Source organism: Scardinius erythrophthalmus (genome assembly GCF_964197995.2).
Source record: "Scardinius erythrophthalmus genome assembly, chromosome: 13".
Lineage (NCBI taxonomy): Eukaryota > Metazoa > Chordata > Actinopteri > Cypriniformes > Leuciscidae > Scardinius > Scardinius erythrophthalmus.
In genome coordinates, this window is record NC_138233.1 from 7,679,188 (window position 1) to 7,823,366 (window position 144,179).

General features: G+C 37.8%; 4 protein-coding genes across 14 annotated transcripts; 3 read left to right on the top strand and 1 right to left on the bottom strand.

Annotated features, from left to right (window-relative positions):
• Window positions 1–13,684: 13,684 nt before the first annotated feature.
• ppp3cb (protein phosphatase 3, catalytic subunit, beta isozyme) lies at window positions 13,685–42,359 on the top strand (the record flags this gene model as incomplete). Its single annotated transcript, XM_081383491.1, has 13 exons — window positions 13,685–13,745; window positions 20,735–20,935; window positions 24,461–24,585; window positions 24,686–24,797; window positions 26,746–26,891; window positions 29,057–29,196; window positions 31,658–31,735; window positions 32,475–32,569; window positions 34,104–34,229; window positions 34,647–34,721; window positions 34,992–35,076; window positions 36,111–36,208; window positions 40,533–42,359. 13 exons carry the CDS (start codon window positions 13,685–13,687, stop codon window positions 40,709–40,711), a joined length of 1,521 nt encoding a protein of 506 aa, XP_081239617.1. The 3' UTR covers window positions 40,712–42,359.
• An 8,854-nt stretch (window positions 42,360–51,213) lies between these two features.
• On the top strand, window positions 51,214–72,933 carry sting1 (stimulator of interferon response cGAMP interactor 1). The gene is made up of 7 exons (XM_081382944.1): window positions 51,214–51,283; window positions 53,755–53,981; window positions 54,064–54,241; window positions 69,084–69,192; window positions 69,861–70,084; window positions 72,017–72,203; window positions 72,603–72,933. The coding sequence occupies exons 2-7, from the start codon at window positions 53,755–53,757 to the stop codon at window positions 72,860–72,862; spliced, it is 1,185 nt and encodes a 394-aa protein (XP_081239070.1). The 5' UTR covers window positions 51,214–51,283; the 3' UTR covers window positions 72,863–72,933.
• A 3,469-nt stretch (window positions 72,934–76,402) lies between these two features.
• Window positions 76,403–78,800, top strand: LOC308700982 (DNA damage-inducible transcript 4-like protein). The gene is made up of 2 exons (XM_081382957.1): window positions 76,403–76,654; window positions 77,608–78,800. Exons 1-2 carry the CDS (start codon window positions 76,501–76,503, stop codon window positions 78,057–78,059), a joined length of 606 nt encoding a protein of 201 aa, XP_081239083.1. The 5' UTR covers window positions 76,403–76,500; the 3' UTR covers window positions 78,060–78,800.
• On the bottom strand, window positions 78,676–114,120 carry brd8b (bromodomain containing 8b). Of its 11 annotated transcripts, none has more exons than XM_081382948.1 (20): window positions 109,953–109,992; window positions 108,775–108,871; window positions 105,680–105,749; window positions 105,549–105,598; window positions 104,248–104,370; window positions 104,090–104,170; window positions 103,338–103,402; window positions 102,942–103,084; window positions 94,505–94,696; window positions 93,539–93,638; window positions 93,162–93,287; window positions 92,256–92,440; window positions 90,501–90,986; window positions 88,843–89,045; window positions 88,656–88,748; window positions 88,475–88,543; window positions 85,897–86,179; window positions 84,041–84,133; window positions 81,309–81,353; window positions 78,676–79,639 (listed from the first exon to the last, which is right to left on the bottom strand). In XM_081382948.1, exons 2-20 carry the CDS (start codon window positions 108,861–108,863, stop codon window positions 79,580–79,582), a joined length of 2,556 nt encoding a protein of 851 aa, XP_081239074.1. In that variant the 5' UTR covers window positions 108,864–108,871; window positions 109,953–109,992; the 3' UTR covers window positions 78,676–79,579. The 11 variants fall into 11 exon arrangements, with proteins under 11 accessions (XP_081239074.1, XP_081239071.1, XP_081239075.1 ...); XM_081382945.1 differs by lacking the exon at window positions 109,953–109,992 and adding an exon at window positions 109,281–109,374; XM_081382949.1 differs by lacking the exon at window positions 109,953–109,992 and adding an exon at window positions 109,155–109,173.
• Window positions 114,121–144,179: the final 30,059 nt, after the last annotated feature.

Consider the following 144,179-nt stretch of genomic DNA (forward strand, 5'->3'; position numbering starts at 1 on the left):
AGTACTATATATTTCATGTGATGATGAGCAAATACGTTAATGCAAACCCATCATAATGCCAATACCAATCAGTGTTTACAGCCATTTTATATTTCTAGTTTTTGCAAGAAAAAAATAAAAATAAAATAAAACCCACTAAAAAGGCCATATAGAGAGGATGTGGGCATTACAGCATCACTGGATGCTGGGATATGTGGATGTGGATGTATAGTGTGGGCGGTTAGTAGAGAGAGGGGTTAATTAGACGTCAGCGATGGCTGTGCATACTGAGAAGCTGCCCGAAGGCATCTGTTTCCTGTGTGTATGTGATCAACACTGGAATTTGTTTGGATTATGGAAGACAATAAGAGCGGACAGGGGACTCAGGGAGGCATGCTTTGGACCACCGTACTGTGTAGAGCGAGGGAGGTTTGGGCAGCGAGAGAGAGTGAGAGAGATGTGGTGTGTATTGTAAAGGGCTTTTCCTTAACCCTGGAGTGTGGCCGCCTGTAATTATTTAGCAACATATGCCATTCTGCATTAAATAATCATAGTGTGGCATATGTGTCACACTTATGTAATATCAACCGTTAGGTATGTTGGGTTATAAGCTTTCGGGAAGGTCTGTGTGAGAGCGTGTCCAGATATAGCTGGTGTACGAGGAAGGCAAAGCAGCTGGTGTGAAGGTGAGAAAGGTATTAGGATGCAGCTGAAGTGTGAAAATGCTTGATTGTTCAGGAAAGCTTTAGGGAAAAAGTATCCTGTGGTGTATCCATGATACAGTGTATAAGATGGTAATACCATGGTACTTTCATATACTGTATATGTGCATATATTGCACGGTATTATACTCCAATGTAGGCCAAACAGTACTATTGTATAACCATGGTACATGTCCAAAAATCAAGAAACATGCTACTATGTTTAAAAAACATGTAACATGTAACATGACGTTACAATGGTACAATTTTGTTATACTTCAAATGTACCAAAAAGTACCATGGTACTTCCATGATAATTTGGAGATGCACAATTGTATTACCACGGTATTCTTTGAAGTACCATGTAGATACCATAGTACATAAATTTCAGTGCTATGGCATATTTCAAAGTATTGTAATATTATTATTGTTACCAGAAACCATCACTGCGACTGCGCCATAGTACTTGCTTGTAAGGTTTGGAAGATTTATTGAGAACTGTTTAGTATTTACCTTTGTATTACCATGGTACATATAAAAAAATGATTGTACTATGGTGCATGCCCAAAAACACGGTAATACCATTGCATTTCACTTAAAAAGCATGATAATGCCATAGTATTTTTTAGTGAAGATGTTGCGTTTGGGATAATTATTTACATGTTCAACTTCATGGTATTACCATGATATTTTGTATGTGTCCTAGTCTAGAAACCATGGTAATACTATAGTAATAGTGTCCAATATTTGGAGGATGAGATGATTGATATAATTATTTAGATGTTGCATCAATATAATCATAGTAATACCATGGTGGTACCATGTCCAAAAAAAACAAAATATTAATATAGTACAGTGTCCAGAAGAAAGAAAAACATGGCAATACACTTGCATTGCACTTAAAAAACATGATAATATCATGGTATTTTTAGTGAAGAAGATGGTGTGCTTGGGATAGGCCTAATAGGTTACATGTTACTCCAAGAAACCATGTCAAACTAAGTAAATACATTTTAGTCTACAAACTGTGGTAATACTGTGGTACCAATGTCCAATATTTTGTAGTATGGAATGCTTGGCATAAGTATTTAGATGTTGATCCAAGATATCATGGTATTACCATAGTCCATACATGGTAACACCATAGTACATTTTGCTAAATTTTCTAGGGAGTAACAGAGTAAAAGTGGTGCATGGAAGATGGCATGCTAGAGACACACAGAGTAAGCGAGTAGAGTGCTTGAGATGAATTTGCTCATTTCCACAAGTTATTATGTGCTGCATTCTCTGCGAGACAAAATGCACCTCACTGCCATCTGTCTCCTGAAGGAATGTAGTAATGCGATAATAATGACTATTCTAATTGCATCATAGTGTATTTTTTTATGATTGGTACTAATAGGTGTCCTTGGCCCCTGGGAGGTTTTAAAACCTTTTAAAAATATATTATTTGCACGCAGTCAGAAATACACGTTCAAGGCATTATCGAAACGACTTCAAAGATCAACATTTTCTCCAGATTGTGAGTCTGTGTTAATTCATGCATGCCTCCTGCTGAGCACCGACACGCAACACGAGGGAGATGTTAAAGCCCGACACAGAAACTAAGAGAGAGTGTTGACATGAGCCTGGTGATAAATGAAACGGGAGCAGGTGAAAGAAAAGAGAGGGGGAATGTGTGAAAAGTGTGGAGGATGAGAAGTGGGAGAGACGGGGAATTAGGCACTTGACAGCAGATAGATGGATGGATGTGCATGCGCTTGTGTCCCAGCAATCTCTTTCTCTCACACGCACAGGCGAACGTTTGGAATAGAATTCTAGAGCACTGCAGACTGCACAGCATACAGTGAAAATTGTCAACTATTTAAAGTCAGCATGAAATCAAAACTGGCAAGTCTTTTTTTTTTTATGGAATTTTATAGTATTTATTATAAATGATTTATCCATGCACATCATTATTTTTTTTTATTTTTTTTTTTCAATTCATGTGCCCTCGTCATTTTTAATCAAACTAATTTTCCCTCCCTCTCTTCTCTTCTCTGACGATGTGTTGAGGCGCGAGGGCGGGGCAACCTGTCACTCACATGACATCATAGCAATAACAAACCATATCCGTCCAAACAATTCCACACCTTACATTTTGTCTTGCTGGAGAAGCAGTTTCATTTGGATATACATCACAATAGGGAAGAAAAGACAATCACAACTTCCGTTTCATACCGACTTTCCAAGTCAGTTCACTTGGCGGCCATATTTGCATCACCTCCGGGCAGCTGTTTCAGGCTAGCAAGACCAACTCCTATTTATTTGAATTCCTATTTATTGAATTCCTTTCTATGGAAAGCCAGAGCTTCCAACGCCGATTTGCTCTTTCATTTAGAAGGCAGGACTAGAGCCGTCATTTTGTGCATAGCAGTTCCTTGTCACATGACCTCATTACATGCATGTTTAATCCTCATAGGATGTTCCTGTAGTCTGGAAGATAACGATGTGATTGCGTTAATGTGTTCATTTTAGTGATTTTGGTTGGGGTAAAAATAGATGCATTGGCCAATTTCAAAATTCTTTTGATTTCACTATTGACAAATGCACATAGGTTTGTAATGGATGCTTTATCAGTGTATTCTCATTCTGCCACAGAGAATAATGGGAAATGTTTTGACGCACAAGCCTGTTGCTTCAAGCGCCTAAATGAGCATGTTTTATCGCTCTTCTTTATTTAGAACGCACAAAATGTGCACAAATAAAAAGTGTACATAAACATTCACAATTACTTATCATAACCAATACTTAGTAGTTTAATAATTAGTTTCCACCATGATTTATGAAATGTACACGCCCCAGTTTAGAAAGTCAGAGCTTAAAGAATTACGAATTTAAAGTGGTGTTTACGAATACAATCATTCTTACATGACTTGAAGGCAGCATATTACAGTGAGTTATTTTGCATTTTTAATCAAATTTTCTGTAAACTCATCTTAATTCTTGGCAGTCTATTCCAGTAATGAAGCCAGAAAAGGATGTAAAAACATTGCAGCTGATATTACTTGGTTCATTTGTCACAATGGAGATGTAAGGCCAAGTCGAGCACAGTGTATTGTGGGATATAGTGCCCAGTGCATTGCGGTACTGTTGTTTACTGCACATTTTGGCAAATGTAGTCGTTGAAAATGCGCATGCTTTATGCAGCATACATCCTGCATACTGCAGAAATAGTAAGAGTAGTATTGTAGTATGCTATTTCCGAAAGTAGCCAGTGTCACGCACTTGGGTTCTGCTTTCATGCATGTGAGAATGCTTTTTATACATGACTAAAGTGCTGCCCATCTAACCAGATACTGAGCTAATCAACTTCATCGCCCACCTGAATGATGCAATGGAGAGAGAGCAGGAAAGAGAGAGAGAGAGGCAATCTCGCATCAAATGCGGTGATACAGGACTGCAGGAGAATGATGAAAACTGTTTCCTCCCACACAGATGCACAAACACACACAGACACACACATATGTTATGGGTCACTAGAGATGTTAACTTGAGCAAGCACACACACGGATACATACAGATGTATGTGTAATAAAGAACGCTCACATGCTTGACAACCTTCACACACCGCTATCTGTGTCTCTCTCTCACACACACATGCACACTGTCTATGCCCTGGATAGGACCTCTGGCTCACTATTCCCTTACAAAAAAGAAGTTTATTCAAGTGTGCTATAGTATACTTCTTTTAAACTAAAAATACTTTGTTTACTTTTATGTACTGCTCAGAAATATACTTTATGTACTCCTCAGTGTCAGAGTTATGTTCATTTCATTGATTCCCCTGTGTTTTCCTGAGCTGTCTGATTAGTCATTTAGTTCACCTCTCATTAGTTATCTTGTTATTTACCTGTGTTAATACCTGTGTCATCCTGCATTCCTGGTCCGTTCTCGTTTGTGTTATGTTGTGTGTAGTTTTGATATCTCCCTTTTCTCTTGAGCTTTGTCATTAAAAGACTGTTATCTTTTTGCTCCTTCGTCTTCGTGCTGTTTACACAAGCAAACCGTGACATTTAGAAATATACTTAAAATTACACTTAAGTATACTTGAGTTATACTAACAGAAAAGTCTAAGTATTGCCTATTTGGCCTATACTTGTACTCAATCTTTTGATCGAGATATACTTAAAAGTATAATTAAGTATTCTAAGTATACTTTTCATATAGTTGTACATACTGTCTTATAAACTTACACGGTTTGAAAATGTTGATTTGTAAAGAAAACAGATGTTTCTAATTCTGAGTATCTGAATTTTTGTGTAGGCTAGTCCACTGGTAATGTACATTAGCCTGGCTAACGTCAGACCTCTTTCTCATTGAGACGTGGTCTGGGAACCACATGTTCATTTTCTCGTATTTGAGGCGTGGTTTTCGAATGCCCAGAGCCGTTTATTGGGTGCTACGAATGTCTATCAAATGCGTCTGTACATAGCTCATAGCCAATCGTTTCAATTGACGTATGTAGAGCGACAGAAATTCGACGAGGAAGAAGACGAAATAAACTTGCGTTATAAACTACTGAGAACACTATCTAAGGCTGCATCGAAAGGTAACTTCGCGTCTGCTGCCATGTTGGATCCATAGATATAAACAAACTGCTTCGGTGTGTCGCATAGATGACGTCATCGTCTTGCTGCTCCCTCCCCGTTCTGTGATTGGTTCCCTTTTTGAGGGGAAAATCTGGTCCATGGTGTCCAGGCTGCATAGCAGCGTGAATAAAATTGCGCTGCGTGCAAGGCAGCATGGAGAAACCCAGGCTAAGTGTACGTCAAATCTACTCGAATCTTTCCCCGCCATTGACTAAATTTTCAGACTATCCGTGTTTTCACTGCAATACGGTAGAGGGCGCTATGACACATCTTCTGAAACAGTACAGAATCTCCAGATCAAAACACAGGTGAAGAAGAAGTAGAAACAAGTGATAAAAGATTGTTTACGCAAAAGTAAAATAATGTCGACAGTCGAGGAAACGACTGAAGCTTTGGGGATGTTGATGGACTCGATCTATTCAATTTGAGTTTTGATTATCATTCCGGGCGTAGTCTTTTACAAAAATCTGAAATGTTGCTCTTTTAATGAAACATACCCACATTCAAGTGTTGATAAAAAAGGATGCATGAAGCTATAATCAAATGTTTTTAAAATGGAAAGAGTTACAGTTAACGGTATATTTCAAGTATAAAACATTAATACCTAAATAGGAACATAATAGTATACTTAAAGTGCAAAAAAATAATAATAACAAACTAGTATTTGACTAGTAAACTATCATAAGTTTACCTTTAAGTTCACTAGTAGTAAAGTTGCAGTACAAACGAAAAACTTAGTTGTAAACTAGTCAAAGTTTACTACTGTTACACTTAAAGTATACTCAAAAGTATACTTTTATACACTAAAAAGTGGGCCAATTTCGTCCCAAGTAGTACTGAATCAGTACAGTTTTTATTGAAATCATACAGTTACAAGTATACTTATAGTACTAGTACATTGATGTTAGTATACTTTCTACATAAAGTACACTTAAAAATATACTTGAACTTTACTTAAGTATGCTTAATAAAGTTAACTTTTTGTAAAGGCCTGTCATTTATTATTACTTTTCATACGTCATAACTTCCTAACAGCAAAATTCTGGCATTGTTTAAGTATTTATAAACCTGTATGCTAGGGATGCACAAAAATCGAAACAAAAAAAGGCCTCCCTGTGTTGTTTGATGGTTTAGCATTTAAGATTAAAAGAAAAATTTAATACAATTTAAATAAAAGTATTTTAATTTTACAATTGTAATATGAAATAAAAAAAATGTATAAATACCTTTATAATTTGCATTGAAATATTATAATATTAATAATTTTTATTTAGTTTATTATTATAGTCATATTGATATATAATCACAACATTTTGGGGCCAAATTGTGCAGCACAACAAACAAGAATAGCCAACCTGGTTCTTTACTATTATTAATTATTATTATTAATAAATCAGTTTATTAAGTTTGATATATCAATCATTTTTTATCAGAAAAATCGCATTCTTTCCTTCCTCATTCTGTTATTTTTGGCCATTAAGCAGCTTGGATTTTTTTTCAGCTTTTTTTTTCAGCTAACAAAACATAACAACATACAGGTTTGTCATAACATTAATGTGAGTAAATAATGATTGTCTGGCTGTTGTCAACAAAAGAGAAACTTTAAGGTCTCCCTGCCATTTTCCACCAAAATATAACATTTATATTCATATATCTAAACACTGAATCTTTGGCCAAATTGTGCAAAACCCTAACGTATGCTGTTATTTTTTCCATTTATATGTCTCATTTTGGGTTCGAGAGACAACATACAGGTTTATCACAACACGAGGGTGAGTAAATAACGACAGATTGTTCATTTTTGGGAGAACTGTTACTTTAAACTGACGCTAGACCTGGAAGAGGATTCAGCAGGGTTACTGACAGGAAACTGTAGGATATTCGAAATTATTAGTGCACAACACAGGAAGTGGACTGGGTTAAAAATAACATGCCGCCACATACAGATACCCATCCGTAGATCTGGTTCAAAACAGACTAAAGGTGAAACTGGGAGGAAAAATGAAAAAGGAAGAGAGAAAGAATATGAGTGACTAAATTTAGCCTCTTTAACATAAATACTTTGGCTGTAAGTTTGGAGCGCAGAGGACACACTGGATAGTGCAGAGACCTAATGAGGCCATGCGAAAGCAGGAACGCTTCTGTGATCCAGAAATCCAGAAGAATGGATCTTGTATACTGTTCATCCTGCATTTAATGCTTTATGACCTCATCACATCTAGCCTGTCAATCAACCCAGCTCACTCTGCTGATTGGTTCATTGGCCTGTTTGTCATCTCGAAGTCCCGCTTCCCACTTTTGTGCACGTGCAGATTGCGCCTTCGTGTGTGAAGCATGCATTAATTGTGCAACATCAAATGGCGCTTGTAAAAATCCCTCCGTCGAAGGCATGTGATGCCATGTTACCTTCTCCCAATCTGGGTCAATCGCTAACCGGCGAGTCTCCCTCCCTTTCTCTTATCCATCTCTTTAGTCAGTTGTCTCTGTTCCTATTCCTTTTCTTTCTCTTTGTCTCATCTTTTTGCAGAATTATGGGATTGTCGTAGGACGTGGCGTCTGTATTTTTAAGATTCGCCATGTAGTAACACAAAACACTTCTGTCTGACACGCAGCAAAATGTGTCTTCCATCGTTTTTAGGTCTCGGGGGCTGAAACAGAGCACGGTTGTGTGATCACAGGATGATGTATTTCAGATTGTCAGCAGTTTAATTACAGGATGTTGCAGTTAGTGCAGTGGAAGTGCTTCTAGAACGGCACCGTGGGTGTCTGATGGTCTTTGGTTGCTCTATGCCGCTTCAGATCTCACTAGTTTGTTGTTCGACACCACAAATCTCTGCCCTACTTCAGCCACCCCACCCCGATCACCCCCAAAGCCAGAAGTGAGCCTCCCACCGACAATATCTGCAGCAGCAATGTTGTATTGTACAGTGGGATCTCTAAGTATCCAGGATGACCTCATTAGGATGGGAAACTCTGCTTCTGCAGAACTTCAAGATGTGAAGGCTGAATATTTCCTCATATTTTAAAAAGATAGTTCACCTAAAAACAATAGGCGTCATCATTTATTTACCCTGTCCTTGAAAACATCATGTTTGCATTTCTTTAGATTTCACAAGTTTGAAAGTCATACAGGTTTGGAATGACATGAAGGTAAATTATGACATAATTTCATTTATTTTTGCTCTCTCTTCAAGTTGTCATTAGCAAAGTGAACGTAACCAGGTTTTTCCCTCAGATCAGTCAAACTTATTTGGCGAGCAAGAATGCGCACAATAACTACGCTAATGCTATACTGGAAAAAAGGGTTCAGAGTTTTGGATTTTGATACAGTTTTCATTCATTCAATATATTGTATTATAGTGCATAATAAATTACACCGCACCATTACTTAATATGGAAAGCTAATTTCTTTTGTGTTTCCTTTTCTCACCGACTCTTTCTCTCTTCCATAATGGAGGTGATCTTTGAAATTGAAAGTTATATTTTTTTTGCAGTGGACAAGTGTTTATCCTCACTATATAATTTGCAAGTGACAACTATAACCTGACGTTTACAATGACAGATTTGTTGATTAAAATGCTTTGCTTGGACTGTTGTATCATGTCACGCCATTTACTTGCAGTGGACCCATGGTGTCACACACTATGTAAGCATTTTGTAATGGAAAAAGGAGAGGTTTTCATTATTTTGCAAATAAATACACTAGTTTAGGGCTGTACAATTGTTTTAAATGTTTTTTAAAGAAGTCTCTAATCGCCTCAAGGCTGAATTAAAAAGTATAATGTCAAATATTATGAAACATTTTAAAAGTACTCTTTTCTATTTTAATATATTTGAATTCAAATATTTAATATGAATTCCCCGAAGCCATTACTCAAGTCTTCAGTGTCACATGATCCTTCGGAAATCTTCTGATATGTTGATTTGCTCCTCAATAAGCATTTGTTATTATTATCATTGTAATGTATTATTATCAATCAACTGGTCAGAGGTCACTCTTCCAACGGAACTAGTACGGCTATTACCAGAAGCCAGTGATTATAGTTTAAAAAGTTATAAATATGGATATTTTTCCTACAGAAACGCATCGCTTCAGAAGGTGGGGGAACATACCTATTGACACGTGAAATCAAGCAAGTGAAACTTTCATGCCCTTCGATCTAATACCCTTCAAAAAAGAACAATGTTCAGCTAATGTGAGTCTTTATAAAAAAAGGCTAGTCTTTGAAGTCAGTTTTGTTTTGAGATTGAGCGCTCATGGTATGTGGAAGTGAAACCCTGAGCTAGTGTGCCGATGGTTTCTCCTACACAGCAGGGCTTCACACTCAGAGGCAAACCTTTGTGAGTGTCTTCCCGTTTGTGGGGGTCAGGACGGGGCGAGGGCAAGAGTGAATGGTCAGGAAGGAAAGAGTGTGAGATAGAGAGAGAGAGAGAGAGAGAGAGAGAGAGAGAGAGAGAGAGAGAGAGAGAGAGAGAGAGAGAGAGAGAGAAAGAGTGAGAGACGCTAGCACAGCTGTGACCTGAATGAGTCCCTCCCCTCGTACCTCTGGGGTCCGGGAACAAGCGCGAGCCTGTCAGCGGCCTACTTTCCCAAAGTATGATTCTAGGCCATTATCTGTGTTACCACTGGTGGGGCTCCAGCGGGCTCTACGGATCCGCAGAACAATCCTCTTCATTGCCTGTGAACGTGTGAGGGTGGCCCAGCGTTTGAAAGTGTTACTCTGAGAGGAGCGTATCTTACAGTAAGGAGTCAAGGTGAGGTTGACTACTGGAAGCAGGATAGAGAAAGAAAAAGGGAGAGATATTATCAACCAAACACCTGCACATTATTGTTCTACTATCTTCATCACATTAATATTTCATTATTAGTTTCATAAGGTTCTTTATTAGCATCAGTGGCTCCATGCATGGAATCATTCTTTATAGTGGAAAAAGGTTCTTTAGATTTTTTAAATGCATTTCACACTAAGAAAAAAAAAAGGTTCTTTTAAGGACTGTTCACTGAAAGGGTCTCTGGGAAACCAAAAACAATTCTTCCATTGCTTTGCTGTGAAAACCTCCTTTTGGAAATTTTAGTGTTTTGAACAGAAAAGGAGTGAAATCATTTTAAAAGAATATCCTGGTTCATCATAGAAGAGGAGCTCGCACACATAATCATAGAAAATTATTTTACAAAAAAACTTTATTTAGAGGCTAAATAGAAAGACAAAACATTTTCAATTTACACCGTCACCAGATTTACATCGGTTCATCATTATTAAGGCCTATTCACACTAAGAAAATTACCATAATGATAATGATAACTACACTCTTAAGAAAAATGGTTGTAAACTGTACCAAATTAGGGTTCTTCGGCTTGTAACAACAGCAGGAACGCTTTTTGGTGCTAAGTAGAACCATTTTATAAGGTTCCATAAAGAACCATGAACCATTTAAAGTGCTATAAGGTGGTAAATAACCTTTTCAACAATATTTATTTTCTGATGATCTTCTTAGTATATATGACAGCATCTGAAATACACAATTGAGTTTAGAGTTACATTGTGTCTCTTCCATTTGATTATGTAAAAACAATTATGTTCATGAAGGCCAAAATTTGCAAAAATGGACAGTATGAGACCTTTATCATGTTAAAAGGAAAAAGTAATTTAAAAGCATGAGATAGCTTTAATGTTTTTTTTTTTGTAGTTGGTAAGTTTAGGCATAAGGTCATAATAATAAAAAAAATCAAACAATATGAATCATAAATTTCATATCTCTGTTACTTTGTGGAGAAGAGAAGATCCTTTAACTGAACATGTGAGCAGCTCTGTTCAGTTACAGGATCTACTCTTTTCCATAAAGTAACAGAGATATGAAATTTATGATTCATATTGTTTGATTTTTTTTATTAAAAAGAGAAAAGGACATGATTGTTAGGAAATGATTGTTACAATCTTTAAAGTTATAATTTATAGACATTTTAAGAAATAAATAATTTACCTGTTGAGTATGTTGACAGTCTGTGTAGTAACAGTAGTTGAAAATCAGTAATGAGGAGGCTTTGACAGTTAAAGATTTGAAAAACAAAAAGGCGGGAATTAAGAACCCTACACTCTAACTCAAAGAACCATATAAAGGGTTCTTAAGGATGATACGGTTCTAAATAGAACTGTTACTACATGTAAAGAACTTTAAGAGGGTATATTTGCGTCCACATCAACGGACAATAACATTGTTTATTATAAGCATGTGCTGCAGTTTTGTCATCTATCACTTTAAATGCTCAAGCTCTTTAACGCAGAGTGGATTCTGATTGGCTGTCAATGTTTTTATCGTTAATCAGCTGGAAAAAATGTTGTGAAAAAGATTCCAATTATATAGTCCTTATCTTTATAGTTGTGGCCTTCTCAATACTTTATTGTATGAGAAAAAAAGACTTATTTCAAAGTTATAAAAGTTGGAACGACGTGTGCGTAAATGAATGATGACAGAATTTACATTTGTGCTTTGAAGATTAGGTATTTCAACCAACCTGGTGAGTTTTCAGACCATCCCTAAGCTCTGACCACTCAGATCATTCCTTCATCGGCTCTGTGAGAGCCACTCTCATCTCTGTTGATCCAATATACTGTCACATTCTTCAGAGTCAACCACTGACTTGTTATTTCAGCACAATTTTAGCTGAAATAACAAGTTTAACTGTCATACAGTGGCCCCAAAATGTATTTCTGACACTGAAGTCAAACGTAAAATGTATGAATTTCATTGCATTATGGATGATTATTATGAGTAAGATTATTACAGTTATTTGAAAGAAGTCTCTTCTGCTCACCAAGGCTGCATTTGTTTGATCAAAACACAGCAACAACAGTAATACTGTGAAATATTATAACAATTTAATTTATTACTGGGATGGCAAATTGAAATAACTCATTCATTTTCAGCATCATTCAGCAGTGTCACATGATCCTTCTGAAATCATTCTAATATGCTGATTTGCTGCTCAAGAAACATTTCTTATTACAATGTTGAAAACAGTGCTGCTTAATATTTTTGTGGAAATCATGATACATTTGTTTTCAGGATTATTTGATGATCAAAAAGATTAGCATTTATTTGAAATAGAAATCTTTTCTAACATTAAATAAATGTCTTTACTGTAACTTTTGATCAATTTAATGCATCGTAATTTTCATAAAAAAATCTTACCGTCACCGAACTAAACTTTTGAACGATAGTGTATAACAAAATATCAAACCATAATCATATTAACCACAGTTCCACTAATGTTTGACAACCACAGTACTAATACAAATACTTTTGTTTGAACAGTATATATTTGGTTATTATTGAAACAGTACTATCCGAACATGAAAACAGCTGGAGCAAGAATAATTAACTCACCAAAAATAAAATAAAAAATAAATAAAATACATTTTGGTTTCCAGCTTAAAATGTTGATGATGCTTACAGGATTAAAAAATGATACTACAGCAAACACAATAGTAACATTTTCCCATAAAACTGACAGAAGCCGTGGCACTGTTCAGTAAACGACTGTTGATTCATACACATGACAATTTCATGAAAAAACTATATTTTTGTTCTTTGTCTCCATTTCTTCTTACACAATTGCAAGCTAATTCAATTCTTTTTTACACTGCAAATGGGCTTTTAATAAAACTTGGCTGCCTATACAGTAGAAAGGCTGTTGTCTTCCCTTTTGCCAAATTGGTAGGAAAACTTCAACACCCATAATGCACTGGGCATGTTGCCGTCCAAGGCCACTCCCACCAGTCTGCTATGGATATAGTCAGAGTCAAATACCACCTTACTTTAGTAGGAAATACTTCTTAGTAAACTTTTAGTCATAATGGTGTCGGCTTGTATTGTTCCCAGGTGCAAGAATTCAAAGAGTAAACGTTTAGCGGGATTGAGTTACTCTAGTTTTTAAATGAAGGATCCAGCAAGGCTAAATGCTGCAAAGTATCATAAATATGAAGAGAACGCCACAGAAGTATAATCTGTAGTCTTCACAAAAGCACTGGAGTTGTCAAAACTCTTTTGGTGACAAATAAACGTGAATATATCGGTCCAGGTAACACGAGAACGAGTAAACATTGTTCATTTACATATACTACCGACATTGTAACAATACAAAGCAGGTTGAAAATCGGTGAAGTGACACTTTAAGCATTAGACACTAATAGACAGTCATAGCTCAAATTAAACCACATGGTGCTTTCTTTGTCCTTTTATATCTTTTTATATCATTTTATATTTGATGGTCACTGTATGCTTTCGTTATATGGAAAATAGCAGTGTAAACACTGTCTCCTTTTCTGTTTAGTGTAAAAAAGTAGACATGAGAGAGTGAGTAAATGACAGAATATGGGGAGCCGTGATAACAAAACTCAGCAGAAGTCAGAGAAATATCTGCCAGAAATGAGATGTGAGCAGTCAGAAATGTTTTTTGTTTGTTTGCAAATGCTTTTTCGAGTGCATTTGTGTGTGTGCATTTGAGTGAGAGACAGAGATCAGAGTGTGTGTGTGTGTGTGTGTGTGTGTGTGTGTTTGGTCTGGTGTTTTTTTCTTGAGTCTCTAGTAGATTCAAAAGGAGTCTTAGCATCTGTTTTAGCAGCTGGAGGCTGTCACACACACCCACCCACACACACACACACACACACACACACACACACACACACACGGGTCAGTTATCCTGACCTCACACTGCCATTGCTTGTCCTTCCCTGACCTGCTCCATCACACAAACACAAACACACACACACACACACACACACACACACACACACACACACACACACACACACACACACACACACACACACACACACGTGGGTCAGTTATCCTGACCTCACACTGCCATTGCTTGTCCTTCCCTGACCTGCTCCATCACACACACACACATATGCGGAGAGCTTACAGGCTGTGAAAGGGCAAGAAGTAAATTTGACAGAGAAAATAAAATAAAGGCGCAGCGAGTATTCACGAAATGCTGATATTAACTTTCCATACCAGAGGTTAAAGGTCAACACCACTGTTGACACAGAGCAGATGGTGACTCCGTATTGACATTGCTGATCACAATATGTGAAAATGTGTATATGGGTACTGGGTGGTAATACCATGTCTTGCGAATCATATTTTAAGCTGCATTTTGTCTATTTGTTTTTATTTATTTTTATAGATTTTTTAAAAATAAAAAATACTTTTATAAAATGTATCGTCTCGATGCAGGACCATTTAAAATTAATTACTGAAGAAAAGTGATCAAAATAAATTTACTCTAAATGAAAAAAAAATACTCTAAAGTTATCGCAAAATATGCATTTTTCGGTTTGTACATTTTAATACTGTGATGCCTAAATTCAGCATTTAAAATGGTTGATTTTGAATTGTCTTTTAATTTTAGACAATTTTTTTAATAGTTTTAATATGACCTATTTATCATTCATTGACCATAATTAAAAAAATTATCAGCTTTTTAAAAATAATTTAGGGACTACATGGAATATTTGTACTTAAAAAATATATATATTCTCAGCATAACAATTCAAATGAACTACTGAAGTCAAAAAAGTGATTAAAAATAGTGAACATTTTTATCAAAATGAATATGCATTTTTCATTCTGTAATAATAATGTTGTGATGCTGAAATTAACAAAATTCAGTTTATTTAAAATGTTTGTCTTTTGATTTTAGACAAAATAGTATCAGCTGGGTTGTATACACACACACACACACTACATACATATATATACATATATATATATATATATATATATATATATATATCACACACACACACACGAGTGAGAGAGAGATAAAGCTCCATGACACATTATACGTCAACTATACTTGCGTTCATTGTTTAGGCCTGAGCTGCGTCTCTGCAACAGTCGTGTTTATATTTAGCTCACATTGTTTCGCGCAGGTTCATCCCGTTCTCTGATCAATGATTCATGGAGTTTCATTTCAATCTTGTGGTTCATAATCCAACATGTTTATTTACATTAAAGCGCTTGTGAAAAGATGCACCACATGTGTGTTTGTTGACACGAGAGGGCGTGTAAAGCCCGTCACTGTATGACTGTGTCCATGACAACAGTAATTATTCTCATGTTCAGAAAGAGGACAGTGTACAGTATGTGCTTATTCAGAAGGAATGTATGCAAATATCTGGACTGTGTGTGTTTGTGTTGCTGTAAGTGTTTTAGGTACCCAGAGGAAAATGTTATTGCTCAGAGTTTGCACGTTCTCAGTTATGACTGTTTTAAGTATCAGCTTTACCTCAGATGCTTCTCCCATAATTCCTTAGGAGAAATGAGACGGTTGTTGACATGGAGTAAGATTACAGAGCTAAAATTAATGTGGGTAGATCATTTGATCCTGGAAGAATTTGATGAGAAATATATGAGAGTTGATATTGAATCTCATTGTATTGCAGACTTTGGTATCTTGGCATATCTGAGCATGGTTTGAGACGTTGTTAAGATCTCTAGAGGAGACACATGTGAGAATACTGGGGTCTCTGGCTCTGTTTACTCCTGGTATTAAGATGCGTTTTGGTTGATTGGATCACAAGTGGACGAGGGAGACACATACCCATTTACACCTGGTGTTTAATCCGTCTCTTTTGTCCACTTTCAAACACTTCTGTTCTGATTTATTTGAGTGGAGGGTGTATGGGCGGGGAAATGTATGGGCCTTTTCAGATCTTTCATGTAATGGACAAAATAAGCTTGCTCAATTTACATATAAAGATGCCTGGAGACGACAGAAAAACATACGGAGAGCATCAGCTTTCGTTTCTGCTCTGAAAGCCGCGAGTCCATGCCGAACGCTGTGAGTGTGTGATAGAAATCAGGAATGGTGAGAAAACATTGTGCTTGGTACATTTGTCATCTTCAAACCAAACTTGGGTCTTCAGTCGGCAAAGTTTAAATCCCGTCTGGCTAGAGCTCTTCCCGTAATGTTCACGTGTTAGGTCAGTAAGTGGAGAGTAGGCGTCTTTTGTGGCTGTTTGAACGCATTCGACCACCTGAGTGTTCGAATGCGTTTTCGACTACATCTAAATAGACAAGCTCAAAACGTTTTCACTTGTATTTAGAGTCGTCCACTTGTGACCCAATCGACCAAAACGCATCTTAATACCAGGTGTAAACAGGGCCTCTTTCTCAGAAGAATGATCTGAGCAGCCTTAAATCTTTAGGTTACACTTTATTTTAAGGTGTCATTGTTACAGTGTAATTATATATTTAAGCACTGAGTGAGTAATATTAAGCAACTACATGTACTTAATATAGGGTTAGGGTAGGATTAGGATTTGGTTGAGGGTTAGTTGCATGTAATTATGCATAATTTACTGTTATTACTATGGTAAGTACATGTAACATGTAACAAGGACACTGTAAAATAAAGTGTTACCAATCTTTATATGCTCTGCAATATCTATATAAGAGATTATATAGAAATACTTTTCTATGAGTATTTTCGAGTCTTTTTGAAAAATAATTGGAAAATGCATGCACCAAATAATTGCATTCACATGTCTGGTTTATTTATGAACATTTTTTATGAGTCGTGCATATATTTCTTTTCTCTTCTCATGAGTGCGTGTGTGCATTTATCACGTGCAAGTGAATGCTTGTGGAGTCGGCAGTGTGTGTGTGTGAGAGAGCAGTGCACTTGCCTGAGGAGACAGTGTTATGTAAGATATCTCTGCTGCATACTGCACTTCAATAATACACCCATACTGCTAAATGAAGACACGCACACACTCATACTGTACACACATACAATAACAAATCATATACAGAGGAGATCAGATCTCAGGACGCTCTTTCTTGAAGCTTGTCCAAACACACTGTGCATGTCATCATGTTCTGATCAGCAGGAAAGGAAAATCACAGATGACATCTCTTTGATAGATTAAATGTTTTTCCTAGACTGGATTGGGATTAAATGAAGAGTAAATGGAGAATCTCCTACTTCTCAGATGTTTCTGCTTAGAAAAAGACCCTAGTAATCTCATTCGTTTCACTTCAGACATGTGTTTTAGAAGAGATCTCAACAGTGTCTCAAACTATGTTCTTTATATTTGATCAGAATCATACTCAGATGCCAATTCAGAGAAAGATTTTATTGCTCATATACTCTTAGAAAAAAAGGTTCAGGGGTGTTCAAATATAGAACCCTATAGGATTCTTAAAATCAATTTTAAAGAACACTTTATGCTAAAAGTTCTATATAAGGGGAAAATACAAATAGTATAGAGTAATTGTCCCATACTTTACTCACCCTCAAGCCATAGGTGTAAATTACTTTCTTCTTTCAGCAGAACACAATCAGAGTTATATTAAAAAATATTCTGGCTCTTCCCAGCTTTGAATAGTGTTTGAAGCTCCAAAAAGCGCATCCATCCATCATAAAAGTAATCCATATGAATCCAGTGGGTTAATAAATGCCTTCTGAAGTAAAAGTATCTACATTTAAAACTTTATAAACTATAATCACTGGCTTCCGTCAATGGCCGTACACACATTCACAAGAGAGTTACGTGGTTTTCGCGAGAGGCGTCAATTCTCACCTAAGATTACGCTACGCCTACGCCAGTCATACGTCGGGTCAGAGGTCACCCGACTGCCGGGAACACAACTCTCTCGTAAACACACGTACGGCTGTTCCCAGAAGCCAGTGATTCTATAAAGTTTTAAATATGAATATTTTTCTTTCAAAAACCCACCGCTTCGCTTCAGAAGGCATTTATTTACACCCTGGAGCCGAATGGATTTATTTTATGATGGATGGGATGGGGATGCGTTTTTTGGAGAAAAATTCACTGCCTATTCAATGCCATTACAAATCCTCATCCCAGATTCATTTAGACATTGTTGATGTCTCTTCTGAAACTCTAGAGGAGACACATGTGGGAAAAACAACTGAGAGGCAGCAGACATAAGCAAAAGACCTTTGCTCTCGATTTATCTCATCGAGAAACAACTAAGATATTAAAGAGCTCTCATTTGTGATGTTCTCCAATCAAAAGCCAGAGATTTTATTCTAAACTTAAATATTCCTCATCCAAATCCATGTTGCGTTCATTTTTCAGTCACGGCAGAGTTTGAAAATGTGGATCTCGGTCTGCTTGTTTGGTGCACACCAGGGTTCGGATGACAGCGTTCACACTTAATCAAATAAACCGCACTAACAGAGCAATCGCACCAGGGCTCGTTTTAATTGAACCAAACTTTCCAAGTGTGAACACACCCTGAAGATCAAATGATCTGAACTTTACAATCCACATTTATTATATATAGCTCTATACTTTCTCTGTCAGCCTTTGTCTCTATTCTGTCAATTTGAATTTGTTCCAAGAAATATTAGAAAAAACTTCTGAGACAAAGTAAATACTTCAATTTAACAAAAGAGCAACCTCTGAGCAATGAAACTTTGCTCTTTATATGATCTGATGCTCTGTAACATGGAAGTGTCTCCTCTGTTTCTGAAATATGTAAATGTTACCTGACTGAATTCATCTTCTTCACAGTTATTGTTTTGGATGCTGCAGCACGTCTGTGCGGCTCAAACTCTTGAATGCAGGCTGAAAAATACATTTTTTGAAAACACAATTTTTGGATGTAGAAATGGGTTAGCATGTGGGCTGCTATGACTCAGTGTGTGTGTGATGCGCTTCACTGGTGGCATGCCAACCTCTGGCTGCTGTTGCCCGGTAACACTTTGCCACAGTTTTGCTCTCATTTCACCTTTTTACAGACTTTTTGTCTTTTTTGTCAGCCTTAGATAGTTCACCCAGAAAGGAAGATTCTGTCTCGCCCTCATGTCGTTCTAAACCCATACAACTTTCGTTCATCTTCGAAACACGAATTAAGAATGAGAATGAACCACAATGGTTCTTGCAGAAGCTCAAACGTGCTGCGTCACACGAGAATGAACATCATTGGTTCTCGCACGTCGAGCGAACATTGAGCTTAACTGATTTGTGAGTTGATGAACGTTACAGGAAATGTGAATAAAAGCCTAAATTCAATCTGTTCATCATATAACCCGATCAAGTCTCTTCAGAAAATGTGGACTAAACTTCTCAATTCATATGGATTAGTTTAACGATCTCTATGAACTTTTTGAAGCATTAAAGTGGTAGTTGTGTAGCTGTCAATGGAGAGACAGAAAGCTCTCAGATTTCATCAAAAATTTCTTCATTTGTGTTCTGAATATGAACGAAAGTCTTACGGGTTTGGAACGACATGAGGGTGAATAATTAATAACAGAAATTTCATTTTTGGGTGAACTATCCCTTTAAATCTTCCTTTGCTCTCGATTTCATATGAGTTCTGTCTATCTATGAGAAACAATTGAGATATTAAAGAGATTTACTTTACTATGAGTATTTTCAAATCTATTTGAAAAATATTTGGAAATGCATGCACAAAATGATTGCATTCACATGTCTGGACATGTTGATGAGCGTTTTTCTTTACATAACCTCACAAATAAACGTGAAATTAGTATTTGTAATATTAAAGTCGGCATGAAACAGAAGTTCGGATAGTCTTTAGTTTCCTATTATGACATATATCCGAGTGGGACTCGGGAATTTTGTCTACAGTGTATTGATTGGATGGTTGTGGTTTGCTATTGGTGGATCTCGTGTGAGTGACAGGTTGCCCCGCCCTCACGCCAGCAAACACGTCATCAGACAAGAGAAGAGATGCTGAAAGAGGGAGGGGAAGTTATTTTGATTAAAAGTGATTACAAAGCGGCATTAATAAAAAAAAAATCATGTAAAATAAATACTGCGATTTTCCATAAAAATGGTCCATTTTGACCAGTCATGGCGACTGTAAAATCCTAATTAAATTGGTTGAAACAACTGTAAGTTAGCTGTTTAGAAATTCTAGTCAATGTGTTAATGTTTTAATGTCTAATTAGTACATTAACATTTACTGGCATGCATGTCCAGGAATGCTGGCCCACCCTCAAGTTGATCCTTCCTTCAGTCTATGGGATTTTTCACTTGTTTTGTCATCCACAATTTGAAAATTGTATGCCTGGTCATTTAGAATCAACAGTATAGTATTATTTAGCATTATAGTAGATTATTTTGGATATTCCTGAGTTTTCATCATCTAAATTGTGAAGTCAGTCCAGGCTCTCATCCTCATCTTCCTCACAAAGTCATCTGGAAGCCCTCTAAAAGTGTGTTATTGAGCGGAAGCCCTCTAAAAGTGTGTTATTGAGTGTGTCCTGTGCGTCCTGGCCTGAATGCTAGCTGAATTCAGGAATAAAGTTTGTTCAGCATTCTGGATGTGTCTCTATACAATGGATGTTTTTTGTAATCTTGTTCCCTCTTGGTTTTCTACACCATTTACTAGGTTCTTCTCTTTCTCTCTCGGCAGCGGTGCCGTTTCCGCTGAGCCACAGGTTGAACATGCGAGAGGTGTTCGACAGTGAGGGGAAACCGCGTGTGGACCTGCTGAAGGCTCACCTCACTAAAGAGGGTCGCGTAGAGGAGCCCGTCGCCCTGCGCATCATCAACGAGGGGGGCGCCATCCTGCGCCAGGAGAAGACCATGCTGGACATAGAGGCGCCCGTCACAGGTTACTCATCTCTCACTAGAAAAGAGGGCATGATCTGTTGATGAAAACATATATTGTTATTCTATTATACATATATGATCATTGAAGGTTATTTTCATCTCTAAATAAACTAATATCAAATACATAAACTATTGGTCAAAAGTTTGGAATAATTCCGATTTTGTCTCTAATGCTTACCACGGCTCCATTTTCTATTTTAATGTGTTTGAAATGTTATTTATTCCTAGCCACTTTTGATCAGTTTAATGCATCCTTGGTCAATAAATGTACTAATTTCTTTCTTTCCTTTTTTATTCTTACTCACCCCAAACTTTTTAATGTTAGTGGATCACGGTTTCCACAAAATTATTAACTGTTTTGAACACTGATAATAGTATTAAATGTTTCTTGAGTAGCAAAACAGCATATTAGAATGATTTCTGAAGGATCATGTGACACTGAAGACTGGAGTAATGATGCTGAAAATACAGCTTTGTCATCACAGGAATAAATTACATATTAAAATATATTACAATAGAAAAATATTTTTAATATTTTTAAATATTACTGTATTTTTGATCAAATAAATAAAGCCTTGAGCATAGGAGACTTCATAAGAGACCCCAAACTTTTAAACGGTAGTGTGACAACAAATTCAACATTGCTGAATATTACCTTTATGTTCTATTGCAGTGGACAGATGTGTAACTCTGGGGAAATGAAATATTCATGTTTTAGAGTAAAAATAAAAGATTTTGTCCTTTGAGATTGAATAATTAAAAGATTAAAAGATACATTCACAAGTATAAGCATACTGTAATATGAATATGTACAAAATACATCTCTAGAGACTAACAACAGGGAGTTTGATATGCACATGCACATATTTATGTAATTCTCTGTGGTGAGACAGAATTACACTACATATGAATTTTATAACAGAAAGAAAAAATACATCTCTCACCTTAGCAGAGAAACTTTGAAAATACAGGCTGAGATGACATTAGAGAATAAATGATATTGTTAGGAGAGGTGGGATAATGAACCGCACCTATAGTGACTTTAATTTCCCATGAGTCAAAGCGAGGTTTAGTGGGTCTGACACAGGACAAAGACATTGCTCCTCAGCCATGAAGAAACCGTCATTTAGCAGTCAGAGAGGCTAAACACGGGACCTTTCCCCGCTCGCGTTGGCCTCACACCTGAGACCGAACCTCTCCCTCTCTCCCAGCATGCATTTCTGAACCCTCATCAGCTGGTGGCCTAGTGAATTTCACACACGGGGGTCATTAAAAATTAATGGCTCGCTGGATAACTGATTTAATTCCCTGGAACCCATTACAGAGAGAAAGAGATGGTTAGCTTTGTGTGCTTTCAGGCATTCCCGACCTCGTGGCCTTTAACCCTTTGACCTCCCATTGGGAACACACACTCACATGAGAATAGCTCCAATTAGACTTCTTCATTAGATGTAAAACAACACTCACCATATCTTCTGCTATCTTTCTCCACCTTTGTCTTTTTCTCAGATACACACACACACACACACGTTTCAGTCAGGATGGTGATCTTTCTATGAGCATGTACACAGCTTTTCCCTTCCCGTCTTAAAATACGAGATGTTTGTTGGATGGTTTCAAACTGATTTCCAGCTGCAACTATTTCATTTTGTTACCATAGTCAGACACAAAACATATTTTGCACATCACATATGTATTAAATGCAGGAACCATTCAGATTTGCTAATTTTGCTAATAGGACCAGGGCTTGACATTATTTCAGCAGTGGCGTGTAACACAGTCACTCCTACTAGACACTTTGAAGGTTTGAAATTTAAATACAGTATAATATATACATTTTTCAGTTGTAGTCTTTTAAAAAAAGGCATCTAAAATAATAAACTAAGTGTAATGTAGTGTTTTCAATACATATCGATACTGAAATATCTGAACGCTTTCAATACTTATTTTCCACAGAATAGACGCACGATACCAGCTGCTCTTTCTCTCTCTCTCATCTCTCTGACAGCGAGTTACACACAAACCCTCACTCACTCATTTCATTTGCTCCGGATGAATATTGTTGGTGTTGCAGGGCTTGAATTTCGGCGTGGGATTGCACGTACTGCGCATAATTGTACTCATTCCCGCAGATTTTGTGCTCATACCTTTGTGCTTAAGTGCGCGCACATAAAGCCAACTCTCAGTACTAAGTTCTTTTTCACTCCTTATTTCACTTAAACAGTCAAATACACCAAAAAATGTCAAAATGCTGATCTTGATGAGTATTCACATAAACACAGTCAGTTATGTTTTAAGTGAACGTAAAAGGTTGAGAATGAAAACGCATGTGCAACAGGATAATGGATCCGTGCTGCAGGTCTTAAAGTGACAGCAGCCTAATATACCTGCTATCAAATTATGAGATAATATTAAAAATATCTATATGACAGTTTTTCCCCATGGTATCAATGTCAAAATTGTGTCCAGTGAAAATGCTGAGTGGCTAGTAACTTCAGACAACCACAAGCAACAGTGGCTGGAGAGCAAAAAAGTGAATGTCAAGTCCTGGATAGGACCTATTAAAATGAGGTAATAATAAAAAATAAAAAAAAATAGAGTTTACATGATTGTGGCCAAATATGACTACAAATGCTTACTATTATTGTGTGACTTTGAACACATAGCAGGTGACATACAAAAAGAGGACTTTCAGGATGACGCTTGATTTGCAAGCATAATTCTCTCTGTGTTGACTTGTATTTCTCATTGAAAGCAAGGTTCAGGCTGATAGAAAGACATAACTATCTGACTGCAAAGAACCCCTTTCTCGTTGTCATATCTGTCTATTTAATTATTCATTAATAATGATATGCACTTAAACTGACTCCATTTAAAACTTGTACATTTAAATGGTTAGCCTTAAGTTTATGCAGTTTTGTTTTTTTATTAACTTTGTAAATAGAAACTTCAAGTTACAAGTTTTAATATCTGCCTTTGATTTACACTGATAACTGTACACCAATTATATTTATTTATTTTAAATGTTTGAAATTAATTAACATTTTAATAAATTATAACTAATGTTATATTCATATAAAATACTTTTATTATTGTTTAGAATTGTATGTTTTTTTAACAATCTTTGTTCAATAGAAAGTTTTAATATCTGCCTTTGATTTACACTAATATCTGTATACCAATGACATTATTATTATTTTAAATAAGACATTAAAAAAACTAAAATCCTTTTTTTGCATTATTTTGTAGATATTTGAGTACTTTTAATAAACTTTGTTCAGTAGATTCTAAGTTTAATCTGCCTTTCAATTACACTGATAACTACAAATGACATTATTATTATTATTTATTTTAAATATGGTTAAAATTAATAAACATTTGAAGACATTTTTTTTTCAATCCCTATCTTTCTACGTTTACAACTTTTCAAATGATCATTCTGCTAAAACCTTTTCACTATTATAATTCTTTTATTGTTTTGTTATTGTTCCTTCAGCTAATGCCGATCTTTTTTGTGTTGTTGCAGTGTGTGGTGATATCCACGGACAGTTCTTCGACCTGATGAAGTTATTTGAGGTTGGCGGGTCTCCTGCAACAACGAGGTACCTGTTTCTAGGGGACTATGTGGACCGAGGGTACTTCAGTATTGAGGTAAGTCACCCTGTTTAGGGACCCTAGTACCATCTTTGTCCAGATATCTTGATGTGGTCTGTGAAAGCATCTTTACTTCTATCTATATTCTCTCTTTCAGTGTGTCCTTTACCTCTGGTCGCTGAAAATCCTCTACCCAAAGACGCTGTTTCTTCTGCGGGGAAACCATGAATGTAGACATTTGACTGAATATTTCACTTTCAAACAAGAATGTGAGTACTGACATGAGGAGAACTCTTCGTCTTCTCAGTTACGGTGTCTCTACGCTTACATTTAAAGTTTAAAACTATACATTTCCTATAAACACACCAGTTCACCTCTCATCTCCTCTGAAGGAGGTCTTTTTCTGGAGCAGTCTCTTGTCAGACAGAAAGAGAGATGCAGAGAGAGAAAGAGGGAGTATGATTAGCAGAAAATTAATTTGCCTGTTAATGTTGGGCCCAGGGAGCCTGTGAGTGTGATTTCCCTGATGAGAGGAGTGAGGAGGAGTGAGTGCCCTCCTTTACCATCTGCTGACTGACAGAACATATATACACACACACACACACGTTTGGTTTCCATGTTTTATGGGGACTTTCCATAATCACTTTGATTTGTATACTATACAAACTGTATTTTCCTTCCCCTTACACAAAACCTACCCATCACAGAAAACTTTCTGCATTTTTTACACTTTAAAAAACATCATTTTAAAAAAAGCAAGATGGCGGCAGGAGCATCAGGGTGAGTTTTTACTATTCTGTCAAGGGTCTACAGATGAAAAATCGCCTTTTTGGTTCATTCTGGCACATTGTGCACTGCGCCTGTAAAAAAAAAAATCTGTATGATTTATAAGCTTTTTTTCCTCATGGGGACAAAAAATATCCCCAAGAGGTCAAGGAATTCTGATATTACCAGCTTTGTGGGGACATTTTGTCCCCATATCTTAGGGTTTACCAGGACACACACTTATACACAAATGTTTATTGTGCTATCTAAATGGGGACACACCATACACCTAAAATTAGTTTCATTTTATTATTAAATGAATAACAAATATTATTACTATTATTATTATTAAATGAATAAATGATTTAAAATAAATATCTCATTTGAGAAATAAAAATTCTGTGATTATTATGTTTGTAACTGAAAGTTAGGTCATTATTAAATAATTATATTTCTCTCTACAGCAAGTCTGAAATCTGATATATTAAAAAATAAAAGAAATTATATATGTGAATATTTTTATATAAATATCTTGTTTTTATTATTATTTTAATAATTATTTTAATTTATAAAATAATAAATAAATGTGTATATATATATTTAAAATAATTTGATGAGAATACATATAAATAAATAAATACATACATATAATTATTATTTATAATATAAAAATTAATATAATCAATTTTAATATAATAAATTAATGTTTGTTATATTAATTATTATAATGTATAATAAATGTATTGCTATTATTATGATTCATATATATTAAATAAATATAATAAAATAATTAAACATTTTAATACAGAGTATTAATAACTCTTTTAATGATTAAATATATTATAAAAATTTACACATAACATTGTTTAAAAAAATTCTTGTAAGAAATTAAAAAAAAGGTTTTGTGGGGTAATTTTTCTAAAAGAGTAGAACTAAATTAAACATGCACTTATTGTGACGCACATTTGAAAAGGTAATAATCACATTCTCAACCCAGAGCACATTTGTATTCTTATACTACTACACTACAGCATAGCAGAAACTTTACATATTGATTGATCCAATGTCATTAGTGAGAGTATGTGAAGAAAGATGGAGGGAGAGATGGAGAGATAATGCAGAGTGATGCAGAGATGTGGCTGAACAGATTGGTAGATTTGGAGCGGTGAGATTGACACAGCACAGACTGTCTCTCTCTCTCTCACACACACACACACACACACACTCCTTTAGTGTCCTCTGAAAGTGTAAATGAATGCAGGAGCTTAATGTACAAATTAGATTCATACAGAGAAAAACAAACACTCACTTCATTTCTGAGCTCTGGAATGACATTACTTCAAACTCTTCCTGTATTTCTCCTGCGCTGTCTTTGTTTATCTCTCTCTGACTGTCTCTCGGGTGAAATCAGATGCTCTGCAGGTGTGTGATCTCTGGCTCTCTTTCTTTCAGGTAAAATCAAATACTCGGAGCAGGTGTACGATGCGTGCATGGATGCGTTCGACTGTCTGCCTCTGGCTGCACTGATGAATCAGCAGTTTTTGTGTGTTCATGGCGGCCTGTCTCCAGAAATCCACACGTTAGACGACATCAAGAGGGTGAGCAGGACTAGTATATAGAAATTCAGCATTAAATCGATAAAAAGTCACTTTTAGATTGATGCTATTCCAAATAAATACTGTTCTTTTGAACATTTATCAAAGAATCCTGAAAAAATATATATATCAGGGTTTCCACAAAATTATTAAGTAGCACTGTTTTAAACACTGATAATAGTAATTATGTTTAGTAAATAGTAATAGTAATAAATAAGCTTATCATTGATGTATTGTTTGTTAGGATAGGACAATATGTGGCCGAGATACAACTATTTAGAAATCTGGAATCTGAGGGTGCAAAGAAATTGAAACATTGAGAAAATCGTCTTTAAAGTTCTCCATTTATGTTCGCGATTGTGCTGCATTCACTCACAAAAATAAATGTTTTATATATTTATGGTAGGAAATTCACAAAATATCTTCATGGAACATGATCTGTACTTAATATCCCAAAGATTTTTGGCATAAGAGAAAAATCGATAATTTTGACCCATACACTGGATATTGTTGGCTATTGCCGCAAATATACCCGTGCGACTTATGACTGGTTTTGTGATCCAGGGTCACATATTAGAATGATTTCTGAAGGATCATGTGACACTGAAGACTGGAGTAATGATGCTGGATGATTTGAAATGTTTTAAATTAAAGTTCCCATGAAATCAAAATTGACGTTTTTTTGTTAGCCTTACAGTTATCTATAAGCTAGTGTGCTGCAAAACAATGACAAAAATTTGCATTTAGAAGATATAAGCATTCAAAACTTACAGTCTCGTGCACTTACGCCACTATGGGTCAATGATCAGATTTCCTGCCCAATCAAATGATCTCTAGAATCTGAAGCTCCGCCCCCTACATTATAAATAGAGACAGAGCGTATTTAGGCCACGCCCACACCGGGGGGGGGGGGAACAATCCAACCGTCTCCATTGACTTTGCATTGCGAGAGGCTCCCTCCTTGTCATTTCTGACTTATAACAAAAAACAAAACAATGTCGGAAAGCTGCTATGTGACAAGGTGTACAGCAAACAAGCTAAAAAAACAAGAAATAAGTTTTTATAATCTGTCGACCCCCAAAAAACAAGCGTTTAAGGACACAAAAGTGGATACAGGCAATTGAAACAGAGCGCAAGGTGTCATATTACTCTGAGAACTACGTCCACTGGAGCAGGGAACGTAATCGGCAACAGTATAGCTTAGCTTACAGGAATATAATATATAAAACTGACATTTGGTTATTTGACTTACCAGTGACAAAATGTTTACTGCATTTTTTAGTGCATACTGAGTGTCAGGATCCCAATTTACCCATTCATTCCAGCCTGTACCCACTTTTGTGTCCTTAAACGCTCGTTTTTTGGGGTCGAGAGCTAATAAAAACTTATTTCTGGGTTTTTTAGCTTGTTTGCTGTACACCTTGTCACACAGCAGCTTTTAGGAATTTTTCTGTCTTTTGTTATAAGTCATAAATGACAAGGAGGCAGCCTCTCGCAATGCAAAGTCAATGGAGACGGTTGGATTGTTTCCCCCCCGGTGGGCGTGGTCTTCAGATTATGACGCGTTGCACTCTGTCTCTATAGACGCTGAAGCTGCGGCTGAAATCGGTCATTTCCGAAATTACGTCACCACATTGAATAATGCAGTGCGTTTCAAGGCACTTCAGTGGGCCTTTAAGACTGAGATCTGACAACAGATGTTTGACGGATCTCCTTTAAATCTCCCCTTATGCTTCTGGTGTATTTTCTTTAGCAGTGTACAGGCTGTGCACAAATGCAGCGCATGGTTTTTAAAACTATTATTCCCTATCTTTTTCAATTTAGAGTGCTTTATTTGTATGAAAAAGAATGGCGTATTTTTATCACCAACACAGGGCAAAAATAAAAGCAAAATAACTATGCAATAAAAATGTAGCATTAAAAGTGTGATGTAAAATAAGATACAATATTGTTAAATATTAATAATGTTGTTCATTAATTAACATTATTAGCATATTTACAAATATAAAATTGTAGTGATGTTGACACTAGGTAGACCTCTCTCTTTCTCTTTCTCTTTCTCTTTCTCTTTCTCTTTCTCTTTCTCTTTCTCTCTCTCTTTCTCTCTCTCTTTCTCTCTCTCTTTCTCTCTCTCTCTCTCTCTCTCTCTCTCTCTCTCTCTCTCTCAGTTGGACAGGTTCAAGGAGCCGCCAGCATTCGGCCCCATGTGTGATCTGCTGTGGGCCGACCCGCTGGAGGACTTCGGCAATGAAAAAAGCCAAGATTACTTCAGCCACAACTCTGTCCGTGGATGCTCCTACTTTTACAGGTAAACCATTCAGCCTTCTTCATGGTACAGAAATGATAAAAATGACAGCAGGAAGAGGAGAAAGCATACAATCAAGATCTCTTTAGTATCTCAATGAGTTCTCCTAGACAGCAAATGGAGTCTCTCCTGCTTCTCATAACCAGTAACCTCACATGTGGCTTCCCCAGACAGCTCAACAATCTCTCAGACTGTGCTCAGATATAACAAGATTCCTAAAGTACACAATCAAAAGTCAGAGACCTCAATATGAATTCTTCCGAGACCAAATGATCTGAGCTGCTACATTCAGCCGAAGAAGAACAGAATTTTTTTAAGGTTTAAAGGGGGCGTGACCAAAAGAGTTTGAGGACCACTGCTGTATGTCAACAATTGTGTCATTTGTGTCTCTTCATATTTCCCCTAAGAAATTTTAGGAGAAACATCTGAGACAGAGTTGACACTTTAAGTCTCCTGAGTCATGAAAGAGTAACCACTGAGCAAAACAATGTTCCTCAAGGACCGGTTAAGTACAGTGAAATAAAGGTGTAGATAAAAGTCCAGCGCCTGGAGTGCTGAGCGAGTTTAATTGGAATTGTAAAAAAGTCCAAACAGTGACCAGCTTCAGCACAACACAGAATCCCCACAATCCCACGGGAATCTGCGCTCTGCCGTTACCATGACAACTGGCTACTACTGCCAGATCCGCTGAGATATGAAGATTCAGAGATATAGTGAGAACCTGAGAGAAAGACAGAAATGATGGAACAGGGAAAGGAGAGAGGATAGAAAACAGGGCTGAACGATTAATCGAAATAAAATCAAAATCACAATATGACTTTCGATGTTTGATTATCAAATTGCAAAGAATGCGATTTAATTAAATAAATATATACGCTGCACATTTGTAAAGTGAAGCATTTTTAAACCTGTAGCTAACAAAGGAGAATCTTTAGACAAAGGGAGAAGCATTTCAGTTTTACACCAAAATAAACATTTGATGGTTTAATGTTTGAAAATGAAGAAATTAAGACATAATATAAATATTAGTGTTGTAATTTTACTGTTGCACTGAAAAATGATTATTACTTTTTTTTATCTTACAGTGATTGAAAGTATTACAATAGTAATATATTTCTTATTTTCTTTATTTTTAATGATGATAATAACAATATAATTATTATATATTATATAGTCAGAGATATACAATCACATTACAATATGATATTTTAGCCAAATTGTGTAGCCCATCAAAAGCAGCAAAGCAAACCTGGAACGAACAAACAAACAAAAAAAACGGCATCACAATTTTTGTCTTAAAAAAATCCCCAATTAGATTCAGCCCTAAGAGAAAATCTATGTGGAGAGAGAGGAAAAAATGGATATCTAATGCTAAGCTAAATGCAGCTAACATTGCGCAGCCTGTGAATGAGAGCCTTGGGTGTGAATGTTATTACCCACAATCCTCGCTGTTTTCACTTCTTATGAAACCCTTTGAAATCAATGAAACACAATGGATGGCTGTTGTGACAGTGTGCTGCGCTTTAGGCCAGTATAGACTAGACAAAAATAGACAAGACTGCCAAGTTAAGTAATAAATAACATACAAGATTAGTCTTCAACATGGCATCATACCACACAACATCTGAGACTTCATTTCTTTGCTAGGACCACATTTAGACCCTTCAAATATTTTGAGCAGGAAATGATGGTGGTTTTCACTGTATGCTGCACATTTACATCACTGCTACCCCCTGGTGGCTCGTAGTGGTAATACAATAATACACATGCTAGCAAACGGTTAAAACACACTCCATGGTTTTTGAAACCTCTCTTGAGCATCTCAGAAATATCAGGATGGTTGTATAATCAAATAAAACCATAGTGAACTGAGGAAGAGGTTTCAAAAGTGATGTTAGATCTAAATCACAAGTGCTAGCTGGACACACACTAAAATCCTTTTGGAAATAAAAAACAGTCTAGAGCTGATCTTAGCTGGTTTTATCTGGTCTCCCAGCCTGGCTAAGCAGGTATTTAGCTAACAAAATAATTTCTAAGAATGTTTAGAATGTCCAATCTTTTAAATGGTTAAAAAAATTATTGGTCATGACAAAAAAAACATTTCAGAAATTTTTTTTCCATGAACAAACAATGTATAGAAATTGTTTTTGTGCTACCTTTAAACGTTTTACGGACTATATCGTTTTGAATGAACATTCTATTAATATTACTGGAAGAACATTAAATGTTGATTTGATTTGTCATTTGATTTCATCAAATTTTGATCATAACTGAGATAACCTTGCCAAAACGTTCCCTGTTAGCTGGGGTTTAGCTAGTTAGCTTACAGGAACCCCTCTAAAAAACTAGCAAAAACAGACCAGCTAACCAGTTATTTAGCCAAATGAGATGTTTTATCAGTATAACAATGACTGTAAATATTGTTTGCCATGCCTCATTTTGTCTGTTTAATCATTTTGTACAGCTATCCTGCAGTGTGTGAGTTTTTACAGACCAACAACTTACTGTCGGTCATCAGGGCACATGAGGCGCAGGACGCAGGGTAAGAAAACAACACGCAACATCACCTTTGACTTCCTGTCTTTTTCTATATGACCACATTCTTCTCTTCAGCTCTCTTCCTCGCCTCCTACAGATATAAAAGCCCTAAAACACACACAGTATGTGTATATTGACAGTCTGGATTGAGTTTGTGTTGATGGACGATCAGTGTGCAGATACAGCTGACCGACAGACGCAGAGAGACATTGATTCTCCATAATCCACACACATTACTGTACAGTAGTGTTCATTGATCTGAAATGCCACCAATGCACACACATTCACCTAATCCCAGGCCCTTTTATCAGTCATTGTCTCAGGCATCCCTGCAGTCAACTAAACATCAGTCAGTAATGCACTACAATGCTCCACAGCAATCTACAATACTCAGTACAACAGTCGACAATTGCACACAGCATGCTCACTGAGTAAATTAGTTCATTTTACACAGTCTAATCAAAATAATAAAAATTTTGTGTTGTATTGCACGCTTTAGCACAGCAAAGGCTAAGTTCTTTAAAATAAATAATGAATAAAGGTTTCAAAATCTTTTGATCTGAGACTATGCTTTGAAAGAAGTTTTTAACTAGGCTTCAAATACTTGCTGTGGAATAGGGTTTTATCACAAATATGTACTTATTATTGATGTTTATGAAAACACCCCAGTGTAATTCTAATCAAGTTTCTGATGGTCATCTATAATTTTCTTCGACCTCCTCTCTGTTTTTTTGCTCTTTTAGTTACCGTATGTACAGGAAGAGTCAGACCACAGGTTTCCCCTCTCTCATCACCATCTTTTCTGCTCCAAACTACCTGGACGTTTACAACAACAAAGGTCTGAATTCAGTTATATTAAACGCAACACTTTTGTTTTTGCCCCCATTTTTCATGAGCTGAACTCAAAGATCTAAGACATTTTCTATGTACACAAAAGGCCTATTTCTCTCAAATATTGTTTACAAATCTGTCTAAATCTGTGTTAGTGAGCTCTTCTCCTTTGCCGAGATAATCCATCCACCTCACAGGTCTGGCATATCAAGAAGCTGATTAGACAGCATGATTATTGCACAGGTGTGCCTTAGGCTGGCCACAATAAAAGGCCTCTCTAAAATGTGCAGTTTTATCACACAGCACAATGCCACAGATGTCGCAAGTTTTGAGGGAGCTGGACTGCAGGAATGTCCACCAGAGCTGTTGCCCATGAATTGAATGTTCATTTCTCCACCATAAGCCGTCTCCAAAGGTGTTTCAGAGAATTTGGCAGTACACCCAACCAGCCTCACAACCGCAGACCACGTGTAACCACACCAGCCCAGGACCTCCACATCCAGCATCTTCACCTCCAAGATCGTCTGAGACCAGCCACCCGGACAGCTGCTGCAACAATCGGTTTGCATAACCAAAGAATTTCTGCACAAACTGTCAGAAAACATCTCAGGGAAGCTCATTTGCATGCTCGTTGTCCTCATCGGGGTCTCGACCTGACTGCAGTTCGTCGTCGTAACCAACTTGAGTGGGCAAATGCTTACATTCGATGGCGTCTGGCACTTTGGAGTGGTGTTCTCTTCACGGATGAATCCCGGTTTTCACTGTACAGGGCAGATGGCAGACAACGCATATGGCGTCGTGTGGGTGAGCAGTTTGCTGATGTCAACGTTGTGGATCGAGTGGCCCATGGTGGCCCATGGATGTGGGGTTATGGTACGGGCAGGCGTATGTTATGGACAACGAACACAGGTTAATTTTTTTATTTTTAAGAGTTCAGGAAGCACATTTTAGAATGGCCTTTGATTGTGGCCAGCCTAAGGCACACCTGTGCAATAATCATGCTGTCTAATCAGCATCTTGATATGCCACACCTGTGAGGTGGATGGATTATCTCGGCAAAGGAGAAGTGCTCACTAACACAGATTTAGACAGATTTGTAAACAATATTTGAGAGAAATAGGCCTTTTGTGTACATAGAAAAAGTCTTAGATCTTTGAGTTCAGCTGTTCAATTTTCAATCAATTTTGTTCAGTGTATATGCAAACTACAAGCAATCACATCAGTATCGCATGGCTCAATGAGATTGCTAGTCTGGTTCATTGTTTGCAAACATTATCAATTATAAATGTAGATACATTTTTATATAAATTAGAATAAAGTATATAATACATTTATATTGAATATATAATATACTCATTTATTAGTATTTTGATTGATTGATAGATAAATAGATAGTTGCAATCTTTTTTGTGTGTGTGTTTATCTAATGACAGTCATGTGCAAAGAGAAAGAAATGTACAGATGTTCATTAGAGAAGTCGAGATTCTTATGTTCATTAAAACAAAATGTGTGAATATAACTGCCTTAATGCCTCTCCGCAGCGGCCGTGCTTAAATACGAGAACAACGTAATGAACATACGGCAGTTCAACTGCTCGCCACATCCGTACTGGCTGCCCAACTTCATGGACGTCTTCACCTGGTCGCTTCCGTTTGTTGGAGAGAAAGGTGGGAAAGAGGAAACACAGTGTTGGTAAACAGCATGAGACATCATGATTCTGCCAGGAGGCACTGTCTTTGTGGTTACACAAATTCCTTACTTTTTATTCATTCTGGGTGTGTGAGGGAAAGTGGATCCACTGTTGTGTTGTCTCAACTTGTTAAAGCAAAGAAGATGGAATTGGTCTGATACGAACTGTATTTCATCTTTTCTGTCTCAACAAGTAAAACTATCAGGTCAAACCTTTTTTGATTTTACCTCATAATAAAGTCAATTGATAGAGATGGAGATTAAAAGATCGAGTTTAGCTGGTGTATAAATGTTACAGTGACACTTTATGTTTTTGTTGTTGTTAATGTAATTGTTAATAGTTTATGCTAAAATGTCACGAGATCTTGCCTTTTTGACCTTTGACGCCTCCACAGTGACAGAGATGTTGGTGAATGTCCTCAGCATCTGCTCTGATGACGAGCTTATGGATGGAGATGAGATCTTTGATGGTGAGGGCCATGGTTTTCAAAAACACACGTCTAGACTTTTAAAATTATTTCACCTAATTTAAAGTGTCAGATATGACCAAATGACAACTAAAATTAACCTATTGTCAAATTTTTGGCATTCTCTGTCAATACTTCAGTATATTGTTGCGCACTGTAGCTTTACATTTTTTTTAGACATCTAAAGATTGTTTCATTTTAAGTTCTTGTACAGAATATTCAGCTTCAGTGTGTTGTTTATGAATTATAAGCCTGTTTCCTGGTTTCTCTCAGCTAATGCTGCAGCTGCCCGTAAAGAGGTCATCAGAAACAAGATCCGTGCCATCGGCAAAATGGCCAAAATGTTCTCAGTTCTGCGGTGAGTCTAGAAGGGGTTGGGAACACATGTTTGTGGTTTGGATGTTTACAACATATTTTTTTTTTAATAATACAGCAATATGCTTGTGTTTGCATGGCCTGAGACACACTGTTGTTATGATTAACTCAAATAAAGTGCAACAGTTGGATTCCGGAAGTAAAACATTTCTGCATACGGAAATTGATTTTAAACGATAACTTATAAACCTTTGAAGACAGCCCTACTATGAACTATGGGATTATTTGCTGCTGTTGAAGCCATCAGCCCACATTATTTCAACTTATTTTTTAAAACAATCATATTTAACAGTGGAATTTGTGGTGAAAAACTACATTAGCCATGATGCTGTAAAATTTCACAGTCAAAACAAGCTAAATGTGCCAAAAAGCTCGTTGGCTCCGCCCAGTCCCACAAAGCACTGCAAGTGATGTAATCAAGTCTGTCTTCCTATGCTCTCAAAATACATATTTTATGTACATGATGGATATTTTTCAATAAACTTAAATATATTGATGTGTGTATATTTAATCAACATACTATAAGGGCATTTGTTAATAATATTTTAAATTAACCTTTATTAGTATATATATATTTCTGGTTTAATTTTACCTTTACTTTTTAGTAATTTTGTTGTGCTTTTGTCATTTTTATGTCAGTTTTTTTATATTTCCATTAAGCTTGAATTTCTATTTATTGTAATGTAATATTTTAGTATTTATGTACTATAAAACTATTTGTTAATATTTTTAATTAGCTTTTATTTTTTAGATATTCTGTTTTCATTTTAACTAGTTTAAGTTTTAGTAATTTTGTCATGCACTTTAGTCAATTTTATTAGTTTTTTTATATTTCCATTTAGCTTGAATTTATATTTAGCTTAGTTTGAGTAATATTTTAGCATTATTTATATACTGTAATATATGTTAATATTTTTTTTTTAGCTTTTATTTTTACATTTTAATATTTCTAGTTAGCTTGAATTTACATGTATTTCACTTGCACATCAACTTGTACGCTGGTTTGTATTTCGACAGAGAGGAGAGTGAGAATGTGTTGACCCTGAAAGGTCTGACCCCTACTGGCATGCTGCCGAGCGGCGTACTGTCTGGAGGAAAACAGACCTTGCAAAGCGGTGAGTTACAAAACCAAACCGTGCTTATACCTTCCAATCACAACCTCTTTTCTCTTTCAAGGTCACTAAGACAATGTCATACAAACTCACGCACATGTTTGCTAACCCCTCTCTTTTAGTGAAACACTTTCGTTCATTCTCTTCACTAATTATACCATCTGAAATGTGCACACACGAACATACTGGGAAACTAACCGGCTAATGCTAACTGCTAACTGCCCGTGGCAGCTACTTGGCAGCTAATGCTGGGGGATTGTGCTGCGTGCATGACTATCACAATAAACTCCCCCATCCATCCTCCCTCTCTCCCTCTCTCCTTCTCTCCGTCTGTCTTTCTGTGCCTCCTCAGCTACCATCGAGGCCATTGAAGCAGTCGAGACGGTTGAGGATGGAGAAGGTAAACTGGCCGGCCTCTATCTCTCTCTGTGCTCCTCAGAGGTTTCATAGTGACCGCTGTAACACGCTAGCTAGCTAGACAGCGCAGCCTAGCTAACTGAGCGTGTGGGTGCTATGACTGGTCAGGGATTGTGTATTACACACAGACACACACATTTATCTAAATATCTAAATGGGGACATGCACTATGTTCAAAAGTCTGTAGTCAGTTTTGAGAGCAATTAAGACTTGTTAAGGAAGGATGAATTAAATTGATCATTTATTAGAGTTTCAACAAAAATATTAAGCAGCACAACTGTTTTCAACACTGATAATAATAATAATTGATTCTTGAGCAACAAAAATGAAAATTCGGAAATTCAGCTGTCATCACAGGAATAAATTACATTGTAAAATATATTAAATTAGAAAACAGTAATATTAAATATTTAAAACATAAAAAAAATCATATGGTAGTGTACCATAGGCTTGCTAATTATAAAGACTACAGATTGACCTTACTCTACCCTGAAAAGGTCTAATGTAATCAGTCAAGAATGTGTAGCATCAGGTTTGATCATTACTTTCTTCCCATAATTACTGTATATACTGTATAATGTGATAAGCATATCATATCCTTGCTGCACAAGCTGGTTTTCTGGTCTTGAATGGTCTCTCATCCTAGTCAAGCCAGTTTGCTAGTTTCATAGGGGGTTTGGGCACTTGTTGGGAGAACAGCTAGACCAGTTTAAACCAGCCAATACCAGCACACCAGCCATAACACTTACATCCAGCCAATAGACAAATATATATATATATATATATATATATATATATATATATATATATATATATATATATATATATATATATATATATATATATATATATATATATATATCCTATTATATGAATATATATGACATCCTCTGTTGATAATTGATAATCCAGTCTGAATAGTGTTGTATAGAAATATACTGACACACAAATACACATGTACACATACACACACACACACACACACATGTCTTCCTGCTTATGCAAATGCTAGACTCTGCTCTGCTGTTCTCCACCCTTTCCCCCCTAATGGCACACATTCTTATTCAGCAAGGTTACAGAATGACTCAGCAGACGGCAAGAATCTGGGCCATGGGCGGGTTGGGGCATGCGCCCCTTGCCTCTCACAAATGACCCAGTATTCTTAAAGCACCACACCCCAAACACTGATCACCCCAGCGCCGCTCCTCGCGCTCTCACTCTGGGTTTGGTCTGTCGTGACCATGTGATCTGCAGGGATCATGTGACCTCTCAATGACAGGGTTTGTTTTTAAACTCATTCAGAGTCTAAACTGTTTTCATGGATATCTGGTAAACAATGACTTAAAGGTCAATGAGGGTTCTGGAAGTTTAAATGCTGTTTAAAATCTCCAGCAAAATAGGTTTTTAATCAATAACATATTAACCTTGTGAGACTGACCTAGCATTGTCACGCACTGGCTTGACTTGATAATCCACAAAAGATGCAGAAGAACGATGAAATGACATTTCCTAACAGTTGGAACCAAAAAGAGATACATACCAGCTCGAAAAATTATCACAAGACAAAGAACAGAAGAAAATTGAGGGTATAAATGCACAGGATGACGAGGAACAGGTGAGGCAAAAATCAATGTTGCTGCGTCACAATTCACCTTATACTATGCCCTAAAATGTGTACCGGTACTGTTTTTGTGAAGCGAGGTTAAAATTCTCCACATTCAATTTAATTTAATTTCCCATCGTTTCAGAGAAACATGTAGGAGCACGTTGATCTGCCAGTCATGGGTCTTTCATGCAGCGAACTCTCTCATGTGTTTGCAATTTGCATAATGATGCATGTAAAGGTTAATGACCAAACGTATCTTTACAAAAGTTCACAATGCTGTTGCAGATTAAATATAATGGGGATAACATTGAATAAATATATTTTAGTCAGGCTGGATACTGATAATTAATAAATTAAATAAATTAAATAAACCCCTTTATCTAAACCTCGCTTCTTAACCATTGGTCTCGCACATCCGCCATATTTGTAGTTTTTAAACACTTTTTATTTGTGTTTGTAGTTCTAATCAAATCCTCGTCCAACGCGCATTGAGTTGTGGGCAATATTAGACGTTAGAGTGTGCACGGATCTGCACTTTGGATTCTAACCGGAAAAAGTAGACCATCCGGGTATCTTTGGAATACACATTTCAACATTCAACGATTTGGTACACACTTATTCTAATTTAGAATACTATTGTATGAATAACTATGGCAACCAAGGAAACAGGAACTAAACACACAGGAGCTGAACACAGGCAATACAAAACAACAGAATATCAAAATAAAAGCTCATGAACACGGACCTGAAAATGCAAACTTTTGAAAACAGGATTCAAAGTGCAAGTTTTTGAAAACGATAATGTTATCGTCTCCATGTAAACGACAAAAACGTGAATTTGAGAAAACGGTATTGCGTGTTCAGTCTATAGGCTTGTAGTGGTTCTTTACAAAGTGACATTGCCAACTACTGGCCTGGCAGCAGAATACAGCGTTTTTAGTTGTTTTTAAAGATCCGTGTGAACGAGGATCACAATGTTGTCATCTGTACGCGAAAAACGCGAAGGAAAAGCTTTTCCGCTTTTAGTACATTGTAAACGTGCACTTAGTTTTAATTAACAATGAAAACACTGGTACACAATCTGTTTTCCAGATATTTTAAATAGCTCAAAGAATAAATTCAAATGTTGTAGTTTTGTGATTCATCTCAGAGTTGGGTGATTTGCTTATAGAGCTCCTTATCAAAAAATATTTTGGAATGCCTATGGAGAAAATCAGTGGCAAAAATACTTCCAGAGCTCTTTTCCCAGCACGCAGGGTGAGATGGGAAGATTTTCTATACATTTGAAAGCCAAAATCTTCTGTGTGGTCTGAGAACAAACCCAAGAGAGGATTTCACATCATCTCTGACTGTGGTATGATGAAGCACTATGTTTCCATCAGAACTGATCAAAGTATTCAAACCAATAAAATTTACATTGCAAATTTTTTTTTACATTTTCTAATGGAAACATTGACTGTGCTATTGGTCTTTGTGGGGTTTTCCAGCTGAACTGGGAGGGAAAGTGATAAGATGTAACTTTCATTGTCATCGCCACAGCTGTTCCCTTGTACACCATATATTGTGCGTGTATGTGTTTGGTTGTGAAATACGTGCAGTTGTGAATTTGTGCCAATACTGTGACTAACACATAGCAGGATCAGTGGAGTGTTTAAAGAGATGTCTGTATATGAGTGAAATTTAAAGTCATTCCAGGTCACATTTCACTCCAAAAAGAAAAAATATTGAACAAATCAAGAACATTAAGATGTTTTGCATTATGATGTTAATTGTATGTAATTTATTGTTCCCGAAAATGTCAGTACCATTATTCATCTGGACGTGTGTGTGTGTGTGTACTTGAACAATTATCTTTGTGAGGACCAGTTTGAGTTTTAGGCCATTGGAGTGAGAACAAAGAGAGTTAAGTGAGGACATTTCAACCGGTCCTAGAGAGGAGCTAGAGATTGCATTGTCAATGAATGTCCTCACAAAGATATATGTACAAGAATGTGTCTCTGTGTTTAAAATAAATATTGTATTTATTGTTTTGGTTTTCACATTACAGTAATAATAATAATTTTGGAATGAAAAATCATTTTGAAGGGAAATATGACCCGGACATGTGTGTATCTCTTGATATAATATAGCCTATAGATAGACTATATCACTATGTCAAGAGTACACTTTGTGATTGTATCAAATGTAGAATATTACACCCATCTAGCAGTAAGTTACGTGATCATTTGTGGTATGTGTGTTAGTCCGTTTTCGATTTTGCCCTATGCGCAATTGGTGACTGCTCTTCTCTTTTCTTCCTCATAGCCATCCGTGGCTTTTCTCCTCAGCACAAGATCAACAGTTTCGAGGAGGCGAAGGGTCTGGACCGCATAAACGAGCGCATGCCCCCTCGCCGAGACGTGGTCAACAGCGTGGGACTGTCGATGGGCAAGATGAACATGGCCGAATCCAACGGCACGGACGACAACAGCAATATCCAGTGATTCATCTACTCCTCCGGTCCCTCGCTCGCCCCTGCTCCTTCTCCCATAATGCAATTCTCCCCTCTCCCCTCGTTTTCACTGCTACAGTCTATGTAGCAGATGGACTATGTGATATATTTAAACAGAACTCCCTGCTTGACGTTCAACGGCCTCAACTACAAACACGAGACGAACGGAACGGCCGCGCGAAGGAGATCATGCATGAGAGTTGCATGATGGGATATGTAGTTTTATGGATATGGGGCTATGTAATGGAAATGTGAACACAGAGAAGAGGGCATTTCCTGTTCTTTTGTCCGAAGAGATGTTTATTTATGCGTGTTTGCACTTCTGCGTGCGTGTCTGTGTGTGTGGGAGACATGTGATATATAATTATACGATGATAAGTAGGTTTTCACAAACGCTTAACCGTTTTTTTTTTTCCTGGCCTGCCTTGGAACGTTAAACACCAAGCCAACGCTCTATTTATTCGAAAGCGGAGGAGTGTACGTTTGCGTTCGAACGTGCGCGAGGAGCTTATAACCATTTCCTTTTTACACTTCTCTCGCAGTTCTCTGTTTTGCTACTCTAGTAATCTCTATATCTACAGAATAACTAATATTACACAAATAACTTCACACAGGTTATCACGATTAATCCGCAAATAAGAGAGGTTTGGAGTCGCCCCTAACGCTGTTCAGCTGTGTGCTCGTTGCTGCGTTGTGTAAATCCGCCGTTGTCACGTCGTGCTGTGGTTGCTATGGCAGTTTTCCCCGTGTCCCTCGGACTGAGTCTGGCGCTTCCCGCCTCTTCTCGTGCTCTGAGCAGAGCGGCGGGAAGCAAGCATTCTGTCAGCTGCATCACAGACTATAGGCTGGCTGTGTGTATTATGTGTGTGTGAGAAACAGGGAGTTGATTTGACATGAGGGATTGTGTCGGGCCATTCTGGGTGGTTTCAAACAGGTCCTGGTCCTGTATTGGTGCACTAGGCTGAACGGATTTCCAGCTACGCATAATTCATGGGAGTTTATTTTGTATATAAATGGCGTATATTTTTAAGGAACGTTTTGTTATTGCTTATTTTCATGTTATTTTATTTTGTATTCAAGCTATTTATTTATTTATTGTTTGTTTGTTCATTTTTTTTTTTTTTTCGTTTACATTGCTGTACAGTTAATTAAGCTCCACTGAGGTGTTAAATCTTTTGCGTTACTTTATGGATGTACAGAAGTTATCCAGTAGTGTGAAGGAACATATAATTCTGTGAAAAGACATCCAGGCTGCCAAAGCATGACTGCATGGTTATTTCAAATGTAAATCGAATATAGACACACCTTAACGTGTCTCACATTTTTAAGGAGAAGTATATTCTGATCATTATTCTAATCTTAACGATATTCTGGTTATTTATGATTATTAATTATTATTATTATTAAGAGTTCTGCTGGTTTATTCCACTTTGCCTCATCCTTGATTTGGTTGCTCATTGTGCTTTATGTTATGAATAATGAAAATGTTCATGAGTTATTTGTGATTCTATATCTTGTATTTTTCTCTGGAGCTTCATTCTGAGCATCATGATTTCCTGACCTACAGTACGGACAGTGTGAGCATGCCCTATGGGACAAATCTCTTTTTTTACTCTTGAATAAAATATGCATGAACCTTTTGGATTTTTCTGATTTATTCAACTCGCATTGCCAGTGTGTCACGGGCCTTACTTTAGGGCTACAAGCTTCGACTTGACTTTTTATTATCCCCGTAGGGACATTTTTGTTGCCTGAGTTTCAACTTGAGTTTGAAACTTGAGTTGCTTGAGTTTCATTTCATGCGTACACACAAAGAACCAACAATGTACATTAATCTAAAAACATGAATACACACATTATTAAAAAATCATCACTGAGACCCACTCAGTAAACTCTACAAAAAAACACACTACCTTTCATTTAAGAATTTTACAACCTGTGGAAGGAGGGATACTGCATCCTAAATCTCTGACCCGATGGTAATCTCTTAAATTAATTAAACAGAGGATGCCTATTGTCTGATGTGAGTTTTGTAGCTTTACTAAGGCATCTGGTTTGATAAATTTGTTTTAGACTCTAAAGTACTCAAAACTTTTCTTAGCCAACTCTTTTGTTCCACTGTGACATTTCCAAACCAACAGGTGATGCAAAATGTCAAAACACTTTCAATAAAATAATTATAAAACACTCTTAGGATTAAGACGCTAAGGAAGCATAGTCTTTGATGTCCTTTTTTGTTCACTCAGTTTGTGATCAAAGACAACCCTGAGGTATTTATACTCATTAACACACTGAATCACTCTCACTATAGACTCCTTCCTAAAACCAATACACATCTCCTATGTTTTTGAAATATTTAACTTAAGTTTTGACATGTCACCAAGAAATTAATTCATTTAAAACCGACTGTCCTGTCCTCGTCCCCCTGAAGGAAACTAACTAAACTAACTAACTAAACTAAACTAAACTGACTAACCTAGACTAAAGGAGACTAACTAATGCAGTGTCATCTGCAAATGTGATTAAATATCTCCCTGAATAGGCACTTATACAGATGTTTATGTTCAATATTAACATAGGACACTGCCTTGTGGGGATCCAACATTAGTCATTTGTTTCTCTGACCACCCACACACTCATTGTACTGTTTCTTAAAAAGTCCTGCAGCCACAGAATTGGTCCTCCTTCTAGGTTAAACTCTGTGGCTAGTCTTTCAACCAACACAGAGGGCAAGATATTATTAAAAGCTGAGGAAAAGTCAGCAAATAGGATTTGCATATTGTTTACTCGCATCTTGAAGGTTCCAGAAAATCACATGAAAATCCTATTTGCTGACTTTGTTAAGATTGCACATCCACTCCCTTGTTTGACAGATAAGCAAATTGAAAAGGATCCAATAAATGTTGAGTTTTTGACACTATACATACTTTTTAATAAGCCTTTCAAAGCTTTTAACCCTCAATCGGTTCTTGGGGTCTATATGACCCCAATCGACTTTTCCTTGATTAAAAAAAAGGGTTCCCTTCATCTGAGTGGAATAATATTTTGTGACTTTTCCTAAATAATCTATCTATACACACACAAAAAAACTGGGCTTGATTCGGTTGTTCTGAAGGTATGTAAAAAAATTTTTTACACTTCTGGTCTTCGGGGTCAATATGACCCCACATTGAAATGAATGGGAAATGTGAAAAAAACGCAATATTTTTTCTTCATTTGTCAAAAACAATCTATAAATCCAGCATAAATCTGAAAATTTTCACACAGAATTGAAGGCCTACTACTAGAGCATATATGTGATGTAGAAAAGACATGCTCACTCACACACACACAAAAACACACACAAACAAACACACACATGTCTGTGTGTACTGCCACAGCATTTTTATAGAACTGGCAAAGGAAATCAGTCACAAATGCAGAACAAAGATATAAAAGGGTAAGACCTAATTCATGCACACAAACACACAGGCACACTCACACACACACACACACACACACACACACACGTACATACATACATACATACATACATACATACATACATACATATGCACACATGCATTCTCACTCTCTCTCACACACACACACACACACACACACACACACACACACACACACACACACACACACACACACACTCACTCACTCACTCACACACACACACAAACACAGACATATGCACACACTCTCTCTCTCTCTCTCTCTCTCTCTCTCTCTCTCTCTCTCTCTCTCACACACACACACAGACACACACACAGGTGTGACTGTCACAGAGAAAATTTGTATCCAATTTGGCTAATGAAGCCAAATGCAGAACACGTGTGAGTGAGACCTAATGCATCCACATGCACACTCACATGCAGAGAGAGCAAGAGAGAGATGAAACGGAGATAAAAGACAACTGACCTTTTCCACTGTAAAAAGTTTACGTCTAGATGTAAGAGCTAGACCTGTGTTTTGAAAACAAAGGAATTGTTCCCACGCAAAGGCTATAAAAGAGGGTCTTTGGTGTCCTGCACACAGTTCATTCTGTGCTGGCAGTATGACAAAGCGCTACACTCTCCTCGAGACACTGGACTGCTTGCTGGATTCCAGCGAAACTGAAGATGCCCTGGAAGACTCTGAGCCAGAAGACTCTGAGCCAGAAGACCCTGAGCCCCCTGAAGACAACACAGGGTTGGAAGATTACCAGGAATCAGATGATGACTGTGAGGAGGGAGATGCAGATCAAACCTTCACTTCTAAAAATGGGCAAATAACCTGGTCTACTACCCCACCTTCCCAGGGGCCAGGGAGAGCTTCAGCAGCACGTGTGACAAAGCTGACACCCGGACCGACAAGGTACGCATGTTCTCGTGTAGAGGACATAAAGTCATCTTTTTTATTGTTTTTTCCACCAAGCATCCAAAGCATCTTGGTGGAGATGACAAATCTGGAAGGCAAGCGAGTATATGATGCTGACTGGAGGGATGTCGACTGGACTGATATTGAGGCATTCATTGGTCTGCTTATTCTTGCCGGAGTTTTTCGTTCTAACAATGAGGCCCTGTCCAGTTTGTGGGAGGCTGAAACTGGGCGTGCAATTTTTTGTGCGGTAATGACTCTGAAAAGGTTTCAAACTTTATCAAGAGTCATCCGATTTGATGACAGGGCAACAAGACCTGCTCGCCGAGAAACTGACAAGCTGGCACCAATTCGGGACCTGTGGGATTTATGGGTTGAGCGTCTCCCAATAATGTTCAACCCCGGGTCAGACGTAACAGTGGATGAGTGCCTGATGCCATTTCGAGGTAGATGCTCATTCAAGCAATACATGCCTAGTAAGCCGGCGAAATATGGATTGAAAATCTGGGCAGCGTGTGATGCCAGAACGAGTTATGCATGGAACATGCAAGTTTACACCGGCAAACCTCGAGGTGGCCAGCCAGAAAGAAACCAGGCCATGCGTGTGGTCCTTGATTTGACCACTGGTCTCCAGGGACACACAGTGACGTGTGACAATTTCTTCACTTCCTATGCCCTTGGCCAGGAGCTCCTGAGAAGGAAGTTGACCATGGTGGGCACAGTTCGAAAAAACAAACCAGAACTCCCACCTGCTCTACTGACCACAAGAGACCGAGCTGTGTTTTCTTCTCTTTTTGCGTTCAATGAAACACACACTATTGTTTCATACTGCCCCAAAAGGCATAAAAATGTGCTGCTCATGAGCACATGTCACAAGGCTGACAAAATCAGTGACAGGGAGGACAAGAAACCAGAGGTCATCTTGGACTACAATCGCTGCAAAGGCGGAGTTGACAACCTTGACAAGGTATTTACAAATTTTATTATTATAGCGAATTTTCAAAGTTGCTGAGTTAGTAATTGGTATTTCTTTTGCTAGCAGATATACTAATCTGTTTGTGTGTGTGTGTGTGTGTGTGTGTGTGTTTGAAATATTGCAGATGGTTTCAAGCTACAGCTGCAAGCGAAAGACTAATCGATGGCCAATGGTTGTCTTCTCCACAATCCTCGATGTTTCGGCCATAAATGCCTTTGTGGTGTGGAGAGAAGTCAATCCATCATGGGAGAGAGGAAAGTGTATGAAAAGGAGGCTCTTTCTAGAGCAGCTGGGAAAAGCTCTGGTGTCTCCTCAGATGGAGCGACGACAACACGTGCCTCGTACACCAGCCTCTGCAGCGATTCTGAAGAGACAACAACAGCATTCGTCCAACGAGCCAGGGCCCTCCACTGATCCACCCCCAAAAAGAAAACGGTGTCAGGTTTGTCCACGGGCAAAGGACACCAAAACTGACAAGCAGTGCACAAACTGCAAAAGAGCCATTTGTGCTGCTCACACAGTGTTCCTGTGCCAGATGTGCGTGGACTGATTATTGTTTTACAATTTGTTTTACATATTTTTTGTAGCTTGTTATTGCTTTTTTGTTCAGTGTTCAGAATGTTATTGAATTTTTTTTTATTGTTATTAGATGTTCACTCATATTGCTTTTGTTTACATATTATTTATTCATTTCTTTTGCATTCTAAAGTTAATTATTTATTTTTACACTTTGTTCATTAAAATATGTTCAACAATATGCAACTAAAATCTGACTCCAAGTCTTGTCCTTTAGGTGTGTCTTGGGTGGCCTTTAGGTGGCATTTTTCTGTCAAATCTCTGTGGCATTTTGTAAAAACAGACATTTCACAATGCATCAAAACTACAAAAATTCTACTATTTTAAAAAATAATTATTTTAAATGTCCTTTCTTATGTTTATATATATATAAATTCACAAAATGTATTTCAAAAGTTGTAATACAAGCAGTTGGCCACATGCAGTAAAATGAATGGCTCTCTATTGCCTCTGCTGGTCAAAACTATTTCTTTCTTAAACTGCAAAGAATTTAGGTTTATCTCTAACCAGTAGATGGCGTACTTCTACACATAACACCTAGATCAATATCCAGAAACAATTTAAATTAAATTTAGATCATCATTTAAGTGATTTTTTCATAAAAAATTAATATTTCATATGCAAGCTTATGGTGTAGTTGAGGAATTGTGTGGTAAATAGGTACAAAAGTACTTCATATCTCCCAAAACACAGCATTAATGAATAGATGAGAAGTAAACAAAAAAAAACATATATTATTTGTATAATTAAAAATGTATATTTTTTGTATAATTTCTCTATCAATTGTTGGGGTCATATTGACCCCAAAGACCAGATTTGTAAACAGGAAACGAAGACCTTATTAGGGTTAAACACATATAGCAGTAAACTATAAATCAGCATCGACATCAGCATCATGTTCTGTCATAAAAAAAAATGTTTTGCAGTATCATGGGTTTACCTTTCAAGTTTATTTCTCATGTATACAAATGTCAGTGAGAGTTTGTACATTTGAAATGCTTAGAGTGAGGCTCAGGCATTCTACAGTGCAGTGTAATACACTACAATTTAAAGAGACAGCTTTGTATATTAAATAATGAGTGGTATGTGTACAGTATGCCTTAAAGTGCAGGTATTATTTGTAAACAGTACAAAACGAGAAAAAAAACACGAAAAATTAAGCAGATATTACCAGTCAAAAAATTGGAAATATTACTATTTTTTAATGTATTTGAAAGAAGTCTCTTATGCTCATCAAGGCTACATTTATTTGATCAAAAATACAGAAAAAAACAGTAATGTTGTGAAATATTATTACAATTGTAAATAATAGTTTTCTGTTTTAATACTTTAAATCCTAATTTATGCGATGCAAAGCTGAATTTTCATCAGCCATTACTCAAGTCATCAGTGTCATGCAGTCTCAATGCATAAGATAACCTACTTCTTTCAAAAACATAAATAAAAGTAATGTTTCCAAACTTTTGACCGGTACTGTATATATGTGTGTATTATTACAAAACAAATATAGGCCTGTGTGTATGTTTGCTTTGTATATTAAATAATAATAGTGAGTGTATGTTTTAAAGTGCAAATGTTCTAAATGATCATATGTATTTGATACCTAATGTTCGTGTGCAAAGTATGCAGTGCAAAAAACTGGAGTAAACAGTAAGAAAATGGCTGTCATAGTACATGAGCAGACAGTTCAAGGAAGAAGATTACAGTGTGTTAAGAGTTCTGATGGCCTGCAGGTTCTTCAATCTGCTGGTTCTAGATTGAAAGTTCCCGTACCGCCTGCCAGATGGCAGTTTGTTAAACAGAATGTGTGACTGGGGTCAGCTATGATTTTGTAATCATTTTGCAATTTTGCAAATTGATTTTCCAATCCTCAGACCACGTGTGGAAGATGTCCTGTAAAGTTAGGCGTCTGTTGCATAATGAGTTCAGCCATACCAGACAATCAAGCACCCGGTACTTTCTGATATCAAGAAATGTGCCTCAGTACAGTTGTCAAACGTCTATATTGATCAATGAGGTGCTTGAGGAGCTTGTGATGTGTTACAGCAGGTAATCTAAACTTCTCCATTTTATCTTCCCTTTCTCTAATGGAAGATATTGCTGAAAGCAGGAGGTATAATATTCACATGCAGGTCCATAAACACAGATGGTTCATATCTCTCTAAAACTGTTGCAGCATCACATACGAGATCAACAGATGGTAATTTAGAATGATATTTGATGGACAAAGTGTTTCTTGTACAAACACAAACAAATGCTAATTAGTACAAATAAAGCCAACAAAGAATGTAAAATTATGATCAAATTAAAAGTCCCCTGCCCTTCACGGACTCTCGACCTGACCTGCGCTGTCTCAGATGAGTCAGCTCTGACGGAACAGCCTTGAGTCCCATAAACTATACAAACATAACACATAATAATTCTCTTTTTATGAATATGAAAAGCCTCTGTGAAGTGTAATAACTTTTCACTTGCCACATCCAACAGAAATCATGAACATGAAGCCATGCAGCCACAGTGTCACAATGATGAGTCTCAAGATCCAAGTGCAAGTGCGAATGACAGTTTATTAGAGACAGCAAAAGACAGAGATAGCAGCACTCAGGAAAGTCAGACAAGATCCATAAGGCTGACGAAAACTCTAGACAGATGACCCAACACAGCATGGAAACTCAGACGAAGATGCTGATGAGGATGAGGGAACTCTTGACTGGTATTCATTGTAGATTGGACAAGAGTCAGACAAACAAGGCGAGCTGGCAAAGAGAACAAGACGTGAATAACGAACCGACAACACACAATTCACACACCAGCTAGATAAAGGCAGCTGACTAACTACTACAGATGTGAATTCTGATTAGACTGATCAGCTGTGGTTACTAGGCAACGAACACGCACCCACACCCACAAACCCACAGACACACCCACACACCCACAAACACACCAGACATACACAGAAAATGAACACACGGATCCATGAACCGTGACACACAGGAGAACCGTTGCAACATGCAAAACACAGTAGTTATCACTTGACTTATTCCTTGTTTCGTTTTCCAACGAATCGATTGCATGAATGTGATTCGTTCATTACTCATTTTGCTCCTGAAATGAAGTGTTTTTGAACGAGACAGTTGAATGAATGATCTCATAAGACAGTCTTTGTTGTTGTTGCTGAAATGTAGTAGTGTTTTTGAAGGAATCAGGTCAATGATGATTCAGTGACTCATTCCTGAGAATGACCTATAGGATAATGTTTTTTTCATCATACATTAAATCCTAAAACATTTGAAGGTTTGTCCCAGATTTTCAATGTGGACCCCACTATACGTATACATGTATGTACTTATAGAGCACATATACTGTTATAGGTAGAGGAGAGCGGGGCACAAAGTAACGCTTTTTGACTTTCTCAGTTTGTGTAAATCTACTTATGGTTCAGAGTATTTATTTTTTCCCACATTAATTTCCCACGTCTAGTACAATTATGTGGTTTTGCTTTATTAATACAGTATATACTTTTTTCTTTATATACCCCGAAAGAATGGAAGTCAAATGTGACAACATGCCCCATAGGTGGGGTACATTGTAACATGTGAGGGGCACATTGTAACATGACCATATGACAGCTTAAAATGTTATCTGATCTAATAAAAAAAAATATACAAGACAAACTAAAATATTTTCTAAATAAAATACAATTAAAAAACTTTTTCATATAAAATAATGGCAATTTTTAATAATTAAATATAAAATAATTTTTGAGTTTTGACTACGAACACATGAAAACACAGCTATACAACATAGTTCAAAACAAATAAATAATAAGTCATTTCTGAACATTGACTCTCAGTCTTTATTCACCTTTTTCTCACGTTTTCTTAATAAAATTAATAAAACTATAGAATATAATACTATATTTCTAATAGGGGCACATTGTAACGCAGTGTTACAACATGCCCCGCCTGCACAACTGGGATTTATACCCAGCTAGTGTCTTCTGCTAGTTAGCGAAGCATTAAATAACTATCTCAACTGTTAAATAACATCTTGGAGATTAAAATAATATCAGATTTGTCTTATTTTAAATAAACACAAAAAATAGAGATGAAAAATTAACTTAAGTAAGAAATTTACTTTTGCTATGGTTTAATAAATGTCTATGGATATCTTCCAAACAAAAAAAAAATAATAATTTTGGCGCAATTTTTTCTCTATATAGTGTTGATATGGCAACTAGTAAATACACCAAGTTTCGTAATCCTAGCATGTGTGGAAGTATTTAAAACAAGTGTGTTACAACTAGCCCCGTGTTACGTTGTGCCCCGCGCTCCCCTATTCTATATTGTATAGCCTGCTATACTCCTCAATTTTTATTCAGAGAGCAACATAGATTTGTAGAGATTTGTGCCATAAGCACAAATGGAACCTATAGAAAACTCCCAGGTTGATTGGAGAAGGGCATTATTCATTTACTAAATGTGAAACTGAATGTTGTCAGAAAAAGAAATTAGGTGTGGCAGTGACAGTAAAACAGTACCAACCAATAGAGAGAGAGAGAGAGAGAGAGAGAGAGAGAGAGAGCGAGAGATAGAGAGAGAGAGAGAGAGAGAGCAGAAGAAAGAGAACACAAACAACTCTGGTCACCATCAAAGCTAATTCAAGGTAAGCTTGAACAAGTATTATAATGTCTTATAATCAACCTTCTTATAATTTTGAATATATGACTATAGTCTTGAAGGGGGAAATATCAAAGCAAGCAGCATAATAGGTAAAAGATGGCATAAGCATACTTAACGTAACATATTTGATCTGATCCAATGACATTCATACATTATATGGCTTAAGAGTCTAAATATGTTTGGGGACCATTGTATGTTTAAATTCCCTAGTATAGTTTTACTTTTAATATTGCATTCAAATGTCTCCATTTATATGCTAACTGGTGGCATGACAACAAAACATTTTAAAAAGGGGAATAGAGAACTGCACTGCTTAGTTGTATTCCAAGTACTACATGCTGCCATGCTGTTTGGGTTTCACTTCTATTTCTTCCTTTTCTTGGAAATATTTATGGATGCATGCAAGCACGCAATAACCTTAGCATAATTGGTACAATAAACAGCGAGGAAGCTGTCGTGTTGCTGTAATGTTTCATGATTCTTTGCATGTGTCACAGTGATTTCTGTGGTTACATTTGGAAATAGGAAAAAGAAAAAAAGAAAAATCAGCAGGTGCTGTGAATCTCAACCACTTGTGGTTTTGTCTTCTGTGTGTGGCTTATTCTTTCTGTTGGTCACTCTAGACGAAATGCAAAGAGCTTCACTAACTAGTACCTGTATCCAAATGAAGCTTTAGAGACGTTAGTGGTGGAATAAGGAGTGGCATTCATTATCGTAAAACCTGCGATTCCAGTAAATCCACATGTTTTATCGTGCACAGCTGTACAAAACGAATGAGAAAAAAATTGTCCAAAACAGGAACCAATGCAGAACTGAAAATAAGTGATTTCATATTGACATTCATATTATTTCATATTGATATTCATGTAACAGCACAATAGATATTGAAGACTGGAGTTTTCAACTTGAGTCTAATAGCATATATATTATGTCAAACAGTACATACACATATCCATGGCCGTATCCGAGGCTCCGGTGCAGGTTGTTGCTGTCGGCCCCCTTAAAAAAAATCCTGTTCCTTTTGCTTGGATGAAATTGCATTCCTGGTCCACCTCGGTCTATATCGTGGGGCCACCCTAAGGGACGGCCCAGAACATGTCACAAGGGAATTCTGTTATGCAAATATAATTTTTATGAAAATAATGAACATTTCCACCACATCTGGTTCAGTCCGACGCAGTTATCATTTTCACGTCCTGCGCCATGTTGTTTAAATAGCAAATGCACCCATGCGCCCATGGGTGAGCTGGTCTGAAACCGAGGTGTGTTCAGGCGCATTGTTGACGCGTGGCTATTTTGAGGCAACTGAAATAGACTGCACTATTGACCAACAAAAACCTGGTCTAGTTAAATGGCGCAATATTATTATTTTTTTTTTTGTTATTTAAAGAGTGTGTTAGTAATGTGTGCCTATAGGCGGGTCCACAACGCACATACACTTTGTCCTGTAGATAGTCTGCTCGCACACACGAGCAGATCCTTTTCCTCAATAGAGAAGCGTCCAGTTTTTCCAGCTTGCAAATTTCACTATGTAAATAGCGAATCCGCCATGGTGCGAGCACAACTGGCTTTTAAAGAGAATGGGAGATGAGACTCTGATTGGTTTATTGCACGAAGCAAAACACACCCATTACTCATTAAGAGAATATGGGCAACCCTTTTAGACCATGGGCCGTGTGCGCCAACCATTTTTCCCGTCGTTAAACTAGCAAAAGTGGATTCGGACACGCCCTAAGTGCACTTGCGCCGTGCGCAAAAGACCATGCGCAGATCGTTAAAATATAGGGCCCATAAACAGTAAACTTGATTGGTTGATTGGAATGTTTGGATTGGAATGTTTGGTTCTGCGAGGTGAAATGACATTTTTAACAAAGTTTGGGGAAAAAATGGCCTACTCCTCTGTCCTGCTAAGGCTAATTTCATTTTAGATATGTTTTATTAACAAAGTTCAGGAGGAGCACGTTCAGACAACTAACCTAATTAACACTGGAGGAGCACATTCAGTTAATCAACTCAATTAACGAGATAAGAGACCCCATGACAGTTTTTTCAGCATTCCTCCACCACCCCATCTCCTCACTTCTAACTACCGTATTCATATTCCAACTTGGGGTGCGGGGAATACTCTGGGTTCGGGCCAAATTCTGAGCTCATAGCCCTCCCCAGGACAGCACTGCAAATACGCATAACCTTTACTCTATTTAATTATAAGTGAAGTTCTAAATATAATAAAATAAAAAATAAAAATAATTGCAGCTTGTTGAAAATGACAAACTATAAAAATATAAAAATTCATAATTGTCTCATATTTATCTCAAGCTCTGCGCTTACACTGTTATCTCCTTGGCAAACAAGTAGACTAACTTTAGGGGCAAAATTACTGGGTGTTATGGACATTGTCACAACAGTGGGAAAGTCATATATATGTCTAAACTGTGAATGTGATGTGTTCAGATGTTTGGTGTGATTGGAGAGGACGGTCTCGTCCCCAGAGCGCGAGGCAGGCTGCCGGTGGTGTGTGATGCTGGACTGGGGCTTCTCACACTGGTGTTTGTGTGGCTGCTGGACGCTGACAGGTTCATGGAGAGAGCAGGAATGATCGCTTTTTGCCTCACAGTGGCAGCGTTTATTCACAGTGTGTGTTTGTTTGCAGAGGAGTGGTTATTCCATTCAAGGCAAAGGTTTGAAACCAATGGAATAAGATTCAGTCTGGTATGAAAGTGTTTTTTTTGTATTGTTTCAGGAAAATGTGCTCTTTTCCAGGTATCACGGCAGAGTAAATGAGATCTTCCAGGCCTGCTTTAAAGGACGTGTCATTCTGGGAATGTGTGCAGTATTCCTGATGCTAATGTTAGGTGGCGTTTCCTTCTCTCACGAACAGTGGAGCACCATGGCCATCATGTGTGCCGTTTACCTGCTGCTCAACAGCCTGAGTGTGCTGGTAAGATTTATCCCATGCCAGGAGAACAATATCAATGTCCAAATCAAAAATATTTCTGAGAATTGTTGTAGATTTTTCCCCTACGCACCTGACTTAGTTTACCTCATCTCCTATAAACATCTTCTGATTGATGTTCAATAATATTTATTGGTAATATTTACTGCGCAGCACTAACCAGACAGACTCCAGACAATGCCTTTGAATATGCTCTAATCATCTCAGACTTCAGAGAGAATCCGACCAACAAAAAGAATACTGTTTTTATAGGAGCATGGCAAAGGTTACATGAGTCATTACATCATTTTTCTCCAATATGATTGGTTCTTCATTATGTATAATTCAGCAAACCCTTCTGTTACTTGGTCAAATCAAATCCCGATTTCTTGATTACTTCACTTTGTTGCTCAAAGTCATGCGTTTATATTTTTAGACATCTTGAGCTTCATTTCCTCATGATTCAGACACACACTGACTTCTGCCAAAGATTTTGGGAACATTTAGGTTTTAAAAGCATATAAATTTTATTCCTGAAAGAAAAATAAATGTTAGTTATGATTAATTAAATTCCATGCACAGTATCCATTCATAGTTATCTGGTCTTTATTAAGGTTATCAAACATTAGCACAATTTTTTTAATTTATACATCATTCATGGAATGTTTTTCTGAAACATAGTTGGACATTCATTTAATGTTCTTTAGATGTTACTTAGCCTACTACTTTTTTCAGACGGTTCAAAGAACATTAAAAAATAGCTAATGTTTTCATAAAACATTCAAGAAAATATTAACTTAAAGTCCCACTGTGGTGAAAAATCAAGCTTTTAATATTATTTAAGACAAACCATGTGCAAAGTCATAAGTCAGCACCATTGCTAAGTATTTTTTTCCTAAAACTACAGTGAACCAAAGACAGTGTCAAAAATGTGGTTTGAAATCGCTGGTGTTTCTGACGTCACAAACTACCTTGTAACCAATCAGGTCAACGTGACCGTCAACGAGTGGATCTCCGAGCTGTTGTAAGTGAGTGGAGGCGGGGCTAATTTGTATATTCATAGAACCACGTATACTAAATGAGGCAAGGGTGTAGAGTTACATTCGAGATATTTTAAGGCATGAAGATTTTTTAAATATGTAATTTGGGTGATCAAAGATGAGTTTAAAGGGATAAAATTATTGACAGAAGGGCAGGGGGACTTTAAAGAAGACCTATTTGCCCTTGGGTCTACTAGAATAGGTTTTCATGCTTGAATAAAAAAAAAAACAAAAAAAAAACATTATTTTTCAGGCATTTCACATTGTTGCAGCACCTCTCTTCCCAGTCTGTCAGTAAAGCTCTGTTTAGTTCCTGTCTCTATGGAGCCCCTCCTTCTGAAAAGAGCAATGCGCTCTGATTGGTTGGCTGGACCAGTGTGCTGTGATTGGTCAACCACTTCCAGCGTGTTTCGGAAATATCACGCCCCTTAACTGCGAGTTTCAACCATAGACTGTAAAAAATATGGACATAGTGTCCATGACGTCAACCGTAGGTTTCTGAAGAGCGTTTTTGAAGCCTAAAGTGGGCGGAGCCGGTCGTCGCCATCTTTGCAGCACGTCACCATGCGTCACTCCCAGATTACTGAAAATGGGCAAAGAGGCGGGACGTGGGTGGAGTTGAGGTGCTGGTTGCTGAAACTACGCCCACCTAGCTCAACATGATGTAGTTAGCTCAGGCTAAGGAGCTAATGCTATATACTTGCCTCGTGCTAAAGTGACAGCTGACTTGAAGAATTAAAGCCATTAGTTAAAGTTCATGTTTTTGCCCTTCGAAATACTATAGTTAAAAGACATAACTAAAATTGAGACTATGTGTATCGTGATGCTGTATTATCCTGCTAGTAAAAAATATATTATGCAACTTACAATATTGCTGAGCCTGCGACAGTGATTCTTGCGCATAGGCTACATGTCATCGCGGCATCACACGTCAAGTTCGTACTTCGTAGAGAGCTTTATTCGGTCCATTTTAAATTCTGATTTTGTCTGCCTCTCAAATGGGTCAAACCATAGATATTACCTAAGAAGTTCAAGTAAATGCACTAGAAATCCGCACTGACACCTGCAGGATTTCATCTGACGAGGGTACTTTTTATTTAACACTAAAAAGTTGAATAAGCATAGTCTATCTGTTCCGTGCCTAGTAACGAACGTGCAGCGGGAACACATAATTTTCCCGGAAACAACTCATTCTAATTTCTGATTGGCGGGTGGGTGGCATTTAACTCTGTATAACTCGAGACAGCAGCTATGAACTCGGCAGAGAACTTACCTTCGTTTGCCTATGGTTTGCCTGCGCCTCGTGCCCTCGTCCATTAATTGTATAGCAGGACAAGTTGTCCCTTCCTCAGCATGTGTGCGTGTGGAGTAATGCTGGTTGAAGGGTTGCCAACTTTTGAGTTTAGCTCGGAGTGAGACTTCTCCAACCGGGGGGGGGGGGGGGGCGGATATATTTCAACGGGGGGGGGGGGGGGGGGGTATTCCAACCCAAATTTTTTGGGGGTATTTTTATTTAAAGGAATTAATTATAAAAGCGATTTAAGGGAATAAAGAAAAAAAAGCTTATTGTATTAGTGAAATAATTGTAACAATTTACAAATAATATTTCATTTTTTATTATGCATGCATTCTCTCTAAATGAATCAAAGAAATTATAGCATATTTTCAATTCAAAAAGGCTAAATTTAGTAAATAAATACAAAAAAGTTGAGTAATTCGCGTCACCGGATACTGTCGGTAGTTGAACATTTCTATTGTAAAACAGTCAAATATTAAATGTTTTCCACTTACATTTTGCCAGGCATTCGTTCACTTCTTTAATAATTCTGACATTGAAGAGCTAGACCGCTGAACTTTTAGTCATCCTAACACCAAACAGAGCGGTGCGTAATGGAGCGCATCAGAACAGCATCAAGAATATCAAATACATTGCAGTGAATCTTTTATTTGCATCTTAAGTTTATAGGCAATAATAATGTAATAAACCTCAAAACAGCCCTACGGTGGTCAAAGAACAGCCAGCCGGTTTAATCAAAGAGAACACTTTATTTCAAATACAGCGGCTAAAACTCATACGGGCACAGACAAGGTATGGAGTTAGCCAGGGAAGAGAAACACGGGAAACTCCGCAAAGCACAACACTTCGCACAGTGAGTTTTCACGCTCAATACGTCACACAGTGTTTAATACTCAACATAGCACCCCAGCCTGCACAGCACACCGTGAACACACGTAAGGCGTGTTTCCTCCGTTCTAAATTCCCCAACCTCCCTCTCTAACCCGCTGTCCGTTACACAACACACAGTCACACAATTCATGTAGGAATAAATTAAAAACACTTCCCTCTCGCGGGGCAGAGAAGACCCATCTGTAGGGGGTGAGTGCGAGCAGCAACCCGTCTTCCCGCCGAGGACGTCACTCTGCCGTCCAGATGCGGAACTTACAGTTCATTCATAAAATCCCTCCGTCGTATGCATCAAGGCATTCATAAAGTCTCGGTAGCACGTGGGCATTCATTCATAGAACCTCGGTAGCACGTGGGCATTCATTCCTAGAGTCTCGGTAGCACGTGGGCATTCATTCATAGAGTCTCGGTAGCACATGGGCGTCAACCGAGAAGTATTCTGAGGTAGTCGGTGACACTAATTCCCCCCCCTCTACAACTCAACTATCTCAAACAAAGGCAGCTAGCTAACTAGCTATCTTCATCTCCGGAGGACCTATTGTCCCCGAGAGACAGCCAAAACGTTCTCAACTAGTCACCACCTCAGCCCCGCTCGGTTGCACCACACCTCTTTTTTAAAGTCCCCTTTGTCCTCCATTCACAGGTGCATGCCATCAAAGCAGTCATGTAATCAGCCAATGACGACACACTACACTATTCCCCCACTAATCCAGAAGAACTCGTCCTCGAGTCAAGATGATAATCTTTAGTCCAAACCGGTAACTTCCTCTGTCGTGGAGCTCGACCCATCTCTGCAGAAGTTGTAATGTTCTGCGCAGAGCCTCCTCCATCATCCAAAGGCTTAACTGTAGATCCCGGGTTATGCTCCACCCTTGACCACGTTGAAGGCACTGGCGAGCCCTGTTGAAGGTTTCCTTCCCTTGTTCCCACCGGGCAAGATTGTCCCTCTGCCAACGGCGGTCTATCGGCCATGACCGGGGGCAATTGTTGAAGGGTCGACGGGTCAACCAATTTCTGCGGTAATTGTGCCGACTCATCATTCCCCTCCAGCCTCTCTGAAACAGATTGAGAAACATATGGTTTTAACCGATTGTAATGAACAACCGTAGTAGCCCCTCCCTCAACTGACTGTAACTGATACAGCACATCAGACAACCGCTCGATTACCTTAAAGGGGCCCTTATAACATCTCTGCAATTTAAAGCAAACCCCTTTCTTCCGAGCCTTATTTCGAACCCAGACTAGTTCCCCCACTGAATAATACTGTACTTGAGCCCGAAAATCAAAATACTTTTTCTGCTGGGAAGAAGCCTGTAACTGATGTTGCTGTACTTCCCCAACAACAGTGGACAAAATCCCTGCCATACGTTGCACATATTCACTTGGAGACTCAAAAGCCTCTTCCAAGTTCACATTCCACATTATATCCACCGGTAATACCATTTCCCGCCCAAACACCACTTTATGAGGGGTAAAGCCAGTAGTGGCATGGACACTACTACGATACGCCATCATTACATAAGGTAATAAAGAATCCCAATTCTGTTGATTCTTATCCACGAACATTGATAGCATAGAAAGCAAAGTCCTGTTAAAACGCTCAATAAGCCCATCTGACTGAGGGTGATAGGGGGACGTACGCGTTTTATTGATCTCCAATAATCTGCAAAGTTCCTGAAAAAGAGTAGACTCAAAATTTCTGCCTTGATCAGAATGAAGGCTGCGAGGGACCCCATAACGGCAAACCCACTCCTCAACTAACACCTTAGCAACTGATCGTGCTTCCTGATTTGGTAAAGCAAAAGCTTCTGTCCACTTAGAAAAATAGTCTCCCACCACCAACACATACCGATTTTTATCAACAGTTTCGGGAAGTGGGCCCAAAATATCCAGAGCCACACGCTCATAAGGGCGAGACATGACAGAAGGACACATCGGGGCCTGTGGAGTTCGAACTGGAAGCTTCCGTGAGCCGCACTCAGAGCACTCACTACACCACCTCCTCACATCGGCAAACCACCCCGGCCAAAAGAACCGATCTTTAACTTTTCCTTGTAGTTTTTGCACCCCCAGATGGCCACCTGTAACCACATTGTGCAACATGGCTAACACTTTTGGAACCAAACACTTTGGAAGCACCACCTGTACTTTATTAGCTGCATCAGAATTTTGTGGAGGGACTCGCACCAATAACTGGTCCTGTATCTGAAGCTGATCCCACACCCTTCCAAATTTCTGCAGCTCAGGGTAGTTTCTTACCTCCCCACACTCCTTTAATGGCTTAGTTAGCAGCTGAAATAATTGCCCCAACTCATTATCCTCCCTCTGCAACCTAACCATATCATCTTCCAATCTTTCTCCAGGTGGTAGCCCTACATTCGTTTTAGCCACTTGCACTACTCTCACAGGACAACTTTCCTCAATCGCCACACCCCCAATCTGGTCTGACACATGACCCGGAATTACACTAAGGCCCGGCAATCTCGATAAAGCATCTGCATTAGCATGTTGTTTCCCTGACCTATGAACGATCCTATACTGAAAACTTGCTAACTGTTCTAACCAACGGGCCAACTGTCCTTCAATCCCTTGAAAATTATGTAACCACCGCAAGGAATTGTGATCTGTACGCAGCACAAACTCTGCACCTAAAAGGTAATGCTTAAAATGTTTCGTAAACGTCACCATACTCAACAATTCCTTTTTGGTGGTGGCATACTTGCGTTCTTGTTTTGTCAGGGCTCGACTTGCATAGGCCACTACGCGTTCCATCCCCCCCTCTACCTGGGATAATACAGCCCCTATCCCAACATTTGACGCATCGGTATCCAAAATAAATTGTTTCAAGGGATCGGGTTAAGCCAAAACTGGGGCTGATATAAGACATGACTTGAGTGTAAAAAACGCTCTTTGACAATCTTCTCCCCAGTGAAATTTCTTTCCCTTTTCCGTCAATTGGTGCAAGGGCCTAGCAATCTCCGCAAAACCCTTCATAAAGCGACGGTAGTAAGAGGCCAGTCCCAGAAAACTACGAACCTCTGTCTGATTTCTAGGGACCGGCCACCCCCTCACCGCCTCAACTTTAGAAGGATCAGCCTTAACGCCCTCCGCTGAAATTACATGACCCAAATAGGATACCTGTTTTGCAAATAAATTGCATTTGGAGGGTTTCACCTTCAAATTGGCCTTATACAAGTTCCCAAAAACTTGTTCCAAGCGCCCCAGATGTTCCTGAAATGTTTTACCAAAAACAATTATACCATCAAGGTATACTAAGCACGTGGTCCACTGAAGGTCTGCCAGAACCAAATCCATCAACCTTTGGAAAGTGGAAGGGGAGTTACACAGGCCAAAGCTAAGAACATTAAATTCAAAAAGACCTTGTCGGGTAGTAAAAGCCGTTTTAGGTTTATCTTTCGGATCAACCTCAACCTGCCAGTACCCACTGGCTAGGTCGAGGGTTGAAAACCAACACGCGTTTGCCAGGCTATCCAACGCATCATCTATCCTTGGGAGCGGATAGGCATCTTTCTGTGTCACCTCATTTAGTTTCCTGTAATCAATACAGAAACGCAGACTGCCATCTCTTTTTCTAACTGGTACCACTGGAGCTGCCCAAGGACTACACGAAGGCTGAATAATGCCATTGTCTAACATTTGTTTTATATGATCAGTCACTTCTTGTTGTAAGTGAAGCGGAACCCGGCGAGGGGCCATTTTAATAGGTTTAGCAACTCCTGTATCAATCTGATGGCGAATAAGATGTGTCCTACCCAAATCAGTATCACCTATACTAAAAAGTTGGTTATAACGCTCTAACACTTGACGAATGGCCTGCATTTGTTCTACGCAAAACCCTCTAGAGTCTAACCCAAAGTGAGAAATCAAAGCATCCGCCGACCACAATATCTTACCGTCACACCCTTCATCTACTTCCTCTGCACCTTCCCCCACCTCTACATTTGTAGCCAACACCCCAATTTTTATTCCATCACGTAAAGTATGAGCTTCCTTGGTTACATTAATAACACGAACTGGCATAACACCAGCGGTGACTACACACACCACACGTGCCACTAATACATCACAATAGCGAGACAGAGAAGAGCCGGGCTCCAGCATACCTACTATTTTTCCTGGCGGCGCTCCCTCCACTGACCCCAAAATTATCACTTCGCTACGTGGTGGTATCCTGGTATCCCCGTAAACTACAACTGGCATGGAAGGAGCTAAAAAGTCAGTTTGCAATTGTACAGAAATTTTTTTTCCCATCAAATAGCAGCATAATTCTTTCAAATCCAGTTTTGCACCGAATTTGACTAGAAAATCACTGCCCAGTAACACTTCACCAGGGCTAATATCTACCACTACAAAATCAACCACTACTGTCAGAGAATCGAATTGACAAGTGGTTTCCCACTGGCCTATAACCTCCATCTGGTCTCCATTAGCAACCTTCAATCTACCCCTATACTCTACTAACTCACCCCCTCCACCGGTTGCCTCCAGCCAAAACGATTTAGGTACGATTGATACTTGTGCCCCTGTGTCCACCAATAAGCGGGTCTCCACCCCCCCAACTTTACCAAACACATAAACTCCACCTGTTTCTAATTGGGACTGACATACTCCCCCAGACATAGACGCAACAGAGAGAGGGGCGGGCTCCTGGTCTACCGGGCCCGCCCCCTCCCGTTTCCCAACACATATGGGCAATCTTTCTTGAAATGACGAGTACACCCACATTCCCAACAAGCTTCAGTCTTATCTCGGTTTTGTGAGTCTACTCGTGCACTATCAGTTTTAAAAGTCCGTGCAACTCCTCTATTTATAGAGTAATCAGTCTGATGACTAAGCGGAGCAAACGAATTCCCTGTTACTTGATCTTGTAGTATTTTAACAGTACTCTGCAAAGTCTTTACTTCTTGACGGAGCCCTTCTACCATGCCCATTAAAGATTGAATTTGCCCATCTCTAGCTGGCCCAACATTATCATTTACCACACCACAAACTTTTACATTTGGGAGAGCACTATTTCGTTCCAAACTCCGAATTAATTCAAGTTCGGACGCCAAATTAATAGCCCCCTCTAACGTGGCTGGTTTCACACTACGCAGATGAATACGCGTATCCGCACAACCTATATGGGCCACAAAATGATCTCGAGCCAGTAAATCCCTTGTGGCATTATCCACGGACGGATATGCCTTCGAAATTAAACGCCTCAAAGCATTTCCAAACTCGCGCACGGTTTCATTTGGCTGCCTCTTGCGCGAGGAGAAGCTCACGCGATTCCAATCAGTACTTTCACAGGGCTCTAAACATCTACCCATTGCTACCTTCAGTTGACTGAAATTTCGCCGAGCCTCATCTGGCAAGCCGCAATAAATATCCCGCGCACGACCTGACAATAACAAAGACATAAATTTAAGCTTTAATACATCATCCCAGCCGTTAATCTCCGCAGCCATTTCGAACTGTTCTGCCCAATCAGACCACTCACGCCCTGTACACGTAAATGTTTCGGGCATAAAAACAGGACGAGGCGCAGCATTTATCTCCCCCAAAGAAACACCTGCCACCGGCACGGCATTACTACCGCTGGCCGTCTCTTGCGGTTCTAACATTCTGACAAACCGTAGGCTATCAAAAAAAAAAAAAAAAAAAAATTCAATGAAGTTTATAGGATCCGCAATCAGCGCTGATCTCACCGCTGCCACCAGTGTAATAAACCTCAAAACAGCCCTACGGTGGTCAAAGAACAGCCAGCCGGTTTAATCAAAGAGAACACTTTATTTCAAATACAGCGGCTAAAACTCATACGGGCACAGACAAGGTATGGAGTTAGCCAGGGAAGAGAAACACGGGAAACTCCGCAAAGCACAACACTTCGCACAGTGAGTTTTCACGCTCAATACGTCACACAGTGTTTAATACTCAACATAGCACCCCAGCCTGCACAGCACACCGTGAACACACGTAAGGCGTGTTTCCTCCGTTCTAAATTCCCCAACCTCCCTCTCTAACCCGCTGTCCGTTACACAACACACAGTCACACAATTCATGTAGGAATAAATTAAAAACACTTCCCTCTCGCGGGGCAGAGAAGACCCATCTGTAGGGGGTGAGTGCGAGCAGCAACTCGTCTTCCCGCCGAGGACGTCACTCTGCCGTCCAGATGCGGAACTTACAGTTCATTCATAAAATCCCTCCGTCGTATGCATCAAGGCATTCATAGAGTCTCGGTAGCACGTGGGCATTCATTCATAGAACCTCGGTAGCACGTGGGCATTCATTCCTAGAGTCTCGGTAGCACGTGGGCATTCATTCATAGAGTCTCGGTAGCACATGGGCGTCAACCGAGAAATATTCTGAGGTAGTCGGTGACACTAATTCCCCCCCCTCTACAACTCAACTATCTCAAACAAAGGCAGCTAGCTAACTAGCTAGCTATCTTCATCTCCGGAGGACCTATTGTCCCCGAGAGACAGCCAAAACGTTCTCAACTAGTCACCACCTCAGCCCCGCTCGGTTGCACCACACCTCTTTTTTAAAGTCCCCTTTGTCCTCCATTCACAGGTGCATGCCATCAAAGCAGTCATGTAATCAGCCAATGACGACACACTACACTAATGACAGGTTTGCGAAAGTGTAGAACTCGGTGAGCTCGCGCAAAACACATCTTCAGGACAGCGACTCATTTAAACGCCTCTGATTGGCCAATGCGTTCAACAGACATGTCAGTGATTGGCTACAATGCTCAACGCTGCCGTACGCCGTGTGTGCGCTACGGTTTCTGTCTCGCATGCGTGCTCGCTCTAGATTCCGGGAGATTTTAACTAATTTGCGCCATAAATAGTGGTCCATCCAGTAGTTAAGAGCCTGAATTGTTTATAGTAATTCTGAAATTTAGTGCACACGAGTGAAAAAAAATACAGCACAGAAGAATGTCTAATTTAGCGTGAGATTTCTTTGTTAAGCGTGAGAGCGTGAGATTGAGGCTGAATGCGTGACTGTCACGCCAGATGCGTGAGAGTTGGCAACCCTGAGGCTACCTCACGGTGAATGCGTGAGACTTGAGAGCCCTGGGAAGAGAATGAAGGGGCGTCGTCCATCCTTTTTTTACAGTCTATGGTTTCAATACTCTAGGCTACTAATGCAACTCAAGCAGGCCTCGCTCCCTTTTTTTGCTAATTCTTTTGGTGGGAATTATTTAATGAGGAATATTGTGACGTGTTCCTGGAAGAAAAAACTCAAGACTACAATGGTGATTGAGGGGCTGAATCCGAAATCGACCCCAATAGGGGAGACCGGGGACAGTTGTAACAGGGGATGGTTGCAACCAGAGCCATAGAGAGAAAGAGTTGCGACACTCCCATAGACCTCCGTTGTAAATAATGGCGGCGCTTTTAACCGCCTACTTCCGGGATTTGAAGATCGGAATAGTTCTAAACACTGTCATTTGGTCGTTGGACCCCATTCACTTACATTGCTGCGCGTCGAGTTGTTCCAGAGTTAAAGCAACAACATGTAACTTTTCAACCTTCATAATATATTTCCAAGACCCTTGTGATAGTACATCGACTTACAGTGAATGAGACGTCTGCCAGAGCCTGACGGGGTCTGTATCGCTTTTACTGGCACTATGTAACTTCGGGGTGCGGGTAGTAACCAGCGCTCAAAAAGAACTACAAAATTCGACTGCTTTACGGCATACGTCACTTTGCCCACCACTTCCTCAAATGTGGCCAACCAGCGCGTTTGTTTTCGTACGTCTGTTTTCGTCATGGCTGAAGCAGCAGCGAAACGTAAGAAGTCCAAGGTTTTGTCGGAGTAGAGTCGAAAGAGGAAAAGGGAGAGTGATAAACTGAAAGGCAGGACGAGGATCAATATGGGTCGAGCGTTTGCTCGCTGGTGTTAGCTTATGGAGGAGGAGAGTTACCAGACCGATGCTGACTTGGCCGTCATGCTGTTGAACTAGTAAGTAACTGTAAATTGCTTGCATACTATCTTTAGTTTTTCTAATCTGTTGTCTGCCTGGCTACGTTATGGAAACTATCTGGTCCTCCATTTATTTATCTTCATGAATCAGCTAGTAGATGAGCGAATTATCAATCTGGTAGCTAGTAAACACTAACATGGTAGTTTTAGATGGTTAGGATGCTATCGCTATCATTCTCGTTCAGATTTGAGCATTGCAATCGACATGCAAATCGCAAATGTTTGAGTTGAAAAATGTTTAGTCTACTAAACATGTATAAATTATGAAAGGGGGAAGATTAATAGTATTATCATTGCCCATATGAAAAAAAACCTGCATGCTTCATATACAGTAACCGTAAATCATTTTACGACAGCGGTAATGGACAATTCCGCTTCCAACCTGTAGGGCGACCGCAGAGGAAAAGTTCCATGTTGTTGCTTTAAGTTGCTGAAATATCGACCTCTTTTGAATTGTCAATTGTCTATGTTGTATCAGAGGCCCTTTGCGATGCTTATACTGGTCTTCATTTGTATATGCACAGCGTAATTATTTATATTTTATGTTGGTTGTTTCAACCAATTTTCAAGCACTGCCTGCTAGCTAGTGCGACTTCGTCAGCTGTGACAGTAAGAGTTCGGTAATGAATCACTACCACCTTTATAGCCACTTTTATTTAATTTAATTTTTTGGGATATACTAACTTTTCATTATGTTTTATTGTCTTGAGTGAAGCGGCTTGTGAGAACAATGCTGGACCTCTAGGATTGTTATGGGATCACCAGTCCTGTGGATCACCTGCCCCTGGTTTTTGTTTTTCTTGTTCACACACACCCACACAAGCACACATTTTTGTTGTCTGTCATTGTTTAATAAAAAATATTTAAGCGAACTCTGAACGGACCGCCATGGCAGACCTCTGCGTGATCACGAAGGTAGGCTAATGGCTGAATCAAAATTTATAAGCAAAATCACGGGAATCAATAGCCTAATACAGCCCAGTTGTGCTAAAATAAATATCATGAGACGACCATCATCAGATGAATGATATGGAAAAGTTAAGTTAGAGCCGCTAAAGCCAGTGCTACTACCCATGCGAACATGAACACTGATTTTCCCTCCAAAAATATAGCCTAAAACTTATTTCCAAATGCAAAACTGACATTAACAAAATGCAATAATGCAATAACAGCTGAAAAAGTACTTGGGTGTGTGTTTTATTTTATATTTACCGTTCAATAATGCAATCGCTGCTGTCTGTCCCATAGAAGAGCATGACAGCCAGCGTATGTTTTAGAACTATTGGGGCTTACATGAACCACGTGACAGCCATAGCGGCGACATCAAAGAGTGTCGCAACTCTTTCTCTCTATGGCTCTGGTTGCAACATGTCATTTTTCTCCAATCAGAAACAAGCTAGAGTAATGACACTGAACATGCACAGTTAGACCCTCCCCCCACCAAAAAGACAGTAGACATATTCAACATCTGCTGCTGCATTTATTGAACAAAACTTGTTTTGGAGGTATGAAAGTACATTTTTTCATGAGATATATTTTTGTCATACTGTCCTGAAATTTTGTATGAATTAATCAAAAACTACTTAGTTTGAATTATTGTTTTGTTGACTTCTAAGTGACATGGTTAGCATGTGTCAAAGTCAGTGTGTCTAGCAGGCACATGATGTTCTGTCATGGCTGATAGGGTTGGGGACGGTTGCAACAAGTTATAAATTGCATGTTTAATAAAACTTTGTTGCATTGCAAATTGTTCAATTCTTCCTGTCTGACACTGAAATATGGAGAGATTGAATAGCATATGTAACACCTGATCACTGAATCTATGTAGGCCTATGTTCTACACATAAACAAACAAAACTCAATAACTGTTATTTGATAAATATGACTAAATAAATAAATTATAGGCTACAATGATATTATTTTAATAAATAATACTATAATATTATAGTAGGCCTAAAACAGTTAATATTTTCAGAATTCTATGCTCATTGAGACAAAAAGCTAAAGTTAATTAGAGAAATTTAAGGTATTTTTAACATGTTGCAACCGTCCCTGGGTTGTGTTGCAACTGTCCCCTGGGTCGGGGTCAGTTGCAACATCTGACTTCTTCCATTCAAATAAATACTGTGAACGATATGTCATATATAATCATCTTTAAATGGTATGGGTAATTAGCAGACAGATGCAAGTTTAATATATACAAATTTGGTTGGTCTAGTCCAAATAGTCTCCGAGTAACTGAGAGAAATGCAAAAAGTGTTGCAACATGCCCCTGGTCTCCCCTACCCTCAAATAGGGCATTATTTGAAGGGACAGCCATTTGTAGTGGTGTACCATAGTGGACGTTATTGAGTGCACTCATTCAATCCTTGGTTGCATCTATCCATAACGAGTGTAGCCTATACAGCCAATGTAAGTTCAACGGCTGTCTTAATTAGCTCACTCGTTTTCATTCACTCCTTCAAGTGAACTGTATAAGTGTAGGCTACTAACGTAGGGAATAGTGATTGAGGGTTTTTGGGGCGATTTCAGATTCAACCAGGGAGTTCAGAAACAGTGCGCACTGATATAGAGAATAACTCCCTTTGGAGTGACTTTGTGCTTTGTAACTTTGCAGACATTTTTCATGCTCAAACAGCAACATTAGGCTACACACTAAAGAAAGTTGAAAATATATATATATTAAAAAGCATAGTCGGACCCTTTAATGTTTTCTCTAACATTCACACAAAAAAAGACGCTTTAAACTTAATGGGAACTTATTTTTGCTAGCTATGATATTCAATATATTTGTTCAACTGATTCAGTTACTTTGATGCAAACGGAATAGTATGAAATGTGGCAAAGCCGATTCTTTCTTACGGTTTTCAAGTGGCCAAGTGGCCATCTTTTTTCTTTGTCCTTTAACACCAGAAGTTGACATTTTGTTTATTTTATTTTTTTATGGTTTGGCTGTTTTTCATTGGTTTTGTTTCTTAATTTGTTTTAGATTGTATTTTATGTTTTGTATGAGTTATGAATTGTTGTGTTCTGTTTTTGAACAGCCTATTCTTCTGTACAGCACTTTGGTCTACTTCGGTTGTTTTAATGTGCTTTATAAATAAAGTTTGACTGATTGATTGAAAAGTATATTCAAAAATATCAGATAATCACATTCAGATATCAGAGACAAATAGCATACTAGCATACTACACGCACTGCCATTTCTGTCATATAAAGACATTGGCCATCACCAGATTTCACAAGTATACGGGCCTGACTCAATACCCAGACTTTGCACTTGACACTTACATAACATATTTTTCTGTATTTGGCCAAAGAGACAGTCATAACGTGTTTTTATAACCTTTAGTTAGCCAACTAACTTAGCCTATCAAAGTGTTGTATAAATTCATTTTAGTAATTTTTGTTTAGTAAAATTCTGTCTCTATGCACAAGCATCTCACTCAATTTCAATGATAATTTATTTCCATTACAACAACTATTTGTTAGTACTGCAGCTTTACTATGGACGATTAAAAGTAGTGCAAGTCAAGTAAAATAATAATAACAAATAATTTAAAGAAATAATAACAGACCTCTCTGTTTGATTTTCAGTTCTCTTATATTTCTGTGTTTGCAGGGCCCTACTCCAGTGGAGATCTCAGAAATCTGTGAAGTGAAGAAGATGAATGTGGCTCATGGTTTGGCCTGGTCTTTCTATATCGGCTACCTAAAATTGATCCTTCCAGGTACATTTATTTGCAGTCCACATGTGAGCCACTGCTTGTTGACGCCTCTAGAGGGCAGTAATGACGCACCGTGATGTGTGCATGAAAATATATTCTATTTGGAAAAATGTTTGTTCACAACTTTGAGAGAACCTTGCCAGAACGTTATCCAAAGTTCCAGTTAGCTGAGAATCTCAAAAAAGGACAAAAACTACAATACAATTTCTCCATATGACTCTTGCACAATATTCCAAGTCTACTGAAAGCATACATTGAGTTTTGACTAACTAACAGACCTCATTTTATTTTGAAAATCTTTCAATTTGCCATAGCTCTCAAATATTATTCACATGTCCACATATTCAAACATGGTGTGTTGCGTTTGGTCATAATAAGGCTAGTTTAGTATGTGCGTACATCATGATATTAGTGAATATGAGTGAATTGTGGTGTTTTTGGCTGTGGGGCATGGCAGCCCCTGATCTCTTAATGCTTTCATTTGGAAATGTGCAATGTGAATATTCTTCATAATTTTTTGGTTGTGTATTGCATGGCAGAAAGATGGTCATACAAGCTTGTAATGACTTGAGAATGCATAAACGACGACCCTGAGCTCCAACCTGTAAAACCACTTGATTTGAGAGATTCTGCTCCCTTTTCATTTCCCTTTTATGTTCTTTCACTTGCAGATTTACAAAACAAAATCAGCCAATATTCCTCCACGGGTGCGAGACTGAGCTCTCCACGTCTACATATCCTTCTGCCACTCAATGCTGTGGTCCCAAGCAAACCTGAAGAGGAGGACACTAATGTGATCTTCCACGAGAACCTTCCAGAACTGGAGTTGGACATAGCAGGTGTGCGGAAACGTAGCTACAAGAACAGCGTCTACAAGATCACCCAGAACAATAAGGTGGGATAATGCTGATCATTTTAGTTCTTTGATACTGGAAGTAGCCCTGTACTTTTTCAGAAAAAGCAAAAATATGATGATATGAAGAGCTAGCATAAAATGGTGTTTTACTTTGATTGAGAGAAGAGCTATGTTGCATGCTAATGCATATGCTTCTTGTCTGTAATTCTCTGTTGTCGAGAAAGTAAATACTTTTAAGTATGTGGTATGGCAGTATGCCAGCATTAAAGGTGCAATAAGCAATTTTTGAGGAATGCTGTTGAAAGTGGATCCGACACACTTGTAGCCAATCAGCAGTAGGGGGCGTGTCCACTCATGATGGGGGAGGAGAGAGAGTGAGCCAATAAGCAGTAGGGGGCGTGTCCACTCATGATGGGGGAGGAGAGAGAGTAAGCCAATAAGCAGTAGGGGGTGTGTCCACTCATGATGGGGGAGGAGAGAGAGTGAGCAAGAGGGAGATTCGAACTGAAGAAAGACTGTAGAAAGAAAGATGGCTGAGAGACATTACAAAAGAGAAAAGGTCCGAGGAATATCAAATAAGGGTATGGGTTGTTGGAAATAAGGGTTATGATCAGGCCAGAGCTTTAATCCCATGTTAACATTAGAAAAGCTTTCCCGTGCTTAAGTGGGACAGCCTGAAAACGGACGACGAGGTTGCATTGATTTTGAGGTTGCACTGCCAGTTTTGCTATGTTTCACACAACCAAGATATGGTGTTGTTGTAATGTTAGCTGTAGTAACAGGACAGTTTTGAGTGTCATTGTTTGTCTGGAGCTGGTGTGCTGTTGGCAACTAACAACTAACTCTTGCTTGTATATACTCCTGTGTACTGTATGTTCCTTTTTTGTTCTTCCTTGTCATTTGTTTATTACCTTCCCTTTATTTTTTCACAAAGCATTATTTTGCTTCGCTTCAGCTAAAGAGACATCCACTCTTGCATTGTGTGTTTGTGCATTTTGGGGGAAGAGCAAGGGGCGTGTTGGTTTGGGTTGATTTCAAATATAAACAGTAGCCGCGTTTCCATTACCCTTTAAATTGCGCAAATTGAAAATCCGCTTAATGGAAACACTTAATTTTCGCAAAAACTCCCATTTATCGCAAAAAAGCTTTTACGCTCGCATAAAAGACAGAAGTTTGCACATACTTAAATTAATTGGTTTCTAATTTTCTGTTTAAGAAAACTTTTTAATCTAAAGTTTTGTTTAAATGCTTGAAATCACTTTTGAAGACAAATATTAAATGTTCCTAGATTAAAAACAAAAAATAATTGCCTTAAAAAGTACCATTACTTAACTTTCAGTAATTCAACTGTGAAATCTAATGTTTAATCTTGCATTCCTCACCGATGGAAAATATCTAAAGCAAGAGTGATTAGCAATTTTAGCTAGATTACACTTAGAAAAGGGGTTTAATGGGGTTCTACTTTATGCAAAAAAGGTTCAACAGTATATAAGGAGAAATGTCTTAAATGATTGCATAATACTTTCTTGTTTAACGGGTTATTTCAAATTTGTCTAGAGATAAAGTATGTTTACAAGCTGTTTAATTCACAAAATTAAAAACGAAATAAAACTTAATTAATTTATTAAAACTAAATCCACAAAATGATGATGGGAACCTCTAAAAGGTATGAAACGCCTGGCAGAACCCTTTAGGGTTCTATATAGAACCTTCTCTTCTAATAGTGTAGTATGCATGCACACATTAAGATACTTATAAAATCTACCATAAATAGTATACCACCAGGTATTACTGTCACACGTTTTCAATGAACTGCACTTAAATAGCATAGATAGTATGATAGATAATATGCAAATTGGCATGCAGGGCAACACAACATTTAGCTGTCAAAACAGCATCTCCTGGTGGTTAAAAGCTGTACTAGCACTGAACATAAATGCAAGGTCCTACCTTCTCTGTTTCTATTCCTAGACTTTTAGCTGTGTTCTGGAATATGCCACACCGCTGCGGACGCTGTATCTGATGTCCCAGGAGAGCAGCGCAGGGTTTGGAGAGAGAGAACGAAAACAGCAGGTCTTGCTGTTCTACAGAACCCTCAGCCAAATTCTGGAAAATTCTCTAGAGTGCCGGAACCGTTACCGGCTCATCCTGCTCGACGGTGAGCAATTCCATTCAGATCAATAAAACGAGCAAGGCCTTTAATGCCCGGTTTCACAGACAACACTTAGGCCTAGTCTCAGACTAAAATTGATGTTGAGCTGTTTTAACTGAAAGCAACTTGCACTGACATATTTTAAAATAGGTCACTGCCATTGTTTTGTCTCAAGATCCACACCAGTAATGATTTTTCTAAGGCACGTTTAAATGCCCTAATTGAACTAAAGCCTAATCTAAGCCCTGTCTGTGAAACCAGGCCTAAGAGTCTTGTCCTGGAACAACAACAACTTGTCCTTGTCCTTTTAGAGTTTTAAAAGCTTATTTGGATGTTATTCTTGCAGCATTCTCCTATAGTTCAGCTCAGTGTCCGTAATACTGATTTGATACATCTGGTTTTCAGATGAGCACACAGGTGACCCTCATCACCTCTCCAGAGAGATCATCCAGCACCTGAAACAGCAGGACGGAGAGATTCACATGGACCCCGCCCAGGAGCCAGCAAATGAAGCCTATCCAGTTCCAGAGGAGGGTCAGATTAGGAGTTTTATGGGTGCGCCATCTGCCACTTTCCCTGAAGACCAAATGAGCAGGGAACCCACCCTCATGTTCAGCCTACCTCAATCATTAAGATCACAACCAGTGGAAACCACTGATTATTAGCAGTAGCTTTTAACAGGCTTTAATGAAAAGACTTTAATGTAATAATAATAATAAAGATTTTTTTAAACCAGCTGTTATTTATAAGTTTCTCTCTTTCCTTTCTTGCAATACTCATGGACACTTTCAGTGAGAAAACCACCAGTGAAATTACATCAGCTCAGCTGTTGAAGCCTTTGTTGAACCCTGATGGACTAGTTTGCTCAGCTTCATTCACTTTAGTGGAAGGGCTTTATAGAGTGCCATTCCAAAATGTTAAAATTAGCTCTAAAAAGATTTGACAAGAAATGTAAATAAATTATTGCCTATACAGAAATGGTAAGATTTCCAATGAAAGGTGTTTCCTTATTACTGAAGAAAATAACTACTCTCAGTGTTGTTGGAAAATTCCGGTGAACAGCTCTCTTCTGATTGGCTGCATTATTTTCCATGTCCTGTGGCAGAACAATTACACTGAATGAGAGAAACACGTTTAAACAAGTCATGGTGACGGAGGTGATTCGTAACACTGGGAAGATTCAAACTAAATCACTACACTGCTTGTCTATGACTAATATATTTTAATCTAACTTTTATCCACAGATCAGCTGATAGCTAATTTTAACATTTTGGAATGACACTCTATAAAGCCCTTCCACTAAAGTGAAAGAAGCTGAGCAAACTAGTCCATCAGGGTTCAACCTACAGTCTATGGGTTCAACAAAGGTTTCAACAGCTGAGCTGATGTAATTTCACTGGTGGATTGACAAACTGATTCATTTTATTACACTCGGACTGCTATCGATTTCCAATGAATTGTGTGTGAAAATGTATTTAAAATGTTATATTAAATAAATAAATAAATATTATTATTCTTATTAAAATAGGTTAAACTAAGAGGTTTATATATATATATATAATTGTATTATATTTATTATATATATATTTTAATATATTTATTTATTGAAGCCCCTAAATTCAAACATAACACTAACAGATTTCCTCCTATATTCTTTTTATGCAAAATCACACAAATAATACTTCATTTTAATATTTACTCTCTTTGCTTGAGACTTTCCTCACTTTGCTCGCTATTGTTAATCATGTCTAACTTATTCAGTTTCTTACTTTTTTGTTATGGAATGAGTACTAATTGTAGTTCTTGAATCTGATCAGTATAATTTCTCCATTCTCAAATATTTTGATTGATCTGTATCAAAAATATAGTAATTATACCTTAAAAGCATTTATTTATTTAATCAGGAAGGTCCCATTGATATACAATATATCTTCCACTCGGTCAAATACTTTCTTTTCATGAAAACAACTGAACCTGTGGACTTTTAGGCAATTATTGTGATATCTCCACTCAAACAATCACTTAAATGATATTCAGAGATTTTATTAGGTGTAATAATGTATTATTGTGATATTTAGCCTACTACAAAATATATTCTCAGTGTATAGACAGAGGGTTTTCTCATGAAAAACTCAGTACTCTCCATCTAAGCAGCTGATCGAGACGACACGTCCATCAGGTTTTGCTTTGACACTGATGGATGAACTAGCACGAGTTTAAATCAAAATCAACAGACTGATCTGACGCTCCTCTCATTGCTTTGCTGAGGAGCCGTGAAATAGAAAGAAGGAATAAGCTAAATTGTTGACTTAATTTGAGGTCACATGAATGTATTTTACTAACAGCTGATTCAGTGAAGACACACAATCACATTTTGCACATGCAATCACATTATGAAAACCCTCCATGGTCAAAGGTTTCATTAGTTTAATCTTCCTTCCTTGTTGGCCCACTCAGGAATACATACACCAGATCTGTGGTTGACTTCTTCTTTCCTCATTTACATGTAACTTCTCGAAGGTGGTTCTAAAGAAGTCTCATCTACTTCCTCATTGTAATATCGTAAGATGGTTAATTTCTGGTGCAGTGTGACGACCGGTTGGTTAATAATGACAGAGAACAAAGGTGAGGTCACGAGGAAAAGTCCCTCATCGTGACTCAGAGACAGACAGACGGCAAACAGACAGAAGCTGATGATTTCAGACATGCCAGTAAGACTGTAAAAGCTCTTTTCTAGATCAGCAAATCAGACAGACTTTAGTCACACATCTACCGGTATTTCCATTGGGAATGAATAAAATCAAACTCAGAATCAAACTGATTTGCCATGAAAATAAACTAATTTTAAAGTTTTACATTTAGCAAATGCAGTTTTAAAAAACAGGCAAATTGAATGTTTGCATTTATTAAATCAAATTTTAAGTCTTAAAAATATTTCGATTTTAAAGAGGGATTGCAAGAGTGTAGAAATGTTTTCTGGGTCATGAGGAGCATTTCACTCTTAAAGGGATAGTTCACTCCAACATGAAAATTCTGTAATCATTTACTCACCCCGAAGTTGTTCCAAACCTGTATGACTTTCTTTGTTCTTCTGAACACAAACAAAGATATTTTGAAAAATGTTGGTAACCAAAGAGTTAATGGGCCCTATTGACTTCCACAGTATAAGAAAAAATACTAGAAGTCAATGGGGCCCATCAATTGTTTGGTTACCGACATTTTTTTCATTTTGTGTTCAGCAGACGAAATAGATTCATACAGGTTTGGAACCACTTGTAAATGATGACAGATTTTTTTTTTTTTTTTTTGTGAACTATCCCTTTAAGAGTGCTTCTTTGACAGGCTACAGAACTGGATTTTACTGGCCACATTGTTTGTCTCTCTGGTCATGTGAGTCTCACCTGTGCATAATCTCATATCTCACACTGTCTGAATCACTTTCTTTTTTTACAGAAGCCTACATCCTTCTTCTGTTCACCAGCATTTTGCATGTGTTATGGCAGAACAATCTGAGTCATCTGACACAATGATTCAAAGATATAAAGTAATTACTGTGTATTTACAAGTCAATAAACAAGTCTGTGTATTTATAAGCTAAACTTTACTCTAAATGTCTTTGTTTCATCATTAGCATAATCATATATATATATATATATAATTTTGTAATAAGATATAGTGATCAGTCACAGCATCTAAAAATATAAACATTATACATAATATAAATACATAACATTTAATCCAAAATTATTTTATGTATAATATAATATAATATAATATAATATAATATAATATAATATAATATAACATAATATAATATAATATAATATAATATAATATAATATAATACACTCTTTAAAATAAAGGTTCTTTGTGGCAATCTATTGTTTCATGAAGAACCTTAAAAGGGTTCTTAAGATTATTGAAATGTTCTTCACACTAAGAAAAAAATAGTTCTTTTAAGAACTGATCACTGAAATGTTCTTTAGGGATCACTGAAATGCTCTTTATATTATATATATAGCCTAAATATAATTGAATATACTATAAAACCTAATCTAAACGTATAAACGCAAGAAGCCGGTTAGGTTGCATGTACTAAAGCAACCTCTCACGGGCTTTCGTCATGTCGCCCATCCCACAAACCACCTCAGCTGATGCAACAACAGCCGCGCTCAGTATAAATACAGGCTGCGGGTCAGAGCCACACATTTCAACCTCTCGCATTCATGGAAGGAACAAAGAAACACTCATTTGACGAGTTGGGCGAGCTCTCGGGGAAACACTCGGAGGAAATCACGTTAAAATGGTCTATACCCAAGCTCTCGTGCTCGGTAACGGGATGACCGTCAGAAACGAGCAGGAAAGCCCAGAGGACCTGAGCTTGCCACAGTGCTTCAGATCCGACAGACACAAGCTCAAACACGGCGGCAGACTCATGAAAGCACACAGCTTATCAAGTAAGAATCTCATCCTTCTATTGCGCTCCTCATTTGGAAGTCGCTTTGGATAAAAGCGTCTGCTAAATGATTAAATGTAAAACGATCTATTGTGGGGGAGAGCGGGGCATGTTGTCACAGACGCTGCGTCTCCGTTTTGGTTTCGCTGGCTTTAGATGGTCATAGTCTAGTTTAAAAATGTTAAATTAGGATCTTTTTTAAATGAAAAACGGTTGAGGCAAGTCTCGTGTTTTCTATACGTTTATATTTAATTTATTTATTTTTATATTTTAAAAATTATTACAATATATTAGCCTCAAATTAGTGTCATATTTTACTACATTCTATATTGAATATATTAAAAACGTAATTTTTACGTAACATATTAATTATATTTTATTGTATAAATCTACAGAAAAGAAGATTGTAATGTAGGCTATATCATTGTGATTTTCTTTGTGTACAAAGTTTTATTTTTAGTTTGAATGGCATAATTCACATCAACCAACTTCCCCCAACCTGACTTTCATTATCAGTTGACATTTTGTTACTCTGTCCATTTTTTTGTTATTTTACTATATACAATGAACAGAATATTCACATTGACAACTTATATAGCCTGTAGTGCACCAACAAAATGTATAAAAATGTATCTTAACGTTCAAAAGCTTTCCTGTATCAAGACTTTAAGAATTGTCTGCCCTAAGATTTCTCATTAAGATCAATTTGAAAGAACATGTGATTTATTTTATTGATGACACCATATGCACATTGTTCCAGTTTTCCAAACTTGCAACATATTAATTCTGCTGAAGTCCAACAGCTTAGATCATCAGATGACACTGTACAGACTGACGGTGTTAGTTTCCTGATCCTAATCTAATGAGCCATTGGTCACTCTCAAACCGCTGAGGCGTAAATTTTCTTTCTGATCAGCTGAGCCTGACACATTCTTCCCATTTACTCATTCACAGGTCTGGGATCTGAGTGCAGTTTGGAAGAGGAGGAAAGAGAAGACATGTGTCTTCACCTCGACCTGTCCAAACGCATAGAGAAGTGCCTCTATGACGCTAAAGGAGCAAGTCTGCGCTGTCAGGAGCTGCGTCTGCCCAGGCACATGACCACACGAGTGGCCGGAGACATCCTGCGGTCATCCACGGATGAGCCGTGTGGGATACGGGGCGCACTGATCCACATGTTCATGGAAAGCAAGGGCACACTACTGAAGCTGGGCACCGTCATTCCCGATCGGAGCCTCACGCCGACCTTCGAGGTGTCAGTGGTCCTGCAGCCTGACCTGGGCGGATGGCCTCCGCTGAAGATCCTGTTCGGGACCGGGAAGATCTTGAGCCTCCGACGGGAATACCGGCTTATCAAACGGAAGCTCTACTCGTCCGCCACTCCTACTGTACTTCAGTTTTATTAAACTTGTGGTATTGAGAGTAAAATAAGGAGAAGGCAATGCCTGAGGTATATAGAGGACGAGGGCAACTTAAGGAACTGTTCATTTTGCACATTATTTCTCACTGTTACATCAGTATATTTCAGAGTTTACAGAATGGTGTTTAAAACTTAAAGAAGTTGATATTAAAACTTAAAGAAGCTGACATTTCTAGCAGCTATGCTGTCATAATATTGCATTATATGATGCTTAAAAGATCATTAATATACATACAAATAAATAAAAACATGAAACCCAATACACTAACGTTCAAAAGTTTGTGGTCGGAAAGATTTTTAAAATGTTTTGAAAGAAGTGTTGAATGTATAGAAATCGTACTGACCCCAAACTTTGGAACAATCATGTATAATCTTGGATTATATAATGCTGTAAAAGCTCATCAGAGAATAACAAACACTACTTTGTAACTAGTTGCATTTGTCAGGTGACACCGCATGTGTGATGCGATCACAGTGGCATGTTTGTATGACTGTGACTGCAGATTCTTCACTACTGTTACTGATGTTAAGGGAAATAGGAAGGCTCAGATTGTCCGCTGATATATGTTGAAGCCATTAATAGTTATCTTTTTTTTGTGTGTGTGTGTGTGTGTGTGTGTGACTTTGAAACGAACGGGACAAGCTGGTATTGTCTCCCAGTGAAGCTTTTGTAACAGTATTTTTGTTTGAAAGCACAAGTGGAATAAATTATTCTTAAAATAACCCCATGAACATCTTGTTTATTTGCAGACTCTCATGTTTTATTAAAACATTTCACGACACTATACAAAAACACTGTACACGAAGGCTCTGTACAAAACTATATGTTCTTTCTAAACATACAGATGTCAAATTAAGTCTCACTTATTTAAGAACGAAACTAGTACAGTAGGCCTTTAAACTGTAAACCAAAGCATCAATGATCTTGACTAGGGGAAAATCAAGTTTAACGAAACCGAGGATCCTTATTCATTCCTATAGAAGAATGAATTTTATATTAAAATTAATTTTATTGCTCTTTCCTCAGCGTTTTACATCATCCCAAAGTGATAAGGCGATAGCAATCTTTGTCTTGAACAATGGCTTGTAAAGTTTCATACTTGTCTCTAGAAAGTGACATTCTGCTTTCTAACCATCTAGTGGTCATGATGGTGGTACATTCAACTTTTTTAAGAGACCAGTGATGACGGCTCACTTTTTGTGACAATCGACCCAAAAACTTTTAACCAACTCCATAAACATGGTCAGTTTGCCCTGTCCCGTGAGTCTACCATCAGAGCACACTGAACCAGTCTTCAGGTCTAGGACTGAAGGTGAAAGAGGGGTCGAGCCCTTAAAAAGTCTCTTCTTTTCTTGTCCTTTATGTCCAGCTGTAATTAGACTGTGTTGAACTGCTGAATCAAACCACCCAGGCATTGAGTAACTAAACGTAGCCAGAACTTCTTAAAGAAACAGGGAAATAAAGCCTATTGAACTTCCGTGACAGCTGCAGTGAAACATCTCAGTTCACTTTTTCATCTTCATGTCGGCCTCAATGGCACTGCGGCGTCCTCTAGTGCCTCCGTCCTGGAAGAGTAGAGAAGCAGGAAAGATGTGAGCCAATGCCTGTCATCCACTGCCCTAACACACCAGACCATCACAGCCAAACTAACTAGCTATTACCTGAGAACAGGAAGTGTGTGTTTGTGTGTGTGTGTGTGTGTTACTAGAACATGAGAGATTCATCTTAAAGAGACAGGGGAAGTGCTGCAACACATAGTTAGGAAATTGCAGACTATAAGATGAAACAACAGAAAAGCTAAACAACAGTAAAACAGCATAAAACAATTTCATAGTAAAGAAAGAGTGGATGTGTTAATAGTCAAAAGTGAGTTGCTCACTGAAGAGTTAAAGTTTCTTGAAGAGAGAGAGAGAAAAAAGGAAAAAGCTGTCCAAAACATTTGAAGGAAAAGTTCACCCAAAAATAAAAAAAAAAATGTGCATTATTTATTCATCCTCATGTCATTCCAAATCGGCACACAAACACATACACATATTTTTTAATGCTTACCAACAGGGGGCGTCGGACTCGGGGTAAAACCAGTGCTGATTACCAGGGCCCCAAGGGGAGAGAGGGCCCTTGAAAAGTCTGGAATATATTTTATTTTACCTGGATATTTTCATTTCCTAATTAAATTTCATAATGAATGTCAGATGAAATGTAAAGTTGGTGTATTGGCTTAATAACTTGGTTGATTGACTGACTGGTCCCACCCCTCGCTAATGCGCCAAATGGTTTAGTCCATCTGCACGCATTTTGTTTATGTTTGTTAGTTGAGCATCTGGTGGAGCGCAAACTTATGCTGTAGAAATGTCTTTCTCAAAGAAAGCCAAATCAGACCACCAAAAAAGAAAGGAAAGACAGGAGAAGGAAAGAAAACAAAATGAGGGGAAACAATTGGTAACTGACTTCTTTCAAAAGAAAGGTGAGCACAAACTTGAACTTGAAATCTATAATGCTTGAATATCTCCGCGATCGTTAGTGTTAAAAATTAACTGAGACAACTCATTGAAAGAGCAGAACATACACTTTCAGATGATAATTTGGTTATACATGTAATCTGAGGTAAAGGCTAAATAAATAAACTGTACACTAACAATGCTGTTCGCATATAACACACAATTATAATAGCCTAAATTGAAACCTGTTTAATTTTAAATTAATAGGTTATAGTATCTAAAATTAGCAATATTATAGCCTACATTGGGGGTATATATACAAATTGAGGAACATGGGGGCCCATCAGGACTGGGCCCGGGATCTTGTGCTACGCCCCTGCTGACCAAGGCTGCAATTATTTGATCAAAGATACAGTGAAAACAGAAATGTTTCACAATATTAATAGCTGTTTTCAATTGTAATATATTTATAAATGTAATTTATTCCTGTGATGTCAAAGCTGAATTGGAACCAACATTAGGGTGAATAAATAATGACAATACTCATTTTTAATGGATTATTTGGCTGAATATATCATGGAGCTCTCAACCCTTTTCATCATACAAACCTGGACGAGTTCATAACAGGGAGCAAATGCTGCTCAATCATGAAGCGAGCGATCAGATCAAACCAATCAGAGAACAGAGTCAGAGTATGGAATGTGTATGTGTGTGTGTGTGTGTGTGTGTGTGTGTGTGTGTGTGTGTGGTTAGAGGGGACGGGGAATATCTTGTGATCTTCGGCCTGGATACTTACAAAGAGAGAGAGAAGGAAAGCAGGAGAGGCCATGGAGAGGCTGTCCTGTAGAAGGACAAACAGCACAGTGAGAAAAAGAGAGTTCACTATTTAAAACCTACCGTAGAAACAGACAGAGAGACAGACAGACATGTACAACAGAGCAAAAGCAGGTGTTATGGGAGCATACAGCAGGTATACTAATCTAAATCCTTGATCATGAGACGGAAAACATCCGAGATGTGCAAAGGGACCAGAATGACCAGACGTTTTACGAGTCCCGTATCTTGAGGGAATTATATTCAGGACGTAATTTGACCCAACAATTAGTTTTAGCAGTAAAGAAAGAGGTGTCATTTTGATCATTCTGAAGTTCAGTATGGAGAACCACAAGGCTCAGTACTAGGACCGCTGCTTTTCATCCTATATATGAAGAGTTCAGATGCAAAAGCCTCTAAGTGCCATGAAAATTACCTATTAATTGCCATTTAAGTGAAATAACTGAACTTAAATAAACAAGCTTGATAAAAATGATCATTCTAGAAGAAAATTTCAGATGGCACTTAGAGGCTTTTGCATCTGAACTTCATATGCTACCCTTAGTTGAGAGATATCATTAAGAAGCATGGCATTAGTTTTCACTGATACGCTGATGATACTCGGCTTCATATTTCTTCATGCCCTGACAAAACATACCAATTCCCAAAATAAACAGTGTGATGCAGCCTGAATCATAATCACACTGTGTTTGTTCGTTTGAAACTAATCTGTATTATATAAAGCACTTTATAAATAAAGGTGACTTGGCTTTTAATCTTAGTTTGATTGTGATTAATGAACATGCGTATGCTGATACTACAGTGATTCAATCTAGCCTTAAATGACAAGTGTATGGGGAATCATCTGTTGCTTTCCTTTCATAATTTGAAGAGATAAGTTGAACACATCTGTCATGCATCTGCAAAATGATTGACATTAGTTTTAAGTAGAAATAGATGCTCTTATGTTATTGTTCTAACATTTTTATCTAATTGCTTATAACAACAAACCTACTCAAGATATTAACTATTCATTTTTATTTATGAAGTTTTCTGCTTTATAGCCGATTCGACTTTGGTTCATAATCAATTAATTTTGCAACATCGATGCCACTCACTGAACTGAATTGAATCAACATTGAACTGAATTGAGCTGAATAATGATTGCTTTACAGCAGTCTCATTTTTGATGAAGTTTGAATCATTGATCTTTTTTTCTGTTGATTACTGTGAAGCTGCTTTGAAACAATCTGTATTGTATAAAGTGCTTTATAAATAAAGGTGATTTAGTAGACTTGCTTTTGGGAATCTGACAAATCTTTTACATTGCCAGTCCTCTTAAAAAACATCTTATCCACGAATCCAGTTTTCTGTTGGATTTTGTTTTCAGATGGTTGTGAATTCAAACAAAAACGCAGACTTTCACACTGGTTTTGAACTAGAGTCTCTCGCATATAAAACACGTTGAAAAATGGAGCAGTTTTCTATCATGGTCATCTGGTCACCCTGGAAAGCTTCTTTACATACAAGGCACACACAGATGAGAAAGAAAAGGAGGATTAAATGAAATAAAGATGGAAAAAGGAGAATCCAAAACTGGAGATACTAAAGGGAGGATCTGTGGGGTTGATGAGTAACAGAGTTGTGTCTATGCGTGTGTTAGCCGGATGAAGACATGAGGTGTTCATGTAAGTGAGAGTGTGTTGTAACTGTTTCCATGACGACCGCAGCACTCCAACATAAACTCAAAAAGATGGTGATGAAATGAGCGTCGTCATTTGAATGATCTTGATCGCACAGCTCAGTGTGAAAGCATCACTGAACAAACCATGCAAAAAAAAAAAAAAAAACTTTCACTTAACTTTGGTCTGGTGTGTTAAAAAATAAAAAATGGCACACAGATTCAACAACAGATGACACCAAAAGGCAGTTTAACCCAACCCTTAACACCTCATACACAAATAAATTGTTTACAATAATCAAGTTGTATTTACAATACAAGTTCATAATCACACAAGTTGATATACACTATCGTTCCAAAGTTTGGGGTCAGTACGATTTTTCAAAATGAATTAACACGTATTCAGCAAAAGTAAAGACATTTATAACAATGTTATAACAATGTTACAAAAGATTTCTATCCAAATAAATCTACAAACTAAATCTACAGACAATCTACAAAAATATTAAGCAGCACAACAGTTTTCAACATTGATAATAATAAGAAATGTTTCTTGAGCAGCAAATCATCATATTAGAATGATTTCTGAAGGATCGTGACACTAAAGACTGGAGTAATGATGCTGAAAATTCAGCTTTGCATCGAAGGAATACATTACATTTTAAAATGTATTACAATAGAAAACAGTTATTTTAAATAGTAATGATATTACAGGTTTACTACATTTTTTTGATAAAAAAATGCAGCCTTGTTCTTTCAAAAGCATTTTTAAAAATTGTAATTATTCCAAATTTTTGACCGGTAGTGTATATACAGACAGACAGACAGACAGACGGATAGGATAGATAGAACCATAGATTCAGTCTTTTACAGAACAACAAGAGCCACAAATCCAGTGCCGTGTGGAAACCTGGAAGAGAACCTCGGATGCATGTGGAGTATTTGTGCAGAAGTCTCATTATGGGTTAGTAGTGCAGTAGTCATTTGCCCTTGATTCTCACCTGTGAGTGTGTTTGTGTGTGTACATCACTGACCTTCTCATTAGTTTCTTGTTTGGAGTTGTTCCTTTTCCTTCTGGCAGGTGGTTCTGGCTCTAAATGAGGGTCTTTGTGTGCAGGACTCAGGGTCTACATACGAGACTGTGTGTTAGTGCAAGTAACGCTAACCTTACTGTCAGGGACTTCAGCAGTTCACTTGTGTGTGTGTGAGTGAGGGTAAGGGACAAAAAAATCTGTTGTTTGGGTCCTATAAGAAAGTGTTTCATCTATGTGGAGTGTGTGGAAACCAAATTGCTTCTGAATCAATCTCACGAAAACATATCCGGCCAAATTTTAGCCCGAAATCAACGGTCAAGTGCATTCAGAGAGTATTCAGACTCCTTTTTTTCACATTTCAGTTTTTTCTTATCACAGATATGATTCTTATATTGTCATAATATGTGGTAATGTAAAGCAATAAATTGAAGGTGTCTAAATGTCGGAATGCATTGTATATTTTGACAAAGGGACAAAAAAAAAAAGGTCTGTGACATTTTCATGACAATTAAAAATCTGGTTCTAATTTCATTCTTCTCGTTTTGGGGTAAAATATAACCCGAACAAGTGTTTGACAGGTTTTGTGAGATCCACCATCCAAGTTTATACAGAAAGTATTTGGACAGTGACACTTTTTCCTGCATTTCAGCATTTTTGGATTTTAAATAAAACTTAGCTCAGGGACAAAGTGCTGAAACGACAATTTGAGCGCAGCCATCCCATTAAGAGCCAGAAAATCAATTTGTGCAGATTACCTGTGAGTATTACAACAACGTCATATGCAGTTCAGGGCCGCAAATCCATTCTGAGTGTACTGACGGCCATTAAGTCTGCAGCCTAAAGACATCATGAGTTATATTTTCTGATGATGCTTCAGTTTGTGCTTTCTCATTCTTTCTCAGCTTGGACTGAAATCAGGTCAAGTTGCAGGAACCGTCTGTTTGGTGGCATTGTCAACCGATAGTTGGAGGCAAAAGGTTTTATCCAAGTAAAAATGATGTTTTCAGGACACACTTGAATTCATGCTGCTTCACCAGATACAGAAATAAGCATCATCCTCCCAGATAAAGCTCCATGCTGTGGTGCACAGGAAGCTGATTTTCACTTTCCTTTCTTTGACTCTCGCTCTTCCTAAACCGTTTCACTGTCCACAACACTTCACTTCAGATGTCCACATACTCTTTGATGTACTTTGATGTCCTGTCCTTGAGGCGTTTGAAGCTTCTAGCCTTGCTCTCTAAAAAAACCCAGTCTTGGATCTTGATTTGTTCTAGAGATGCAATGTTTCTTCATAACTGCACATGCTTTTCACTCAACAGTCTAGTGTTATTGTTGACTAAAACTAAAATGATTAAAAATAACTTTCAAGAATTGAAAATCTCAATATAAAAGCAAATTTAAAATATTAATAACTATATTGTATACAAATAATACTAAAATAACAGTCTTAAAGACCTTCTAATGATCTTCCTGCTTCTTTGAGCTCTCTTTTGTCTCACTGAATGACCTGCTCTAATTTTTTATACCACGAAATGACCAGCTATAATGACACGGACCTGTTCCTTTTATGTTCTTCTAATGCACCAACAACAAACTAAATAGGAAATGCATCAATGTAAGTTTTTTAAGCCATTGAAAAACTATGAAATGTCACTGGCCAAATAATTAGCGCTGAAAGTATAATGTGATTGATGGGTCTCCTTAAGGTGCTCACTGTGTGTTTGTGTTGTTATTCCTCCAACCTTCTCCACAATATCTTGTTTCCACTCATGTTTGTGTGTGTGTGTGTGTGTGTGTGTGTGTGTGTGTGTGTGTGTGTGTGTGTGTGTGTGTGACTATCCATGTGTGTCTCTAACCTTCTCATTGGGGTCTTGTTTGCGGTTGGCTTCCCTTCCACGCAGGCTCTTGGTGCTGATGCCTGATTCTGATGTTTGCATGATCAGCTGAGTAGCCAGGAACTGCTGTATCTGTTCCAGAACATCCCTCTGCATCTCCAGGGCCATGTGGTAGACGTCATGATCCGAGCTGTTATACATCACTGCGTTCTGGAACATCAGCATGATGTCACGCTGGAACTCCGCTGTTGTACGGATCTGCCCAGACTCAATGTTCTTCTTGATGGCTGACAGGTCCATTGGTCTGAGGAGGCGGAGAAATCAGGAAAGACAGAAACTTTATTAGCCAATAGAAAAACTCCTTACTTAGGGCCCTATGAAATGCATTTAATTTTTTTCAAAAATTTCAAAAAAAATTTGAATTTATTTATTGAATTTAATATATATATATATATATATATATATATATATATATATATATATATATATATATATATATATATATATATATATATTATACTACAGGGCCATTGAATGCTTGAATCTGATTGGTTGACGAACGTTCTAAGGCAGGGATCAGCAACTCCGGTCCTGGAGGGCCACTGTCCTGCAGAGTTTAGCTTCAGCCCTGATAAAAACTCACCTGCCTGTATCTATCTAGTAATCCTGAAAACACTGATTGCCTTGTTCAGGTGTGTTTAATTAGGGTTGGAGCTAAACTCTGCAGGACAGTGGCCCTCCAGGACCGGAGTTGCTGATCCCTGTTCTAAGGTGTGCATTATTTTCAGGGAAACGCACAGCTAAAGTAGTTCCAGGAAGGTCTTGACCGCATTACAGTTCCATATCACTTCGCGTAGTTAACGGTAATAACGGAAAATAGGATACAATTCATAACAAGAAAAAAACATTTAGCCCCATGCGCTTGATCTGCAATTTTCAATGTCTAGCTTCACAATCAATAGAAACATGCAGTTTAATTTTAATAAATAAAGTATATAGTCCTATCTATATTATAATAAATAGAAAATTAAACTGAATATAGGCTAAATAAATGGATGGTCCTGCAGTACGGATTTTTATTGCAGATAATAACAAATAAATAATTATTGATAGGCCTACTTGTTAAAAGGGCTTTGTGTTTCATTTATTTGGCTAGTCTACTGTCATCTGTCAATGAAAAAAAAAAAGAATGAACGAATTAATTAAAACGAATTAAATAAATAAATAATAATATTGACGCACATGCTTTTCTGTCTCATTATTGCAACATCTCTCTCTCTAATAACTGCATTAATAACTGGGGACACACTATAAGGCCGGTTATGATGTAATTTGATACTTATGACTGATAATGCCCAAACGCGTGTTCAGCGCGTTCAGTCTGTGTTCAAAGTCGGTGTTTAAAATCTGCTGCAGTCGATGAAAACAGCCAGAGAATGTGTCAGCTAGTGGTGTGTGCCCAGCATTAGTCTGCTATCAGTGGCTCAAACCTCCGTTACTAACTCTAAAATGACGTTTTGGAATTAGCAACGGAGGCATGGGATTAGATGCGTAAGAAATTAGTCCTACATACAAGAGCGTTTTAATGACAAAAACTTTACAAACGTCTTGAAATACATAATCTGAACAATGTTTTGAGGTGTGGTAACTGTAGTATAAGCGGAATAATTGACTTCAGGCCGTTGAATTATTAGAAAAATAATGCACACCCGAGGTGAATGGCCACTCCGCTTCGCGTCGTGACCGCATTACCACCTCGCGTGTGCATTATTTTTCTAATAATTCAACGGCCTGTCATCAATTATTCCTTACATATATATATATATATATATATATATATATATATATATATATATATATATATATATAAGGTATATATATATATATATATATATATTCTGGATTCAACTTATTTCCATTTTAATTTTTGCTGGATTCTATTATGAAATCCATTTTTATAAGGTTTTTAATTTTTCCCAATTTCCATGTTTTCCATTTTCCATTTCCATGTTCCCAATTTAAATAATAAAAAAGCATGTCTAATCAATTGAATTCATACAATCTTATCAATTTAAAAATTGCTTATTATTTATTTTAAATAATTCTGGATTCTATAAAACATTTTTGGAATTTTTGGGGGATTGCATGATGAAATCCCCCTAAATTCAGTAAAAATGTTCCCAGTTTCCATGTTTTGCATTTTAATTTTTAATTTTTCTGGATTTTGTTTTAATGGTTTAATTAAATTTAAATAATCAAAATCATATCTAATCAATTGAATTAATTTATAATTTTTTTTTTTACATTGATAGGGCTCTATGAAATGTTTGAATTCTTTTCAGAAATTCTGTTAATTCAGTTTTTTCAGGATTTATGATTTAATACAAACATATTATTAATATTCACAGACACTCATACATATCACAATTTAATTAATTGTACAGACATACTTTTGCTTAATTCATCATAATTTTGCCACATTCGGTGTTATGCTATAAATTCCATTTTTATGACTGGATTTCAGAATTCCTTTCAAGTTTTCATAGGCCCAACATACTCAAAAGAGATTCTTATATTTAAAGCAGTCTAAGCTTGGTACCTGTGTACAATGCTGTGATAACCAGGGGCGATGTCATCAGACACAGGCTGCAGAAACACACTTGCATACCTGAAACACAAAACCATAAATGATGCACACATACTACACAAACACATTTCTATCTAAAGATCATTAGTTATCATAAAACAGCAACTGTGTTAAGTAAGAATTCCAAGCTCACCTGTGATTGGCTGCTGCCCGCCACACCAGCATGATGGCTTTCTTCCAGATCTTCTGAGCCTGCAAGGCCTCTTGATCCTCACTACACATTGAGCTGAGAGAGAGAGAGAGAACATTGTTAAAGGCAGGTGAAAGATAAAAAAGAAAGAAGTGTATGCTAACACACAAACATGCACTCAGACACTCACAACTGTGATGAGGCAGGGCTGCTGGCAGTGGAGTCTGCTGTAGTGTAGCGCTGGGAGTGACTGCCGTATCCATCCTCACTCTCACTGGCAGGAGGATCAACCTCCGAGAGATACGCACCCTCTCCGTCCACATCGCCACACTCTTTCATCTCCATCCCTTCATCCACATCCACCTCACTACCTCCATCCTCTTCTTTAACCTCCTACATCATATGAAAGAGAAAAATAACCCGTAGACGTAATAAATTATTAGCACAGTGTTTCACTGTTTTCTTTCAAAGCAGTTTCAAGAGTTGATGAAGTGTAAAAAAAACCATTATTAAAATAAGTAAATATATAAAAAATCTAAATAAAACAATTACTAGAAAAAAAGATTAAATAGATTATTTGTTTATCTGCATGTTATGTTACCATTAACTGACATGAGAGAACCATGAACATGCGAAGGCCAGGGTTCCCACTCTAAACCAAATGTCTAATTCCCTGACTTTTCCCTGACTTTCACTGACTAAAAAGATGAATTTCCATGACCTATAATGAACGGCAAAACAGGCTGCTGTTTTGCGGAGCACCGAGTTGTTTTGTTTTGTAGGAAAGCTTTACTTTAAAGTGAATTTTGTTTTGTATAAATTGTATCTTAATTATAATATGTTTTTCATCAACCAATTGCCTGTATTTAATAAATGAGAAGCAAATATATAGCAGACAATCAAATCAAAGCCCGTCTTATTATTTTTGCAAAGGTCCCCTCAGGGGCTCCGTAGAAAGATGTCTGAAACAGCGCGATAAAAAAAATTGGTATAGAAAAATTACATTTTGATAAATGGAAACTAAAATGGCAACAAACTAAATTCCCTGATATTCCATGACTTGGACAAAAAATATATAAAATTCCCTGACTTTCAATGTCTGGAATAGACCTTTTAAAATTCCATGACATTCCAGAAATTCCATGACCCGTGGGAACCCTGGAAGGCGTTGTTAAATTACAACAAAAAGGGTATGAGTGACAAAGAAGTTTGGGATTTGCTGTCAAAAATTAAAAATCTGTCATTATTTCCTCACCCTAATTCTTTAACTCACTTTCTTTCACGGATAACAGGATATTTTTTTGCAAAATGGCCTATTTATCTCATTACTGAATCGTTTTCGACCAGGTTTGACTATATTTGAATGGGGCACATATTCAATTGCGTAAAATATTTGAGAGTTGCAACCAAAGGTACAATTGAATTAGAACTTACATTTTGGTCTTTTACTCACATAAAACTATCAAATGACTTAATAAGACATATTTTGTATAGACCACTTTTGTGGTGTGTTTTGTAATTTTTGAGGTCAACCCTGTCACATTAATCCGCGATTCTTGTTTGTCTATCCCCAAATTTAAGACCTCTTGAAATGATAATTAAGACTTTTCTTCTACTATTTAACATATATAAGACTTTTAATGGCCTTAAATTTGATAAAACTTGATGAGCATGAACTATTTTCTCATTTTGTGTTCAACAAAAAAAATAAACAATCATTTTAAGCATCCTTCCTGAATAAAAGTATTATAAAAATATAAAATATAAAATTAAATCTTACTGATCCCAAACTTTTGAAACGGAACTGTATAAGAAAACATTTTCATTTTGCTGCTGCTTTGCTGATACCTTCGTGTCCTTCGCCGAGGCTGAGCTGTCCTCTGAGTCCAGACAGGGCGTCACTGTCTCTGGCTGAACCCAGTCCTCCACCTCACACTTCACAGCTGGACTTGGGGATCTGATCTCCTGCTGCATTTCCTCCATCCCTCCTTCTCCCTCTCCTTCCCTCTCGATCTTAACCTCACAGTCCTTGCTCAGCCCTGCGTCAGGGGCGACGGGCGTCACAGCTTCCCCTGCCGCTCCATCGACCGCTTCGGTTTCTGTAGCTTCCTCTTCCAGAACCTCCATTTCTCCCTGCACATCGGCAGGGTCAGGGTCGCTCTGTGTGACCGCTGGGGCGGCGCTCTGCTGGACAATGGGCTCCGGTTCATCTGCCTTAAAAGACTGTGACTCCCAGGGGCTGGTGAGGGGGTGTCCCCCGACCGCTGGATCCTCACAGAGGGAGAGAGCCGCCTCCACTGCGGCTGCGTCCAGAGCCTCCACAGGGTCGTCCACCTGAGACAGAGCCATTTGATTACTTTGTTTCAGATTTGGCAATAGAAAGAAAGAGTTTTTCAACTATTCTCTGTTTGAAGAGTTTAAAAAAAAATGTTTTGAAGGAAAACATGAAAGCACTTGGTGGGGTTGGAGAGCTCTTGTAATTTGTTACATTTAGAAGTTTAAATACTAAACGTAACATTCATAACCTTCATATATGTCACTTTTGCAATGTTTCTGTTATGTTACTCATTACACCTACACTTTTAACACTCATTTAATGTTTTTAATTAAACATTATAAGAATTAGTAGTCACATTTTGTTTCTACACGTTCTGCATTTGCAGTTAACCATAAAGGAGATGGTCTGTTTTCTCTGGGAAAACCAGAGAAACCTTGACCTTGTTGGAGATTAATATTTTGTAAATAAAGTGGTAAATTATGTTGTTGTTTTTTTTGCTGAAACAAAGCACTTGTGTCACTTCATAAAATTGAGATTAAACCACTGGAGTCACATGGATTACTTTAAGATGTCTTTACTCGCTTTCTGGGGCTTGAAAGTGGTTGTTGCGTAGACTGTCAATGGAGGGACAGAAAGCTCTCAGATTTCATTAAAAAGATCTTTATTTGTGATGCGAAGATGAACGAAAGACTTACGGGTTTGGAGTGAGTAATTAATGACACAACTTTCCTTTTAGGGTGAACTAACCATTTAATAATTAAATTAAATAAGTACCGGAATGGTCTCAATTATATTACTATTAACTTTCTTTTTTTAAAGTCCACATGAAATCAAAATTGACCATATTTACTTTGTTTGCCTAAATTGATCGTTTTGTGGTGAACAATTCATCCATGCAAGTCAATCCACACAAAAAAAAATTTTGGCTTCGTAATCTTTAATCAAAATCTGAAAATGCCCCTCCCCTCTGCATTGGAGGACCTTCTCTGATGACGTAGGTTTGAGGACTTGGTTTGGGAAACGCTTAACCACTCCCCTCAAACCGTTAGTCTGTTATGAGCGAGCGATGGAGAGGAGGAGCGCTAGAGTAAAACCCTGCCCTCTGTTCAATATTCCTTTTCACTGGGAAATACGTCACAACACTGGAGGAAAGTCGTTTGCAACTTCCGGTTCACGCGGACTTTAATTGTCAACTTGTTTATTACAACCATTTATAGCAGTTAATAAGGACAGGGGATTTGCATTAAAACCACATGAAGTAGCAACCAATCACATCATCACAACCGTACACAGGTGGTTGTATATGTTTTTGTGAACCTGCATACCTTCTCCTCTATGATTGCAATGATGTCTCCAACAGTCTCCAGGTCCAGTTCGTGGGCCATGTATGACACCGACACCACTGTGTCCTCCTCCACCAGCTCTGTCTCTTTCCCCTCCACCTCCGCTGGCGTGGACGAACCTGCCATTACCGCCTCTGCTCCAGAACCTTCAGCGACAGCTGCGGCTCCTGCCAACAAACACACTCACTCTTACTATGCTTCATCTCTTTTATGGAGTGCTCTGAAGAAGAAGTGATTATTCTTTTTAAGAAGAAAAACCACATCAATGCTTTTAAATGCTGAATTTGGCCTTTGGGGACAGTAAAAATGTTTTTGAAAAAAAAAAATATATATATACTTTTATTCGGCAAAGGCATATTAAATGGATCAAGTGTGACAGTAAAGCCATTTATAATATTACAAAACATTTCTATTTCAAACAAATGCTGTTCTCTTGAACTTTTTATTCATCAAAAATCCTTTCTAAAGGATCATGTCTCACTAAAGCCTGGAGTAATGATGCAAAAAAAAAATCAGCTTTGTATCACAAGAATAAATAATATTTTATAATGATTTAAATAATAATAAAAAAGTTGTTTTAATTGTAATAATATTTCACTTTTTAGTGTACACCTGGAATTCAAAAATAAATGTATAAAAGTCTTCTGTATTAAAAATACTTCTGACGTTCTATATTAGACCAGCTGTTCTAGAACAACTCTGCAGTATTTCCTGTTATTCTAGAATATAATCAGAAAAGTCCAACACTGTCTGAGTGAATTGTGAGTGGATGAGGATGATAGGATGAACTAACACATCACATGACAAACAGGAAACAGATTGCCTGAGGAAAAACAGACTGACTGTCCTACAGAGAGAGTGCTGAAGAGAGGAAATCAGATCAGAGACCTGTTTTAGGCACAGAGAGGTGGCCCGGGGCTGGCGGGACCACTGTGGGGGACTTAGGGGGATCAGCACTGACAGGTTTCTGCGCTGGGGTGGAGCTCTCCAACAGACGAGATAATGTAGGAGCATCTGACACAGAGACACACACACATATAGCGCTACAAACACGCACACTAAAGCCAAAGCTACTTTCACAATACTCAAACTACACAGTAATAATGCAATACAACGGGCGTGAAATCTAGAAGTTGCACACAGGACGCAGTCAAAATAACTTAAAATTCAGTTTGTTCACTGACACAGAAAATGTTAAACGTTGAAGAGGGGCATTTAAAACGTACATTTAAAGCAAGCAGATAGAAGTGTGTTTTCGTGTTTACCTGCTGTGATGTCTTGATTAATAGGCAGAGCGGTTGCAGAGGTGTGAAGCTCGACATGAGATCCGTTACTCAAACCTGTGGCCACATCTCCTTCAACCACCTGCACACACACACACACACACAGAGAACAATATGACCAACCATTCACAAATTTTACAGGCACATTCTCCACTTTTAATGTGAGTCAAGGTTTCATAGATTAGTTGTCCACAGAGTTAATATGAAAATATTAAAAACGTTAACAAACTATTAAAAACATGTTTGTATGACAAATATTATATGAAAAACTAGAAATGCTGTCTTGGCAAATAACTGAAATAAGCTTATGTTGAAGCACAAAAATAACTAACTGGAAATTAGTTATTAAACTAAAACTATAAAACTAAAAAAAAAAAAATTATTAGTAATTATTTTTACAGAAGCATCATACAAATTATGAAAGCACATAACAGAATTACTAAAAATTTAACTACAACTAAAATGAAAACTAAAATTAACAAAAATTGCTCATTAAAAATAATACAATGATAATACAATAAACTACAATGGCATATAAATAATATTAAAATAACACTGGTGGCAAGTGACAGTTTCCACTGTATTAAAAGGGTATTTCACCATTGGCAAGATGACCTTTTAATAAAACCTGGCTGTCTATGAGATGCAGCAAAAGTACAAATCCAAATACTCAATGTAAAGCTGTTAAATGTTAATGTTTGCAGTTTAGTTAGTAATAAATGGGCTGAAGAGGAAACTTTCCTTTGTGAACATTAGAGAATGTTGATTACCATGGAATCTTTCTTGAATTTATTTATAAGACAATATGATTCAGACATAAAAGTAGGGTTGAGAAATAGAAAAAGGCCCTGGGACATGAAAGAAGCAAGCCTGTTTGCTGTGACATGCCTCTTAAATCTTAAATCCAAAGGCTTAAACTTTGAGTGCTTTACAATACCCCTCTCTCACCAGTCTAGAGCTGGCAGCGATGAGGCTGCCCTTCTTCAGCAGTTCAGACAGCAGCGGGGAGGGAGGTGGTGTGGCTTTCGGAGCGAGGTGTTTCTTCTGTGGGGAGTCGTCCACTAGAGCGCCCAAACCTGGCTCTTTAGGCCCTGAACCCGTGACCTCTGACACAGGCATGAAGACGGTCACTCCTTGAGTCTAGACAAAAAAAAATCATGATTTTGACCCCTTTAAGTCAGATTCAAGTTAAAAGGTTAAATATAGCTGCGAGCAGCGATTACGGGCCCAAGCCGGTGGCACCGCAACCCCGGTGCCTTTAGGGTGGCGGTGCCGCCGGCTTTGGCCCTTCATCGCTGCTCGCAGCTATATATATATATATATATATATATATATACATACATACATACATACATACACACATATATATATATATATATATATATATATATATATATATATATATATATATATATATATATTATTCATTCATTCATTTTTTTTTTTTTTTTATTATTATTTTTTTTTTTTTTTATTCAGATTTTATGATACACTCAAAATATTCCACAACAAATCCTTTAAATTTAATGTAAAAGTAAAAATGAAAGTAAGAAGTGTTGGGCTCACGTAACCCTCTCATCAGAATCAAAATGTTTCAACATTTGCGATGTATTTGGATGCTAAACTATTCTTTATTATAGGCTTTGTTCTTCACTCGTGTTCCAATATTGATGGAAAAAATCATCCTCTTCACATGCGCAAAAATTTGCTTGGAAACATCACAGTGGAGCGAGCGGTGCTTACTGTGAATGTACGAATTGTACTACTGACTATTTAGAGCAGTGTAATTTTTATATGTTAGGTTGACTATTTTATTATTATATTTTATTAAGGCTATAATGAACAGGCTGCGATGTCAAGATTGTAATGCTGGAGTGTGTGTGTGTGTGTGTGTTCATGTTTTTCTATCCCGGTGGGGACTTTAACCTGAATGCACACAGACTCATGGGGACTCGTGTCACAGTGGGGACCTAAATAGAGGTCCCCATGGGTAAACAAGATTATAAATCATACAGAATGAGTTTTTTTGGAAATGTAAAAATGCAGAAAGTTTTATGGGATAGGTAGGTTTAGGGGTAGGGTTAGTGTGAGGAGATAGAATATACAGTTTGTTCAGTATAAAAACCATTAAGTCCATGGAGAGTACCCACAAAGATAGTAAACCGTGTGTGTGTGTGTGTGTGGCGTGGGCGCGATTGAACAGTAGACACATAAAAACATACTCCGTCATTATACAGGACGACATTCAAACTGCAAAGTGTTAACTTATATTTGTGTACAGTTGCAATAAAACACAAAATTGTGCTTTTGTAAAATAATTTCAAGCAATCCACCCCCCGAAAGGCGCTAATTTTAAAATGAAACTAAAATGCTCATGGCTGCACGGGCATTCATAATGGTGCGCGTCCACGGCGAGGAACGAGCAGAACAGAGTGAACGTTTTTCAGTTAATTCCTACTTCCATAGGAATTCATTTGAAACGCTTGCTCAACCAATATAAATGTCAGTGCGGACGAACATATTTTACTTTCGTTTTTAAGTTAGCGATTAAAAAGCCCCCAGCGGTGTCACACGTCAGTTAACCGGTGGTAAAATATTCTCACCGTCACATACCTAGTATATTTTTATATAGATATAATAGGCCTACCTGATTTTGAACACAAGAGGGCAGTATAGCACTATGTTTGACTTTATTTATGTATTGTTTAGGCTAAACAACCATTCTGGCAGTTTTTAAACTTAAAATCCATTTTTAAATTGAAAAAAAAATAATAAAATGTTTAGTTGTGATTAGGGATGGGAATTGATAAGAATTTAACGATTCCGATTCCATTATCGATATTGCTTATCGATCCGATTCCTTATCAATTCTCTTATCGATTCTTATTGGGTGAGGAACTAAAAACAAATTTGTTTGTATTAACTCGCTTTAATATCTGATCAAATTGATAATTTTCACATTAATTGGTCCGGACAAAAAAATAAATAAAACTGCCATTTATGTGCCATAAAAACTAAAAACACAGACTGAAAACAGTAAAGGAAAAGCTTGTGCCTTTTGGAATATTAACAGTGCTCATTGGGATTAGGCTATTGAGTTACTTAAACAATCTTTGTCAAATAATACACGGGTTTTCTTCACATTTTGAACGTTTTTGTTTCCATTTGTTTAATTTCAAGATATGATGTGACTTATCCATTGTTGTTTTTACAGCTACAAAGCTGGGAGCAGTAAATGATATTCAGTCACATTATACACGCTTTTAACATTAAATAAAGCACATAAATAGTACCTGGTATTATCATTGACACTTTCGCGACGTCGCAGTAAAATAGGATCCGTTTCAAATAGAATCGTCGCGTGTCGCGGCTGGTTAAACTTTGATTATGAAAAATGATACTTTTTATCGCGTGTCGCGCCGTCGCGTCGCATGTAGTTAGGACGCGGTCAGAGCGCTTCTGCCTCGATGCCATGTTTACTCATAGTGTTTGCTACATTCCGAACCAAAACAACGCAGCACGTGTGTGACGTCGTGTCACATTTCGATAAGCGGAATCGTTAAGCAGGCACGCTAACGGTTCCAAGGAATCGATTCACTGGGCACCGGTTCTGAAGAAGAACCGGTTCTTGGTTCCCATCCCTAGTTGTGATGTTTGTATACTTTTATATAGAAATAAATGGTATATAATTACATTTTTAGAAAATTTGAGGCTTTTAGTTTTTCCTTTTTGGACATTACTTTAATCCCTCGCCATAGCAAAACCATTTGAGATATTTATTATCCGTTCACAATTTAGCATATTTAATGTATTTTCATCATGTTGAAAAAGTTTGGTGGGAATAAAATAATTAGTTTAAGAGGAGTGGCTAAAAATTCATAGGCTGATTTTGCAAAAAAATCCACATTCAGACCAAAATATCTGACTTCCTTTTGCTCTGAGCTAATGAATGTAAATTAGAAAGTTGTCCGGCTTGATGAGAACAATATAAAAACTTTTTTTTTACTGTATTTAAAACTAACCCCCCCACTTTTGTCAAAAGTATGTTGAAAGTGACACACTTCCTGCTGCCAGTTGGTGGCGCTATAACTTTGACTCACAATAGTCACATCCATCTGATCGGCCTCTTACCACGAACACACTGCTGAAGTTTCATCAAGATCAGTTGATGTATGCAGAAGTTATAACACTTCGTGTCTCTCTTTTCTCGCCATAAATTCGTTTCCTCACCACGGCCAAACCGTTCAAGATATCAAAAATCCGTCCGCAATTTAGCATCCTCAATGTCTTTACTTCATGCTGACTGAGTTTGGAGGTGATTGAATGAATTCTCTAGGAGGAGTGCATCACATTCCACAGCAAGCGTTTTCCAAACAACCCATAATAGCTGACTTCCTGTTGGGCTGGCGTGAAACTTGACAGAGGGAAAGTTGTTCGGCCCGACGAGATCTATATGTGTACCGAGTTTCATATTAATTCATGCAAGCGTATTTGATATATGGACCAAGTTTTCAGACCCTGTTCAAGAGGGCGCTGTTGAGCCCCCCTGCCACGCCCGTTTCTGAAACTTTTCACATGTCTACTGGCTAATAAGTGTTATGTGTCTGTCGAGTTTCATCCAATTTCAAGCATGTTAAGAGTCTCAAACGCATCCGAAAAGAATATTAAAACTTGATGCGTTGCCACGGCAACAGTCTCTAAGATATCAATAATCCTTTCACAGGTCTACATCTGCCCTGTGTTTACATTATACACAGAAAGTTTGAAGCAAATCGGGTAAAATTAAGAGGGTGACTTCAAAGCATTTTGAAAGTGACACACTTCCTGCTGCCAGTTGGTGGCGCTATAACTTTGACTCACAATAGTCACATCCATGTGATCGGCCTCTTACAACGAACACACTGCTGAAGTTTCATCAAGATCAGTTAATGTATGCAGAAGTTATAACACACTTCCTGTGTCCCATTATTCGCCATAAATTCGTTTCCTCGCCACGGCCAAACCGTTCGAGATATCAAAAATCCGTTCGCAAGAATTCATCCTCAATGTCTTGACTTTATTCTCACCGAGTTTGGTGGCGATCGGATGAAATCCCTAGGAGGAGTATTTCACATTCCATTGTATGCGTTTTCCAAACAACGTATAATAACCGACTTCCTGTTGGGCTTTTGTAAAACTTAGAGCACGAAAGTTGTTCGGCCCGATGAGATCTATATGTGTACTGAGTTTCATATTATTACATGCAAGCGTGTTTGATTTATGGACCAAGTTTTCGGACCCCATTCCAGGGGGCGCTGTCGAGCCCCCCTGCCACGCCCCAGTACCAGCTTCAGCCCGGCCCTGATGGCCGCAGGTTCTGACGTGTGTGCAAAATTTCAAGAGTTTTTGAGCATGTTAAGGGCCCCAAAAGTGGCAAAAAGGCAAAAAAAAAAATAAATATAGCTGCGAGCAGCGATTACGGGCCCAAGCCGGTGGCACCGCAACCCCGGTGCCTTTAGTTACCTAAAGGCACCGGGGTGGCGGTACCGCCGGCTTGGGCCCTCCATCGCTGCTCGCAGCTATATTTATATATATATATATATATATATATATATATATATATATATATATATATATATATATATATATATATATATATATATATATATATACATACATACACACACATACATATATATGTAAATATATATATATATATATATATATATATATATATATATATATATATATATATTATTGTTCAAAAGTTTGGGGTCAGTAAGATTTTTAATGTTTTTAGGAGAAGTCTCTTCTGCTCACCAAGGCTGCATTTATTGATTAAAAATACAAACAAAAACAGTAATATTGTGAAATATTATTCCAATTTAAAACAGCTGTTTTCAATTTTTAAATATTTTACATAGTAATTCATTTCTGTGATCAAAGTTGAGTTTTCAGCATCATTACTCCAGTCTTCAGTGTCACATGATCCTTCAGAAATCATACTAATATGATGATTGATGCTCAATAAATATTCATTATTATTTTCAATGTTGAAAACAGTTGTGTACAGATTTTTTTTTTCAAAATGCTTTGATGAATGTTAGTTCAAAAGAACAGCATATATTTCAAATATATATATTTTTAACATTATAAATGTCTTTACTGTAACTGTTGATCAGTTTAACTCATCCTTCATAAATAAAAGTACTGATTTATTTTATTTATTTACCCCAAAAATAAAATTTTAATTATTACTAACCCAAAACTTTTGAGCGGTAGTGTTTAACGTTACAAAAGCTTTAGATTTCAGATAAATGCTGTTCTTTTGAACTTTCTATTCATCAAAGACTGTACACAACTGTTTTCGACATTTAAAATAATAATGAATGTTTCTTGAGTATCAATCATCATGTTAGAATAATTTTTGAAGGATCATGTGACAGTGACGACAGGAGTAATGATGCTGAAAACTCAGCTTTGATCACAGGAATAAATAACAGTTTAAAATATATTAAAATAGAAAGCAGCTGTTTTAAATTGGAATAATATTTTACAATATTACTGTTTTTGTTTGTATTTTTAATCAAATATATGCAGCCTTGGTGAGCAGAAGAAACTTCTCTGTTATGTGCGCGCCACAGACTGCACGCACGTCCGCTTAGAGTTCCGCCTTTTGCCTTCCGTCAATATTACGTTATTAGAAAAATATTTTTTTAGAGAATCGATTTTTTGACATTTGTGAATCGATTCAGAATCGTCCACGTCCGCATCGCGATGCATCTAAGAATAATTTTTTTCTCCCACCCCTAGATTTCATACACAGTTACAATTAAGTCACTTACATTTTAGATGCAATGTTGACTGTTTTTGTTCTGTTTCAGCAGCGAAAATAGTTAAACAAAGATCACGGCAGAACCATCACTTATCACGTGTTTTCTCATAACTGAACGATTCAGCATTTTTAACGAATCGGTTGACTCAAAGATTGAATGATCAATCCATAAACATCTGTCTTAATCATGATCGACTCATTCGAACGAATCGTTTGAACGAATGAATCAATGACTCGCTTATTAAGATGGATGCCTGGCGACACCTAATGGCGGTTTAGTGTTGTTTATTCTTTCCCACATGTGTGTGATTTGTGTGTGCAACATTATCATTATTTTTCTTTCACTATTATATTAGCGATTTAAAAGCACCCACTCGTGTCACACGTCGATTAACCGGTGGGAAAATATCCTCAGACACATACCTAATAAATGTATATTTAAATACAATATTGGCCTACCTGGTAAAAAGTTTTATATACTATTTTGATGTCCTTTTGGACACAAGAGGGCAGTATAGCCCTATGTTTGCTTTTTTGTTGAACCAAATAGCACTAAATAGCCTGTTTTAACTTTTTCATTCTTCTTGAATTGCAAAAACAGAATAAAATGGGTTTAGTTCGATATTTGTATACTTTTATATAGAAATAAATGGTATATAATTACATTTTTAGAAGATTTTTAGTGTTTCCTTTTTGGACATTACTTTAATCCCTCGCCATAGCAAAACCGTTTAAGATATTTATTATCCATTCACAATTTAGCATATTTAATGTAGTTTCATCATGTTGAAAAAGTTTGGTACGAATAAAATAAATAGTTTAAGAGGAGTGGCTAAAAATTCAGAGGCTGATTTAGCAAAAAAAATCACATTCAGACCAAAATATCTGACTTCCTGATGGCCAGAGCTATTGAATGTAAATTAGAAAGTTGTCCGGCTTGATGAGAACAATATACAAACTATTTTTTCTTTACTGTAGTTAAAACTAACCCCCCCACTTTTGTCAAAAGCATGTTGAAAGTGACACACTTCCTGCTGCCAGTTGGTGGCGCTATAACTTTGACTCACAATAGCTACATCCATCTGATCGGCCTCTTACCACGAACACACTGCTGAAGTTTCATCAAGATCAGTTAATGTATGCAGAAGTTATTCCACTTCGTGTTTCTCTTTTCTCGCCATAAATTCGATTCCTCGCCACAGCCAAACCGTTCGAGATATCAAAAATCCGTTCGCAATTTAGCATCCTCAATGTCTTGACTTCATGCTGACTGAGTTTGGAGGTGATTGAATGAATTCTCTAGGAGGAGTACATCACATTCCACAGCAAGCGTTTTCCAAACAACCCATAATAGCCGACTTCCTGTTGGGCTGGCGTGAAACTTGACAGAGGGAAAGTTGTTCGGCCCCATGAAATCTATATGTGTACCGAGTTTCATATTAATTCATGCAAGCGTGTTTGATATATGGACCAAGTTTTCAGACCCTGTTCAAGAGGGCGCTGTTGAGCCCCCCTGCCACGCCCATTTCTGAAACTTTTCACATGTCTACTGGCTAATAAGTGTTATGTGTCTGTCGAGTTTCATCCAATTTCAAGCATGTTAAGAGTCTCAAACGCATCCGAAAAGAATATTAAAATTTGATGCGTTGCCACGGCAACAGTATCTAAGATATCAATAATCCTTTCACAGGTCTACATCTGCCGTGTGTTTACATTATACACATAAAGTTTGAAGCAAATCGTGTAAAATTAAGAGGGTGACTTCAAAGCATTTTGAAAGTGACACACTTCCTGCTGCCAGTTGGTGGCGCTATAACTTTGACTCAAAGTAGTCACATCCTTGTGATCGGCCTCTTACAACAAACACACTGCGAAAGTTTCATCAAGATCAGTTAATGTATGCAGAAGTTATAACACACTTCCTGTGTCCCATTAATCGCCATAAATTCGTTTCCTCGCCACGGCCAAACCGTTCGAGATATCAAAAATCCGTCCGCAATTTAGCATCCTCAATGTCTTGACTTCATGCACACCGAGTTTGGTTGTGATTGGACGAATATTCTAGGAGGAGTATTTCAAATTCCAGAGGATGCGTTTTTCAAACAACCCATAATAGTTGACTTCCTGTTGGGCTGGTGTAAAACTTAGAGCACGAAAGTTGTTCGGCCCGATGAGATCTATATGTGTACTGAGTTTCATATTATTATATACAAGCGTGTTTGATTTATAGACCAAGTTTTCGGACACCATTCCAGGGGGCGCTGTCGAGCCCCCGTGCCACGCCCGGGTACCAGCTTCAGTCCGGCCCTGATGGCCGCAGGTTCTGATGTGTGTGCAAAATTTCAAGAGTTTTTGAGCATGTTAAGGGCCCCAAAAGTGCCCAAAAGGTTGACAAAATAATAATAATAATAATAATAATAATAATAAATAATCCTACCGGAAACAATAGGGCTCTTCGCCCTTTCAGGGCTTGGGCCCTAATGAAGAAAAAAAAAAATAATCCTTACGGAAACAATAGGGCCTTCGCCCTTTCAGGGCTTGGGCCCTAATAAAAAAGAAGCAGGATCTCACCATGGGAACGGCACAGGATTCCTCCGTCATTGGCTGCGATGTGTCTGGCTGAGAGACTTCCATGCTGGGAGAGCTAGCATCGGGTGGAGAACGTACCGTCACGCTGGGGACTCTCTTTGGAGTGTTTTTAGCTGCCTGACGAACTGGTGAGAAAGAGAAATAAAAATAATTCTGCAAAATAAACAATATTTCACTGGCAGCAATAAGCCAAAGTAATAAAAACTGAACTTTCTTACTATTAAAAATGTAATATATCTGCAATAAGCTCCATGTTGAACTAATATTATTTGAAAATACATTAGCAATATGTTGAACCGCTAAACTAATATAATTCAAAATAACTTTTCTGTGTGAAGGCATTAACTTTTAAAAGTGCTGAGTGAATGTAAATCTCACCCTGATAGGCCGCCTCAGTTGCCCTCTTCTTCTGCTCCGCCTCCTCCTCTTCCTGCGTCTTTTTTCTGACAAGCATGAAAACACACACAATCCCATGATCCCACACACAATGCACATATGTATTAAATTTTGATGTTTGAATTAGATTATGGGTAACAAAATGCTTTCTCTATGTGCTGTCAAATCAATTAATATCTAACGATCTAAAGTATATATGTATACACACAAAAACGTTCACATTAGATCTGATTAATCGCGATTAAAGCATTAAACCAACATAACTTCAAATCAACATTTCAAACAAAACAAAATCTAAACTTTGACAAAAAGTAGTCATTGACAATGTCCAAATAAATAAATATGTATATATAATATATAATATAATAATGTACAAATATATAATACCAAATTTTTTATCTTAATAAATAGACATAAATTGTGCATAATTTAGAGGTGAATATTGTTTAATTCCATGAAAAACTCTCAAAATAGTATTGAAAATTATTGTTGAAATGAAATGTAGTGCATGCATTTCATAAAAATAATCTTTATACAATAATGGGGCTCTGATCATTTCTGAACATATCTGATATCGCTAACATAATATGACAATGTTTATTAAATTACATTTCAACAAGAGTGGTTGAAACTAGATCATACTGGAAGACATTTCAGAAAATTAAAGGCTAATTCTTAGCATAAAGAGGATGAAATGACAGCACAAATGTGGAAACAGTGCAGAATTGTCTTACAGCTCTATCTCTGCCCACAGCTCCTCCAGTTTAGTGTCCATATGACCTGCCTGGATTAAATCCACCTCTTTCTTCAGTTTCCTGAAGGTACAGAAAACATGTATCACACGTGAGTGTCAGATATAGACAGTGAGAGGGATAAGGAGGAGAAGATGTACCTGTACTTCTCCTGTGTGTCTTTGATCAGCCTCTTGAGTTCCTCGATTCTTTCTGCTGTCAATCTCCGGACGATCACGTCCTCAATGGTCTCAACCACCTCTCCTTTCTCACCCCGCTTACGTCTGCAGGGAGAGCACATGCCAAACTTGCCAATGAACTTGTGAATGATGGGAATTAGATGGTTTTGGTTGCCAATGATACTGGCTAAAATAATAGTGTGAAGTCTAATTACACAAAGTCTGTGAAAAGCCATAAAATCATTCTCCACGTATTTACTGCTTTCCATGCACAAATATAAAGTACATCTTCTTCGCTGATTATTCTTTTTTATTGTACACACAGACCAGATGGTTTGAGGACTTTAAAGGTCCCGTTCTATGCCCCTTTTCACAAGATGTAAAATAAGTCTCTGATGTCCCCAGAGTGTGTATGTGAAGTTTGAGCTCAAAATACCCAACAGATCATTTTTTACAGCATGTTTAAATTGACATTTTTTGGGGCTCAGAAAAACGAGCCGTTTCAGTGTGTCCCCTTTAAATGCAAATGAGGTGCTGCTGGACGACACAGGGGGCGGAGCTTCATGAGCTCCTGCTCAGTCTGTCAGGAAAAATTCATCTCACGGAATGATGATAATATCAGAAACTCTCAGTAACGGCGTTCATTTCGAGTCGGACAATAATGCCTACAGAGTCAGATTGCTGTACAGAGATGAAACAGGTATAGTTTAGTAGTTTAATTACGGTTATTATAACGTATTTGTCATCTGCTTGTAGGCTATGTATCCATTATTTATTAATAGCCTACAAGTCTGCTGTCTGAATGATGATCAAACATATACTGATGAGTTTAATAAAGTTTATTGTACATCACACAAAAGATGAAGCGTCAGTTTTACTTCAGAAAATCACCGTAAGAGCTGAGTAAACACAGTAGGCTAAGTTATAAGAAGTGCGCAAGTAGCCAGTAGAGTTGAGGGAGCATTCCTGTGGGCGGAGGTTAGTCAAGAAACGGTTCTGGTGATGTCACCAATGCAGGATGTAGAGGGGTGTAGTCCAATCGAGCCGTTTTTTGTAGTCAACTTCTGTTAAATAAAATATCTCGCTTGGCATTGAACTTTGAGCTTTATAATTTTACAGATATTATTTATGCTCTAACAGCAACATTACACACTAACTAAAGTTTGAAACATGGAATCGCATGCAACGGGACCTTTAACTCTTGGGTTTTGCAAGAACAATGGCAAGATTTAGTAACAATGTTCAGCGCAGATGTTTTGAGAAAGAGAGAGAGAATCACTTACTTTGGGGCCTCTGTGGTTTCCAGCAGCTCAGAATATTGGGAGGCACAATGCTGCAGAGGTCATATTGACATGTTAAAACATGATTCATTCAGCAGATCACTAATACGGATATAATCAATAATATGAATTACCTTCTGAGAGAACCAGTCAGGGGGTCGCCCAGACTCTGAGAAGGGCTTGATGGCTCTGCTTACAGACACCCTGACAAAAATATAACAGTGTATCGGACACATTCAACAGTAAAACATTATCCTCATCCTTCCCTCGGGTCATTTTGAGCTGAAACTCTTTTTTTAAGTGTTCATCAGAGGGGTCCAAGACCCTAGGACTTTTGTCGCACTTGAACCACGAATACACAAATTTGAATAGATTCGAGGAGTTTTAAAAAAAGTAACAAATCCTTTCAATTTGATGTAAGGAATGCTTCAGTACACATAGAAAAACCTAAAAATGCTCAAACTTTACCAAAAAAAAAGAGTATTTTATAATGTTTACACGTGTATCTGAATGCACACGGAAGAGAAATGACATTAGCACCCAGTGGAACAGCTCATTTGCTCCATATAGCCATATAGAGCTATAAGGCCATCTAGTGGCTAAAGTCATGAAATATATATATATTTATATATATATATATATATATATATATATATATATATATATATATATATATATATATATATATATATATAAAAAACATTATCAATTAAAGGTATAGCGGAGGATTTTCTTTTTCCGGGTGGATCATCAAGACTATTGGTCCTCCTACTGTGTCAATCATTCTGGTGATATGTTTACGTAAGGCCGTCGTACGTGCTCGTGCACACGATTCGCACGATGGCGTGCGCTCAAAACACAGGTTGGGCTTCCCACTGATGCCTCAGTCGCGAAGTTTCTACTTGACAGGTAAAGTTTGGCATGCTATTTGGAGAAATCCATTTAAAATCACTGCTAGTAAAAGTTAATGTAAGCTATGATTAGCTCGTGCATGCTCTCTCGTGCACACGTTTAATACATAGACATAATATACATAGACGCCCTATTGGCCGCTTTGGAACGTTGCTGCGATACGTCAACGCGTCCGCCATTTTGTGGAGGGCAAGACTGCGCTGTAATCAAATGCAAGTAAACTGCTGAGCTGCGGTTTTTCTGTATAAAAACCAAAAAAAATTACATTTATCAACCGATTTCGGTGGTTTGTATGTGGTGTACAAAAAAAGTTCCATCTGTAGTTAGTTAAACTCTCGATAGATAGACTTATATATATATATATTTTTTTTTTAATAAGGAATGGCGAAAGCTCTGGCTTGTCATGTATTTAGCTTTTCATTCTTGGATAAGAATTGTGAACACCCCCATACTGAGATATAATTTAATTTTCACATTAAATTAAATAAAGTTTTCTTATTGTGGGAAAAGCATATTCTGTCATTGACCCGATTTTAGCAATAACAAAGATAACTGATGGATCATTTATGGTAATATGATATGGTACAACTACAGTGCAATGCAAATAGTAAATATAAGATAAAGTGAGAGGTAGGCTAATAGTAAATAGTTTAGTCAATAAAATAAACAAACAGTATACAGTAAATAAAATAGTAATGAAAAGTATAATTATATAATATCATAAGTACTAATATAATAATAATAATAATATATTGATAATAGCATATAGTTTATGTATACTATAATAATAGCAGTAGAATATGAAATATCAATTACAGAATATAGACAATAAAAAATAATAGGTTAAATAGTTACTATGAATAGTAAAATAATTTGACAGCATAACTATAATAGATTGATAATTGTAAGTGGTATATTATTATAATAACAATAATAAATAATGTAAATTTATACATTTTAAAATATTATTACATAGGCTATATAAAATAAAATGACGCAACCCTGTCTCTTTTTGTTAAATTTCAGTTTTTAAAAGGTATAAGAAGCTATACAAATCAAGAAATAAAGTAAACGATCCAGTCAAACATACAGCAGGCTACACTGTTATAATAGCCTAAATATATTAAGTTATGAAACTTCACTTTGCCCTCAGCCAAAACAATCTGCCAAGGAACAAATTATAGATTAATGAAACCAAAGATCGCCCGTTAGATAAACACAAGACGAATTATTCTCACTAGACTGACAGCGACGAACGTCAGAACTCAGAAACGGTGTACGACATGCACTATAGCCGAGGCAAGGCTGTTCTCGGCGGGGTACATGAGCGCTGAACGCCCGCGGGGATCGCTGGATCTCACAACTCCGAAACCGTCAGATAACATTTTTAAAAAGGCGCTATCTTTATAAATAAACCACAGATTTGAGCTTTAAACAACTACATTGTCGACTGAAAAACTCTTAAAACTACATTTCGTGACACAATAACAGTAGTATTTTTAAATTTCGTGGCCTTTCTCCTCTGATAATAAAAATAGTAAATGAAATGCAACCAGAAACAAATTTTCAGTTTTGCTTGAGAAAGGTAATTCCCTGAGACCTGTTTTCAATTGTGTGGCGATTTGTAAAGCCCCAAGCAGCACAAGAAATAGGCATTTTTCTCAATTCTCGTTATGAGAGGTATGGGAAAGTTGCCCTCCGCAGTATGGCGGCGCCGTTGACGTACGATCCAGCGGCCAATAGGGCGTCTATGTATATTATGTCTATGGTTTAATAGGCGTTCCCTCTCGGGAGCAGGTAGAGTGTTGCGCATGTGCATTTTTTCAAGAAGTGGGGAGGGCGGTTCTTTTCTAAAATTCGGGAAAATACTCCGCTATACCTTTAAGTTATAAATGATCATATAAAATGTATTATTTGAAATTAGGAAAAATATTACTAATTTATTTTAAAGTGATTCTATTTCAGAAATTGGTAAATGTGTAATTTAATACAAATAACACAGAGTAAATGAGATTATTTTGGGTGTCTCCCCAGATCCCTCGCTCAGTCCAGCTGTCACCTCCGTGTCCCTCATAGGGGGATTAGCTCAGATGGTAGAGCGCTCGCTTAGCATGCGAGAGGTAGCGGGATCGATGCCCGCATCCTCCAATTTCTGTTTATTGCCTTGATCATAACAATTAACATAACTGTCACTCATTTCTAAATGTAAAAGCCCCACGTTTGATTAAGGGTGATATAGGATAAAGCTCTGAATTATTTAACACGCTTTAATTTTACAGTTCAATGAGCATGTGTGTTAATTATTTAGCATTCTTACCAGTTCTGATCTCCGCTTCTCATCACTGAGGAGGCGAGACAGAGTTTCTCCCGAATAGACCAGGGTTCAGTCGGACCCAGCGACAGCATCTTGTGTTCTACAGGGACAGTTAGGGGTTCAAATGATGAGTTTTATTTCGCTGTAGTTCCATTTATAACAAAAGTGTAGGGGGAAATTTGTGTACAATAAGAAAGGCGAATCACTCATGTAGTGTGACCTTAGTGACTTATTTAAAACGACACGAACCGTTTATTATTACATATAAAGAACGTTAAATGGTACATTTTGTTCAAAAATAGAGAGAAATGTGTGTTGAAAATGTAAACATAGATCGCCTTTGTTATCATGAAGCCAATTAGCGCAACCACTATATTGCTCACCTCGGCGTTATTAAGAGCTTTAGATGCTCTTCTCTCATATGATCAAATACTTCAGAATTCAATTTACAAAGTGCTTTTGGTTTCAGACTGTAATGTTTATCTATTTATGAAATAAATTACACTTACTTCCCACCCCGCTCGACATTTTCGCCTATGCGAAACAGGCCGCGCGCTCGTTCTACTCACTTCCGCCGGTACTATTGTAGTGTAACACCCATATGAACGCTATCAGGTGTCCCACAGATATCACTCCGTCGTTGCAGTCCTTATAGGGGGATTAGCTCAGATGGTAGAGCGCTCGCTTAGCATGCGAGAGGTAGCGGGATCGATGCCCGCATCCTCCAATTATTTATTTCATTTTTTAAAAAGTGTCATTAAAACAAATATCATTATTTGACGAAGATGCTATTTGTGATTATTGTAACTACCAAGTAGCATAACAGTTGCTGTTCCTTATAGTTCAAATTCATTACATATTTATGGAGATAGGAATCACGAGGAATTTAGAGATAATTAGGCTATGAAGGACCATACTTTTCCCCAAGGTATACTCTCTACAATAATAGTTAGGCTAAAAAAAATCTGCCCTGTGAGTTAAAAAGCTGTCTAACTAAAACAAGATTGTAAATAATGTGATTTATTTATGTAGAGAATCCTTATTACTCCATGTAATATCTGTGTGGAGAAAAGTTGTGTTTGTATATTTGTGGTCAGGCCAACTTATATTTATATTTTTTGTTAGACATATATACTGCAAAATATATACTGTAATGATTTTAAAGCTTGCAAATCACTTACAGGGTCTGGCTGGAGACAACATCTTTTGTGCCAGCTGTGAAGCAGATAAATGCTTCCCCCGCGCCAACAAGGCCTTCACATTGGTAGCCAGCAGTGGCCTGTTCTGAGTGGCAGCAGGTGGAGGAGGAACAGACACAGTGGCAGTGGGGGCAGATGCAGCGGGCACAGTGGTGGTGGGCACGTGGGCTGGAGCCTGCCTCTTCAGCACGTATGCTTTGAAAAGGGCCATGTTGGTGTTGGGCCTGGCCTTTGCCTTCTTCAGGTAGGTGATGAGAGCCTGGGCCTCCTTGCTTGGGTCCTCATACACCTTCTTCATTGACCTACCCTTAAAATCACCAAACTCCACCATCAGACATCGAGTCTCCCGTCCTCTGGGCCTCCTGCAGCATGGCCTGTTTTTCTGATACACTTCCACAGCCTCGCCTACCTCCCTGATCTGCGAGGTGTATCTGAGGAACAGGTGTTTGTTGGCCGACAGCGGGTTGTCCCTCTCCTCCTCCCCCAAAATGCTGCTGACCAGATACACGGCATACCCCAGTGAGTTCTCCAGCAGCCACAGGAACCTCTGGCCCTGCTGTTTCCCAAACTGGATCTTGCAGTGAGCCAGAACCAGGAACTGGTCTCCAGGATTCCCTCCATTCTGTCTCACAAAGGCAGTGGCCTCAGCCAGGACCTCCTCCTTACACCTGGCCCTCCCTGCCACCGCAATCTCACTCCTATTGGCCTCCTCAGTTGGCCCCATGAGGAGTCGACCCTCAGAGGTTTTTCGGAAAACCGGGTATGCATACATAATCTGAAAGGACACAGGCATAAACAGAATTTACATAGCTGTCATATTCCAACTGAAAGTATTTTACTACACCATTTGGTTTTAATGTAATTAATTAATGATCATGTGTTTTATGAATTGATTTTACCAGCATTATTGTTATTTTATACAACTGTGAATCACTTTGAATTGCCTTGTGTACAAATTGTGCTCAACAAATAAACTTGTCTTGACTAGCCTTGCCTATATGACTGTAAATCATTTAATAATTGAAACACTGGATTTATAAAACTTTTCAGAATTCAATGAACTTACAATGGGCTTAATTTATTTACAAATCATTCACTGCTGCCCTGGAGTCGCTAAGTAATTGTAGTAGCATTGATTCATATTAAAATACTGTACAATCTTATCATATTTAGCTATGTTGTACTACCCACAGTATCTTGACAGCATCAAGCCTGCCCAAAATACACCCGCATATTTTTAGGCGGGACGTAACTCTATTATTTTATACATAAAATAGTGTGATGAACTTATTAATAAGAAAAAAATAACACTTCTTGGTACAATCTTGCTGGTATCATGCCATGCATAAATCGTTTTGTTTTGTTTAGCTTTTGTGGCAGAGATTACTAGGAAGCACACAATATAACGTAAAGGCGTGCACTTCTGATAATTCATAAAAATATGATCATCAAACAGATCTAAAACGTAAAATGGTATATCAAATCGTTTTGGTATATCTTTTATAACATAGTTGAGAATCATCTTTATACGAAGTTTGGTATATCAAATCCTGAAACCTAAAAAAATGATTGGTGATTTAAAAAAAAACATTGTTTTTGCCTATTCATGTCTTTTTAAATAAAATAATAATCATAATAATAAATGAGTCCTGGTGTCCTCTACAAATAACATAGTATAACATATATATGAATAAAACATTATTTTTTTTAAAAAAGTTTTTTGTAAAAAATGTTCTTATGCTCAGAATAATGTAATGACACAAAAAATACTAAATTAGCAAAAAAAATAAAATAATAATTTGGTCTCAGGAGGATATAGCTTAATTAGCGGCCGGCTAATTAACTTAATTTAATTAACTGTAATTAATTAACTGTATTTATCATGGGAAAAGTTACAGGTTCACAGGTACTTAAGAAAACGTGTGCTATACATGCTAGCTAGCTATATTGGCATGTTTTATTTTCCCAAAATACACACTGTATACGATTAAATAATGAACGATTATACAGTAGCCTAATGAAGAATAGCCTTACCTGTTGCAAAAATGACATAATAGCGGCCGCCGATTGGTCAAAAGTAGTAAGCCACAGGAGAGAAACGCGATTGGTCAAAAGTAAGCCACATGAGAGCAACGCGATTGGCTCATGTGGGCTTACTTTGGGCTTACTTTGGGACTTTGGGCTTACTTTGGCTCAATCGGTAGGAAGCGAGAGGCGCAAAGCTAGAGAATGTGGGATCGATGCCCGCATCCTCCAATTATTTATTTCATTTTAAAAAAGTGTAATTAAAACAAATATCATTATTTGACGAAGATGCTATTTGTGGTTATTGTAACTACCAAGTAGCATAACAGTTGCTGTTCCTTATAGTTCAAATTCATTAGCCTACATATTTATGGGAGATAGGAATCGCGAGGAGATACTTAGGCTATGAAGGACCATTATTTCCCCCGAGGTATAGGCTCTCTACAAAATATACTAGTTAGGCTAAAAAATCTGCCCTGTGAGTTAAAAAGCTGTCTAACTAAAACAAGATTGTTTTTGAACCAGTTGTAAAATAAATGTGATGTATTTATGTAGAGAATCCTTATTGCTCCATGTAATATCTGTGTGGAGAAAAGTTGTGTTTGTATATTAGAGGTCAGGCCAATAGCTTTTGGTTATGAAAATGAGAGAGTTTAATAGTATGAGGCGCCACGTAGGATTTAATCAAACTTCGCTTATCAATACATACATAACACACGTGCACATACACCTATAAATTACTCGCATATACATGTATACTATTGGATGTTCAAAATACATATATGAAATACACGTGCACACTAATATGAAATCCATACCAATACATATTATGTTAGTCATGAATGCATATACACTTGTGAATAACTTGCATATACATATAAACTTGACGCACGCATACACCTATAAATACTCGCATATACATATAAACTTCCATGCATATAAACATATAAACACTCGCATATACATATAAACTTCCATGCATATACACCTATAAACACTCGCACATACATATAAACTTCCATGCATATACACCTATAAACACTCGCACATACATATAAACTTCCATGCATATACACCTATAAACACTCGCACATACATATAAACTTCCATGCATATACACCTATAAACACTCGCACATACATATAAACTTCCATGCATATACACCTATAAACACTTGCACATACATATAAACTCGATGCGCGCATACACATCCATAAATCACTCGCGCATACATAACGTGGATGTGTGCTTTGTGTATATATGTATATGCGAGTGATTTCATATGTGTATGTGCGTGAACTTTTCAGTGCAAACGGAAGGCATTTCAGTGTAACCGGAAGGCATTTCAGTGTAAAAGGAAGGCATTTCAGTGTAACCGGAAGGCATTTCAGTGTAAAAGTCATTTGTGTCATTTTGATAGTTTGTTTTCCAATTTGAAATGAAATAGACCCCTTTTGCGCCTACGTCACGGCGCTAGCTGGAGGCAAAACAAACGGAAAACTGGAGGCGGCCAATACAAACCAGCACAGATTCGGCTACATAATAAGGAGCTTAAATTATTATTTTTATTATTAAAAGTCATCTTGTTGTGTTCTTGGGTGCAAGAATCAATGAAAAATGAGTATGCTGTATCTGGAATTTTTATTTCTAGAAAATATTCATATCATTAAAATTGCACCGTAGTGTCACTCTTTACATTGTCGTCTTGGCGCTGGCTAGGCAGAACTGCGGATTGAACCACACAAGTCTTTACATGACCATTCAACACATAGTTATATTATTATAGGCATCTAAATATATTTATATGTCCTCAGTTTCTCTTTACCCTCAGTTTCTCTATCGGGTAGGTGTAGAAGTCAGGCCACTCAACCGGAGGTAGCGTTAACATTAATCCTGTCAGTTCGTCCATTGACTGAGCGTGTACGGTCATCTGGTTCCGTCCGTTAAAATTAACTTTTGCAAATAACAATCGGCATCCTGGACAGTGAGTGACCTTGCACATTAAGACAAAATCGGATTTTCTCCAGTCATTGTTAAAAAACAAGCTAACAAAACTTGCAAACTAACGTTAGTGAAGCGGCCAGAGGGATCTTTCTGCCTCCAGCTAAGCTCCGCCCACACAAATACGTCACCGTGTTTACCAACTGTAAAAGGGTCTATAAGCATAAACGAGAAAACGGCCCCTTTATTCGTTTTTTCGTTAAAAAAAAAAAAAAAAAACGAAAAAAATGAGATTTCGGCTTGATTTTTCATTTTTTTTAGTTCTCAGGCAAAAAACGAACAAATTACTTCAAAATTAGTTTTCCACATGTGGGCGGCCTGACACGCCCCCTTCTGCCGATTGGTCAAGCAAGTCTGAGCATGTGACGTCATCAGTTGTTGCTCGGGTCTGTTCTACAAAATAAGAGTCCTCTACTATGGCTACAGATTCTTAAACTGTACAGGGCAGGTCCTATTGGGCTTTCTTCTGTGCAACTTTACGCGTTTCACAGAAATCTTTACATCAGTGATATTAATTATTAGTCTGCCACCAGCCTGTTTTATTTAGCTGTGCGGAGTTAAATCTGTGTGGTGAAGCTGCGCTTGACAGCGCCGAGCGGGAGAGGCTCACTGACCAATGTTCAGGCAGCAGTCAGAACTTTTCTTTTAGACGCTCCGTTTTGAAACGGGATGGTGATTGCAAATACTGTAATGCGATTGCTGAGGGTGGGTACCGATGATGGTGAAATACAGTTTTACTGAAACTGTAATCATATCCGCGACCCGCGAGAATGAGACAGATGATTGACAGGACGGCGAAGGCAATTAAAGGTGCTAGATATAACTTCTGTTAACAAAAAAATCAATAAAAAAGTGTTTAATCTAAGTGACTTTGTCTTTGTTTTATTGTTTTTGTTGTTTTTAATCAAGTAATTGTGAACCACAAACTGAGCTTTCGTTTTAAAGGGCAATTTCCAAAATATATTTATTTGTTATAATATGGGTATTTTATAATACTGCATAAATAAAAACAAACACACGTAATATGTATGCCTATAGGCTAAACACCACAGTTTTTTGGTTTTGTTTGTGTGAACTTTTATCCCCAACCATATTTCTTTATATGGGCTCCACTCCAGGGGTCACATCAGCAGGCCTACTTCCCATGGTACTCTAACTGTAATTAACAGTATGCTGACCCAGTTTATATGTAAAATCTTTGGTATATGTAATCTATAATATCTAAAAACACTTTACAGTGTGATGGAAATAAACTTTTCTTAAAGCATGTTGTATATCACCACAGAATTATTGGCACCCTTCAATCTGTGTTGTATGTAGTAGACAATTGTCCTGCAAAATGATGAGGTTTTTGTAAGAAAAACATTGCGAGCTGTCGAATTCTTGTTTGGAATATAAATCAACAACGTAAGAGGCTTTAGGCTTTTTTTTTTTTTTTTTACGAAAAAATCGAATAAAGGCCGTTTTCTCGTTTATGCTTATTTCATTTCAAATTGGAAAACAAACTATCAAAAAGGCAGGTTAATTCCGTGTACGCACAAATGACTTCCTTTTACACTGAAATGCCTTCCTTTTACACTGAAATGCCTTCCTTTTACACTGAAAAGTTCACGCACATCCACATATGAAATCACTCGCATATATAGCCTACACAAAGCATGCATCCACGTTTTATTTTATATGTATGCGCGAGTGTTTTATGGATGTGTATGCGCGCATCGAGTTTATATGTATGTGCGAGTGTTTATAGGTGTATATGCATGGAAGTTTATATGTATATGCGAGTGTTTATATGTGTATATGCATGGAAGTTTATATGTATGTGCGAGTGTTTATAGGTGTATATGCATGGAAGTTTATATGTATATGCGAGTGTTTATAGGTGTATATGCATTGAAGTTTATATGTATGTGCGAGTGTTTATAGGTGTATATGCATGGAAGTTTATATGTATGTGCGAGTGTTTATAGGTGTATATGCATGGAAGTTTATATGTATGTGCGAGTGTTTATAGGTGTATATGCATGGAAGTTTATATGTATGTGCGAGTGTTTATAGGTGTATATGCATGGAAGTTTATATGTATGTGCGAGTGTTTATAGGTGTATATGCATGGAAGTTTATATGTATGTGCGAGTGTTTATAGGTGTATGTGCATGGAAGTTTATATGTATGTGCGAGTGTTTATAGGTGTATATGCATGGAAGTTTATATGTATATGCGAGTATTTATAGGTGTATGCGTGCGTCAAGTATATGTATATGCAAGTTATTCACAAGTGTATATGCATTCATTACTAACATAATATGTATTGGTATGGATTTCATATTAGTGTGCACGTGTATTTCATATATGTATTTTGAACATCCAATAGTATACATGTATATGCGAGTAATTTATAGGTGTATATGCACGTGTGTTATGTATGTATTGATACGCGAAGTTTGATTAAATCCTACGTGGCGCCTCATATAATAGGGATCAATGACACACTAGGAAAAAAAATCCAGCCCACCAACTTTTACAGGCAATTCATTTTAAAAGTGTTGTTTAAAAGTAGGCTAGTAAAATCCAAATAATCCAAATAATTACGATGTTGATTCAGTAACGGTTTGAATCGTTAGATTCAGATTTTTTTTATCCGACTTTTTTAAAGAACCGATTCTGAATAAGAACCGATGCATACATGTATTCATCATTTTATAAACATAACAAATAAATGCACGTATATAAATGGAGTTTGTTACCTCTCTGCATCGAAAAGAAAAAAAGACGCTCAAAATAATACTGTAGTTTCCTTTTCAGCCACCAGGTGACAACAGCACACTACAATACGCAGATCATTTATAATTCACATTTATCTAGGGCCCTGAAGATGCCTGCCTCAAAAATCCCCATTTATGAGATACTCATATGCACCTTATTGTAAAGATGTTTTATTAAATTATTTTCACAGTCACCACTTGTTGTTATACTGAAATAAAGCACGTCTCCCACCTGTTATGGAACCTTTTTTATAGGATCCCAAAGGAGAAATCATTATTACTAGCAATATGGGGAGGCTGTCAGTGCTGTTACTCTTCTGAAGTGATGTGAACATTAGCAATATTTACATTTAAATCTGCAACGCTATCAAAAAGCGATCATTCTGAAATGATCAAGCCACAGGATTATCCACTAATAGTTTAAGCAGGCATACTTGTCCGAGAAAATGTGCTTATTTGTCAGGATGAGCAACAGTTAACATTACAATGTCAGCAGAATATACTTATCCAGGATATACCGTAGTAAATGTACCCTTTTCAGGCAGAAATTACCTGTAACCTTAAGATTAGGCCTAAGCTGGCAAGTATGCAGAGCAATGATTGCAGTGGCAATTATATTTTAATGTGGCAACAACTGTTTATTAAATGAGAATCATATTTTCAATGAACAACATTGTTTTCCTAACGATTTCTGCCTATTATTTTGGTCTCGATCTCATGAGAAAATGTTAAAGGGATAACTTAGTTCACCCAAAAATGAAAATTCTGTCAGTAATCACTCACCCTCATGTTGTTCCAACCCCGTAAGGCTTTCGTTCATCTTCGGAACACAAATTAAGACATTTTTGATGAAATCGGAGACAATTATAGAATATTATACAGACAGAATATTAAAGACATCGTTAAAATAGTCCAAGTGACTAACGTTACAGTGTCAGAGACTAGCCTACGTGGTGACGTACAACCCAGACGCGCTACGCTGTTACACTACGTTAATTCATTCAGGCCCAAACAGAAGAAAATGGAAAGTTGGATAATAAAGTCGTTATTTTTGTTGTTGTTGGCGCGCAAAAAGTATTCTCGTCACTTGATAAACTTGTGGTTGAGCCACTGTAGTCACTTGGACTATTTTAATGATGTCTTTAATAACTTTTCAGGGCTGGCAAGTTTCGATCCCATAGAAGCCATATGGAGAAGTGAGACAGCTCTCAGATTTCATCAAAGATATCTTAATTTGTGTTCCGAAGATGAAAGAAAGTACGGGGTTGGAACAACATGAGGGTGAGTGATTACTGACAGAATTTTCATTTTTGGGTGAACTAACCCTTTAACATTTTACGAAGTGATTTGGTAGGCCTATACATTTATTCAATGTGTTTGGAAATTTATGATTTTTTTATATTAAAAAAAAAAAAACATAAGCATGAAGGTCCACCCCTAAACCTAACCATTAAATCACAAATTCGCTAAAACATAAAATAGTTGAGTTGTCATAAGAGTTTTTCGTTTTCAAGCCTGTAAACCCATTGCGCATGCGCACAGAGCCTGGACAACATCCTGCATGGTTCTTTTATTAATGACACCTGCCAAAAATGCCAATCAGAGAGTAATTGTTCAAAACAATCCTGAATTTCAGATCTAGCCAAATGATGACCAATTAATATGAATTCCTGAATAGCAGCATTTTCACGGTTTGCGCTACTGAGCTGTAAATTTATTCGTCAGCAGTATCAGACCAACAGATCCATGCTGAATTTCTGAACACTCCACCGGAGAACCTGCTCTGTCTGTGTTCTACAGCAAATATTAATGAACGCATCGGCATAATACGATGTCCTTAGGCGTCTCTACGGTTATAACACCATTCACTTGAATCAATATCTCTGTTGCATTGAATTGATGAGCTCATCTTATTCAGTGAAGGGCTGAGGAACGCCCGGGGCGAAAGAAGAATGTGAGGTGAATGTGTGAGGGTAAGTGGCTGGGTTTCGTTGGGGAGAACCTCACTGATGTATGCTGCCTGTAATCACATTGATGTGTCGGTCAGACAGGACCACAGCGGACCTGGGCGCCCAGCCTTGTGGTGTGGGTTGAGTTTGTTGCATTCACTTCTCTTGCCCGCAGGGGGTTTGAGGAAGAGCTACACAACAACAGCTGTTGCTAGAGAGAGAGAGAGAGAGAGAGAGAGAGAGAGAGAGAGAGAGAGAGAGAGAGAGAGAGAGAGAGAGAGAGAGAAAGAAAGAAAGTGAGGTCATATAGAGACCAAAAGAGAGGAGTGACAGATTAAGAAATGGGATGTTGGAGACCATGAGCTCAGAGGCGTAAACACAAGACCTGTTTTCAGTAGCTAATGAAACTATACGGTTGGATATTGACCCATTTTTCCCTTTCAGTGCAGCAGTACAATTGAATTGAACTTTAAAACTCTCTCACACTCTAAGGTGACCAGATTTCTGAAATGAAAACCAGGGACATTTCTAGTTCAGCGATCTATTTTACATTTCTAATGATATATGAATTAAATAATTTGAAGGGGATCAATCCTGGTTTTGTGTATTTTGACCATGGCAAATGGCGCACTGTAAGGATTTATGGTAAATCATACTCTGATATAGCTACTATTGCAAAGACATTAAAGCCAGTGATGGGAATTTGGGAAATGTAACAGTTTGTTTCAAAGAACCGGTTAAAAAAATTGTTTACCTCATGACATACAAGACATTACAAATCGATTACAATCGATTTATCGCGATTAATCGCATCTAACATAAAAGTTTTTGTTTACATAATATGTGTGTGTGTATATATATTATTATATTTATATATATTATATAAGTGTTTGTGTGTACTCGTATCTCTGTGTATACATATATTATGTAAAGAAAATGTTTATGTTAGATGTGATTAATTGCGATTAATCGATTTGACAGCACTAATTTTATACATCCCAGTTCATGCCAATCTACTCTTCGGCTATGAATTCAACTAAATTTTCAGTAAAATATCTGTACACTTCAAATGCTCTTACTATTAGGTTATTTATCGGTCGCAGACTCATTGTGACATGCCCAAAAGAGGCAGTTTTTGCTTTAGTGAAGTTGGTTCAGTGAGTTGTTAACTCAGACTGATTCAGTCTGACTTGTGAACGAATCGTTCAGTCTGATATGTGTGGTTTGATTCAGATCAGAACCATTCAGTTTTGTGATCTGGTTTAACCAAGTCATTGAAAAGATCCAACTCAAATAAACAATTATTTTACACATTGGCTGCATCCAAAATCACATACTCTCTTGAGCAGGTACTTATTTTGAATAAGTAATTACTTCAAAACCGCTAAAAAAGTATGTTCTACATATGAATATCCTCTCCTGTGGCCTCATGGGATAGTGAAGTATCCATCATTTGCACACTTCAATGTACTTTTTGCATACTCTTTTATGAGTACTGTGAATTCAGACATACTTCTTTTGTCACATACTGTTTTTCGCTTACTATATAGTTGGGAAGTATGCGATTTCGAATGCAGCTTTGTCTATCGCTAATCATGAACTCTTCAAGTTGTTCAGCATACTTGTGCAACTCATTCGTTTGCTTTTAGACTGTCGTTGACGTCAGCACACATCCAAAATAATATAAAGCTATAGATTATTCTGTAATGCTGCTGTGTCTTGTTGGTATCTTTTCTTTTAAATCTTGATCTTGCCATGAAAATAGTGATTGATGCTGATATAAATACAAAAAAGTTAGATAATTAAATCCAAAACAAACATGAACACCGACACGTGAACTAATGGAACTGAAACAGGTAAGTTATAATTATGGGGCCTTTATTTACAATATAGCTATAAAGTATACACAGAATATTTTGTTTTTAGTTGTATTCTATTCTCAGTGAGTTTTGTTTTCTTTTTTCTATAATTGTAAGAAAAGTTGAAATGACACATTGTATGCATGCAGTGTTATTATAGGCCTATTAAATGTTTTGTTTGCAAAATCTAGCTCATTAAGTCTAATTTCACTTTTCAGGCTGTAGACACACAGGACAGCTTCAGACGGGGACCAAAAACAAGGACTGCCCCGGGAAACAAGAACGCCTGGTCACTGTGGTTAGTTAGAGATGAGCCAAAATGATTTTGTTTGGTCCTACTGTGTTATTAATATGAGCCATTAATGCGTCATACTTTCTGTAACTCTCTCTCTCTCTCTGTTCATCTCCACTGTCTTTTCTGCCCACTGAGTCCATTAAGCACAGAAAGCTGAAACGGTGTACAGGCTGATGATAGTTTCTCTCTCAGCCTCTGGCCCTCTCCACTCCATCAACCTCTTACTCTTTTTATCTGTCCCCCTCTCTCTTTCTACATTTTCTGTCTTCGCTTTCATAAACTCGACCCCTTTTTGTGTTAGCTGAGGTTAGAAACCTCACAAGTGTGTGTGTGTGTTCTTCATCTGTCCTCTGGGCCAAATTGTGTTGGTATTCCTGGCTGAAATCAGGGCATGCATCATGATGGCCTCAATTGGCTCATTAGGGCAGAACCCACCTGAGCCCCAGAATTACACACACAAACAGAGTTAACTAAAGCAAGATATCTTTATTGGTGGCACTTATAACTATTACTACTATACACAGAGTTCGATCCGACCCCTACCACTGCACTTTGTGTTGCAGACATGAACTATACCTCAAATCATGTGGATTGTTGAGCAGAGTCGTTTTATAGAATGCAACAGTCCCGTTCCGGAATTATCCCATTACTTTTCTCCATAGGAGAAATGATTTTGAATGTTAACTTATAAACCTTTAAAGACAGGCTTACTATGAGCTATGAGCTTGTTAATCAGTGGTATATGCTTTTGTTGAAGCCATCAGCTTGCATTATTTAAACTTGTTTGTTAAATAATCATGTTTAACAGCAGAATTCGTGGTGAAAAACATGTCCCATGATTATGCAGAGAAATCTCCACCAATCAGAGAATTAAACAAGAAAACTGGACCAAAAGAACACTTTAGCGCTCATCCACATGAAGCACTGCGAATGACCTAGTTAGTCTAGTTATTGTTTGTAATATATACATATACATTGTATATGTATATGTATTCTTGTATTTCTTTGTATGTACTTCTACTTTGGACCACAAAACCAGTCACATGAGTCAATTTTTTGAAAATGAGATTTATACATAATATGAAAGCTGAATAAATAAGTTTTCCATTGATGTATTGTTTGTTAGGATAGGACAATATTTGGCCGAGATACAACTATTTGAAAATCTGGAATCTGAGGGTGCAAAAAAAATCGAAATATTGAGAAAATCGTCTTTAAAGTTGTCCATTTATGTTCGCGATTGTGCTGCATTCACTCACAAAAATAAATGTTTTATATATTTACTTTAGGAAATTTACTAAATATCTTCATGGAACATGATCTTTACTTAATATCCTAATGATTTTTGGCATAAAAGAAAAATCAATAATTTTGACCCATACAATGTATTGTTGGCTATTGCCACAGCCTGGTCTCACCCCAAAACGTCACATACTGACGCGTCTTGACCAAACGGCAATATACGACGAAAAGGGTACCCCTAAAACGTCCATATGAGACGAAGACATAAGCGCACCAGCAGCGCCTCTTAGTGGTACCCTAACGCATACCTAAACCTACCCATAACCCGAATAGTCACATACGGACGTTTTAGGGGTACCCTTTTCGTCGTATATTGCCGTTTGGTCAAGACGCGTCAGTATGTGACGTTTGGGGGTGAGACTGTGTTAATTGCCACAAATCTACCCGTGCGAATTGTGACTGGATTTGTGATCCAGGGTCACATATCAGATAAGATAAGATAATCAAATGACGCCTTACAAATGAGAACAACAGAAGCAGTTAAACTAACAATAGGACAACAATATGCAAGTTATATGACCCTTCACAGTTTATTCTAACGCAGTATGTGTACTTTTTAGAAAAAATATATTTTTATAAAGATGATAGATATAGAATAGAAAGTATTAATGGATCAAGTGTTGCCGAAAAAGATGCGTCTTCAGCCGTTTCTTGAAAATGGCTACGGACTCAGCAGCTCTGGTTGAGTTGGGCAGGTCATTCACCAGCAGGGAACAGACCAGGAAAAGGTCAGAGAAAGAGATTGTGTGTCTCTTTGAGAGGGCACCACAAGACTGCGTTCACTTGCAGAGTGCAAGTTTCTGGATGGCACGTAAGTCTGAAGTAATGAGTTTAGGTAAAAGGGAGCAGAGCCAGTGTTTGTTCTGTTGGCAAAAGTCAGTGACTTGAATTTGATGCAAGCGGCAAATGGCAACCAGTGCAATTTAGTGAGGAGAGGATTGACGTGTGCTCTCTTCGGCTCATTAAAGACCAGTCCCGCTGCCGCATCCTGGATCATTTGCAAAGGTTTGACAGTGCAAGCTGGAAGACCTGCCAGGAGAACATTACAATAGTCCAGTCTGGATAGAACAAGCACTTGGACAAGGAGTTGTGAAGCATGTTCTGATAGGAAGGGCCTGATCCTCCTAATGTTGTGTAAGGCAAATCTGCAGGACCGGGCAGTTCTAGCAAATTGTTTGTCGCAATGCTCCATGGGATTGCAGTTCATTCCCTCATTAAAGCCGTTAAATACACATTCTTGTACCTTTGTCTTTTTGTCTAATTTTCAAATGCTTTAATGCTTCAAATCAAAGTTTGTACTGGTGTGATTTACCTCATTGCTGATTGTTTTGGTTCATGGTTTATAACTCTTAAAGGAGAACTCCGGTCAATTTTAACATTGAGCTAATTTTTTTGTAAATTTGGAGTGCTGTCAATACAGAGAACAATGACAAAAATTGGTGTTGCCTACACCGTGTTATCCTCTTTTTAAAATTTGCACCCTGTTGACTTCAATGGGGCAAGTACTAAACCTGCTTTTAGCCTCTTAACATCCTTGATGTGTCAATACAAATGCACAGCTAATGTGAGTGATTCCTTCAGAGTGATCACGGGTGAATCTGACTGCAGTAGATGTGAAAGATATGAATAAAAATTAAGTTAATTTGGCCAGCGCACATACATCCCTGTATTTACATCCTGTTTTCGGTCGAAGTCCATAGTAGTCGATTGCCTAGTTCTCCACTGTTGCTTAGTTACCTATGATCACGCGCGTGAACTCGACAATCGACCCCATTGAAGTCAACAGAGTGCAAATTTTAAAAAGACGATAACACGGTGTAGGCAACACCGATTTTTGTCGTTGTTCTCTGTACTGACAGCACTCCAAATTTACAAAAAAATGAGCTCAATGTTAAAATTGACCGGAGTTATCCTTTAAACACTGACCTTTAAAAATCACTTTGTGAAAAATAAATGGGGAAAAATACATCCAGAACCAAGGCCACTGAATAAGTGGATGGACACTATTATTTTTCTAACCGATTGAACTTACGAATTTGAACCCGACATATGAACAATAGTGATGCTCACCTTAGCATACATCACAAACATACTAGGTAGTGTATAGTGCACAGTAAGCAGTACGCTGGCCATTCCAGGTGGCATGTCTCTTTCCTCACCTTCTCCTCCCGCCTCCTCTCGGGGGGATTCTATGATGTCATGTCTCCGTGTCACCCTCCCCTGCCCCGCCCCTCTCCCTCGGGACATTAGCCAATTTGCCAAAGTGCCTGAGTGCCCCCCCCCCCAACACCCTCTCGCTCACACTCGACCTTTGACCTCGCCATTATCTGTGCGGTGTGACACCACAGCATGACATCTCGCTGAGGCAATGGGCCCACACGTGCTCGTAACAGCTACAAATCACCAATGTGTGTGTGTGAACAAAAAAAAAAGGGGGAGTTGTGTGGGTTTGGATGTGTTGGCTTGATCTAGCGAGTGTAAAATTCTGATTTATGGAACATGGGTGCACTAGCAGCATGTGTGTGTGTGAGTCTGACTAATGTTAGCACATATGTGTGTGGGGGGTAAAATGGATTTAACCTCAGTCAGCAGGGGCTGCGCCATCTGAGAATTGTTCTCAGATGATAAGCTGTTTTGCGCGCCTGGTTTTACACACACATGGAAACTGTCCGTATACTAACTCACTGTACAGATGGACCTGACGGAGTGACACGCACACGCACACGCACACACACACACACACACACACACACATACACACACACACTTCTTAGAGTGACGCCATCCTCAGCCTTCAGCTGGTGATAAATCATACTACTCTTCCACACTCCATCACACCAGAAAGAGAGAGAGAGAGAGAGTAGAGCAAAAAAAAAAAGGAACGATGTCACTGGGCAGTCCATCACCTTTTTGTGAAAGAGACCGAAGGTAGAAAGATGGTGAGGGGGAAAACAGAAAGAGCTAGAGAGACGTTCCATCAGCTCTTTCCAAGGACAGGTGTGCAATCTTGTGGATGTCATAATTGAAAGCTGTTTTTTTTAAGCTGAGTCAGATCGAATTCTTTTCTACAGCCAGGGTTTCCTGAAAATACCCATGGCACTGCTCTGCAGGAGCCCTGTATTATTTGAAAAAAATCCCAGAGATAAATATAGGGTTATGTACGGTGTAAGTGGATAGGCAAAGTGCTCAAGGAAAAGAAACATCACAACAAGAGCAAAGTACCATGGATTTTTGTGGGTTTTATTTGAGAGTTTTACCCTTGCCAGGCCTAGGCAGAATCTGTGGATGTAAAAAAAAAAAAAAAAAATTCCATGAGGATGTTTGGGAAAATCTGGAGAATGGATTGAAACACAGAAAAGCAGAATGTTCCCTCTGCTCTTTTTAATTCTCTCTGCAGAATTATTCCTCTGGCACTGCTTTTAAAGATCATTCACATTTGCATATGCCGTTAAAAAATGTATTGTGAAATATTATTACAATTTAAAATAACTTTCTTCTGATTTTAATATTAAATATTTATTTATTTTAACAGTCATTTATTCCTGTAATAAAAGCTGAATTTTCAGCATCATTACTCCAGTCTTTAGAGTCACATGATCCTTCAAAAATCATTCTAATATGATGATTTGATGATCAAGAAATATTTATTATTATCAATGCTGAAAACAGTTGTGCTTCTTAATATATTCATGGTAACTGATCATTTCTTTTCAGGATTATTTGATGGATAGAAAGTTCAAAAGAACAGTTCATTTGAAATAAAAAATCTTTTGTATTATAAACGTCTTTACTGTCGCCTTTGATCGGTTTAATGCATGCTTGCTGGATAAAAACATGAATTTATTTTTAAACATTAATTCGTTAATTAAAACATTAATTAATTTTTGGGATCTTTTGAACGGTAGTGCATATTCAAATATGGTCCATTTATCGTATCCATGATGCCACACATAATTAGTTTTGTCATTGATCTTGTAAATCATCATGATGTACCAAATTTGAATATGCATTTTAGAGCCATAGTGGAGTTACAGTGAATCTCTTTAAACAGAGCAGAGAGCAACTGAAAGCATTATCAAATCATCCCAAATATTTAATAAACAAACCCTCAAGGGGAACTCTGGGAATAGTCAGCGTTCCAAATTCCATCAGCTGCGATTTCTCTGGATACAGATTCAATGTGGGCCTGCCCACTGCATAAAACGAGGCATTGAGATCTGACCTCAGAATGCCACGGGGTGAGTGGCATTACCTTTGACCTCTGTGCCCTCTGCCGCATTGATCTCTTTGCTGATTGGATCATGGTAGGGAGCGAGAGTGCAGGGGTTTTTGTGGCTAAGAGGGAACAGACAGAAATGAATGGGGTTTTGTTCTGAAATAAGAGTGGAAACTGTTTGCCTGACTGAGCCATTGTTGAAGCGCTTCAGTTGTTCATAATTCTTTAATGACATCATAACGCTCAAAACGATGTCATAATCATCACAAAAGCCGCCCATTTTTTTTTGAATGCTACTATTCATCCCAGGTGTCAATGATTTTTCCTCATTCCTGTCACTATGCCTCTCTTTTCCCCGCTATTCCTTTTTCTGCCACTCACCGTTTCTCTCTTTCTCAGTCCTTCTCTATTCTGAGTCAGGTATAAGGGACAGCGGAGAAGGACGCGTGTATGTGTGTGTTTGTGTGTGCGCTGACAGTTGATTGGATTAGAGAGGGATGCGTTTGTAATCGGGAGGTATTATCTCCGTCCGTCTTGTGCATTAGGGAGCATTAGCTCTCCTGGGATGGGGTGGAAGGAGGGAGGTACTGCTGCGGGGGGGGTACTGTACACAGTACCTGCCCTCCTGCTATCTATCTCCCTCCATCCGCCCCCGGGGGACCTGCAGATAGCACCCATTACTGTCAGCCTCGCCTGCCTCTAATTGGTCCAGATAGGAGCCCGTCGCTGCTGAGGGAGGGGTTTTAGATTCGATTAAGAGTTTTGATATGTCGTTTCTAAATTTTTAATGACCAGTAACTGAAAAACAATGCAGCACATTAAATGCAGTGGGCTACACAAGACAACCAAGCCTAAACAAAAGCCTAGAGAAATATTAGTCGGGGACAGCTGGACGCGCAGTGCTCTTATGGTCCCCTGGTGCAAATCAAAAGTGTTTTAAGAGAAATGTTATGATTGTGCTGGGAGTTCTCTGAACTCATAAACTAGTGAGCTGCCTTTCTGTCTGCTGCCTACATAGACGGCTTCCTAACTGAAATGGAGTGATAAGTGACTTGATTTTGTTGTGTGCAACCCCACAGGCCCTAACAAAAGCCTTTCCAACACAGACGATTTGACTCAATGCGTTGGTTGTTGGCATGTTGCTGAGTTAACTAATCTAAAAACACAAAGCACACACAAATATGGGTAAAATATTCAAAACATTTTTCTTATTACTTTTAGACATTGGATGAAATATAAGTATTACAAAGTATAATGTTTAGATAAAGTAGCCTTTAATTATTAGACATATTTTATTAAACTGTCATTCATTTGATCTTTTTTTATTATCATTTTAACTATTAACAACAAACCAAACCAAACCAAACCAAACCAACGATGGCAAGCATTTACAATAATAATAAAAAACAGTAATAATAACAAATAATATATAAACAAGAGCAAACCATACACACACACACACACACACACACACACACACACACACACACACACACACACACACACACACACACACACACACACACACACATATATATATATTTAAGACAGGAGCATTATGATAAACCATATACCTCAAAATATTACTTAAACATCAATATTATCAAAATTGTCTTTGCACTTGGTTACAGTGATCTTAGAAGGCCTAATTTTACTGCCTACGTTTTGTAACAGTCTTTTAACAATAAAATGTTGTTGTCTATGTAGGGAGCTGACAAAGCTATAGACTTGGTATTGAAGTTGGCTTGACTGGAATGGACCCTTTTCACATTTCTGTGGTTCTCAGACGCAGAAGTCGTCATGGTTGGGTAAACTTCTATAACAGTGAATTGGAGAAGATAGCAAATATAATTTAGTATTTGCATTTGTTCTGAAACCAAAAGATAAAACCGTGATAGAGTTTCCCTGACTTTCCAATACAGGGAAAACATTTTGAGAGACTGAAGAGCAGTCAGAAGAGAGAAAGTATCAAACTTTCCACCACTCCCTCAGCTGTTATATTATGGCTCGTTTCCACCGAGTGGTACGGTACAATACAGTACAGTAAAGTGTGATTCAGGACGGTAAACCACAATCCGGCTCCTCCGGATGTTTCCTCCACCAACAGTACCCTTGACAGGCGTGGTGTAGCGATCAACGTCACTGATTGAAGAAGAAGAAAAAAAAAACGACACAGTAAACAATAATGGAGGACATACAACAGATCTTGTTCTTGCTTCTCGGCATTCAGGCCGCAAGGAAAAACACAGCCGAAAAAGCGCGAACAAGTGACGATTCTCTGTCAACCAATCAACGTTCTGCAGGGAGTCTAGCTCCACCCTTTAGTACCGGACTACTGTGCTAGAGGCCCCAATGGAAAGGTCCCAAAAAAGTTGTACGGTATGGTTCAGAATTAGGGTGCCATTCACAACTTCTGACAATGGAAACGGTAAAATTTGCGTACCGATCTGAACTGTGCTGTACCATACCGCTCGGTGGAAACGAGGCATTAAAAACACCCTCACAGCTGACAATAATTTTTTTTTGTCATTTACTGCCAAGGTAATATAACACAAAGTATAGTGTTAAAAAAACTTTGGAAACGCGTCATCACAGTTCGTGAAAAGGCTCCATATGGTGCATTATGATTCACATTAGAGCTGTCTGTTATTCTTCTCTTTGGACTTCTATTGTACACTAACACTGTAAATAACACTTCTGTTTACTCTGAACTCGAGCATTAGCTGAAGACAGTCAGCAGTATGAACTCTGTACAGTAAAGAAGAGGCACAGAGAGAGAGAGAGAGAGAGCGAAACAAGGTGAGAGTGAGTCTTTTCAAAAGACATTTTCTTTAAAGCTTTATTCGTTCCAGCTTAAAAAAAAAAATGAAATAATGTTCACTCGATGCCGTGTGCATTTCTGTCGTTGGCATTCCCCAGCAGAATCGGCCTTTATTTATTCAACAAAGCTCCGGCGCGTTCTGCGGATCGCAAAGACAGTACATTAACAATGTGCATAAGAGCAACAACACCTTTTAAATAATGTACGCCTTCAGAGCATCTGAAGCTAATATTCTTCATCTCATGCGCGGACTCTTTCACTGCGAGACCTGCGTTCGCTTGTCTTTCCTCCCTCGTTTGTGTTTGCTTTTCCCAGCTCGTTCTGGTGAGTGTGCCAGACAGTGTTTGTTTGTGTTTGAATGAGTCTTGCATGTGGTTGTCGCTGTGTGTAAATGATGAGTGTGTCAGCGTCTATGTATGGTGGCATGTCATAATACAGCTGATACCCAGGCTATTAACTTGTTGACACTTTGGGGTCAGTTTGACAGAGGCCTAATGCTCAGTGTGACAGAGTGGAACCTCTTCATTATCCCCAATGTAATGGTCTCATCGCTGAGGGCTTTCTTCTCCTCTCTCTCCATCTCCGTCTCTCTCCCTCGCGTTCCCCTCATTCCTAATTTGCAGCATGGTTCAGTTCGGCAACATTCTCCTTATTTCCTTCACCTATATCCTTCCTCATCCCTCATTCATGTCTGGTTCTCTTGCTCAGCATCCTGTCCTGGTCCTCTGGCCTTCATTATTCACCCTCCATCTTTCATTTCTCTCCTTTGGCTCATCACTTCATCTTTTACTCTCTTTCTTCCTGATTATCTCTCTCTCTCTCTCTCTCTCTCTCTCTCTCTCTCTCTCTTCACATTTTCCACATTTTCTCCTTCTCTGCTCAGCTATCCTTTATTCCATCTGCAATATCTAAAAGAATCTCACAAAAGCTGTCAAGAACAAGTCTGAGTCATATTTCACCCCAAAACCCAGACGCGATTAATGCCACTTTGCTAACTTCTGCTAGACTTGGCCACTAAATTACAACCATACAGTCTGCAAAACCCCACCCAGCCAAAGATACTAGGTCTGCATAATCAAAATAAAACCTTATACTGGAATCCGGTGGTTGTTAACGAAAGAATAGGTTTAACGCTTGAGAATGAAGGATAAGTTGATGAAGGATACAATTTGCATATCATTGTACAGTTGTACTGTTAATTATAATAATGTTTTCCTAAATACTATTTTTATTTTGGGTTAGGGTTAGTGTATATTTTACAGTGTTGCAATAGTTATATTTCTTATTTTGTTATATTTTTGTTTAGTAAAATAATCATCATAAAAAAGAAAAGAGAATACTTTTTTATAGTGAAATATTACAATAGTAATATTTATTTATTTCGTTTTTTTTATTTTTATATAATAATAATAATTATTATTATTATAGCCTATATTTCCTAAATTCTTGCTTTTTAATTTTACAGTGAAATATTACAATAGTAATATTTTTTTATTTGGCTTAATTTTTTTGTTTATTATTATTATTATTAATTATTGATTATTATTTTTAGCCATATTGATATGTAATCAAAAACAATTAGGCCAAAACATGCAGCCCAATAAACAAACACAGCAAGCCTTTTTTAATCGCAATGTCTGTCTGAAAAATTGCAATTTAGTTTTTTTTCTCTCAAATTGTGCAGCTCTACCAGACAAATAAAAGGCAGAGAGCTTTATTCTGATTGGCTTAGAAATTGTTGTGAAGATAATGTCAGAATACAAAAATATAAATGGTCCTTAAAATGGGCTTCATTTCTGTTATGTGAGAATTTGTATTTCAATATTAGTTGCTTTTGTGCTTAAATGTGATCTGGACATGTTTTTGTGAGATCTTCCTGCTCATTTTCTGTCTGTATGTGTGATTTTGACCCGCCTCCATTTCCACATTTTTTTTCCTTTCAATTTGTATTCCTCCTCTCCACCTCCCTCCTCTTCTCTAATTCTCTCCTCTCTCCCCTCCCTCTATTTTTTCCACTTTATTACTTTCTTCGATTATCCACTCCTATCTTCCCCACTCAATACTTTCATTTCATGCTCCTCTCCTCTAATCTTTCACCCAATTTCTTCTTCGTTTGCTCTTGTCTTCCTGTTTTCTCTGTTTTAAGAGGATGTCCTATGCTTGCCTCACTCTGTCTGCCTCTCTTTCACAGTCTTCTCAGGTTGTCTCACCTCATTTTAACGTTTTCTCACCTCATATCCACGTTTTCTCATTCTGGGAGCAGCTCCAGTCAGTTGAAAGGTTCCCTAGCGTTTACCTCTACAGACTTTTCAGGTGAATCCATGGGTGAATCTCACAAATAAATATGTGGGTCATATTTCACACAGATATTGAGAGAATAAAATAAGAAACTAAATTAATAAAGTTTGATTAAAAACTTTGATGTTGGACAAAGCCTTGTCTGAAATTTGAAAAACCTTTAAAAAGCTTGAAGTTTGCAGATTTTACTCTGTTCTAACACATTGCTAACATGTTTTAGCAAATTGCTAGCATATTCTAAGACATTTTAACATGTTTTAACAAGTTCTTAGCAAGTTTTACCTTGCACATTGCTAACATGTTCCTAACATGATTAACACATTGCTATTGTTTCTAGCATGATTTAGCACATTGATAACGTGTTTTAGCATGTTGCTAACATGATTTGCTGTCATGTTTCTCACATGACATGTTTTAACATGTTGCTAACATGAGGTATTGTGCTAGCATGATCTAACATTGTTAGCATGATTTAACACATTGTTAGCATGCTTCTACCATGATTTATCACACTGCTAATATGTTTTAGCATGTTTCTAGCATTATTTAACACGTTGCTTGCTTGTTTCTCGCATGATTTAACACATTGTTAACATGTTTTAAGATGTTGCTAGCATGATTTAGCATTTTAGTAGCATGTGTTAGCAGCACATAAGCCTACTTAATGTTTCTGCATGTTGATAGATTTTTTTTTATTCTTTTTTTTTTTTTTTTATCTTTTTGATCATATCATTTTTTTCAAGCATAAAAAACTTTTGGCCGGTAGTTTACGTCACAATAGAGAACAAAAGGTGCTCGCAATTTCTGTTTCATGCCGACTTTAACCGTTTTTGTAAGACCTTTTAATCTTCATCCATTTCTGTTGTACTGCAAACCACAGTTTCCCAGGGGAAAAACTGAGCCCAATCTTCTGAACTGACCGGAAAATGCTTTTAACTTCGGATACCCTTTCACGTGCCACTACATGCGCGCTTAAGAAAAAAAATGATGGCATAAACAATTGAAAACATGCTGTCTTGGCACAGCTAATACACTCTCTCACGCACACACACACACACACACACACACACACACACACACACACACACACACACACACACTTGATCTGTTTTCATCTGTGCTCTATCATTCTGTCATAGCATCCCTCCATCTCTGCAGGAGTGTGTTTGCTGATGCCTGCAGACGTAATTTACTATGCCTCATTCCCACATGCCAGCTGACTCACAACTTACTCACCACAAACTTACCTTCATAAACGCTTTCTTGTAAGTTTGTCTTATTGTGAGCCCACTGGATGCTCAGAAGTTGCTCTTTAATGACACAGGAGACACAAGTTCTGTTTAATTGAAATATCAGCTTAGTCTTAGATGTTTATTCTTAGGAAAATTATAGTAAATGTGTTATATAGGGTGAGTAGACTGCAAAATAAGTCTTGTTTTCTAGGACAAATATCTAAAGATTCTTAAAACATGATACATTTACTTGAGACATTATTTATGATATTAAATTTGATCATTTTATGATTTTTAGGATATTACCTTTCATGTAGTGTGTAATATAGCTGTTTTTGAATGTAAAAGGTCTGCAAAGTTTCAAAAATCCAAGTGCAAGATAAATGCAGTTATTTTCTTGTCTCCAAGCACAAAGAACCGATTCTGAACTGCCTGAAATGAGTGGTCCGTCATTCCAGTCTTACTTCCTGCTCAAACCAACGCAGGTTTTTAACAAATAATGCCAGGCTATGGTCTTCATTGGCTGCCCTCAAACAACGTCTGACCCTCAAACACTGTAATCGAAGCTGAGGCCTGGAAGAGTTTGGTTCATGTTGTCGACATGTCGAGAACTGGCTTTTTTCTGCTCTGCAAAAGCAAATTGTCTTTGCATGGAGAGGCTGCAACTGCAGAGCCTCTCTGGATGTAATTTGGGCATAATGGGTGGAGCTAGAAGGTCCAACCAACACCATAAACCTACGCATAAACCTGGACTCGGTCAAGCTCAACCCATGATGTTCAGGGAGGTGGAGCTGGATGACATTCGACTCTGCAGTGAGCGCCACTTGTTTGCATGCACTTCCAAAGCATGAGGATTCTGATTGTATTGATATGGTAAAACACATGCCATCATTACTGTTCTTATCACATACATCTATGGTACAGTTAGATGTGGTAATGGCTGTTTCATTTCCAACATATACTGTAAGCGGTAGACCAATCATAACAGACTGGGCCATCTGACTAATCAGAGCAGAGTAGATCAATCACAACAAACTGGGCCATCTGACCAATCAGAGCAGAGTATTAATCACAACAAACTGGGTCATCTGACCAATCAGAGCAGAGTATTAATCACGACAAACTGGGTCATCTGACCAGTCAGAGCAGAGTAGATCAATCACAATAAACTGGGCCATCTGATCAATCATAGCTGAATGTAGGTTCTTCTCAGAAAGGAGAGGTTTTTAGAGAACGAATCCTTTATCAAGCCGTTCCAGACACTGTGAGAAAAGAGGTGATGCTGCAATGTATGTTATGCGAAAATTAAAGTGTTTTTTTTTTACCTTGGATGCAAGTAAACCTATTGTAGGAGACTCCAAAACAAACTTGGGGACCTTTTGAAATGGCATAATTGGGGCACTTTAAGAATTTAAGATATTTGTTCTGGAAAACGAAAAAAAAAAAAAAACTATATATATATATATATTTTTTTTTTTTTGCATTGTATAAATTAATGTGGCTGTAGTGTAGCTCAAATTATTTGTTCTCTGAAGCATTCGATGAGAAATGTTTGAGTTCATATTGAGATCCAGCTAATTACGTGCACAGTCTTGAGATCTCTTCTGAAACTAGAGAACAATCAAAGCAAAAGCCTATTTTTGCATTTAATTTGATCGTGGTTGAGGATAAACAATTGAGATATGAAAGAGATCTCATTTGTGATTGGGTTTGTTTGTGCACTTTAGCTCGTGTCTTTCTCTCACGCACATGCAAACAACAGGTACAGCTGCACAGATGGCTTTATCCATCAACCCAATATGATCACATAGCTTTGACAGGCCACAGTTGACTGACACAGTTGACTGACACAGTTGACGGACACCTACATTAACCAATCAGACTCCCTGCCCCCCTTCCCACTCCCTGTGCGTCCTGTACAGCCAGAGTTCTGTCACCTCCCTGGACTCAGCGGAGCTAATACATCATGTGGCGGTCCGTGTGGCTGTCCTGCATGCGTGAGTCGTAAATGTATAGATCAGGACGGGTGACAGTCTCACGGCCCTGCGGTAAAAACCTCACGGCATGATGGATGTGGACTCCAGAGGAAACCGCTATCAATCAAAAGCACAACAGGGAACAGCAGTTCTGCTTGACGTGGGTTTTTGTGCAACAAGACTCTAATTAGAGGATGAGATACAGGGGATATCAGATCACTTGCAGCCAAAAACTACTTTCTGGATCAGTAGTTCTGTCTGTTCTAGTTAAAATATTTACACTAGTTAAAAGTTTACTCTACCGTTCAGTAGTCCGTAAAAGAAGTCTTAAGGCTGCATTTATATGATCAACAGCATCATTACTCCAGTCTTCAGTGTCACATGATTCTTCAGAAATCATTATTAAATGTTGATTTGCTGCTCAAGAGAGATTTCTTGTTGTTATTATCAATGATGAAAATAGTTGTGCTTCCCAAATTTGTGGTGAAAAATTGTGGTGGTTTCTTTTATGAATAGAAAGATCAAAAGAACAGCATTTATTTAGAAAAATATATATATATTTTTGTAACATTATAAATTACTTTACTGTCACTTTTGATCAATTGAATGTGTTTTTGCTGAATAAAATTAAGTCTTTCTTACCCCAGACCTTTGAACAGTAATGTACTTGAGAAGCACAATTGCATAAGATTGTTTCACATATTCCATTGGCAGTTTCACATATTCCACCGGCAATATTCAATAAATATATATATATAACATCCACATATACAGTGTATATATATATGGTAACATACATGGCACTAAAATAATTCAATATACATTCATTTACTAACAGAAGATGTATATAAAACCCTACATACTGTAACTAATAAGAAAAAACTAAAAAGAAACAAGTCTTTTCCCATTATATTTATGAACATTTTATGCTAAGCTAGTGGGCTAAGCGGGTAGTTAAAAAAAAAAACAAAGAACGAGAAACGTTTAATTTCATTATCTGTAGTTTTAGTAATAGGCTACTTTTAACAATATAAAAGAGATTAAAAGTCGTTTTTGCATTACATTTACATTTGCACTAGTACGCATTTCAGACTCTTTCAGACAATAAAATCGTTGAGATCCTATGCAAACGCGAATTAAAGTCCCGACTAAAATGTTCGTGACACCAGAAACCTGACACACTCTGTGGATGTCTGCTTACAAGGTTTATAAACAGAGATTGCAGAACACAGAAGTATTATATGGTAAATGACCAGAAAACCCCTAATGCTGTTTACTTCAATCTATTGAAACACAAGTTGTCTTCGTTATTCAGGAATTGAACAGGTAAAGATAGAAGGGCTGGTGAGTCTGGAGACATGATTACCTTGTCTCCTAAAGGGCTTAATTTGTATTCAGATCTGAAACAATTTATGTATTTTCTTTTTAATTGGTTGGTATGCTGATTGCCCATGTCTTTCATCAGGTGTGAATGTTTACTTTGTGACTGTAAAATCCCTTGATATTTGTTGTTCTTATTGTCTGATAAAGACTTTGTTCGTACAAAACATTGCAATATATTAGACCTCACCCAGCTCTCAGCGCTGAAGGTACGAGCCCGTGTGTGTGTGTGTGTGTATAGTTTTATGTTAGTAGATAAAGCAGTATGCCTTTTTTTCATTGAACAAGAAAACGAGACTTCAAAAATGTGTCTTATCTGACACAGTTTTGCTTCTCAAGTAAATACGTCTTGTTTTAGGGGTGTTTTGATGTTTTATTAACCAGACAAAATACTGATTAAAGTGCCCCTATTATATTATTTTAAAGTTTCCTAATGTTGTTTTGGAGTCTCCTACAACAGTTTTACATACATCGACGGTTAAAAAACTGTTTAATTTCCTCATAATATACATTTGCACATCACCACATTTTCAATGATTCTCAAATGACTCGTCAGATAAAAAAAAATCTCTCTAAATCCCTCCTTTCCGCGAACTACTCTGCTCTGATTGGCCAGACGGCTCAGTCTGTTGTGATTGGTCTACCGCGTACAGCGCGCGTGTCAAAAACAAAAACACCCATTGCCATAACAACGTTAGCTCTGCGTGTCCTGAGGCTTCCTGTAAACTAAACACAGTAACGAACAATGACATCGATTTTACCATTTCAATCCGAGCGCGAGTCCGATGATAAAACACTGAAATAACTAGTCATTCAACCCAAACCTCAATCGCAAGGACGACTCGAGCAGGACGTTTCTCAGTGATACGCAACTCAGTTTGAGGTACATTATGAGATGTTGCAACTGTAATTCCTCACCATCAGCATTAACAAGTGCATGTCCATCAACAAACCGATTATTTTACCTGACTAATTTATTTACAGAGTATTTTTCTAATATATTGCGGTGAACGTGAAAACTGTATCGATAACAGTTGCGACTGATGTAACGTTAACCTAAACGTTGGTAAAACAAGTCTTGCTCCATGCTTAATCTTTCCTCAAAGTAGTGAGAACGACAGACAATCGGCATTAATAGACAGTTTTAGGTATTAGTGGCCCACAGCTGATTAGCAGAAGTATTTCAGTAAGACAGTAATAATGTGAGTTAGCCAGTTTGCAGGAGACCAACACAATATAAGACTCAAAACTAAGTATTTTGAACACCATCTTTCAAGAACAAGCGGTTTGCGAATCCTGCATTGAACTCAGAGATTTGAGAAGAAGCCGTCAGTAAAATAAAGGGAACACAGCAAAAGTTTAGGATTATACTGCTGGTATTGTGGTGAAGATGAATTTTAACCACTGATTCTTCACATGCTGGTCACATGTTGGCTTTACCTTCACATTGTAGAGCACAGCTTCTTCTCGACATGAGGTTGAAGTTTTCCCTGGTGTCTATATGCTAATGTTTCGTCTTGACGTCACAACGAAATGGCTTATGACTCGTTTGAAAACTATTCATTTCACTGACTCAGAGTCGACTCTTACTTTTGAAATACAAAACCTTTATATACGGTGCACTTTCAGATTTAAAACTTTACAGGATGTTTTCATTCACTTAGAGCTGTTACACACTACATGAAAGTTCATTTTCAAAAATCCATAATAGGGACCAAGAGAGATGGAGCTGTGATATGCTGCCTATGTGTGTTTATGTCCACACTGTTAACGATTTTCTTGTATTTTTACAGTACAGTACTGGCAGCACGGTGGCCAGCAAGTTACTGTATTTTGATTTACAGCAACTTTACTGTAATTTACTTTACAGTACACAATATCAGTACTGTAAACTACAAAACAGTACTTTACTGTATTTTTACTGTATTTTTGTAATGTTTCTGTTTCTGCTGTAATTAATTATACAGTATTGTACTGTAAAATCTATATTGATACATTATTGCTAAATTTTATAATTTTCAAATTACTAATAATGATAATATTATATTTATATAATAATGAGTTATTATAGTATATACATTTACAGGTAATAATATTATACTGCAACTTCAGAATAACTGCAAATCAATCAATCCAAACAATGTTATTGTCAAAAACATTTTTTATTAATCAATTACACTATTGTGTATTTGTGAAAAAACATTTCATTTAGGAACACTACATGTCCAGTACACCAACACTTTACAGGTAAACAGCTTTTAAAGGGATAGTTAAAGGAACACGCCGACTTTTTGGGACTTCAGCTTATTCACTGTATCCCCCAGAGTTAGATGAGTCCACACACACCCTTCTTATCTCCGTGCGTGCTGTAACTCTGTCTGACGCACCCACCGCTAGCCTAGCTTAGCACAAAGACTGGAGGTAAACTACGGTGGCCGAGAAGGGTCACAACACATACAAACGCCACAACAACTTCATATTCAGAAAACAACTTCGTCGATTTCACATCACGTACGCTGCAAATATTCACAGCACGAGCAAATAGGGAAACGAACTGCAAACTGCAAAGACACAACGGAAATGTTTCCAGGGGGGCCTTGATCAGTGACGGACCCGCATCCATCTGGTTGTCCTCGCGCTATCTGAATGTGCGCTTTTGTTGTCTATGTCTACAAGAGCAAGAGGTAAGTGTTTCTCTTTTATTATGACAGACTTGTAGACAACAAAAGCGCACATTCAGATAGCGCGAGGACAACCAGATGGATGCGGGTCCGTCACTGATCAAGGCCCCCCTGGAAACATTTCCGTTGTGTCTTTGCAGTTTGCAGTTCGTTTCCCTATTTGCTCGTGCTGTGAATATTTGCAGCGTACGTGATGTGAAATCGACGAAGTTGTTTTCTGAATATGAAGTTGTTGTGGCGTTTGTATGTGTTGTGACCCTTCTCGGCCACCGTAGTTTACCTCCAGTCTTTGTGCTAAGCTAGGCTCCAGCTAGCATACTGCTCGCAATAAGTGACAAAATAACGCCAACATTTTCCTATTTACATGTTGTGATTTGTAAAGTCACAGCGTGTACAAATAACAAGGACACATGAGACACAACCATCTTCCAACTGTACACATACTGGGAACTATATTCTCAGAAGGCGAAGCACTGCTACTTCTGCGGAGTGATTTACTCGCAGCACCTGTGGTGAGGAGCAGAGAGTTCGCTCAGAGTGTTGCGCTAATCACTCCGCCCAAGTAGTAGTCATTCGCCTACGAGAATATAGTTCTCAGTATGTGTACGGTTAGAAGATGGTTGTGTCTCATGTGACCTTGTTATTTGTACACGCTGTGACGACTATACAAATCACAACATGTAAATAGGAAAATGTTGCCGTTGTTTTGTCACTTATTGGGAGCAGTATGCTAGCTGGAGACATTTACCTCCAGTCTTTGTGTTAAGCTAGGCTAGCGGTGGGTGCGTCAGACAGAGTTACAGCACGCACGGAGATGAAAAGGGTATGTATGGACTTCACTTATCTAACTCTGGGGGATACGGTGAATAAGCTGAAGTTCCAAAAAGTCGGCGTGAGAGGTTGAGAAACTGCATGACTTGCAGCTGTAGCTGGACACACTTTAAAATTTGGTTGGGACTTTGAGGTGGTACTGGAACCTGGCGGTGACCAAAACTGAAAAAGACATGACACACAAAAACACGTATGACAAATCCTGTTATCCACAGCACCAATAAAGATGAGCAGACAGTGTAAGAGATCAATTGTAAAATAAAATTTTGTAGAAATAACAAAAATTAAAAAAACAGCCAATAAAAAAAAAAAAAATGTAACCTTTAGATTTTAAAACTTTAAGTTTAAAACGTATTAACATGGCTAATACTTACAGAAAACTCCTTCCCAGGCTGCAAATAAAATTCCCACGTCCCACACGTACAGCTGTAAGAAATCAAAATACATATTATTCAGTTAACTGTTATGTTTCTTGTTGAGGACATATATTTCATACATCTGCTTACAATACATCTAGGTTAACAAAAATAAGCTTCACTTTAAACTTCACTTGACCTCTCTAAATATTCTACCTTGCTTTTTGGGCATGCATTTTACTTGTCTTTATTGCCTAATAGATCATTATTAACTCTGATAGTTTTTTTATTGATCAATTTACACCTTTATTTATATTTTTAATTATTATAGTAATCATTATTTGTCATTACAAATCACAATGCTACAGAAATGGGTCTCCAGCCTAAATAATAGAAATGAAATAAAAGGCTAAACTGGTACCAATAGCCAAACTCTCTTAGACCAAATCACCCATTTTGCGTTGCAAAGGAAAGTGCAGTATTTTTAACCCGTGTTTTCACGTGTTTTTGTGTCTAAACGACTTAATAAATTTGGTCCAGTATTTATCATAAAAGTGATAAAATCATAAAACCATCAAGTTCGCCATCCGAGAAACGGACTGCAAATATAGCATTTTGAGCAAAATAACGTACGTTATGTCTATTATAAGTGCTTGTTTTTACCACTGATGGGCTCGGATGTTATGGAAAGGATCCTTACAGATAACAGTTAACGTTAGACATTTTTGTTATCATAAGATCCTTCAAACGTAACGTTAACGTCAAATGCAGTAATTTTTATCTCGCAGACGATTGTATAACACATTTAACGTTAATTAACCACTTCGATTTGTCCTTCCACCGTTCCAACAATCACCAAGTCTGTTTTGGTCGAAATAAACCGTAAGGTAATGTTAATTCACTGTTCAAATCTCGAGTTAGATTTGAAAATGTCGAGACGGTCGAGACAAGCAGCGGGGTGAAAGAGCAGATCTAACTAACGGTGTTTTTGCAACCGTCGCTGGCTAAACTTCCACTGTCATTTGTACACTATAGTGTAAAATCCTAAAACCTTATTATAAAATTCAAAATTAACTTACCAAATTTCCAGATATCCGCAGAGTGAGATCCATTCATCCAGCGAGTGATCTGCTGCGATCTGCCTGCAGTTGAGTCTGACGTCAGTCGGGCGGCGCACGCTCTCTCTGTTTACAGCAACCCTGTATTATTGCCAGGCATTTTACAGCCAGGTTACAGCTAGGTTACAGCAACACTAAAATGTACTGTAAAATGTTCCCGCTCAAACAAAATTACCCACAATACAATGCAAATGACGGTACTTTACTGTAATATAAAAATGCAGTATTGTACTGTAGGTTATTACAGTACTGTGCTGCTAAATCTACAGCGACATTTAACAGTGCACTGTACAGCGCTAGCCATATGTCAGCATTCTGTGGTCACATCTGTCGAAGGGGGCACTCACAGATTGGGAGTGTGTGAATGTGTGTGCATAGAGAGAAAGAGAAAAAGAGAGAGAGAGAGAGATTCCCGAGCCCTATACGCTTGCCATATCTCATATTCATGTCTCTTTCTGTCACCTGTTCATTTGTATGGCTGTGACAGATCTCATTATGGCTTTGGCACCGCTTCAGCCCGTCTTGCCAGTGCAGCATTCTGGGAGGGAATTTTCAATGTGTGCACTTGTTCTGCATCGCGTGTGCACACACACACGCCCGCCCGCATCACCAATTACTGCCGTTGTCCGCTGTTACAAACATGACAGAAACAATAGCATTAATTATGTACACCGATAGCGCAGTTTGAGCATGTTGACGCCGTCAGTTGCCGGGAGTGTTTTAATTGTCGATTAGCTAACTAGGGACTAATTAGCGGGAAAATATATTAGTACCATCTGTCTTGCGAATGTCAGGAATATTGTCATGCAGCAAGACAATGATTAGTAACAGTGTGCATTTGACCTGCACCTCCGGTTAGGGTTAATATCAGTGACAAGGTTAACCTGGCGACAGAGCGTTGATGTGTAGAGTGAGTTTAATGTTATTAACTAAACACTTCAAACTAGATGACCATGGGTTGAAAGATTTTAGGGTTAGGGTCAGACTTAGGGACTTGAGCAATATTCTAGTTTAAAGTCCACATGAAATCAAAATTGACCATATTTACTTTGTTTGCCTAAATTGATCGTTTTGTGGTGAACAATTCATCCGTGCAAGTCAATCCACACAAAAAAATTTTTTGGCTTCGTAATCTTTAATCAAAATCTGAAAATGCCCCTCCCCTCTGCATTGGAGGACCTTCCCTGATGACATAGGTTTGACGGCTTGGTTTGGGAAACGCTTAACCTTTAGTCCGAGATGAGCGAGAGATAGAGAGGAGGAACGCTAGAGTAAAACCCTGCCCTCTGTTCAATATTCCTGTTCACTGATACGTCATGAAATACGTCACAACACTGGAGAAAAGTCGTTTGCAACTTCCGGTTCACGCGGACTTTAAATAATCTCCCGTCCAGATTTTAGGGGTAATGATTATGATGATCAAAGTATTATTTATTTATTTTGGCTTGTTTCCTATGTGCTTGTATATCTCACATCGGGTCCCGGTGGGTCAAAATGAGGGGTATATACAAACACATGAAGCATGCCAAAATTTATATATATATATATATATATATATACGTACAAAGTTCTGGCATGAAACTCTAGATGGTGCAGGCTAATTGGTCCTTTACTCACCTGTTCATAATCACATCGTTATCTATAGGGCACAGCTGATTGGTTCCTGCCGTATCAGTAGCCAATGAGCTCGCTGCTCAACCTTCAAATACTTAGGTAGTATTTGCCTTAGCAGTGCAGCGCGCTTTCAGAAACCCTCCACCTTCCCCAGCTCCACCTGTGTCATGAATGTATTGGCAGGAGCAAGTCCTGTACTTGCTCTGTAGCAGCAGCAACAACAGCTTAGCAAATCTATCCCACCAAGACCAAACATACAATAGTGTCATACCCATTACCATGCCAATCACTCTGAGAGCTGTCATGACAGAAATATATAAATTATTATTATTATTATTATGTATAATAAGGTCATTATTTGAACCCAGTCCCCAAAAGTCCACTGGGTTCACTTCAATCCCATTGGATTATTTTTTATATAACACACTTTACAGACTTATGTAAGGTAGATCAGTGCATCAATTGAATGAAAAGAAATATTGCTCTTGTTTGGTGTATTTAAATATATAGTTAGGACCAATTATCCTTCAAGTACTAAAATAATCATTAATAGAATCATTAAGGAACCGTAATAGCTCAGTGGATTCAGAGTCAGAATCGTTAAATTCCTCAAGATCCCGTCCTTAATGGTATGTCTGTTAAAAAATATTTCTGACTCGCTTTTTGGGAAATGTTGTGAAGTGCAGCGTCTGGAAATGTGTGTTAAGGTAATGGCTGTTAACGCAGTGTTCTGCATTGTGAAGAGCGCATTTGATAACGTCAGACGGATAATGTATGAAGTGTCAGGGAAGATGATTTGCTATCATCTTCTCATCCCTCCGCGGTGCATATGGCCCTTATTGATTAAGATTAAACCCTCATCCTTTCTGCTTATTAAAATATTGATCAGGGAGCAGAGAGCAGCCAACGGGGGAGTCCAAAATGGAACTGTGTGTGAGTGTGTTTGAGAGAGAGATATTTTTGAGTGAGGATTTGCGTATACTCTTGTTGTCAGATCTTTTGTTGTTGTTGTTGGACAATAAAATGATACGATGACACTTATTAAAATGGTGTTATTAATTGTACAGTGAAAGCCAAACAGATGGGAATGACAATGATAAACAACACTGTGTGTGTGTGTTGGTGTGAGAATGTGTGAGTGTGTAAATAAATGTGTCATTGTGGGTCTGTGTTTAATCTATGTGGACAAATCAGTACCATAATATTACCACAGGTTTACAGAGAAAGTACCATGACAATGCCATGATTTGCAGAATCATCATAATTCTATAGTTTTTTTTTTTTAGTTATGGTACCATGGTAATACCATGTTTTTTTCTGAACATGTGTCATTATAATTTGTTGTTGTTTTGGACATGCACCTAGTATTACCATGTTTTTTTGTTTTTAGAAAAAGTATAAAAAATATACCATGGTGTATTTCAGTGTACTATGGTAATACCTCTGATACCAGTAATATTGCATATTTTTTGGATATAGTACAATTGTTA

Excerpts from the sequence above, each read along its gene's own strand:
- sting1 (XM_081382944.1), top strand. The coding sequence starts at position 53,755 with ATGTTTGGTGTGATTGGAGAGGACGGTCTCGTCCCCAGAGCGCGAGGC. Across the intron at positions 53,982-54,063 it reads TTATTCCATTCAAGGCAAAG|GTATCACGGCAGAGTAAATG; the intron begins GTTTGAAACCAA and ends GCTCTTTTCCAG. Across the intron at positions 70,085-72,016 it reads AGATCACCCAGAACAATAAG|ACTTTTAGCTGTGTTCTGGA; the intron begins GTGGGATAATGC and ends TTCTATTCCTAG.
- LOC308700982 (XM_081382957.1), top strand. The coding sequence starts at position 76,501 with ATGGTCTATACCCAAGCTCTCGTGCTCGGTAACGGGATGACCGTCAGA. Across the intron at positions 76,655-77,607 it reads GAAAGCACACAGCTTATCAA|GTCTGGGATCTGAGTGCAGT; the intron begins GTAAGAATCTCA and ends ACTCATTCACAG.
- brd8b (XM_081382945.1), bottom strand. Across the intron at positions 93,639-94,504 it reads TCGCTGCCAGCTCTAGACTG|GTGGTTGAAGGAGATGTGGC; the intron begins GTGAGAGAGGGG and ends GTGTGTGTGCAG. Across the intron at positions 92,441-93,161 it reads CCTCTCTGTGCCTAAAACAG|GAGCCGCAGCTGTCGCTGAA; the intron begins GTCTCTGATCTG and ends GTTTGTTGGCAG.